This window comes from Pelodiscus sinensis, chromosome 8 (assembly GCF_049634645.1).
Source record: "Pelodiscus sinensis isolate JC-2024 chromosome 8, ASM4963464v1, whole genome shotgun sequence".
Classification (NCBI taxonomy): Eukaryota; Metazoa; Chordata; order Testudines; family Trionychidae; genus Pelodiscus; species Pelodiscus sinensis.
The window spans coordinates 14,430,459-14,574,637 of NC_134718.1; the positions used below are offsets into that span (position 1 = coordinate 14,430,459).

General features: G+C 42.5%; 1 protein-coding gene across 1 annotated transcript; it reads left to right on the forward strand.

Moving 5' to 3' along the window:
* The first annotated feature begins 1,768 nt into the window (after nt 1-1,768).
* Nucleotides 1,769-120,833, forward strand: SH2D4B (SH2 domain containing 4B). Its single transcript, XM_075934799.1, has 8 exons — nt 1,769-1,821; nt 36,303-36,462; nt 37,536-37,683; nt 49,679-49,826; nt 64,817-65,027; nt 70,820-70,947; nt 116,572-116,792; nt 120,455-120,833. The coding sequence occupies exons 2-8, from the start codon at nt 36,362-36,364 to the stop codon at nt 120,545-120,547; spliced, it is 1,050 nt and encodes a 349-aa protein (XP_075790914.1). The 5' UTR covers nt 1,769-1,821; nt 36,303-36,361; the 3' UTR covers nt 120,548-120,833.
* The last annotated feature ends 23,346 nt before the right edge of the window (nt 120,834-144,179 follow it).

The following is a 144,179-nucleotide window of genomic DNA, read 5'->3' on the forward strand; positions in this document are numbered from 1 at the left end:
ACTGGACAGTCCCTACATAAAAGAATAAATGGACACAAATCAGATATTAGGAATGACAACATACAAAAACCTGTAGGGGAACACTTCAATCTCCCTGGACACACAATTGCAGATCTAAAAGTAGCCATCCTGCAGCAAAAAAAAGTCAAGACCAGACTTCAAAGAGAAACTGCTGAGCTACAGTTCATCTTCAACTTTGACACAATCAACTCAAGATTAAACAAACACTGTGAATGGCTCGCTAACTACAAAAGTAGCTTCTGCTCTCTTGGAATTCACACCTCCAGACCAGCCACTAGAAGTGGGCCTCATCCTCCCTGATTGGATCCACCTCGTCATCTCCAGCCTGATTGTGGCCTGCATATTTGTACCTGCCTCTGGAAATTTCCACTACGTGCATCTGACGAAGTGGGTCTTTGCTCACAAAAGTTTATGCTCCAGCACTTTGGTTAGTCTATAAGGTGCCACAGGACTCCTCACCGCAACTGCTAGAATGTTTCAGTCATAAGACTCTTTTTTGCTCCCACTCCCCGTCTGACTAGAATGGAGAAAGCTGCACATGCAGGCCATTAGCCCCAGATTGCTCTCTAGCACATGACAGTAGGCTCACTGAATTCCTCCATTTTCACTTCCAGGACCCCAGTTGCCAGCATAATCACAGGCTCTCTCCCCCCAGGGTAAAGAAGTCAGCATTCTGCAGCTCTAGAAAGGGAACTGTCTCTCCTTTAGCAGCGTTATAATTGTGTCTGCACAGTCCAGGAGCCGGTTGCCACTGGAGCTCATTTCTTCAGGATCAAGGTCATTTTCAGTGAACAAGACGACCCTTAAGAAAAGAGTGGTGCTTCCTCTCTCGGACATAGATAAGTTAATATATGCTTAGTAAGACTACTCTCCTCTCCCCAACTTTCTGTAAATGCACCAAACGTGTCCAGGTGCTGATTCTCTTTAATACAGTCCCTGGTACAATATGGCCAGCAGAGTACGTTATCACACCATTTTACATCCTGCACAGTAGCAACTAAGTTAATCGATGATGCAATTGAAGGCCATCGACAGGAATATTATTAACGATTTAATGTCTCGTCAGTTCTATGCAAAAAAGTTCCAGGATTAGTCACGTAATACAATCCCATCATGTAATACATTGTGTGGCAATGTGTGAAATTTTGCTTATCTAAACAAATCTTTCCCATTATTTGATTGAGTAATGAAACCCTGCCTGTTTTAGAAGAGGCAGGGCATGATCCTTTAGGCGCATTGCATGTGACTCCTGTTGACTACAGGGCTGTTTTCTTCTGTGGGACTGGGCCAACCACATGGTAGATGTTGCCAGTTGCTATCTTGAATTACGTCAAAAGGATGCTTTCTGGTGTCTTTGTAGACAGAGCAGCTCCCAGGCTGTTGTACTCTATGTCAAAGCAAGGCCAGAGGCATGCAGAAACTTAGGAAGCCATAACTATCTCCCTGACAGATTTCATTCTTTAATGCACGGAGCAGATTTCCTCCTTAGCAGAGGATCTGTCCCAAAAAAGCTTGGCTACTCCTATGTAAATATGGAGAAACACCACAGACATCAGCAGAGTTACAGAATATAAATGAGAGATGAATGTGAACCAATTTGTTAATGCAAAATATGGCACAGACCTCTGGTGCGAGGGTTAGTTACCTGCAACCGTTTTTCCAATGTCAGAACTGCGCCTTTACATGTCTAGGATTCTGCTGAAGTCATAGAATCATAGAATCCCAAGGCTGGAAGAGGCCCCAGGAGGTCATCGAGTCCAGCCCCCTGCCCAAAGTCAGCTGCTGTTTTGTATAAAGTTTGTAAGTAATCTGAAGGGCCACACCCTGTGCTCTGTTTTTATAGAAACTCTACTTTTGTTCTTTCTTGGTTCTTCTCCAGGTGTGGAAAAAGTCACAGGACTTGTTAAGTGTTTGGCACACTGGCCTATTGTTCAACTGAGTTCTAGTGGCACTGCATGAATAATAATAATCAGGTTGAATCCATAGTTAGAAATAGAGAGAGAGAGCGAAACCACAGCTCTGTAAACGAAAGGTAGGAAAGTTCACTCACTTGTATTAAAACTCGTCCCTTTATAATGTAGGTCAGGATTTGAAAGGCCCACTACCAATTGGAACAAAAATTGGTGTGCTGCCCTTTCTGACCAACTTGTCAAAGCTTTGACAAATGCTGCTGAACTATGCAGACTTGCACAGGCCCCAGAGTAATCAGATGGAGAACAATTGTGGCAGGGGACACAAAGGGACAGCGTTAAAGTGATCTTGTGTGTTGGAACTGCTGGTAGGCAAAACTAATGCTGAACTTTTACTAAGGGTGCACAGTGTTTCAAAACAGGGAATTCACCTAAAACCTTTCCTTGTGTTAGTAGAATGATTAGATCACTCTCTTATTTGAAATTCTACACTGCACAGAATTATTTTTTCAAAGTAATTCCTACAACTTTTTTCTTGAGATTCAGAATAACTGTCCTTATAGTTTAGTTTAAACTTACTTATTATAGGACTATTTCATTTTTGGGGGATGAGAACAGATGAATTATTTATTTCCACTTCCAGAAGTACCAGATCTGTCATCTGGAGGCATCTCTGCTGCAAGTTTGCTTTGTCGGTTAAAAATAAAAACGGAAGCTTTGGGTGTTGTCTTCCACAGTGCAAAAAGAGATCCATCAATATTCTTAACAGAGGAAGTGTGGTATAGTTGTTATAAGATGTGAGTGGCTGACTGACTAGTTCTTGTGTCTATTTACAAGTCTGCCATGAACTTGTCATGAACATGGGGAAGTCTCTTCCTCTGTGTCCTTTTGCTCCTCTGTAGATGAGCCTAAAAACATACATGCTTCCCAGGTGGATCAGCCGTCTTTTCATTAATGTCAGTGCTTGGAAACACTTTTATCAAAGCACCTAGAGAACTGTAAAGTATTCATACTGAAAAAGTATAGCAAACTGCCTGAGAATTGTAAAGCTCTTCATTGGCTTTGTTGATGTGCATGTTGGACTAATTACAAGAGCTACACTCACCCCAAAACTAGATCTCAAGAGCTAATGAATGTTGCAGTGATGCAAAGATTTAAGCCTCTACCAGGGTTCTAAAAGTTTCACAGGGCTCCTAATTATACAAATACAGATTTTTCTTCTCACTTACACCTGTGTCACTCTGTTGTCTCTACTCTATTTGTTGCAAACTGTCCTTACTGTTTAAAATCCTGGTACTCAGGCCATCACTCCTGACTTTCAGCAATGTAAATGAGAAGAGAATCAGCCCCTACCACCCATCTTTACTCATTTGTTTGATATTGTATTGTATTGTATTTTTTATTTCTTCAGCATAAAAGCCGTTTTCAAATAGACCAGGCAGCACCCATTTTCTTCAGAGCTTGCTATATTAAACCTCTAATTCTAGTTTATTTTTTGCATGGCGGTAGAACCTGATGTCATGACCCGTGTTTCAAAGTGCTGGCAATCTAGTTGGCATCTGCAGTCTCCCTGAAAAACGTGGAGAAATATAACCACAATAAAATAAATGTACCTTCATCCCACTTCTGCTCTCAGTTGGTCACTTAACTTCTCTCGATGAAGAATCTTTTTAGTTGCTTCCGCATTCTAGGCTACATGCTTTATAGTCTTTGAACCCAGCAGGGGCTGAAATGCACTATATAGCCAAGCAGTTACTATAGGAGACTGAAAGATGCTTTGCTAAGTGCCTTTTGCTAATGAGCTCCTGCGGCGTTAATGCAAGGAACAGAAGCTCTCCTGAAATGTTGACCTATAGTTGCCAAGCTCCAATCTTAAATCATTGAATTAAGTACATAGTGCGGAACAAATTAATAAAATAAAAACCCTCAGGGCGGGGAGAGAGTAACTGCAGAATCAGTCAGTTCTTCGAGCACATGTAGTGATGGGAATTTGGGATCCTTTTTGCTGCATACCTTCTATGTCCTTTGGAGAACAGATGGGTTTGCTGTCCCCAGATTATAAGAGCAAGCGTCTGGGTATGCACTAGAGATTGTGGAACAAAAAAGCCTCATATGCCTTTTTTTTTTGGCCTTCAAGATCGGCATCTTGCATAACTATTGCTGAACTGGAAAATTCACAATACAAGTTATAAATGGAATCAGCTCATTTGCTTTCCCTCATTTCTGCGTGCATTGGTGACTATGCTGTGAAGCAACATTCCTCCTCTGGTTGCCTTCTTGCATCTTTGAAGCACAGCTGACTTTAGCCCTTAGAGGGAGCCACAGCCTTGACTATTGCTGTTGGAAGTAAAAATCGGGTTGAACAACCAGTCTATCCATAATTAAAGGGGGGGGAGGGGAAATGTTCAGGGCTGTCTCTTTCCATTTTTCTAATTGACAGTGATGTCTGTGCACATCAGACACAGCGATGGTTTGTTTTGGTGAGTGCTCTAATCCGTTTGCTTCTCCCGATGACACTTTTTTTGTGAAGAAGGCCTTGAACAAAATGTGAATTTTTTATCTTTTTTTTTTCTTCAATAGTATCACCTTCTCCCGCCAACTACCCTTCCCCCAATCATTTTATTCTCTATTCCACTGGTCTTGCTCTGATGTTGACAAGCAGGACTTGCTGGCTCATAAATGCCATACAGACAATTACCTGCCTCCTCCCCCCCAAAAAAACCCCACCTGTCCCCCCGGGGATGAGGCTGCCAAGTTTGCTGCAAGAAAAATATCTGGGAGTACAGTACCTGCTTTTGTTGGCTTGGTTATTCTTTTTCTGCCCCCCTCTTTCACCGGGAAGCATGATTTGTCATCTTGATTTACTGTCTGTGATTGTAACTAAACACTCATGTAAACTGCATGGCCGAGGGAGGTTTATGAGGGTATGTCATAACCACTTACTGGCAATCATGTTCTGCTTCATCAGCACGTGTCTTGTGCAAAGGCTAGTTCTCTCTGGGATGGGTCTGTGCCATGGTCACAAGTCCTCCGTTCAGCCACGTAGAGAGAAGTAGCCTGACACGTTCCCTGCTGCCATGCCGAGGGACAACTTTAGGGATAAAAGGGGACCTCAGTCTCCAGCCAGCCCCAGTTGTGGGGCTGCCAAGTAGAAGGCTAGTGGTGGTGGCTGTTTCTGGGAGGCAAACAGTTGTCTGCAAAGCAGTGGTGCATAGGCCGTGAAATAGCAATCTGGTGGAAATGACTTTCAGCCATGACTCTGGCTGGATTTGAAAGGGGAAACTATGAGTGTGTTCACACTGCAATAAAACACCGTCTCAGCACCGCTGACTTGGGCTCTAGGGCTACAAAACCGCAGTGTAGATGTTCTACCTCAATTTGGAGCTTGGGGTCTGGGATCCTTCACTCCGTCGGTGGCCCGGGTGGGTGGGGGAAGGGGAGAGCAAAGAGGGTAATTGCCCTGAGGGCCTGGTGATTCAAAGGGGCCCAGAAAGGGCCTTCAGGTCCATCTGCTTCCCTGGCCCAAGCCTCAGGTCCTTTCCATTGCTGCTGGAGTGCCGAGTGGTGCATTCCTAGCAGGACTATGGGCTGGGGTGGGGGTGGGCTGTGCTCTGGGTCAGCTGTCCTCAGCCCCGCCCTTTCCACCCTCGGCACTACCCCTTCTGGGAGTGCAGAGCTGCCACCCCAACCCCACATTACCCGGGGTCTTCACGCTCCTGGGTCTGAGAAACTGGGCTCCAGCCTGAGCCTAAATGTCATTGCTGAACATCCCTTCTTCCTTTCCTAAGCTTGGCTTTGTGGGTGAGCTCTTCTTTGCAAAGGAAAGAGAGCAATGTTTGCCCCTGGCCCCCTGTTTGTTTCTTGGGAATTCTTCTTCTGCTCAATAGATGTCCTACTCCAGGACAGAGAAGTGCCTGGAATCCAGTACTGGCAAACACAAGCATTAAAATAATATAAAATCAGGCCCTGAAAATCATAGTAAAAAATTATAATTTTGACTTTATTTGCCTTCTGGCTTTCGATCTTTTGTGAGTCATGTTGTCAAACTTTTCTCCACAACCGTTAGGATTAGAAACTTGTTTTTCTTTTCTAAAAGGAAAGTGTAGATTCTGTTGTAGTTGCATGGGGCCAGAGTCTAGGGCACTAAGAAAACCAAAACATCCGCTAGCATGAGACTCATGATGATAATGAAATTGTGAGAATTGGCAAATCCATCTTGGGGAGGCTGATATCTTGTCAGAGGTTTGTCTCCGGCAGCATGGGGAGCACTTTATGTACTGCCTGCAGAATCACTTTGACAGCCTCACTAAAAGATGTGCAATACTTCTGTCACCTTGTCAAGGTCATGCCCTCAGTGAGCTCAGCCATGCTGTATTTGCTTGGTTCTCCTATCCCAGCTTAACCAAGGAAACTCTCCTAATGCCGCTGCTGGGGAAAGCGGCTACACAGATTAGGTCTAGTTAGGAACAATTCTCAGCCATGTGAGGAAATCAGTTACTTCTCCTCATTCATTTTGACTGAAAGCGTATTGGGGGTTAGACAAGTGTCATTAGTTTCTCTGAATTTGACTGCTACCTGGGGTAGCGAGGACAGGGGTAGCTTGCATGACCTTGCATACAGAGGTGGAAGGAAAACGTTCCCACAGTCCAGCTATGAAAGCTTATGACTAGGTGTCAGAACTGACTATCAGACTGCAATCAATCTCCTAGTCCTGGCTGAAAGCTTAGCAAAGGGGCAATCGGTTCATTCCTTAGGAAGCAGCAAGGGCCAAATTCTTATTCAAAACAAGTGAGAGTCTGAAAGGGGCTGTGGCAGCCATAACAAAACCATGACCCACTGGAGCCCTGGTAAGAGAGTAAATTCCGCTGACTGGCCTGAGTTACGTCTTAACACGCAATGTTATTCCTGCCACATGAGCCACTAGCCAGTGGCTGCTGCTTCATCACCCATTCCTTATTGCCACTAGTTTCTTGTGGGGTAGGGGAGCTGCTGCCTTTCATTCCTAATAATGCAGGACTCACTCCTGAAGGATGCTGAGTGCTTCCTGGAAGGAGGCTGGGTGTAGTCAGCTCCTAGGGAAGCCAGTAGGGCTTAGAGTACTGAGCTGCTCTGGTTTGACCCTTGAGCATGGTAGCTCAGTGGTAGCAGTCCAGGATACAAATCTAACAGGCAGTAGGAGAAAACTGTTATTCCAGAGATGGGGGATGAGCCTCTTGAGGGGAGTGTGTGTAAACAGGCACTCCCAGTAATTGGGGACTATCGCCAGATGTGGCGTAGTGGGGGTGCTGTTTCCTCTGTAACCTGGGATCCCCCTGCGTTGTGATTCCCACTGACTCACCAATATGTGTATTAACCCAGACACCTAAGCTCAGCCTGAGAAGATAACAGGGATTCCCAGGGGGAGAGACAAAGGGAGAGAGGCGGAGACCAACAGGAGGCTTGGGGGGAAGGGTCAGTGGCTGGCTGGGGAACATGAAGGAGGCAGCCTAAACTGAGGGCTGAAGGTCTAGGGGGGTGATGGCCCCCCCCAAACCAAGAGTTCTGAGGCATACTGGCCCAGGCTCCTGTAGCCACATCACATCTATGCTGTGCTGTAGCCTGGAGGAGCAATAAACCCTCTCTGTTCTCTGGCTGGCGGGGCTGCAGGATCTGGGGGAACCCTGATGCGGCATCACACCAGGTACTTCCCCTCTGTGTCTCCCAGAAAATGGAAGCACCATGGGGTTTGGGTAGAGAGAACAGGACTCAATGCAGCCCAGTTACTTTGTGTGGGTGTGAGTGTGGGTGGGTGTGGACCAAGTGCTGAGGTTCAGGGACTAGGGTCAGGTCTGCCAAGTATAAGGTCTCTTGCCTGACATGCATTCCTGCAGTTTGGCCTAAATGTCTTATTCAGCTGCAAACATGCAACTACAGGAGAAAGCGTAGTTTTAGACCCTCACTTGAATTAGTCAGGCTGTGTTTCTGCTTCCCTAGTATGTCTCAACCGGAATAGAAAGGGGTGTGGAAAGTAATGTGATCTCCATGACCAGAGGGGGTGCTGAACACAGTCAAATCTTCATGGCCATTCACTGGATAGCCTTTGTGCATTCAACACTGTTTTCAAATTGAGGCCTCTGAAACATGCAAAAGTGATGGAAAATTGTGCAAAACGTGAGTTTATTTGCATGTTGCTACAAATGCAGAAATGGCAGTGTTTGGGGTTTTGCTCAAAAAGGCCCCTTTTCTACTGAAAATGAACCAGCTCCCTAAAGAAAATGAACCCACTCAAGTGAAAATTGGCTTTGGAATTCGATTGGATTTTTTTAAACATAATGAAACTGCTGTTGGACCTATTACTAAATACTAGTGTATTATTGAGAAGAGGGAAATACCATTACATAGTAAAAAGTCACAATTTGCTTGAGCAGTAAACATATCTCTCCAGTCAAAGTGGACAAATGAATTAACACAAGAGGGTTACATAGTCCACGTGAACTGTGGAGAACTGCCTCTTGTCTAGTTAATATTAATTTGCTACTTATAATGTGATAAGAATCTCATGGTTTCAGTTGCATCTGCTTTTCCCTTTTTAATCAGTGTGCTGAATCGCCATGTCCGTTGGCTGTAAACGTGAGCGATGATGACGAGGGGGCTGGCACTCTTTACTAAGAGGGTCAGGAAGATTAGACTAGGAAATATAGTGCAAACTAGTCTTCTCGCTTATCAGAGATCAGGTCCCTATGGGAGCTGGAGTGACATAGATAGTGCCGGTGTAACTGTAACTTTTGGGTTCAGAGCGATGTCATGGCTAAAACACGACACCACAGGGAGTGCGCTGCGGCAGTAGGGGAACCTATTCAGTAGAAATAGTGCCGGAGCCTGTGCCTCCCTTTGCACTGAGGTTTCTTTGCTTATTCAAGAAGCAATTATTGCAAGCCCATTCTGGAACCTGCTGCTTTAACCTACTTTCAGTTAAGTTCATGCAGGTGGCCTCTCATTGTTCTCCTGGCCTTTTCATCCCCCTAGCCCCCATTCCTCACTCATCACCTGTTGTTGTCTTCAGTGCATGAGATGCCCAGGGAATTCTGTCACCAGCAAGGGAAGGGGAGCAGAGCATGCACGTGAGAAGAGGGACAGAAGAAGAATCCAACTCTCCCCAGGGCAGGTAGCTGTGAGAGTGTTCTCTGGATTTGGCTGCTTTGTGGAGTGCTGCAGACGCGGCTTTTTTGCCCCAGTGACGAGGCCTGTCGTGAGTGCCGTGCAAGGGGGTTGTGAGTCGCCATGCTGCAACAAATTTTGCGTGATATGTACATTGACCCTGAGCTCCTAGCGGAATTGAATGAAGAGCAGAAGCACATCCTCTTCTACAAAATGAGGGAAGAGCAGGTGAGGCGTTGGAGGGAAAGGGAAGAAAAGGAACCGAAGGAGGAAGCGGTGCTTAAAAGGACAGCGAGACTCAAGCCAAGTAAGCTTTTGTGGATGTGGGTGGAGAGGAGCCTATGTGCTATTGAGGAGCGGGATAGGCTGTGAGGCTTTCTGTAAATGGAAGAGGCCACTTGGGGTAGTGTTGCGAAGGGGCTATATCAGTAGAAAGGGCAGAAATTTGGCTCCAATGCTCTGCCCCCTGCTCACTGGCCAGTGTACCACAAGATGGGCAGTCCTATTGCTGCTATAGACCAGCAGTAATTTATTAAATCCAAAAGGCAGAACCAAGGGAGGAAATTTCTATTCAGATGCTTCCCTGAAGTACAATGCCTTCCAGTGCTATTTCTATAGCAAGACAGTTTGAGCACTGCCCAGGGGGGTACCTATGGTCATAACCTAGCCTTCTATCTGCCTGCCCTAAATTTTCAGAAGTGACTAATGATAACTGTGTGCATGGTTTCCAGACTCTGAGGGGTGTTGAGAGAATAAATATATGTAACCTTAAATGGAAAATGATATAGGATTGGAGAATTCTGGACTTCATGCTTGTGTGTGGAGACAAAGGATTCAGCATTGTCATTTTTGTGTAAAAGTGTTGTTGTGGGTTCCATGGGACTTTTTTTTCAATGCGTGTGAGCTGTGATCATTTCCTGAGCTCAGTCTTTTCCTCCACAACCCATCAGCCCTTTGCCAGTGTGGAAGATTTATCCAGCATCGCAGGGATTCAGAAAATATGTGAAGGCTCACAATTAGCTGGACAAACCTGAAGCCAGAATAAATATTTTCTTGAGTCACTAATTAGCTGTCTCTGTGCTTTGCTACTGCAGAATTCCAAGATAAGCAATGTGCTGCTTACGTTAAGACACAACAGGGCTACAAGTTCTGATTCTGGATACTAGATACAGGTTTCAGGGCCTAAGTGAGTGGGTTTGTACTTTAAGTAGCTTCCAGCCTGTTCTTCCATGGCACTATGGATGTTTTACACCTTTCAGGCTGGATCATGACTGTGTGCTTTACTCATAACTGATCCTGAAGACCTATTGGAATTATTGTAGAATCAGGCCCTGTGTAAAAGGACTGGATATTGACATACAGAGATATTCTTAAAGGAAAATCGAATGGGGAATGCAGATTCGCTAATATCCTGTGGGCTAAAATTGTTTCTACACTGTCTTCACTGTGAGTTCTTCTGGCAGAAAATATGCTAATGAGAGGCTCATTAGCATAAGTTGTGACATCATTAGCATATTTTCTGTTGTTTCTTTTTGCACAAGGGGTTTTTGTCTAGGTCCTCATTTTACTTAATTACCTACTTCCCTCCTGACTGAGTTCTTAAACACACCGTGTAAAGGATCTTCTCCTACAAAAGATGGCTGCTAGTCTGCTTCTTCCATACAGACACAAAGCTGATTACTTTGATTCATAGTGGAGGAAAAAATAGAAATGTAGCTCAGACCCACAGACCAAGACAATCTGCATTACAATCATTCTATGAGGAAGACAGATGCAGCAAAATCTAATGGCAAAAATATTTGACAGTTTGTCACTCTGACATCTTCATTTCCGTATTTAAATTATAATTTTTTGATTTACAAAGAATTTTGGGAAAAATGGCTCCTATGTTGCTTTTCTCCCTATAGATCGTGTCCGTGCATGGATGTGCACATGCACTCATACAGTAAAGCTACACAATGGCTCTGCTCCATTTTACACTCTTTCTCCCTTAAGATATCCTGATGGCTTTCCGGAAAATGTTCTTTCACTTTTAGTCAACACTTATTCTGCTGGGCAACCAGTTTTGCTGGTTCCTTGAGTATTGTAATAAAGGTCTAGCACATGAGAGAGCTGATAAGAGTTTGGACAGGAATTTCAAAAAGAAATAAGGGGAATGGGACTGAATGGGAGATAAGTGCCAAACTCCCTTAACTTCCTTTGCAAATGTTTGTTTGCTTGCCTCAAGCAGCTGACAAAGGTAAGGATACTAAATGTTGTAGTACTTTCATATGCTAGTCCATCTGTTAACTGTTCAGACTCACATGAGCTGGGTTTACTAGGCAGCAGTACAACCTAGTGTGTAGGGCTCTGAAGTCTTGGGTTCTATTGCTACCTCTGCTACTTGCTGACCTTGGGCAGGACACTTTCACTGAGCCTCACTTTTCCCATCTGTAAGAGGGGATGATGATACAGAGGTGCCTGGAGATCTTTGGATAAAAAGTGCTAAGTATTATTATTATGCAGATCTGTAATAAGTCCCTGGTCTCTCCTAGAAGCTGTCTCCTTGCAAGGAAAATGTTTCACAGTTCAACCAGATATGATGGGCGTGATGCAGGGATTACTGGGTAGAATTCTATAGTTTGTGTTGTGCAGAAGCTCAGACTAGATGATCTAGTCCTTTCTGGCCTTAAAATGTGTGAGTGTTAGGATCTTTGCCAATGCGCATTCTGGAATGTATTGAAATCTTTGGAGCACATTGTGTAGCAATTTGAAATTCTCTTCATTCTCCCGGTAGAATGCAAAAATTGGTTTTCAGTGCATGGGACATGCTCCATATAGGGGATTCCTCCTTCTTTGATCACCTTCCTGTGAAATTCGGAAGTGCCACAACCTCCTCCTTCAGGTCCCTTTCAGACTGAACATTTTGGGTGTGATGTCTTCATCTGCTTCCTTTGCCAAATGTCTGATTCTCTATCCCATATATATATCCCTGATATAAAGCCATTGTAACAGAGTTGAGAATCATAGCTTTCCTCTGTTGCAGTATAGTTAGTTTGACACCTAGAAGAGCTGTAAGAAATGGGTCTTGAATCTCTGGCCTTTTGGCCTTGCATGAGTCAGGATTACAAAGGTTTACACTGTACACACATTAAAAGCATGTAGGACAAAATTAGAAAGGTCAAAGCACAAAATAAGATTAAACTATCTAGGGACCTAAAGGGGAACAAGGAAACATTCGAAAAAAAGAGAAAGACCAACAACGAGGTTCATTCATAGCTCAGTGAGGAGTTATGAATGACAAACAACAGAAAATGCAGAAATGGATGAAGTGTTTTTGTTTTTTATTTCACTTTTTCACCAACAAGGTTAGCAATGATTGAAGGACTAACATAGTGAACATCAGCGCAAATGAGGTAGGATCTGAGGTGAAAATAGGGAAAGAACAAATTAATTCTTACTTAGAAAAGTTACATGTCTTCAAGTTGGCAGAGCCTGACCTAAATACATCCTAGAATATTTAAGGAACTGGCAGAAGAGATCTCAGCCATTAGTGATTATCTCTGAGATCTTGTAGGAGACCAGCGAGATCATAGAGAACTGAAAAAGAAGCAAATATAATACTTGCCTATAAAAGGAGTAATAGGGACAACACAGGCAATGATACGCTAGTCAGATTAACTTGGGTACCTGGAAAGATAAAAGAGCATATAAATCAGACAATCTATTTGTAAACAGCTAGAAGATAACAAGATGTTAAACAAGTCAACATAGATTTGTCAAGAACAAATCATGTCAAACCAGCCTAACATCCTTCTTTGACAAGGTAACAAGTCTGGTGCTTGGGGGAAGAGAGCCCTTGTGATGCATTTTGACTTTAGTGAAGCTTTTGATACTCCTTTCAGGTGGCTTTCTCATAAACTAGGGAAATGAAGCCTACATAAACTTACTCTAAAGAGAGTTGTGCCCACAAAAGCTCATGATACCATCTACATTTTTGTTAGTCTTTAAGGGGCTACAGGACTGTTTGTTATTTAAGTTTACTCTAAAGTAAGTGCACACCACCTAAGCTAGGAGGGCATATTGAATAGGGTCCTCTAGGAATCTGTCCTGGATCCGATTCTGTTCATATCTTCATAAATGATTTTAGCACAGAAAGTACTTTTATAAAGTTTGTGGATGATACCAACATGTGAGGGGTGGTAAGTGCTTTGGAGGACAAAATTAGGATTCAAACTGATCTTGAAAACTGGCGATATGGTCTGAAATAAATTCCTCAGGAGGTTGTGGCATCTCTCTAGTTCAAGGTTTTTAAGACCAGTTAGACAAACACTTTCAGGGATGGTCTAGATATTTCAGTCTCTCTCCAACTTATGAACTGGTTACGGACCAAGCAATTGGTCGTAACTCGGTTTGTTCGTAAGTCGGACCCCATTGAGTTACACGCGACCGCGCTGTTCGTAAGCGCGGGATCGCGTTCATAACTTGGGGTCTGCCATTTATGACCGTTTCAGTTGTAGCTGCGAACAGTCGTAAGTCGACTGTTTGCAACTCGGGGACTGGCTGTACTTAATCCCACTTCAGTGTGGGGAACTAGACTAGCTGACTTATTGATATCCCTTTCAGTCCTACATTTCTATGCTTTCTGTAAGTAACTTTAGCTATAAGATTTATACATAAACTATTGTATCTTATTCTGGCATTCCGCCCAGCCTCCACCCCGGAATTAGGATTGCTACTTAGAAACTCAGGTTTCATCTACACTGCAGGTTTTTTGCACAAGAAGCCTTTTGCGGAAGAGATCTTCCTCAAAAGCTTCTTGCACAAAAGTGCGTCCAGACATCAAAGCGCATTGCAAAAGTGATGTGCTTTGTGCAAGAGAGCATCCACACTGCATGGACACTCTTGTGCAGGAAAGCTCTGATGGCCATTCACAGAATGGCCATCAAAGCACCTATGCTTTTGCCGATTGGGGTTTCTTGCACAAAACCTCTTCTGGAGCATCCACACCTGCCTTTTTGCACAAGAGCTGTAGCGCAAAAAGGAGTTATGCCTCGTGGGGAGAGGAATAACTCTACCGGCAAAAGCCCTCTGTTCTGCCACTTTACTTGCACAAAAACATGCTTGAGGTGTAGAAACTCTGGTGGTTTTTGTGCAAAAACCTTGTAGTGTAGATGTAGCCTCAGTTTCTTGATTGCAATCTAATAGTATTGGAGAGGAAGGAAAGATGAGATAAATAAACTAACCTTAGCTAGCAACCTTACCTCTTTGGGTGGGAATGTGGTAAGAGATTGTAGGGTACACAAGCTAAGGCCTAGTAGCCAGTGCTTGTATGATAAGCCCATGTAACAAGCAGTGTTCTAGGAGGTGTTTTGGGGGGCTTGAATCTTTCTAAACTAAGCCAGCCAGACACTTGGGAAAGAATTCACTGTCGTAACTCAGAGCCCTCTCTGTGGAGTCATTGGAGATATTTGCTAATAGTGACTGCAGGCTGAATACAATGGCTCACCTCACAATACCAGCCCTTCCATAAATGTATCAAGCTGAGTCTTAGAACAAGATTGGTCTTTTTCTGCTACTGCTCCTCTTGGAAGGCTGTTCCAGAGCTTCACTCCCCTGATGGTTAGAAATCTTCATGTAATTTCAAGTCTAAGCTTATTGAGGGCCACTTTATATCCAAGTGTTGGCACAAGAATATATCCTCTGATGTATTTATAGAGTGATCACATCTCTCCTCAGCCTACGTTTGGCTAAGGAGCTTGGCCTAAAGTCTCCTCTTGATAGGTCAGTTCTCTATTCCTCTGATTATTCCAGAAACCCTTCTTTGAACCTGTTCCAGTTTGAATGAATCTATCTTAGCCATAGATCAGAATTGCACACAATATTCCTAATAAGACCTTGCCAGTGCTTTGTATAATGATAACAATAACATTTTGCAATCTGCACTGGAAATACCTCACCTGATCCATCCTTGGATTGCATTAGCTTTTTTTCATGGCTGCATCACTTTGACTAATATACCCGTGTCTTTCCCCTCCTCCTCTGTTGCTTCCAGCGAATGATTTTGTGCCTTACATTATTAAATTTCTTCTGCTTTCTGTTGCTCCAGTTTTCAAGGTTGTCCATATCTTCTTGTATGATGCCAAATCACCAACTAAGTAAACTAGGTTTTATGCAGCTCAGTCAAAGCATGAAAGAAACTATGTCCACTTCTGGGAACTGAATTATAAAAGAATAACACATTCATACATCAAGGAATAGGGAATGATTTAGTTCTTAAGAACAGCACAAGTTTAAGCAAAATGGCTGAAAGTTATATATTTTGCACAACAAAATATATTTAATTTCTTAGATAATCAGAGTGACTGCTCTTTCTTTTCTTTCTTTTAAATTTTAGTATGGTGGTGAATGTAGTTTGGACCATCTGATATCCACTTGGTACAATGGACAAAGTCAACCATGTGTTTCCTTAAATCAGGGTGGGCAATAAGTGACCCGTGGGCTGGGCTGCAGGTGCTTTATCTGTGTGTTCACAGATATGGCCTCTTGCAGATCCCATTGGTCACAGATTGCTGTTCCAGCTGGTGGGAGCTATGGGAAGCAATCTCCCAGTCTGCACCCCTTCCTGCAGCATCCAATGGCCGGGAACAGTGATCCACAGCCAATGGGTGCTGCAAGCAGCCATACCTGCAAAAAGTGTCAATGGCCTGTCATGGGCTAACCCTGATGAACCATTTCTGGCTTATTGCCCATCCCTGCTTTGAATGAATAAAAGGGGGTTACAATGCTCAGCCTGCCAAGCAAACTGATGGATTGGATTAATATTTGTACGTGCTTTCTAATGAATGTTTTCTGTACGGCAGGAGGAATTCATATTAGTCATCTCTCTCATAGCTGTAACATGACCACTCTAGTGGCTTCCCTATTAGCCATCTTTGCCCAAGGAAGTCTGAAGACTGCAATAGTTACAGTTCAGGACTGCGATGTTCTAACGGGGTAACTGAAACTTTCACTGTGTTAGTCACATCTGTGCCTGACTTTGGCCAACAGTGACAGTCCTTTCCTTTCAGCGGGTGCTACATTCATGAGCTAGTTCATAATAATTTCAAATAAAAATACATATGATATAAAATTAGTTGGGTGTATGGTGGAGGTTACAGACTTCTAATGAGAGGGCTCCTAATAATAATGTAGCCAATTTCTGAGAAGTTTATGTTCTAGAGCCAATTTACTTACCAACTTCTCCTTGAGGGGTTCTTGCAGGGACATATTTCCCTCCATGGAAGTTTACAGAATTTGCTGTGCCAGGTTGTCTGTTTGTTGAGTGCTAATAGCACTAAAAGAAGTCACCTTGAAGCGTCAAGGTCCCTTTGGGATTTGCTTGGGTTGACTGACAGCTGTGCCGTTTGCAAAGAAACATATTTATTTGATTAGGCAGCAGTCCTGTAACCATCTCAGCTGAATTGGGACTAAGCAAAGGACCCTGCCACTTTCAATGTAGACTTCTCTGAAGTATCCAGGGCCAAGGTTGCATGGACCTGCTGGAATGTTAGCAATGAGATTTCTAAAACTCTTGATAATTGAGAAGCTGAAGGACAGGCTTGTGGGAGAGGAGAGAATGCTGCTTTGCGGCTACTTTATTTTGACATAAATTTGTTGTAAGCTTCAATGCATGAGGCTAAGTCAAGAACTTTCTAACAGCTGCACTGCTATTCTCCTATCCTTAACAAGCATAGCTAGGAATAGATCGGCTGAACTTATTACTGTAGAGCTGGAAAATAACTCCCTTATCTAAAGACTATTAATGTTAGAAAGTCACTGGATGAAGGCATGTCATGGTAAACAAAAATTCCTACTTTTTCAAGCTGGTAGTTGGAGGATACAACATCATAACATATGGGTGGTGGGTGGGAGAGGAGAAGTGAGAGTGTCAGCAATACAGTGTACCCTCTTTTATTTCCCCAGGATTGCTATAGAAAAATACCTTGGACACTAAAAATACCTGTGTGTCTAGACTACAGGGTTTTATTGACCAAAAAGTGGCCTTTTGTCGATAAAACTAGACCTGCGTCTACACTACCACCGAGTTCTGTCGACATAATGTCAACAGAACTCAGCAGTTTTGTCAACGGCGATAAACCTCATTCTACAAGGAATAATGCCTGTTGTTGATAGAGTTCTGTCGACAGAAGGTGTTATTGCATCTACACTGTCATGTCAACAAAGCAGCTTGCTTTGTCGACAGAACTGTCTGTAGTCTAGACGCTCTTTGTCGATAGAAGCTTTGTCGACAGGATCTGTCGACAAAGCCTCAGTCGACAAAAGCCTGTAGTCTAGACATATTCTAAGGTTTTATGCATTGAACTCTCATTTGTATATTTGCACCTAACTTTCATTGACTTCTGTGGGAGACTGGTGCTTAAATATCTTTGAAACTCTGAGCTGAAGAACCTGATTTTCATTTGTCTGAAGGCTGATTTGTATAAACTATTAAAGATGCTTTGAAAGAGTCATAAATGTAATTATACAACATCTGATCTGCCAGTAAGGCTGAAAATCAGACTTGAGTCCCTTTAAAGCTTTCAGAACCAAAATCAGCAAAGAACTATTACCATTTCCAAATCAGATGCAGAAGAAATGTCACCAGAGTTCTCAAGAGGAACCAGATCCAACACACATTGAAGCCAAAGGAAACCTTGCCATTGACTTGAATGAGAGTTGGTTCAGTCCTTAGATCTCCACCATAAAGGGAGGAATATAATGAGACTAGTTAGAGATTTTGATGCAGTCAGATTTGAACCCGAGAATTTATTCATCCTTGAATTCAAACCCTTATCTAAACTGAACTTGTATTCTGAACTGAATCATTCTTCAGATAGATACCAAATTGTTGCAGAACGTGCAACATAAATACAAAGAAATAAAACTCAGCTTTCTTGAGCAATGCCAAAAAATGCTGAGGTCATGCTTGCTTTAAGAAATAAGCCCATCAGATTTCACAGTGGTAATGAATTATCTTTTTTTTTTTTTGTAATTGATGTTCAGTGATTGCTGGGTATCTGTCATGCATTTCACATGAGGCATTTCAAGAATTTGACATTTTAATTTAGCCTTTAATCCCAAAAGGGGGGCTGCCATTTATGGGGCATGATAAATGTTGTATCTGCTGGTATTTACCAAATTGTGTTATGGATTTTTGTATTTTGGAGCCATGATCTCAGTTCAGATGTGGGTTGGGGGAGAGATTAAATTGAGGTTTTTTTCAAACCATCTTTCTGCTTCTCTCATCCTGAGCTCACCAGGATCTATTATAGTCTCCAATATAACTTAGATATGCGTCAGCTAGTCTGGCAGCTGAAGATCAGCCAAAATGCTGTGCTTCTCGGTTTCGACCCTTCCTTCCCAACACCTCCACAGAACAGAGTGGGAGTGACTTAGCACCAGCTATGCTGCCTTTATTCCACCCGAAGATTATTCTGCATCTGGGGAATCCTCAGTCATCCCTATCTCTGAAGCATCTGACAGCGGCTGCTGTCAGAAATGGGTTTTGCACTAGATATACCAGGGTTATGTTTATGGAAATAGAGACACCGGTACATAGCAATTTGCCACAGTCCGTTGCTAGGACTAACTGGACATTGCAATGTTCAGGCAGGCTATTTTATAAATGTGAATACTCTGGCTGTTAACCCTCTGGAAACAAGATGAGGCTGTAACGGTCTGAGCACAGAAATAATTGATGTGGAAAGAGAACAATACTGCAGCCAACCACAGAACGGTATTTACCAAAGTGAATTAAATATTTCTCCCCAATTTTTTCCCCTTTTCTTATATAAATGGTTGACTATTTACGGCCTGAAAGGGACCGCATGTAGTTACACCGGGTTTTTAGCTGTTGTGAGGTATAGAGAAGCTGTGCGCATTAGTGTGTATTATTCAACATCAAATCTTATGGGTAAGATCTTTGATACTGTCTGGTGCTCCAAGTCACAAACCACCTAATTCGGTGGTTTATTTTCTATAGGGGTAACTTCTTCTTCCCTTCTAACAGGGATGGAGACCTGAAACCACGTTAGTATGTTTGCCCTTTCTGAGAAGATACAAGTAAAAGTTCAAGTGGAAAATACTTCTTTTAGATGGGATCACAATATTCCCCTTTGTGCTTACAAATATTCGTAAGTGATTAGTACTGACAGGTCCATGTATAGTGGATGGGCAACTAATTTACTTTCTAAAGCACAGGTATTACAAAGTGATCAATATGCCTATGTAAGTTCTGGATATAACCTCCCAGTTGAAAGTATATGTATATCCAGAATGAAAATGGTGTGATGATGAAGCATAGCCAGAGGTAAGTAAAATGTTTGGAGTCACATTGGAGACCAAATTAAAAAATACTAGACACTTTTTGATGTTTCTTTAAGGGTGCATATTTGTTAGTGTAGAAAACATGAAAAGGTATGTGACTAGCCCTTCCTGCCTCCTTTTTGCCTTTGTGTGTGCATTATATACCTATTTGACTGTAAAGGAGCAAACACCACCTCATCCTGTAGGGCTATACCACAGCATAATTATTTCCATGGCAACAGGCAGTGATTTCACATATAAAGGAATATGATTTTGTTACATGATCAAGACACGACATAAGAATCTGAACTCTAAAGATCTGATGTTCAGAAGTGCTGAGACACAGTAATCCCCACTGATGTATTAATACAATGCATTTAAATTCCCACCTTCTCAAAAGGAAGCAAAACAGCACAGCACTGAGTGGGTGTTAGATTTTTTCCTCCCTGTTAAGCTGATTTTAAAAAAGCATGTGTCTTGAAGCTGCTCCAAGTTTTGGAGTATCATCCTGGCAGAGAGGCAGTTGTGATCAGTGAGCAGGTGTGGAAGACAAATGGAATTTATCCTAGTGACTCCATAACTTATTACATGGCTCTGCGTTTTTCACAAGAATATCAGTCAGAGAAATTGGGCGGTATATATTGCAACATGAATTCCAGCAACTGCTTCTGTGAAAAGTGTTTCCATATCAGCCACCTCTTTCTCCCCATCCCCTGCACACCCAGTCACTCAGCAACATTCACTTTTAAACAATGTTTTCTAGAGTTCACCAGTTCTTGAGATGCTGGATGGAGCCTAAAAGACCCACAACAGCAATGGCTCCAGAGCTTCTGGACATCACTTCCCCACCTGCTTAAAGTCTGGTCTGGGCTGGAATAGAGGGAGACTGCCAAACAAGCCGATAGGGAGGCTTCTGATGGGGTGATATATACGGACAGTTAGCTAGCCCATTGACAAGCTAGAACTGCTTATGTACATGCGTGCTCTGTCTCTCACACCGGTGACATGGCACAGCCTGACCTATTTACAAAGGGGCTAGGGTTAGTTTCCCTTTTGTTGCTTTTGAGTTTGGGAGGTGAGAGCATAGGCGAACAGCCCATGGAGTCTGTGGAAACCAGTGGTCAGAGAGTCAGACAACCAACCTGGTGCCAATGTCCTAAAGCTAGACATTACCTTCCCAGAACCCTGGCCCAGGGATCCAAGAGAGGACTGTGCCCTTCCCAGGGAGAAAACACTCTAAGGGTACAACTACACTGCAGTGAAATTTCGGGATACCAGATGGCCAAATGGGTTAACATTTTATTTAATTCAGTTGCATGTACAACCTCAACTCTGCCCCTTCTTGCACAGGCATTGTAATAAAAGTTTCAACTGTATATCTCATATTGTGTGTCACCTTACTTGAGATGCATGAGCTATCATCCCATATTAGAAACATGATTAGCTATAACTGTAATAAGACACTTTGAAACACTTACAAATAGGGGCAGGTGAATAATATTCACTGAATATCTTTTTCATAGACTTTTTTCTGGTTAATAATGTATATCTGTGCAGGCATAGTTATAAAGTCGAGTATGTCCTGGGACTAAAAGAATGAAAAACAACCTGTCTAGCAAAAATACTTTTGGACAGATTTGTAAAAACATAGGCGTTCTGTATCTACTAGATTAAAGTAAGGAAACTAAAAGTGAGAAAATTCTCTTTACTCTGTTCTTCTCACATCCTCCCAACCTGTGTGGATCAACCACAGATATTTTGTTGTGTTTATAATGCTATTGGAAATTGTCAGATGATGCTATGGCAGATGGTTGCTGGCTCTGTTCATCTGAATATAAAACCAGTTAAGAAAGATACTTATAGGGAGCTGTGTCACAGTTCTTTTTAGAAGCTGAGCACCTCTCTCTTCCTGACTGGAATAATTACTTCGAATTGTGGCCTATAGATTATACCTAGGCTAATAAGCCAAACATTACCTGGTGCCAATAAACAGAGCATTTTAGGCTACATCTATGTTACACTCCACTGATGGCAACTTTGCCTGTAGCAAGAGTCTTTCCCTGCAGTGGGGGGTAAAGGTCCCAGCAACAGGAAACTACCCTTCTAAAGACAACAGTGAAGGCAGGGAGGACACAACCAGGGAGGGTATGTACTTTGGTGTACACACCCGTCAGCCGTGACTTTACTTGCCGAAGACATGGCCTGCTACCTACACGGCTATTTATACCCATGCTAGGGGGGGCTACGCATGTGTGGAATTGCTGCCAAAAGACACACGTAGTCTGGGGTGTGAATGGCAGCTCATGTAGCTGTTTCAGCACTAGCTGTAAATAGAGGTAAGGATGGGCTTCAGTGCTGGCTGCTTCAGTCCCCTCTCCTCCCTGGGTAGATACTCATTTATGCAACCCATGCCATGAAGCGCCCATCATAGTTCTCAGGGAAACCTGGATTGTGAGTCACATCGATTTTCTCCAGCTACTCCCCTCCCCAAATTGCACCAAGAGAGAATCTTTTTGTGGTCTCTGCATGTCAGCCACTCAAGCGCTCTCCTTCTTCCTTGCTGTTTAACCAGAGGCACGCCCAGTCTCCAAGTCCCCAATACTGGGGCAGTGTGCGCCAATTGACCAGTTTTCCCTTAAACCATTGTGCCCATAATCTATGCTGCTCTTGTGAGTAGTTACAGTGTAACACAGGTAGGCTCATTTAAGGTAGGCTAAAGATGTAACTAGAAATGAGAGCCCATGACATACATAAATGGCTTGAATACAAAACCAAGCGTAAAACATGAACCTGGGTCTGCATTTCCGAATAGTTCTCTTTCCTAGCTAAAAGTGAGTTTTCCCCCAGAAGTTCAGGCTTTTGCAGATCTGTCTGGTTTCACAAGAACCAGGACACACATGATCATGAAAACTGTTCTGCCCTCAATAAGTTTCCAGTAGTGAATGGATCCAAAGTGCGTCTCCTGTCTCTGTTATACTGAAAACAACCTTTTGTTGCTATTCATGGCCGGGGCCATGTTGAAGTTATCCTCTTGCAAATCCAGGAGGTATTGTTTGTTTGGTGGAGCCTTGCTCCCTCCCCAGACAAGTCAACAAAGCCTTGCATTACCTTGCTGGATAACTAGGAAGTGACCATTCTCTCTTTTCTTGAATGGGTGATCACCAAGGGTGTGTCTAAATGACATGGCTCTGTCAACGGTGCCATATAGATTAGGCAGGACAACAAAGAGAAATGAAGCGGCGATTTAAATAATCGCTGCTTCATTTAAATCAAAATGGCCCCCACGCTGTGCCGATCAGCTGTTTGTCGGCACAGTGTGGCAGTCTAGATGGGGATCTGCCGACCCCAGAAACCTTCGTCGGCAGATCCTTTATGCCTTGTGAAATGAGGCTTACAGGATCTGCCAACGAAGGGTTCTGGGGTCGGCAGATCCCCATCTAGAGTGCCGCGCTGTGCCGACAAACAGCTGATCGGCAAAGCGTGGCAGCCATTTTGATTTAAATGAAGCAGCGATTATTTAAATCCCCGCCTCATTTCCCTTTGCCAAGTAAACTAATCTACATGGCTCCATTGAAGGAGACCTGTAGTTTAGACATACCCTAAGGCACATGCCTTCCTGGTAATTAATTTCTACTCTAAGTCCATTAAGCATCCTTGTAATATATTTTGTATTATTTCTTAAACAATACATGTGCATACTTCTAGCAATGACTGAGTCTGCACAAGTTATGAGCTTTCTGGTGATACCCCATGTGATATCCCTCATGGATAAATACCCTGCAAGATATGGATTTTGTGCAGTGATTTTGTCAGGTCTGAGGAGAGCTGTGTACAAAGAACAGGGAATCTTTTGCCAAGGGGTTGTTGTGCCACAGCCTCATCTTTATTTTTAGCAAGCTATGGTATAACTAGAGTTGGTATAGCTACAGGAACTACCATTCATACCCCAGGCTGTGTTGCAGAGATAGCCTTAGGTTATCTTTATTATCCTCCCCAAGTACACTTCAATTAATAGCTTGTGAAATAAATTTGGAGGGGTGGACATTCATGGGATCGACTTTGTCACAGCCTCCCCATCCTTGATGAAAATTGGCTTATGAATATGCATAACTCAGATGCTTTATGCAAAATATATCATATCACGTATATATTTTAACATTATAATCTGCTGAATCTGTATATCTTGTTGTGCATATATCATTCTTGTATGTGAAGTCAAAAATATGAAGTATGGATCTGTTTATAGTTCTAAACGTGCTACTGAGAGCCATTACTGATATGTAGGAAACTTAATGACTCAGTACTCAAACAAATGACCTGTGAATAGTTTGTTTATTTACTGGCTCTGCAGCCATGGAGCCTTGCGCCTCTGATTGGCTGCGGTTTGCCATTTCAAGCCAAAAGGAGCCATGGGAAGGAGTGTCCCAGGTCATGCCACTTTCCGTGGCTTCCCTTAGCTGCAAATGGCAAATCACTGTCAATGAGAGCCACAAGGCTTTGTGGCTGCAGAGCTGGTAAATGAACAAACTGGAGCAGCCCGGTAGCAGCTTTCTCAGAGCAGATCTGCAGACCACTGTGAGAGACACTGTCCTAGGTAGACATTTGACCATGCCTCCTGGTACTGGAATCCACTTTGAATCTGGTATTTTTCTATGGGAATGGAGGGTTTCCCATGGGGAAAATCTATTTAAGCAATGGGAAGAAATCAGCCTTTGTCTTCAGCTGGTATTTGAAATTACCTGGCCCACTCTAAGAGGATACTTGAAGAACTCTGAAAAGCTGTAGACCCAAGCCAGAGTAAAGATCAATTCTGACTTGAAGCTTTTACCTGAGATAAAAGCAGCTGTTTAGGGTAAGAATTTGCATATAACAAGTTTCTTAGTAGATTAGAAGTAGCTAAGCAGTTTTTTTGGGTTCATTTTAATTTAGCAACTTACTTTGATCTGACTGTTTTCACTTGCAACTTCTTAAATCCGGCCATTTGTATTTAATAAAGTCACTTTTGTTTATTATCAAGCCCAGTGTAAATAATTGTTACCTGTGGGGGGAGCAACCACTGTGCACGTCTCTCTTTCACTGATAAAATGGGTGGACCTCATGAGTTTTCACTCTATAAAACTTTTACACAGGGTAAGATGGATTTTTTAGGGGTTTTGATCCCTTTGAGGGTTAGTTTCCTTGCACTGAGCTCTTAGAGCTGAGCCCTCCCAGGGCTGAAATGGTTCTGTGTCTGTGTTGCTCTGCATGGGGATGGTAACCCCAACTCTGTGCCCTGTCTGATGGAGACCAGTGGATCTGACCTACCAGGACAGGGTTTTGGCGAGCCCTAGAGAGCAGGAAGGTGGGTGTCTGTGGTCTGATCAGCACACTGGAGACCACTTCAAGGGGATTTCTGTGATCCAACCTGTCACAGAGTCCAACCCACAACTTCCTGCATCTTTATTGCTATTCTAAAATTCTATGCAATGTGTGTGCTGGGCAGGACTGCAGCCAGTGAAACTTGGACTGGAATAGCATTTACCCTGCAGATTTTTGAAATCCAAGCAAAAACCTTTGAAGAAGATGTAAAAATCGTTAGCTCTGAACAGTGTGTGAAAGCGGGTGATTAAATCTTATGCAAAACACAGACTGTGCTTTAAAGTATATCAGGTATCTCAAGTCAGAAGGAGCAAAAACAATCCCCTGGAAACGATGGTATATCTTGAAACTACAAAGGGAAATCAGGCTGATCAGCCAGTCCTATGCGAGAGAGCTGAATGCTGATACAGCCTATTACAAATGCAGAATAGGTTTCAGGAGAATTTAGTTTCCTCACAGTAACTGTAGCAGAGAAGGGAAAACAAAAAGGAATACTTTATACAGAGATGTGGGTCAAAGAGTGGCTTTATGAACACAAGACTTCCCAATGGCAAAAGAGGGGGAGTTATTTGCTGTTTGGGGGACATCATAAAGTGTCATTTATTAATGGCATCAGGGTAGGAGGCCAAACAATAAAGAAATTAGGAATTAACTGTGGCAACACAGGGCTTTATTTTAAAAGGTTATTAAACAGAGTTCAAATTTCATTTCATGTGGCTGGGATTCTATATCAGCAGTGCCCTAACACTTTAAAGCTAGAATTTTAATTAGTCTGTTGTATTCCATGGGATACAATGGCAGAAGGGTTACCTGCACGCTCCTGCTTTCTTTGCTAGGCTTAGCACGCGGCCTGTGGCTGAGTAACAGCATAGCTGGGAGACTTGACACCAAATTGAGCTCTGAATGGACTTTGGCGTGGGCCCCTCACAGAAACTGGAGATAGATAACAAATGGGAATTGTCAGGGATGCCATAATTGTTACGGCAATGACAAATGAGCCTGCATACAGGAAGCTGACTCCAGCAATATTCCATCAACTGCTGCCTCTGTTTTAAACTGCTTTTAATTAGCAGCATGCATGCAAATGAATCCAGATTAAAACCAGAACACCTATAAAAAGAAAACTATGCTTCTGCACACCTGCCCTGCTTCATCGAGGCAGTGTAATAAGACTTATTTTTCATGCTAAATCTCATTTGCAGCATCAGAGTTGTAGCTGGTTTAAAATGTAAGTCAGATATCGCTATATCAATACAAATCAGTTTGCCTTCTCCCCAACCCTGTTCAAATGGTGCTTATGCCTTTCCTTTAAGGAGCCTAATAGGAAATATGGGAAGTTCTATCACTGCTCAGCCATAACCCAAATATCAGCTTGAAGGTCAAGTACACTTTACCATAGCCTAAAAATCACATAGTGGCGTTCTCTCTCTCTCTCTACACACATACAATGTTCCCTATAAGATGAGTGCTTGGGCAGCCATCCAGAAGAGATTGAAATGCTGCCCAACTGATTAGGTTCCATGGCTGGCAGCATGTGTTTCTACTGCTGGTGCACATTCACACATGCTTTGGTGAACATAATAAAATGTATTCCTCACATGTGGAAGATAAAAATTAGAGGGAACATTGTGTGTAGATGTGCGTATACATAAGATGGCAGTTTGATCAGTAGAAACTGATTTATAAATGAGAGCTTTGCTTTTTCAGGCCTTGGTTTATGTTTTCTTTGCTGTGAACTCAAGCCAGAAACAAGTTCCTTTAATCTATCACACAAGCTACTGTATAAGTACAAGCAAATGCTACAATTCAAAATGACATGGTTCTGTATGTTTGTGATGATCGGTAGATACATATTTTCCATGCATATTAAGTGTAGCTTTATATCTCCTGGCAACCCTTTGGTGTGGCAAATTTTGGATACAGGTGTGCTACACCAAGAGGTGCTAAGAAAAAAATTCACTGCCCTGTAAGCAGTAAAGATCTTGCAGTAAGTGGAAGGCTGAACTCTGTGAATGTTACTTGCAGCAGACCTATGGAGGAGTAGAGAAATCTGTACATCAGACATAATTTTGCTTTACAGAAGTTTATTGAGGCCCTGTGATGTGCGAAGTTGCCTTAAAGAACAACTGATAGAGGACTAATTTTATTTAAAACATAGAGTCTAAGTACCAGAGAGAGAGACTACTAGACCAATAAGGTATCCAGTCCACTTTTCTCATGCAGGCTTTTTTCTAACTGTACATTTGTTTCAAGGGTTCTGCTGCCAAGTCAAATTCATATACTGTAAGCAGATGAATCATAGAATCATAGAATACTAGGCCTGGAAGGGACCTCGAGAGGTCATTGAGTCCAGTCCCCTGCCCTCATGGCAGGACCAAATACTGTCTAGACCATCCCTGATAGACATTTATCTAACCTACTCTTAAATATCTCCACAGATGGAGATTCCACAACCTCCCTGGGCAATTTATTCCAGTGTTTGACTACCCTTACAGTTAGGAACTTTTTCCTAATGTCCAACCTAAACCTCCGTTGCTGCAGTTTAAGCCCTTTGCTTCTTGTTCTATCCTCAGTTTCTCCCTCCTCCTTATGATAGCCTTTTAGATATCTGAAAACTGCTATCATGTCGCCACTCAATCTTCTCTTTTCTAAACTAAACAAACCCAATTCCTTCAGCCTTCCCTCATAGGTCATGTTCTCTAGACCTTTAGACTCATAGACTCATAGACTTTAAGGTCAGAAGGGACCATTATGATCATCTAGTCTGACCCTCTGCACAGTGCAGGCCACAAAATCTCACCCACCCCTCCTAGAATAATCCTCTCACCTATATCTCAGATATTGAAGCCTTCAAATACTTTGAAGACCCCAAGATGCAGAGAATCCTCTAGCTGTGATCTGTACCCCATGCTACAGAGGAAGGCGAAAAACCTCCAGGGCCTCTGCCAATCTACCTTGGAGGAAAATTCCTTCCTGACCCCAAATATGGCGATCAGCTAAACCCTGAGCATGTGGGCAAGACTCATCAGCCAGACACCCAGAAAATTCTCTATAGTAACTCCTCTCATCCCTCCATTGACTTATTTCCCACTGATAATGAATGGTCAATTAGTTACCAAGATCATGTTATCTCATCAAACCATTCCCTTCATAAACCCATCTAGTTTAATCTTGAAACCAGATAGATCTTTTGCCCCCACTACTTCCCTTGGAAGGCCGTTCCAGAACTTCACTCCTCTAATGGTTAGAAACCTTCGTCTAATCTCAAGTCTAAACTTCCTACTAGCCAGCTTATATCCATTTGTTCTTGTGTCCACATTGGTATTAAACTTAAATAATTCCTCTCCCTCCCTGGTATTTATCCCTCTAATATATTTAAAAAGTGCAATCATGTCTCCCCTCAGCCTTCTTTTGGTTAAAGTAAACAAGCCAAGCTCCTTGAGTCTCCTTTCATAAGACAGGTTTTCCATTCCTCGGATCATTCTAGTGGCCCTTCTTTGTACCTGTTCCAGTTTGAATTCATCCTTCTTAAACATGGGAGACCAGAACTGCACACAGTATTCCAAATGGGGTCTCACCAATGCCTTGTATATTGGCACTAACACCTCCTTATCCCTACTGGAAATACCTCGCCTAATACATCCCAAGACCGTATTAGCCTTTTTCACGGCCATGTCACAATGGCGGCTCATAGTCATTCTATAATCAACCAGGACTCTGAGGTCCTTCTCCTCCTCCGTTACTTCCAACTGATGTGTCCCCGGCATATAACTAAAATTCTTGTTATTAATCCCTAATTGCATAACCTTACTCTTCTCACTATTAAATTTCATCCTATTGCTATCACTCCAATTTACAAGATCATCCAGATCTTCCTGTATGATATCCCGATCCTTTTCTGAATTGGCACTAGCTGTCAACTTTGTGTCATCCGCAAATTTTATTAGGACACTTCCACTTTTGGTGCCAAGATCAGCAATAAAAAGATTAAATAAAATTGGCCCCAAAACTGATCCCTGAGGAACTCCGTTAGTAACCTTCCTCCAACCTGACAGTTCACCTTTCAGTATGACCCGCTGTAGTCTCCCCTTTAACCAGTTGCTTATCCACCTCTCAACTTTCATATTAATCCCTATCTTTTCCAATTTAACCAATAATTCCCCATGTGGTACTGTATCAAATGTCTTACTAAAGTCGAGGTAGATTAGATCCACTGCATTTCCTTCATCTAAAAAATCTGTTACTTTCTCAAAAAAGGAGATCAGGTTGGTTTGGCACGATCTACCTTTTGTAAAACCATGTTGTAATTTGTCCCAATTGCCATTAGCCTCAATGTCTCTAACTACTTTCTCCTTCAAAATTTTTTCCAGGATCTTACATACTACAGATGTCAAACTAACAGGCCTATAGTTACCCGGGTCGCTTTTTTTCCCTTTCTTAAAAATTGGAACTATTTTAGCAATTCTCCAGTCAAATGGTACAACCCCTGAGTTTAGAGATTTATTAAAATGTTTTGCTATTGGACTTGCAAGTTCATATGCCAGTTCCTTTAATATTCTTGGATGAAGATTATCTGGGCCCCCCGATTTACTCCCATTAAGCTGTTCAAGTTTGGCTTTTACCTCGGATATGGTAATATCTACCTCCATATCCTTAGTCCCATTTGTTAACTTACCATTATCCCTAAGCTCTTCATTAGCCTCATTAAAGACTGAAGCAAAGTATTTGTTCAAATATTGGGCCATTCCTAGATTATCCGTAACCTCCACTCCATCCTTAGTAATTAGCGGTCCTACTTCTTCTTTTTTTGTTTTTTTCCTATTTATATAGCTATAAAACCGTTTACTATTGGTTTTAATTCCCTTTGCAAGGTCCAACTCTACCTGACTTTTAGCCTTTCTCACTTTATCCCAACATGCTCTAACCTCAATAAGGTAGGTTTCTTTACTGATCCCTCCCATTTTCCACTCCTTCTATGCTTTCTGCTTTTTCTTAATCACCTCTCTGAGATGCTTGCTCATCCAGCTTGGTCTAACACATCTCCCTATAATTTTTTCCCCTTTTCTAGGGATACAGGCTTCTGACAGCTTCTGCAACTTTAACTTAAAATAATTCCAGGCCTCCTCCACTTTAAGATCCATAATTTCTTTAGTCCATTCAACTTCTCTAACGAATTTCCTTAATTTACTAAAGTTAGCCCTTTTGAAATCAAAAACCCTAGTCTCAGATTTATTTTTGTTTATCCTTCCATTTAATTTAAACTGAATTAGCTCATGATCACTCGAGCCAAGGTTGTCTCCTACAACCATTTCATCTATGAGGTCCTTGCTACTCACCAAAACCAAATCTAAAATAGCATCCCCCCTTGTTGGTTCAGCAACTACTTGATGAAGGAATTCATCAGCTATCACATCTAGGAAAATCTGAGCCCTATTACTATTACTAGCACTTGTTCTCCAGTCTATATCTGGAAAGTTGAAATCTCCCATGATTACACAGTTTCCATGAGTATTTACTTCATTAAAAACATTAAAGAGGTCTCTATCCATATCCAAATTGGATCCTGGTGGTCTGTAACACACCCCAAGCACTATCCCAGGGGAGGATCTGATAGTTTTCTTCCCCAATGTGATTTTTGCCCAAATGGACTCTGTCTTCTCCATTCCATCACTTTTTATTTCTTTACAATCTACCTCATCTTTGATATACAATGTGACTCCACCACCTTTACCCTTATTTCTGTCTTTCCTAAACAGCACATACCCTTCAATACCTGTACTCCAGTCATGCCTAGTATTCCACCATGTTTCTGTTATTCCTATAATATCTGGTTTCACTTCCTGGACCAATAGCTCTAGTTCCTCCTTTTTGTTACCGAGGCTCCTCGCATTGGTGTACAAACATCTTAATTTTTGCTGTTTGGCCTCATTCACATTCTTTACCCAATTTGGCACAGACATTATACCTCCAATATGACCTATTAGACTAGTATCCACCCCACCCTTCCTCATGTTCATTCTCCTACCCCCAGCTATATCCTTTCTTACTTCGTTTTCCTCCCTCTCAGTGTTAAAATCTGGCGTAGATTACCTGGGCATCTCCCAACCGTCTCCCCCAAATTCCTAGTTTAAAGCTCTCAATAAGTTGAGCCAGCCTCCATCCTAGAAGTCTATTTCCCTCCTTAATTAGGTGAAGTCCATCTCTAGAGAACAGTCCTTTGTCCATAAATGCCTCCCAGTGACCATACATCCCAAAGCCCTCCTTATAGCACCACTGCCTAAGCCATCTATTGATCATCATAATCCTGTCACATCTTAGTTGCCCTTCTCTAGGAACAGGCAGAATCCCACTAAAGATCACCTGAGCCTCAATTTCCTTGAGCATCCTCCCCAGCCTAGCATAGTCTCCCTTAATTCGTTCCAGTGAGAATCTAGCCATATCATTTGTTCCTACATGAAGGATGATCAATGGATTCCTTCCTGCTCCCTTAATAATCCTCTTCAACCTCAGTTCCACATCTCGTATCTTAGCACCTAGCAGACAGCACGCCCTTCTATTCTCTGGATCAGCTCTGGTTACAGACCTATCTATTCTTCTCAATAAGGAGTCCCCAATCACATAGACCTGCCTTTTCCTAGTGACAGTGAAATTCTCTGGTCTATCTCTAGCTTCCTCTGGCTGCAAGTCCTTGCCATTCCTATTTTCCCTTGTAATCCTAATGCTCATTATTGGTATTGTCTCCATTAAGTCTTCCCTTTTATCTATGGGACTAGCCACTCTTCTCTTCCTCCTTATCCTTCCATCTACCTGCTGTACCCCTTCTTCATTTTCCAACTCCACATACCTGTTCTTGAGCTCTATTTTTCCTTCACTGACCCATCTTTTCCTCTGCCTGGTCCTCTGAGTCACATGCTTCCACTGTCCATTTTCTTCGCCCAGCAGTCCCCCTCTGAGGCCCTTGATCCTGCTTCCATCTGCATATCTAAGCTTTCCCCTTCAGCCACATCATGCCTTTGCCCCATCATCTGCTCAAACCCCCTTCTAAACTCGACCAGAGTTTCCACCTGCATCTCCAGTCCTCGGATCTTTTCTTCCATCAGCTCTATCAGGCGGCTCTTCATGCAAACAAAACTCCTTTCAGGTACCCCCTCCAGAATCATGTACATACCGCAGCTACCACATCCAATCATCCTCTTTGTGTTCTCTACTACTTGGGCCATGGCCACTACTGCCTCTGTGTTTTATCTACTTTCTCACCAAAAGCCTATTAGTCCGTGGAACACAAAAACAAACCAGAACACCCTCTCCACAGCAAAAACAAACTCCAAACAAGTTCCAATATCCAAACTCCCCTTACAAACTCCCACTAAAACTCCCCTGTTTACAGCTCTGTTTGCTTAGCTCCTGTGCCGCTGCAGCTACCTTTAATCATTCTCGTTGCTCTTCTCTGGACCCTCTCCAATTTCTCCACATCTTTCTTGAAATGCAGTGCCCAGAACTGAACACAATACTCCAATTGAGGCCTAACCAGCTCAGAGTAGAGCGGAAGAATGACTTCTCATGTCTTGCGCACAACACACCTATTAATGCATCCCAGAATCAAGTTTGCTTTCTTTGCAACAGCATCACACTGCTGACTCATATTCAACTTGTGGTCCACTATAACCCCTAGATTCCTTTCTGCCATACTCCTTCCCAGACAGTCACTACCCATTCTGTATGTGTGAAACTGATTGTTCCTTCCTAAGTGGATCACTTTGCATTTGTCTTTATTAAACTTCATCCTATTTACCTCAGACCATTTCTCCAATTTGTCCAGATCATTTTGAATTATGACCCTATCCTCCAGATTAGGTGCAACCCCTCCCAGCTTGGTATCATCTGCAAACTTAATAAGCGTACTTTCTATACTAATATCTAAATCGTTGATGAAGATATTGAACAGAGCAGGTCCCAAAACAGATCCCTGCGGAACCCCACTTTTTATGCCTTTCCAGCAGGATTGTGAACCATTAATAACTACTCTCTGAGTACGATTATCCAGCCAGCTATGCACCCACCTTATAGTAGCCCCATCTAAGTTGTATTTACCTAGTTTATTGATAAGAATATCATGCAAGACCGTATCAAACGCCTTACTAAAGTCTAGGTATACCACATCCACCGCTTCTCCCTTATGCACAAGACTCGTTATCCTATTAAAGAAAGCTATCAGATTGGTTTGACATGATTTGTTCTTTACAAATCCATGCTGGCTGTTCCCTATCACCCTGCCACTTTCCAAGTGTTTACAGATGATTTCCTTAATTACTTGCTCCATTATCTTCCCTAGCACTGAATTTAAACTAACTGGTCTGTAGTTTCCTGGGTTGTTCTTATTTCCCTTTTTATATATGGGCACTATATTTGCCCTTTTCCAGTCCTCTGGAATCTCTCCTGTCTCCCATGATTTTCCAAAGATAATATCTAGAGGCTCAGATACCTTCTTTATCAGCTCCTTGAGTATTCTAGGATGCATTTCATCAGGCCCTCGTGACTTGCAGGTATCTAATTTTTCTAGGTGATTTTTAACTTGTTCTTTTTTTATTTTACCTTCTAAAACTACCCCCTTCCCAATAGCATTCACTATGGCCGTGTCCAGACTCAGGGGTTTTTTCGGGAAAAGTAGCCTTTTCCTGAAAAAACTTCCCCTGCGTCCAGACTCAAGCCGCGGTCTTTCGAAATTATTTCGAAAGAACGCGGCTTTTCTTTCGATGGCGGTAAACCTCGTTTCACGAGGAAGAACGCCTTCCTTCGAAAGGTCCTCTTTCGAAAGAAGGCGTTCTTCAATGTAAAGAGGCCGTCTTCGAAAGAGAGCATCCAGACTCGCTGGGTGCTCTCTTTCGAAAAAGCGGATTTCTCTTTCGAAAGATCCGCCTGCAGTCTAGACGCGATCTTTCGAAAGAGCCTCTTTCGAAAGAAGCCTGCAGTCTAGACATAGCCTATGTTAGGCATTCCTACAGACTTCTCGGTGAAGACCGAAACAAAGAAGTCATTGAGCATCTCTGCCATTTCCAAGTTTCCTGTTACTGTTTCTCCCTCCTCACTGAGCAGTGGGCCTACCCTCTTCTTGGTCTTCCTTTTGCTTCTAATGTATTTATAAAAAGTCTTCTTGTTTCCCTTTATTCCCGTAGCTAGTTTGAGCTCATTCTGTGCCTTTGTCTTTCTAATCTTGCCCCTGCATTCCTGTGCTGTTTGCCTATATTTATCCTTTGTAATTTGTCCTACTTTCCATTTTTTATATGACTCCTTTTTTATTTTTAGATCATGCAAGATCTCGTGGTTAAGCCAATGTGGTCTTTTGCCATATTTTCTATTTTTCCCGACACATTGGAATAGCTTGCTTTTGGGCCCTTAACAATGTCCCTTTGAAAAACTGCCAACTCTCCTCAGTTGTTTTTCCCCTCAGTCTCGATTCCCATGGGACCTTACCAATCAGCTTTCTGAGCTTACCAAAATCCGCCTTCCTGAAATCCATGAAATACATGAAGTGTGGGTTTACTTTGTGGTGAAGACAGTGGACTGGGACTCAGACTTGAGATGAATTCCTGAGTCGGCCCCAGAATTCCTATATATACTTGAGCTAGTCATTTATACTCTCTTTGCCTTAGATCCAAAGCTGTAACATGGCACTTTGGCACCTTAAAGGTCCTTCGGCACCTTAAAGACCAACAGAAAGGTGCCATAGGACTCTTGCAGATACAAACACAGCTACCTCTCTGATACTTGTCAAAATGGGAGTAATAATACTTCCGATTTTAGTAATTCTCTGTTCTCTCTATTTAGGTTTTAAGATCATTTGATTAGGGTCTTTCTCTGGTCGAAAAATTCTCATTGAAAAAGGGGTTTTGTCGAAAACTTTTTTTTTCCAGGAAAAGTGTCATATATGATGGGAAATATCAAAACAAAATTAAACACATTTTTCATTTAATTTTTTGAACTAGAACCATATCTTTTATAGGCAACTATTTCCTGATTGCCAAAGCAGGCAAATTCAGCTTGTAAAGATAAAGCAGGGAAGGAAATTTCACGTCTAGAATGCTAGTTAAACTCATAAGTGCTTTATATGGCCTCTCAATATTATCTGAGCACTTCCCCACAGTTTCCAATGTAATTTTACCTTATAACGGTATTGTGAAGCTGGGGAGAACGTGACTCACTATTTACCAGATGGGGGACAGTCACAGAGATTTTAAATGACTTGGCCGGGTCACACAGGAGAGTTTGTGGTGGAAGAAGGAATTGAACGTTCTCCTGAGTGAGTGCCTCACTATTGGCAGTTTTCCTGCCTTGGTCTTAGCATTGATCTTATTTTGGGATCTAAACGACTAGAGCCTTCTCTTTGCTTGACTTGTGAGCTGCAAATACTGTGAGGCAATAATTCCATTTCAGACTTAGAGTTACTTATTTTTTTTGCTGCCCACTCATCACATTGTCTTTTTGGATGCTGCTCTTAGAGTAACTACAAGACTTTCTGATAAGATTGCACATTGTGAGGAGTATTGCCGATATTGGTTGGAGGGCAGATTTGCAGGGGAGGCACTTCTACCTACCATCTAAATTTTACCTCTAGAAGTGAAAAAAGCTGTTCTGCTTGTTCTAAAGAAAAAAATAAACAAAAGACATATGGAGCTCAAGCTGAATTAGCTGAAAAGTGGACATACTGTGGAGGGGCTGTCCAACTATTGCTGATGCTTAAAATTGTCAAATGGGTAGATTATGCTATAGTCTTGCAGCCTGGTAGATTGATGTGTATATCGTTCTAAGTGTTGTGCCAACTCATACATTATACGGATCTGTTTGAGAGGTGAAATATCTGGTGTGTGTGGGGCTGGAAGAGAGACCTACATCTTTGGAAAAAGAGAGAGCAATTTCTAAAGACATTCTCTAGGGATGAAGATTTTTTGGTTCATATGACTGTGTATTAACATGGAATATATCAACAGGCCATAGATGCAGGAAACCTCAAGAAACACTCCAAAGGCGGAGCTGTCTGTGTTGTGTTCTGAGCCTGCTAAATTCACATATAAGCAGCAGGAGTCTCGGAATAGCAGAGAGATTTGACTTCTTTCAGCTACCACGCTAATTACATGTTAGGACACTAATCAGGATGATGCCTGTTTACAACCTTTTTTTAACAGGGTTAACTTTCTATGTGCTCTCGCAGATTGAGGAGATGGATAGCTCTGTCGAAAGCCAGGTAAAACACATGTAACCTGGCCCTATTTATCATTGCAGCTCTGTCAGGAAAACCTCCATCATACGCTGCAGCATACTCTAATAAACCGCATGGCGATTTTTGTGATTATTTCTATTACGTCAGCATCTAAAGGCACAAACTGAGCACTATACAGCATGCTATTCCTGCCCTATAGTACTTACAGTGTAAGAAGAGCATACCATGTATGGGCTCAATTCAACCTTTTCCTTCGCCTTTACTTGGTGAATTTAACTCTATACCTCATTCTGCTTAATTAGCCCTTTCCTTGTTTGTTTTGGTGGTTGTTACAGGTAATGGCAAACGTGTGCAATGGTTGCATGGAAGTGATGGTGAGGTGTGGGTCTGGATTATGGGAGACTCCCCGGGTGACAAGCCGTATGAACTGATTTCTGAGGAGCTAATGGCAGAACGAGCCAGGCAGCAAGCACAGAAGGAGGCCGAAGAATTATGGTGAGGCTGTGAATCTGAATTGATGGCCGGTGTGACACAATGACACACTAACTGAAAAACTGGAATAAAAAAAATCTGTGTTTTTAAAATAATTTAGAATTATTTAATGGGAAAACGCCCCTTTGTGGTGGGAACAATGTTGAAATTAGGGTTGGTCTGATCATGACCTGCCCATCTACCTGTTTGGTTAGTTTGTTTTTTAGTTTGCAATCTGCTTTTGGATGACAAATCATAAATAGCTGCTTTAGTGAGGACACAAATTTTGGACTGAAGTTTGACACGTAAAGCTTATTTACTGAGTAGCTTATTTGCATTTTACTCTACTCTGAGCCATTGAGTAATTGACAATGAAAGTGTCCATATCTGTGTTTCCAATGGGGCTTATGACAGGTTTGGAATTGGTCCGAAGTCATGTCGATGCCCAATGGCATTGAGAGATGAGGTCCCATGTAGACCTCGATTTTTGAGGTAATGCTCCAAAAAGGGATTGGAACAAGATGGTGTAATTTCTTATTTATCCTTTCTATTAAATGTTCTTAAGTTAAAATATACCACTTTTAAATGTGGATACTGAATATTTAACTTGGGACTCAGACATTAATCTGTGCTCGATTACTAGTGACACTATAAGAAGCAAATCTTTTGTCACTGGAATTTAGCATATAGTTCTGTTTGAAGCAGAATACATTTCAGATAACTATTCCATTGCCACTTTGGCTGTGCATTACTGACAAAAAATATCTGGTTTTCATGAGAAAATGAAATAGATCTGATTTGAACCAAAGACATCCAATGAACAGATTTCTGATTTTAGAAGATGCTATTTTGAGTCACTTTTGAAGACTGAAAATGTCTGTCATCTGACTACATGCTCAGAATTAGGCTTATTGTACCCCATTTATTTAATACATTTTAAATTCTTTGTTTCTTTGTGCATTTTTGTTGACTCTTAAATGAACCTTAGTTTCATTGATTAAAAATAAGGATCTGCATTTTGTTTACTCAGTAGTTTTTTCTCACTTCCTATAGAACAGTCTCTACAACTTTTTGTTTTTTCAAATTCTTTTCTGAAGGAAGCAAAAAGAGGCTGAAATTACAAAGAAATTCCGGGATGCTATGGCTAAGGAGAAAGCCAAAATAGTGGCAGAAAAATGGAAAATAGAAACAGAAGATCGAAAAGCAGCCAAACTGATGGAGGAAAAAATTCAGGAGGAATTAAAGGTTTGCATGCAATTGTCTTTATCACTTTCCCTGTATAGCTTCACAACTCCTATCAACTTTAAGCACTCTTTTTTTCTCCTGGATTGTACAAATAGCACATTGTATTAATTAGTACAATTTTAAACTGTGTTGCAAATTCACAGAATTGGTTACAGTTCTATGGACAATGGATGAATAATAATGGGAGGGGGAAACAGACTTGCAGAATTGTTTTTGAAGATGTCAAAATTTGTTGAAAAATGTTTTCAGTGGCTATTATTTGGCAAGTAGTTAATGCATGCAGTTAATTTCAAAATGCTTTCATTATTTTTTCTTTAATAATAATGAGGCACTCCAATTTAAATAAACAGGGAAAAGTGCAACTGACTCTGATGGAAGAAGGCCCTTTGATTAATTTTATTAATTTTAGTTGCCTTTTTCTATAACATCTTCCACATGGTCAATTCTTAACAGCTGTTTAACACTTGGGGCACAGCTGTACTACAGCTAGGCTACTATAATGCTAAAGTGTAGACTCATCCGAACTAGGTGGTTTTTGTAATCAGTGCAAGGGGATTTTCTCTTGGTCAAGCTAAATCATCTCCCCGAGAGATGGTAGCAAGGTTGACAGAAGAATTCTTCCATTGTCCTAGCTGCATCTAGGGATGTAAAAGAGTAGAGATATAAAAGAGTAGTCGAATAGTTAACTACCCGATAAGCCTGGACTTATAGGGTTGTTGAGTTGACTACTCATATTCCCTCCCCCTTGCTGCCTTTATATCAGAGACAGCAAAAGGAGGGGTGAAGCAGGAGCCAATGCTGGGGAGGAGGGGTGCCAGCTTAAAAATGCCAGGTCCCAGACCTACCCCTGCTGCCGCTCTGCAGTTTAAATGTAGTAGGAGCTGGGTTGCCTGCACACCCGGTTCCTACTACATTTAGGCTGCAGAGCTGCAGTGGCCCCTTATCAACTAATCATGTACTCGACAGAAATTGTATCGAGTACCCAATTAGTCATTTACTCAATACTTAACATCCTTAGCATCTACACTGAGAATTATATTATCCTAACTACAGTACTTGGGGCATGATTTTTTTTTTTCACTGAGTGATGTAGAAAGGTCAATCTAAGTTTTTTAAGCATACACGAGTTTTTAGTCTTTATTTCCTGTCATTTTGTATTTAATTCATGTTGTTCTTTTTTTTTTTATTCCTATTTTTCATGAAAAAATGCTACCTCCTGACACATTCATAAGAGAAAACGGTGGAGAAGGACTGGTGGAAAATATAACCGGCTTTTGCCGGAAGATAAATTCCCCATGTTCATTCCACTTGGAGTTAGGGCTGATATGCATATTGTGGGGGTGCAGGAATGGCTGGTCTGCGTGAGGTGCCACATTGAAATTCTTTGGAGCTCAGGAGATCTGTAGACAGCAGCTGCCCAACCCTCATTTTCACTTGGAATTGGCACCTGTAGAAATATTCTAGATGCTGCTTGGTCCTTGGTCCTGCCGTGAGGTCCCTTCCAGTTCCAATGTTCTATGATTCTATGGTACCAAGACTGTGCTACTCATAGCCAAGGCAGATCACTAATTTCAGTTGGCCAACTTGTGTACTGCTAGGGTAGAAGCACTGCTGATACGTAAGTGGAACATGATATGAGCATATCCTTTAGTTTTGGTGCAATTAACTTGGATTTATACCTGCCCTTACCTTTAAAGAGGAAAGAATTAGGCCCTTAATCTTATGTTGGTGTATAATAATTACACCCTAACTTTTGAGTGGCAGTAAAGTATACACTGCAAGCAGAATAACTATTATTTGTGCATCTCTTCTTCTGTGTCTTGGAAAGCAAAGCCCTCTTGAACTAAGACCCATATGATCTTGCTCACATCACAAGTGGCCACTCAGACTACACTGGCCGCTTCTAGAATAGTGTTGCACTTCACTCAGATAGAATGGAACGAGCCCTGCAAACTTAGTGCCCTCTTCTATATCAGAGGCCCCGTGCCAAGCAAGGTAACAAGTAGCCTCGTGACTGCTTCACTGGTCAGCCAACATAGCTCCATGCTGTTAGAGACAATTAATTAGTCTATTAGGAGCTTCTGGTAGAGTTCTGAAGTAATGGCGCCAGATTCTGGCCTCGCATAAATTGATGCAAATCTGAAATCAGTGGAGCAATTGACCCTTGCTCCCACAATTCCTCTAGTATCCCACAATCCATAACAAAAATACTGCAGCATGCTGTAAGGTTGGAAGCCCCTCAAGACGTATGCTGGACTAACTAGGGCCAGATACCATCCCGGACTCCTTTCACTTTCAAATTCCAAACTTCAGAGGTGTTTTTTTTTTCTAGGCCTGTTCAGGAAAGTATGCGATTAAAGTTGACAGTGGGGAAAAGTGTACTTGTTTTTTTTACTCTCTCATAACTCAAAAACATCCAAAGGGATTGTGCTGAAAAACAGCAACATTTCTTTAAACCGGAAGCCTTCTTCAAAAGAAAATGTTCAGCCCCAAAGGTGAATACTTCAGCTGGTGAAGATGCATGGTTAAAGATGAAAATGCTTTTGCACTAGTATCTTATTGTAGGAGGTGCTAATAGCATCCCCTACAATCAGTTACACACATTGTTCTATTAACATGGGGGCCGGATCCTGCACTCAGGTGTGAACCTTGCTAACATTGGCAGGTAAATTAACTTCAGAGGGCTCTGTGTTGGCTCAGGACTCAGCCTGTATGGATCTGACCTCAGGACTGGCATCCTGAAATATAACAAATCTGTGCTCTAGATGTTTATAAAGAATTCTCTTAATCCCTGATCTGATTTTCTTTTAAAAGGTAACACTTGCATCTAGTTTTGTAGGTTTGCTTAAAAACAATAAAGACTATACTGCCTCACCAAATGGCAATCTTGGTCAGTCTTACCTTTATATTCTCTGGCACGTCCAGGTCGTAACTTCTACTCCTTTTCTTCCTTTCATGACCACCAAATCCAATATTTACACTAAGTCCATTTAAAAATAATAAAATGCTAAGGTAGGAAAGTGGCATGTAGCATTAAAAATATGGCTTTATTTACCTCTCACTACAAGAAACAAATTAGGGAAAAAAACCAGGCTGCAGTGATAAGGGTGAATCAATAAACTATTCATATGTGACAGTAATCTGTGAAATCCTGAAGAAATGGCCCTTTCATGAATGATTCAGGGAATGGAATGAGATGCAGATTGGTTAACAAGCCCACTTTAACAAGTTTAAAATATTTAATACCTTATTAATCATCCTTCTGTGCTGATGACCAGACGATGTTTAAAACAGTCTCTGAAAAGGGGAATAAAAAGACAAATGCCATTAAAGTTTCATCATTGTGAAGCATTTTTATTTGGGAAATTGAACTTGTGGTCAGTTTTGCTGATGTGTTTAATTTCAAAACATCTTGCATCACAACTCCCCCTTTTTAGTTAGCTTTTATCCCCCCTTGGCATTTCATTGGACTGTAAAGTTGGCTGGACTAGATAAATTATATTTTCACTTATCACAGTGAATGATGATCCCTGTTTCCTTTTGCCGATACTAATCTTGCCTTTCTTAGTGCTTCTTAAGCAGGGATGCATTTAATTTATGGTGCCAGAGTCTAAGTGTTGACTTCTCTATTTTTGCAACTTAAGGACAGCTACTCTTTTATGCACCTTTTGCAATGGACAAATAAGAGAGCCAATTACCAGCATTAATCTTATGCTAATTCACAATGCTATGAGAGCATGGGCACTATTTTTTACTGTGATCACTTGCTGCAGCTGTTTTTGTTGAAGAAGGTTGCATAACAAGCAGACTGGCCCTCCAGGTGAGAGCAGAATTCTTCAGCTATAGTGCAAAAAGTAACAGTGGTATGATTCTTTTAATGGCTGCTTCTTCGTCTGCTCCCCATTTCACAAGGAAATATTAACAGATATGAACCAGCTGCCTGGCTACTTGAGGTGCCTGCTAGTTTTTTGTTATGAAATATCTGCAAAATGAAATGCATATTAACAAATATTTCCATTGCTTTTTAGAAAAAAAGAATTAAAACAGGTGGAGGGACTTTAATGCTGAAAGATAAATATGACGCTGAAAAACTAGGTTTTGTTCTATCAGATTTTCATACTTGTATCATTTCTGAGCAACTCAAGGTTCATCTATATAAGTCCATTCAAGGCTGAGGCTGGGCAGTAGAAATCCCCTATTGTGCTTTGATCTAATCCACTTTGAAACAGGAATAGATCAGGATGCAATAGGGAGTTTCTAGTGTGTCACAGCAGAGTCTTCATGGCCAGTTAGTGTGTGGCACACTAGTACAAGGTATACTGACACCCCACTTAGCTACTTACTAGCTGTATAGACAAACTCATGATTTGAACCAAAAGTCTTCAGGAAAGAAGAGAAAGTTAAAGCCCCCACTTAGGAAAGTATCTCTACTTGGGACCAGAATTCCCTGTAAACTGAGTGCTTGGGCTGTCACACAGGAGAGATTCAAATGCCACCCAGCTGATTAGCAGAGCACCCACAGCCAGAAGGATGTGTTTCTACTGGTGGTGCACATCTGCTCATGCCTTAGTCCACACAACAAAATTTATTCTGCACATGGATTGGAAAAAATTAGAGGGGACTTTGCTCAGGACAGCATTTAGGGTAAGGCATGTGCCTAAGGCTTTCCTGAATCAGGACCAGACACTGGGTGTGATTCTGTGGATACTACCACCTGCAGTGTTTAGAAATCAGGAGTGGCCCGCGCTGGGCTGCAGCAGCTGCCACCCCAGGCGGAACGTGCAATCGGCGGCTCACGGGCTGCCCCTGTTAGCAATGAGTAGTCCCATTGAACTGTGTGTCACTATTCATGGTGCAATCGCTGTGCCTGCAGTGCTGTAAGCGATTAAGCACTCTGACTTGGTTGAGAGAAGCGCTTGAACTCACGCTTACCTGGAAGCGTGCGAAGGGCTCCTTGTGACGTAATGTGAATTTCTCATGGGTTTAGAGTTAAGCATGTGCTTAGTCACTGTGTTGGATCAAACCGGCGTGCTTGGTGCCTTGCAGCATTAGGCTCTATACCCAGTAGGGATGGAAGCGACTAGTCGACTACTCAATAAGGAAATGCTTATTGGGTAGTTGAGTAGGAACTTGACTGGTCACTTTTCCCCTCCCCTCTTGCTGCCTCTACCAGAAAGAGGCAGCAAGGAGGGAGGGGGAGCAGGAGCTGGTGCTGAAGGGAGATGGCTTAAAAGCTGGTTTCCCCCCCCGGCATCATCTTTGCAGAGGGCAGCAGGGAAACGGCGCGAGCGGGGATTGAAACAGGCCCGCTTGCGCCAGTCCCAACTGCTGCTCCTCTCCCTTTGAAATGTAGAAAAGCTGGGGGTAGCGGGATAGAGAGCTCCTCCCCCTTATTGACTAGTGGATGGAAATTCCATCAACACGTTGCTTAGCTGATTAGTCAAAATTAACATCCCTAGTGCCCAGTAATTAACATGTGTAGGTGTGATGCTGGCAGGCCAGGTGCTCTTTCATGCCAAGGCTCCAGACCCTACTGAACACTTACAAAGGCACAGCTGGCAGCCAATCTTGCTTACCAGTGCGCTAACATCAGTATCCATTGATAAAAGTCCGTTCAGTGTTGAGACTTTATAAAATATCTGTAGGGTGCTGCTTGTATTGATCTCACTTAGCCTCTGTAGCGAATGGCGTGAAGTTATAGCGATCGGTTGCATTGTAAATCTCTCTAACTGCGGAACTCACCAAACTCGAGAAGACGCATTGATTGAGATAAAGTGCTTGTCCTGCATCTGCACTGAGCCACTCAGGGCAAATGACGTATGCAGTCAATTTGGGGTGCAGATTGGTTGTGGGCTACTCCAGACAGTGTGACAGCAGGACTCAGGCATGTGATAAGTAAGTTTTTCCTGGGGTTTAGGATCGGAATTATCCAGGATGATGTAACTATGTTGAACTCAGTGGTTTCATCATGGATGAGTTTGGTGCACTCTCTTAGTTGCATTAATTTAGGAATGCTACCGAATAGTTCTGATCAATAACTGAGCACAAAGAGAGGACCTTTTGTATCCAACTGCCTTGTCAGCTGTGATGGCAATCAGCTGCCTAATTTCTGCTGTGCCATAGCACTGAGGGTATCCCTATTCTATACCTGTACAAATGTTGGTATTTTATTGTTAGAAAAGTGGTACTTTCCTCACTTAACCAATTAGCTCAGCTTTTACTGGGCTATCTTTATTTAGGCTATTTGCCAAGAAATAGCATCTAGGTCTGATATTTTCCACAGATAAGTGGCCTTGCAGGATAGATCCGAGGCACTAATGAAAAGAATAACTTACATTTCATTTAGCCCCTTACATGCTGAGGGGATCCCAGTATATTCATAAGCAGCCCCTTCTTGAGTTAAACACAGCAGGCTAGATTCTCAGATGCTGTAAATCTGAGCATTTAAAGCTCATGATCTTATAACATGGAAGGGAAGTTGTGGAAACTTCTTGTCGGAAGCCTTCCAAAGGAGGTTGGATCGTCATCTCTTTTGGAGAGTTTAGACTCCATCAATCCTGCCTCTTGGCTCTTGTGGTCCCTTCTAACCCTACGATTCTAGCAATTGTAAACAGTGCATAGGAGCACTACCGCGCCATTTAGAACATGATGCAAATCACTGTCTCCCGTGAAACTTGAAGAGAATATAGACGGGCAAAGTATGATCACCTGCATGGGGCTTTAGCTAAGAGAGCAAGGTCAATTCCTAAAAAACGGTGCCACAAGATCTTTCATAACCAAAAATAGTCATGAGCTATAAAACTTAGGTCATCTCTAGGGTATGACCTCAGTACACCATAACACCATACTGGAGCACCAGTCTTGACATAACAAATGGTCTGGTAGCACTTTATAGACTAACAAAAAATGTAGATGGTATCATAGGCACAACCCACTTCTTCAGATGACTGGAGTTTTGAGTTTAGGATGTGCAGACCCAAAATAAATAAAGGGGGGGGGGGGAGGAAAAAAGGAGGGGGGCAGGAAACCAGGAGCAGAGGGTATGGAAAATCAAAGGGAAAAACAGGAAGGCAGAGCTGGGAATCAGTAAGCATCTGGCACAGACTGCACTAGTGCTTTGATACCACATGTAATTTAAACAGTAGGCCACGTGTAACTGGCACATCTGCTTAAGCAACCCAGCTTTGCTTTCTTTTACCCTCCGTATGCACACCAAGGGCTAATTTAACCATGAAAGCACATTGCTCCTTCAGTAACAATGGTGGGAGGAATACTAGTAACTTGAGCTATTTTGCAAGTCCTTCTCATCTGCACTAGCCAAAAACATTAGAAACAGACCTGAGCTGAGAATGAACATTATTTAGACGTGGTTGCAACAGCACTATCATCATCAGGGCAAAATACTTTGTACAGAGTTGCGAGCTTGCCTCTTGGGTTGACAGCTTTACTTAGCACACACATTTTCCAATAGAAACCAGGCCAGTGCAAATATAGCTATCTGCTAATCACCAGCCTAATTTGTTGCAGCACAGAGGGTGTTTCTTGGCTGTTTGCAACCAAGTTCTACTTAAGTGTTGACTCAGCACCTTCCTGGTTAGCTTGTGAAATATGAAGGGACCACAGCAGAAGGTGCTGTTTTTACCAGCCATCAGCCAGGGTGTGATGTGACACATGGGCTATATGGATTATTACAACTGCATGTAGCGTCCACCTCTGACAAACAAAACAAAGCTCCTTCTGTGCTTGACGGGTGTGTTTGTTTTGTTTATTGGTTTGTCTGGGTTTTTTAAAGTACTTTTATCACCAGCCAAAATTTCCCCCAGCAAAGTTTTGCTCTGGATTCTATTGTTTTCTTCACTACTTTGTTGACACTATTCTTTGGAAAGAGATCAGACAAATCCCCTGCCCAAAACTCCCTTGGTGATACAAAAGAGCTATTGGGAGAATCTATCTGTCCTTCACACATGGAGCTGTTTGGGGCGTTGAATGGGGATAATGCCCTGGACATCTTACTTCGGTAGAAAGCTGGCCGTGGATTTACTGGTTTTGTGTCTGATAGAGTAGGTGGGAGGGAAAGACCACTTGTTGCAGAGACTGCAGAGAGAGGGATGGGGTTAGAATGAATACATACCCAATTAATGTATCAAATGGTCCTAAAGGGTAGTGTCATGTTGGCTGGAGTAACTCAGAAGTGTGAGTGCCAACCTCAAGACACATGGGACAAATCCTAAATTGGCAATGAGTTCTATGCTTAGATTTCAACAACCAAGCAATGAGTGTGAACTTCATAAGCACTATAGCAGCCTAACCATGGACTCTCAGACAGTCCCTTTGGATACTCCCATCTTCCAGGTGACAAACCTTGCCCTTGTAATAAATGGTCCCGTACCTCAAGACTCACAACCAGCCAATCCTGTAATAAACTAACTAAAGATTAATTAATTAAGAAAAAGAAATGAGAGTTTTTTACAAGGTTAAAACAGGCAAACATGCCACAGTGCCTTAGGTTCCAAAGTGTAATAAAAACTGCTGCAATGTGTAAGCTTTCTGTGCCATTTAGCACTAGCCCAATCTAAGCAGATGCAGGATCTCTTGCTTATGCCTAGAAATATTACCCTTTCCCAGTTCCAAGCAGCATAGCGATAAGTGTTTTCTCAATAGGGATTTTTATTGCCTTCACCCTGCATTGAAGCTATGATGGGACAAGTACTTGGGCACATCCCCTCTTGGTGGGCATGGGAAAAACAATCAGCAAAGACTTTGGCCAACTGATGTTCCATAATGGATTCTCCAAGTGTGGTCAACTAGTATTTCCGACTTCTCACCATGTGGGTTTACAGTTTTATCAAACACTTTTATTGTTGCAAAGCCAACACTTAGGCTAGGTTTACACTATATTTATGCATCTGGTGAAGAAGTGCTAAGCCTAGAAGAGAGAGAGAGAGAGCTCTCTCACCTGCTTAATACCTCCTGCCTCCAGGAGAGACAGTAGCTATGTTGCTGTCTCTGCTAATACTTAGGTCAGTATAATTTACTTAGATCACAGGTGTGGATTATTCAGACTCCTGAGTGATATACGTTATATGAACTGTAATGTGTAGTGTAGACAGAGCCTTAAATATGACTGTATTACATGGGATACAACTATTATAACTAAGATTAATAGTGTCACCTGTAGTGTAATGCTTTCCTTTCTATGGGGTTGTAGGAGTGTTTGTTGTTCCCATATGTGGTGATTTGGCACTCTTCTGTGCTTTAGAGGCACATCATTATTTACAGCCATTATTTCAGTGGGGGTGGGGACTGCAGTTTTGGTTCATTATGAACAGCACGACTTTATAAATAAAGGGCTAGATCTTCAGCTGGCATAGCTCTGTTGATAGCAATGCCAATACCTTGACTTACACCTCCTGGGAATTTGGCCCATTAAAAGTTTTCATCCCACATGGAAAAGTGCCTGAAGAAGATAATTGCTTGCAATTAGTAAATTGCTTACTTTTTTTTTCAATTGCTTTGAAATGTCAATGGACATAAACACTTAGAGCTGTGTCAGCTGGCTGAATACCACTAAGCAAACCATTCCCCAGGAACCCAAGACACCTGGCCTTGTTTGTTCACATTTGACAAACTAATACCGTTGTTTCTCCATTCTGTCTAATAAAAGTGTAATTTGTCCTTAAGTATACCTTTTCAGTGTGCTCAGAACAGCCAAGCAGCCCTGAGCTCTGTGACTTTCTCTGACCCTCACTGAGCTCTTAAAGTTCACAAATGACACACTAATCCTGCTTGCTTTGAAGTCTCCTTTGGGGGGAAAAAATTAGTTCCTCGGATCTTAGAGGCAAAACTTCTCTTACTCCCAAACACTGGAAAGTGGCAAAGGTAGTAAGAAAAATTGCTCTGAAGTGGGAACGCAATGATATCCCCTGAAACAAGATTGTTTATATGTCCCCGAGGAAACCCCCTCCAGTCAACTGCTGCTTCTCTTCTGGATGGCAAGCCGTGCCATGTTGTGAGACCACTGCTTATGAAATGGCTGTTTGCCTGACTCTCTCCAACCTAAGAAAAGTAAAGATAGGACAGGCAGCCTTCTTAGGAACCAGATTAGACATGGGACTAGCTCTCTTTTTTTCAGGATATTACTCAACACAATTGTATTTTTAGTACGGTGCATCCATGAATAAATAACACCACTTTGTACTGGTATAGCACCTTTCAACCAACGATCAGATGGTGAAAGTGTGACAGAGGTGACACCGCTGTGCCTAAGGTAGTTTCAGCCCAGATTTTGCAGACATTTTGGTTTACCATTTATCCATGTGAATCATACCACTGAGCATCGTCTGGCCTGCCTTCCTATATCAAATTAACTGTGATCCTGTTTGCAGGATTGGATCTTCTCAAAGCCCACACAGCAAGTCCGTGCTGGACTCAGGAGCCGGTACTGGAAATCCAGTATCTCAATTCCACATTCTAACCACAGTTAAAATGATACACATTTAGAGTAAACTCATTTACTTTGTTGGAGTGTGTACAGAATTTTACTACTACGCTCAGAATCTGGATTTGGGGCTTTTTCTACATGTTCTAAACATGACTGAGACCTCCAACTGATGCCATGATAGGATAAGCTGAAGGCCATTTCACATTGCATGTTGGGCTCTATTAGTTTATCTCGCTAAGTCCCTTTAAATAAATTCGTGGTCTCTAGGACTTCAGCACTGAAAGGCTGGGCTGGAGGGTGGCTTTGGTTTCTGATGCTTTTGTGCAAAACCAATAATTTCACCTTTTCCTTCATCTTAACATAGCCTGTTAAAAGTAGCAAAGACATGCAAAGAGTCCTAAAATGTTATCCCCTGGTGATATAAAGTAATTTATAACTGCACTATGCATGACTCCGTGGACAGTATTTGAATTTCCATTGTGAAGAAAGTGGTTGTTTTCAATACAATGCTTTGAGTGAAGAAATTAATGGAGCAAATGAATACTAACACTTCCAGGTGCTGCCACAATATGAATAAATGATGAAGAAGGTCCATCCCTTTTTTTTGTGGTGCAACCTGGCTGACTCAAAATGGATCTGAGATACAAAAGGGTAGCAGCACTGGCTTCTGGCAACATGTAGGACTCGTACTCTGAAGTAACCTCTTCCTTCCCATCACCTGATGAAACAATTTGCACGTAACCCCATGCAGCATGTTTTCCCTGGCTCATATCCTTCAGGTTTTCGCACAGGAAGGGACAACGGCAAACGCTGACATTTTCTGGCAGGGAAGGAATTTAAAAATAACCACTGAGACTAAGTCGCAGGTATTGAAAGACGACTGTGACCAGTGATGAATACTTAGCATGAGGTCAGTCAGTTCAACTTGTTCTGGGACACTGCTAGAGCTCTCACACAAGCCGTGGTAAGTCAAGTTGGGTTGGATGGGAGAGCTCCAAGTTGCTCAACTAACAACCCAGCAGGGGAGCTCTGTATCTGCAGTGGGAATGGGCCGAATATGGCCATGGAAATGCTGAGATTTAGAAAACACCACCACTCCATTTACTGTCCCAACTGTAACTTCTTTCACTTGTATGTATGAATACGTTTTAATTGACAAAATAGGTTGTGCATTGTTCTGATCATGTAATGTGTCCTGCTGTGATGAAAATTGCCTAGATATACAATGAATTGGTTTTAATTTCAGATTGATAAGTTATCTCTTTCCTTGCTCAGATGATAGAGCAAGTGTTCAGCATAAATGCCAGAAAATCTAGCTATTGTAGGCACTTTTGTGTTTCCCATTACTCTAGCATGAGGGTACTCAACTTTATCATATATTTATCTTCTTGATCAACCTGGTAGGTAAGGAAATGCTGTTATCCCCATTATATAGATGGGGAATTGAGGCAAAAGGAGACTAAATGACTTGCCAAAGGTGATACGGGAAGAGTTTGAAGGAAGAGAAAATCGAATTGACTGGACTCTAATTCCTCTCTGATTTTTTTTTTTAAGAAAAGAGAGGAAGAAGAGAGGCAAAGAGGTGAAGAACAGATACGACAGCAAGAGGAACTTAGAGCAAAAGAGTTGTACTTGAGCCTCAAGCAAGCTCAACAGCACAGCCAACACAATGAACACGAGGACCAGGAGTGGAAAGAACAGTGTGAGTAAGCGTAATCAATGAATGAATATGAAATATGCACAAGCCTTAGCCAAGCATGTGCAAAGTAACACATGGAGCCATAATACACATGGAGACACAATAATGTGGTTGAGGAAGCTGCTTTTTAAACACCCATGGAAAGAAACATTGCTTTCTTTGACTGACTTGTCTTTTATGAGGTAAATTCTATGCCCAGCTTTTCAAAATGCCTTGAGTAAAAAAAAAAAAAAATGCATTAGTGATTTTTTTTTTTTTTACTTTGTGCAGTATAAAATTGCACACAGTTTTGCTGCAAGCAGCCAATTTGTTCTCATGTTGCAAATTTCATTCATTTTGCCAATTTCATATTTTCTTTCTGGTTAAGGTTGTATCATCATTCATTTTCTGCAGTGAAAGCTGCCTCTTGTAGACAGCACCATAGAAAATGATTGGAATCTTTTTCTATAGTCTGGTGGGGGAAAAAATTCTGGTAATCGGTATTTGAACATCTTATGCTAGAGAATTCATCTTTGAGGAGACAAAGATTGTTATTGTCTGGGTATTTATTCTAATGTGACTGAAGAATTCCTTACAAGCAGGTAAGGCAAAATCCTAATGTTCTTGCTCTGGCAAATTTCCATTGATTTCAAAGGAGTGTTCTAAATAGCAGTTTTGAGCATGATCTAGAAAAGATCTTTATGACACTGTTATCACAGCAGCATTGTTCAGCTTGATTCCTAGCCATACTGAAATATTGTATAAGTGTCATTACAGCGACTGACAAAAATTTAGAAACGTAAGAGTCACTTATATTCAGTAATAGCCAAGTAGAGGGCACAGTGCATGCATGTCTGCATGTGCTATATAAGAGATTACCAGTCATTTTGTATAAGGGTTGTTTTAACAGGTTATAGGGAATAAAATACGCCTAGCTGTCTGACATGTAGTGATAACTATGAGATATAATGTGTGTCCTCCTTACCGTTAATGATAAGAATTACACAGTTATTTTGAGGGAAGACTGTACTTTATACCCGCTCACCTACATTGATTTGAAAATTCAACATGAAAAGAGGAAGAAACATTTAGAAGGTTTTAACCTGAAAAGCAATAATGAGCTAATTGTAAATAGCTCAAAAAGATGAATAAAGTAAATGCTTAAAATGATCTGGGTCAAGGATAACTGTGTTGCATGAGATAATTGGGGAACTCATGAAGTAGGGAAAGAAAAGCTACAGAGGTAGTATGATGTAGTATTACTAATTTACATACATTAAAAGTAAAGGCAAACCAACAGCAGTAAAAGGAATACCTCGAAATAGACGACGAGGGTGGATTTTTGTTTTTGTAGTTTTATTCATTCATTGCAGGAGTTCTTGAAGACTGATTACCGAAGTCCTGTTGCCTGACATTCATGAGACTAAGTCATTAGGTACAAAACTAATTTGATATGTAAGCGATACTGCTGGCACTAGCAAATATGGTAGCTGGCTGCCATCTGTTTTGGTTTGAATAACTACTTTCTAGATTACATTTTCAATGAAGACAAGATAATTTCCTGTGGAATTATTTAAATCCAGAATTCTGTGAATTTGACATGGCAAAAGATATCCTTTTGTACTCCGGGTCACTAAGGGACTGGTGAGGTGCAGGGGAGAGAACATTTCAGTTTTGAATGAACAGGACCGTTCTAGTCTACACCAGCTGACAGCCTAGGGTTGCCAATTTCCTAACCGCAGAAAACGGAACACCCTGAGCAACCCATTTTCCAAGGCTCTGCCACTCACCCCATCCCACTCCCTCCCTCCCATGCTCTTCTCTATCCTTGCTCATTTCCACTGCAGTGGGGTGTGGAATTGAAGTGTGAGGGGGATGAGGGCTCTGGCTGGTGATGCAGACGATAGGGTGGGGCTGGGAATGAGGGGTTTGTAGTATGGGAGGAGGCTCAGGGCTGGGGCAGGGGATTGGGCTGCAGATTTGGTGAGGGAGTTTGGGTGCACTAGGCTGTTTGGAGTGTGGGTTCTGGGCAGCATTGACCTCAGCATTTCCCTGGCAGTGGCAGCATGTTCCTCTTGCTCCTACATAGAGGGGTGGCCAGAGGACTTTAGTAACTAGTCAATGGGACCTGTGGAGCCAGTGTTTGGCAGGGCACCTGGGGACAGGGACAACAGTCAGAGCCCCTCCAGTTTCCCTTTCACCTAGGAGCGACATGCCCCTTGCTTCCTGGGAGCCATTCGGAGGCAGGCATGGAGCCTGATTGCCTTGCTGGTGCTGTGGTCAATCAGATGTTTAGATGTTAGTCAGTGCTAACCTTGAGCCACCAGGGTTGCTTTTTGATGGAGTATACCCTGCGATAGACTGGCCTAGAGCGAGGTATTTTAGCATCTCATTCTGATGATGGATACAGAAGCAGGACATTTGTAAGACTGCTGTCGACGGGATAATCTTGTATATGGAAATTGGCAACAAAACAAAATACTACGCATTGTACTGTGTTGAATTTGTTCTGTTTTTAAAATAAAGCAAAAACTGGATCATTTTCCAAAATAATTCTGCGGGATAGGGATCATTGTAGGAGAAGTAGGAAAATGAACAGGGTAAGAGAGGAAGCAGGTTTCAGACAGTTTCCAAAATGGTTCTGAACACATGTTTTCCTACTTTTGTCTTAAATTGTGGTCAATCAACACTGCTTTGATTGCATCATTTTTTCAGACCCATTGAAATAGTTTATTTTTATAGCACAGGCAAATCTTCTCTTATCCTGAAATTGCAAACAATGGACTTGTAAAATACCACAGAAAAAATATTTAATACCTGTAGATGAGATTGAGTACTGCAAAATGTATTTGTGGAATAAATTATTTGATGGAAAACAGCAGAATGTACTGAAAACTAGTGAAATTACATATTCATGAACTTGGATGCCCTTTAGTCCTCCTTCGACTCCCTTCAACTTACTTGCTTAGCATCAGGGCTATATGCCAATGAGTAACTTGCTCCCATGTCTGTCACTTCACTTCAGTTTCTCCCACAAGACTCGATTTACCTCTCATGCCGGTTTTGTGCTGGTGTGTAAGTCTGTTGAAGTCGATGAGGTTACTATTTAACCCTGGTAGTGTCGACAGGAAAGTCAGGTCCACTGAATCTAAACCGATTTAAATTAGCGTAAGTCATGTGAGGAGGAGTGCAAGAGGAGAACATAGCAAGAAAATCAACAACAGGAGCATTTAGAATGCATAGGTGAAAGTAGGCCTATGTCAATCTAAAGAGTGTAATGCCACTGAGAATTCACATTCAAAATGTGATCTAGCATGCCTTACTCCACTTTGGAGGTGTTTCTTTTGGTTCAGGCTTTAGGCTCCCTGTTGCAACATTGTAGCAAAAGTTTACAGCACTGTTAGCCTTGTAGTAGCTGTGTTTTGGCCCCTATCCTAAATACTTGCTAAATAAATAAATAAGCACATTCCCATGCAAAGGAGGCATTGGCAGATGCAGCATTAGCATCTTTTGCCATTCTGCACCTGCAGCTGAAGCCATATTACCCATTAGGAGCTGGGCCAGTTTCCATCCTGTTTTATCTTCTTGAAGTCAGCCCCCTGCATTCAGCAGCAACAGGGGTCAAAGCTGAAGAGGACCAGCAGTGCTAGTACATCTGTTGTGGAGGACGAATGTAGCAATGATATTGATGACACTACTAATTTATTTAGTAGATGGAATTTAGAAAGCAATGAGGATTCATCTCTCATCATCACATTATTTCTCAGCTGTGTATTGCCAAAGCAATAGGCACAGCCGAAGAGTTGCTAATTTTAGTTTGTTGTTCACCTCAGTTCACTTGATTGTGCCAAGTAACAATAAAAGTCCTTAGAACTGCAGTAATATCACTTTGCCATAGTTAATTGAAATACATATTTTTAGTGCTTTTTAATAGACTGAATGTCTAACGTGGAATTCCTTGAGTAACTGCCACTATAAAAACAATTGGCGTTGTAAATGTAATTATACATTAAGATTCCACATGCTGGACAGAAGATAGGAATGTCTTGGAGAGCAGCTGTAGGTTGATACAAGTGTATTAACATAATAAATCATTAATGGAATAATGGGACTAAGATTAGTGGGAAAGAGTGAATCTAGAAGTCCATATTTCAGTGTGCTTGTTAAGAAGAGGAGTTAGTTTGGAAGATAGGCAATGTTTAGATCCTGCTCAACTTTTTTCCTAACCACATGAAAATCCATCTCATGGATCCTCAAAGCCTTTCTATTGAAAGACCTATAATATTTTTTGTACAGTTGCAAACATTGTAAAATACCACAGAAAAATGTTTAATACCTATAAATGGGATTGAGTACTGCAAAATGTATTTGTGGAATAAATTATATGATGGAAAACAGTAAAATTTACCGAGTACTATGTTAATTGAACAGTGTTTGACTAGGTTTGTTAATTGCCAATGTGAAACTATTATTAACGAGAGAGGAGTGGCTACTGCAAAATTAATGTACATTTTTGTTTGATTTTTTTAAAAGGAATTTGCTTAGACTGTGAACACAGCCTCTTTGTGTTTGCTTTCCATAAAAAAAAAATCAAATGAACACATTTACTAGCAGGAATATTTGCTGAAAGAATTACTTTTAAGAAAATAGGCCCCTGTTCAGCAAAGCATTTAAGCACATGCTTAATTTTAAATATGTGCTTGAGGCGCATTGATTTCAGTGGGCCACGGAGTCCGTGTTGAATAGCTTTAAAGCTTTAAGATAAGCAGATTTGTTGTCCAGGGCCAGGAAGCATACTGCAGAATATTTAGGAAGTCCGTTTCCAGTAGGAGAACAGAAACATATCATGTGACTTATCCATGTTGAATTTGAATATTAAATAGCCCTTATGAATTGCACAAAAACAAGATGCAGACTTAAGAATTATTAACAAGGGCACAGCTGAAGCAAAATCTTTTAAAATAGGATGCATATTCATGACACTTCTTTTTTTTCAGAACTCACCGTGCTCTAGCTGTGACTCATAGCACTTCAAAAGCACAAAATAGACCATAAAAAATGGAGAACTCCTAATTTTTCACAAATAACATTACTCAGTTCCAGCACTGCATGAATTAATCCACATCTGTATTAAAGGATCTAGCATTAGAATCCTGTCAGAACAGCAAAGAGGGATGTTCCTGAGTCGACATGAAATTAAAAGGCAGTGTTCTACTTTCAGTAAAAAGCGAACTTTGGTATGTTTAGCAAATTGCAGGGGCCAGTAAACTGATCTGAAATAAATAAGGCCAAATCAAATCACAGCCCTGATTCAGAAGCTCAAATGTTCCAGGGTTCCAGCTAGTTGGTTTCACACTCCCAAACTGCAAATTAGGGTTGATGGATTTTCCTGGACTTCTTTCTGTGATCCTCCGCCCTCCACCTGGGTGGATTTTTCAAATAAGAGGAAATGTTGGGAATTTTTGTGGAGCAAATTGTGCAGCTCAGAAAGCCCCATCTCTATATCCTGATTGGTCCCTCCCCTGCATCCCACCTTGCTCACCAGGTAAACACTTCTCAGCCAGTCTGCCTGTCCAACTGCAGGGATTGAGACCCTAACTGGGAGGGGTGCCAGGACCAGGTTTCAGCTCTCTATCCAGGGGAAGGAGAGGCCCATAGAGAAGCACTGACTGATGGGCTGGCGTTGCATCCCTAGCCAGCACCAGCTGCCCTGCCACTGTGACAGGGAGCAAAACAATGCTCCCCCCCTAACTTGAGTGTGATGCTTCAGGTACTCCCTGAAGTACTTCTCAAAAACCCCTGCCTACTATACCTCCCCCAAAATATCCTCTCCTAGTACACTCCACTCCAACTCCCCCATGTTTTCCGCACCATCCCCCAGCAGTGCCCTGTGTTTGGGAACTGGACATATAGTAACCCTAATGCAAATTCTTCTCTTGTTCACTACCCCTGGGTTGACAGAGAATGTCCCCACCCTAGCTGCTGGCATTGCTGTGACCCAATAGGAGGGAGGAGAACAGGGTGCTGGGCTTGGACTCAGACTCAGCTTTGTGTGTGACCTTAGCAAATTGACCCTTGCCTCGGGTCGCAGTTTGTAAAATAGGGATAGTATTTCCCTATGTAACCTACACACCTAGGCTGTGTCTACATTGGCACCCTTTTCCAGAAAAGGGATGCTAATGAGACCAGTCGGAATTGCAAATGCTGCGGGGGATTTAAATATCCCCCGCGGCATTTGCATGAACATGGTTGCCGCTTTTTTCCGGCTTGGGGCTTTGCCGGAGAAAAGCACCAGTCTAGAGGGGATCTTTCGGAAAATAAAGCCTTTTCCGAAAGATCCCTTATTCCTGATTTTAAGTAGGAATAAGGGATCTTCTGGAAAAGGCTTTATTTTCCGAAAGATCCCGTCTAGACAGGTGCTTTTCTCCGGCAAAACCCCAAGCCGGAAAAAAGAGGCAGCCATGTTCATGAAAATGCCGCGGGGGATATTTAAATCCCCCGCGGCATTTGCAATTCCGACTGGTCTCATTAGCATCCCTTTTCTGGAAAAGGGTGCCAATGTAGACACAGCCCTAGTGTGGTTACTGAGCAATGCAAGTGGTACCTAGACCACAGCAACAGTTAAAACCAAGAGACCTCTACAGCATGTGCTGGGAGCCAGCTGGCTTTTAGCTTAGAGGGTCCTATACTCTGCTTCAGAGATCCCAGGTTCAAATCCTCCTGGTGGTAGGTTATACCTGCTCCCCAGGGAAGGCATGAGGACAACATCCACTACTTATATGAGAGAGTTTGTCTGCCCCTTTGCTTATGAATTCCTCCTAAACAGTAGGAGCTAAGACCACCACATTTGATATGCAGCTTCCTCTTATAACTTAAAGCAAGGTCAGGATTTGATTGTTCCAAGAAAATGGAATATACTTGGAATGGGATTACTTCTCATAAAACTATTCAGAAAAGAGACAATATTACCAGGCAGGTGAAAGGACTAGCTGGGGGGCTGCCCTCTCGTCCAGGACTGCCCCAGGCCGACCCCTCCCACCCCCAGGTGCCCCTTATGGAGAGTGGGGGGTGAATCTCCCCCAATTTGTGGGGTGCATTGCTGGTTTTTCCCCTTCACAAAGGAGTGAGGGTAAATTGCATAGTTGGATGCCTTCCTCACTCTGGCTGGGGAGCACAGGGGCAGACAAACCTGGTCCTGCCTTAGTCAGGGAACATACACCCTTTCTCCAGTTGTGCCCACTGGAGCTATAGCAGCCATGGAAAGGCACTTCTAAAATGGCCCTAAGCTTCTGCGGTTAAAAGATGGTTGGGGTAGTCCTCTCTCCCCATGAACCCCTCATCCCCAACCCCTTCTCTGAGCAATTATTCAAATGAAGCCTGTATGTTTTCATTTTATTTTCCAAACCACAACGATTAATTGACTTAAGGACCCGTGCAATGTCTTAGGGAAAATGTTCTGATCCATTAATAACGGAGGGTGGTTCAGATACTGTAGTGAGGCGGGTCTGTCATGGGCTGGCTAGCCCTTTCAGGCAAGCCATGCCCAGTCTTGTCTGTAGTCAAACAGCTCCCTCTGAGTGTGATGGTTATTTAAACAGAGCTCTGGCTACAAGGAGACCAGCAAAGGGGAGTTCCCTCTCTGGAAAGGGCCTGGAGAAGGTAGGCTGGAAGAGACCCATAGGGATCCAGTTGGGGCCTCGGCTGTGGGGCTGAGAGAGGGCCCGTGAATAGCAGGAAGATCCCTAAGGGAAGCTGCCTAAAGGATGCAGGGAGGCAGTAGGGGAAACCGGCTGGGAGAAAGGTGCATCAGAGGAGCACTGTAGGGCTCAGGAATAGGGGCCAAGAAGCAGTGGAGTTCATGCAGCCTAAGGGGGGGGGGGGTAGAAATAACGGTCCTGCTATGTAGACACTCCCAAAATTATTTTGGAATAATGTCTGTTATTCTGAAGTAATGCTGCTGTGTAGACATGCCCGTAGAGGACAGCCTATGCCCGTGATTCACAGATTTTTCAGACCAGAAAGGACTATTAGAGCCTCTATTCTGACCTTGGATGATTTTATGCTATGGGTGTCTTATGTCCAGTGACAGTGAGGTGTTAAAAATACACAACCTGTATCCAATCGGGGAAAATAATTCATTCGTACAATGAATAATACCAGAATGCCAACCTCCTTCGGCCTTCCTATTGACAGGATGGGAGATGGAAGGCGACCGTGTGTTCTGAAAGATAACAAGTGGTGCAGAGATTGTAGCTGTTGCATGTGTAGGCAGTCAGCATGACAATACCTGCGTGCGTCTTGACACTCCGAATAATCTGGAGAAGAGGCAGAGTCAAAAGGACACTTGAGAATAAGGATTTAGTTACCCAGACTTATATTAAGGACAGGGAAACAAAAAAGTGTTACAGCTACAGGTCCAAATGCACCTTTATTCTTCCATGAATAAGGTCATAGCAGGGTGAGATCAACCCCCATGACGTGCATGGTCTTGCTGCCTGGCTTGAGTGAGCTAGCTATGGAGATGATAGGACTATGGATGAACGTTCGCTGTCCATTCATTTCCCCATATCAGCATGGGCATTCCAGGCATAAATTTAATGCCACTGCCCTTGGATCATTAGCTCCTATGAGTTCCCTCACCCTCTTGGTGGCTTCCCTAGGGGGAGGTGAAAGTGACAGCACAGCTCCGGCAGTCATTATAAAGATATAGATCCTCCATCAGCTGTGTAGGTATCTGTGAGTGTTGGAATCCTAAACCCCCTCTCACTCTAAGAAATGAGACAGGGAGAACTGTGCCCTTTGCTTACTGACAGATCGATCAGTGGCCCTGCAGGTCCATGTGTATTCAGGGCCAGCTCGAGCCATTCCTGCGCCCCGGGCAGTGGGCGCAAGACTCATGTGCAGCTCTGCCCCCGGGCGCACAGCGCATGCATGGCCCTGCCCCCCAGTGCCCTGCGCACCTGACGGATGCAATTGGGTGCACAGCGCCTGATGGCAGCTCTAAGGGGCACTGTGTGGCCGGGCGTGTGGTACTCCTTACAACTGCCATCAGGCGCCCCCCCCATGGGTTGGTGCCCCGGGCAGCTGCTCGGCTAGCCTCCCCCTTAATCCGGCCCTGTGTGTATTGTTGTTCAGTTTTTCTGTTACTTCTCTTATGGACTCTACAGTGAAGACCATTGTAAAATACAGAAAGACAGAATTCAGCCGATGTGTCTCTGTGTATATCTGTGGGAAGGGCTGTCAGTCAGGTCATGTCTACATGGGAGTGTTATTTTGAAATAACTCCTCTTATTTAGATATAACAAGGCAAGAGGCCACACTACCAAGCCTATTGCTTTGAAACAATGGATTGGTTATTTCTTTTCCTGTTTGTGAAGAGGAATAAGCTTATTTTGAAATAGCTATTTCGGGAGTTATTATTTTGAAATAACTTATTTTGAAATGAACTGGTAGAGTAGACATAGCCACACAGACCAAAGTTTCTCTGGAAAAGGCTTGTTAATGTTAAATTGTTCCAAACAATGTCATTCTTCCTCAAAACACAACTCTTCATACAAAAGGCAACTCCCTAGAAATGTCACAATATCTTTTAATTGAACAGGAAAATGTGGTCTAGGTCACTCGTGCCTACTGATATACAAGTGTCGACTAAAGCCAGGACTCTAGGCATCTGCCCAAGTCTCTGTTGAAGTGTTTGGCTATTGCTGAGTGAAATGGAGCATGTATATGCTTTTGCTTTTTTTTTTCTTCCTATATGCTCCCTTCCTAGATAAAAGTGTTCAATCGTGGGAAATCCAGTGTGTCTCTATCAGTGGAATACGATGCTAGGGAATTCAAGTTTCTTTACTCAGAATTATGATTCTGGCTGTGATACCATTGTGACAAACGATGACTATTTTCCAACCTTATTTACTTACCATGCAGCATTGCTCTGAAGATTCATTGCTACAAAGACAATGACCTTATTTAGAGCATTGAGAATTGTTTTGCCTCATATTCTTAAAAATAAAACAGGAAAGCTTTTCAGGTGATTCTGTTGCCCCCACTCAAATTACATATTGGAATTACTTCACCTGTAGGGTGATCAGTGAAAACTATTTCTCCATTTTCCATACTATGTAGTAGTTCAGTACAGTGGCAGAGGCAGAAGGGCCTATTGGAGTGGGCCCTGACTTCGGGTGGGTAGGCAAGAATGGGGGGAGTGGGACAGGAGGGATGGGGGGGTTCAGCCCCAACCTGTTCAGGGGCAGAGTGGGATAAGCTCCAACCACAGTTCCTGGCCAGAGTGTCAGGGCAGAGAAAGGTAAGTCCTAGTTCCTCAGCCCTGCTCCCTGGCACTCTGACCAGGGTAGAGAAGGGCAAGGCCAGTCCCCACTCTCTGATTGGAGCACCAACTGGGTTGGCAGGAGGTGGGCCTGGAGAAAAAGAGGGTGGGTCACTTACCACTCAGGCCCACCCATGGCTACACCCCTGGTTCAGTACTCCACCCAAGTAAAAATTCAAGGTGAAACTTTAGACAGACCGAATGTGTTTACTTCACCTGTAAATCTGCCAAGTGCATAGATGAAAGCACCAGACTGAATCCGGATAATTTTTTCTTGTATCACTTATTAAATCCAATCTCTTAATATGCTTTCACTCCAGCACACCCCTTAAGCTTTGATGTTACAAAACCTCTCAGGTTTGTGGACATTCATTGGTCCCTTGTTTGCTTATAGATTTTTCTTGTGAGGACTGCTCTTTCTTTTATTATTTCCTGGCTCCACTGAACGTTTCCATAATTCACATAAATCAATATATGCTTATGCTTATTTTACCTCAGGAGCCAAAACCAGAGGCATGCAAGCAGCATCATGAACTGTGGTTGTCTAGCAGAATACTCAAATGCATGCATTGCCAGTCACAGGTACCACGGCAGAGGGAGAGAGGTAGTGCACATGTTGCATACAAAACTATATACTGCACAACTCGAGCCTTTCTTGCTTTTTAAAAATCTTGTATGCACTAAGAACTGCACAGTAAGAATTCATTTATCAGCTCACTTTTTTTCCCCGGTGCCTCAAACCCCATTTTGATGATTTTTAAGACATAAATATCTTCAGGCAGGCAAATTATTCCAGTACAAAACAAACCCTTTACATCCAGTGAAGCAAATATTAAAGAGTCAAGCTATTGCCTCCAGTAGCAATTATCAATCCTGCCATGACTACCGTGACTTAGAAGAGGGCTCTTGGAGCTAGAACAAGTATGTATATATTGTGCATTGCAATGACAGAAAGGGTATTGTCCTTTTTTCCTTTGATGGGGAATGTTTTTTCTCCAAAGGTAGTGAGCAACATATTGTGCATGCAGGTCTAGCGCCCACTGAGAAAACCTATGAAAGAAAAGTGTAATAAGAATAACATTATTTAGATTTATAATGGACGCAGTTAATAGCCTCTGTTACGAAGGTAACAAAATCATTCCCTTTATGCTCTTTTGTTTCTAGGCTCTTGTAATTTTTGGAAACCTTCTCTTCTTGGGGAGATGATTTCATCTGACACTAGTGATGGTGATAATAGTTTCTGTGTTACTGGCCTATCCTAGTAATCCAATGGCGATGAAACAGGAATTAAATTCTTAACTCTGACCTTTGGAATGCCCAGTTCCAAATGAAGAAGGGTTCTCAAGAGGCCTGAATCAAAGATGTGTCCTCTCTGATGGCTGCACTCAAGGAGGGCAGCCTCATCATTCCAGATGATGGAAATTATGGTATTTTACATGAAAACTGTAGATTCAGTGACACTAAATCATTTGGTGAGCTTGTCGGTTGTGCTGAGTTCTTCATTTTGAGGAAGACCATCAGAAAGACACCAAATGTTCAGACACTTTTAAAAATGAATACTGTGTACAGATGTGGTCTCCTCACCTCAAAAAAGATATTTTGACCTTGGAAAGGGTTCAGAAAAGAGCAACTAAAATGATTAGGGGTTTGGAACGGGTCCCATATGAGGAGAGGTTAAAGTGACTGGGACTTTTCAGTTTAGAAAAGAGGAGACTGAGGGGGGATATGATAGAGGTCTATAAAATCATGAGTGGTGTGGAGAGGGCTGATAAAGAAAAGTTATTTATTAGTTCCCATAATAGAAGAACTAGAGGACACCAAATGAAATTAATGGGTAGCTGGTTTAAAACTAATAAAAGAAAGTTCTTCTTCACACAGCGTGTAGTCAACCTGTGGAACTCCTTGCCAGAGGAGGCTGTGAAGGCTAGGACTATAATAGAGTTTAAAGAGAAGCTAGATAATTTCATGGAGGTTAGGTCCATAAAAGGCTATTAGCCAGGGGATAAAATGGTGTCCTTGGCCTCTGTTTGTCAGAGGCTGGAGAGGGATGGCAGGAGACAAATCGCTTGATCATTGTCTTCGGTCCACCCTCTCTGGGGCTCCTGGTGCTGGCCACTGTTGGCAGACAGGATACTGGGCTAGAAGGACCTTTGGTCTGACCCAGTATGGCCGTTCTTATTTTCTTATGTTCTTAATGAAACATTTGAGGGTTTTTTGAGAGATTTTATTTATTTTTTAAATCCGCAACCTATTAAAAATGGTAGAAATTGTAGCAAAAAGTTTAGATTTTGCTAAAAAGAAACATTTTGTTCAACCTGAAGTGTTTTTTTTTCCTTTTCAAAATTGCCACAAAAACAATTTTTCACCCTGTTCATCATCACATGCCCCTCTGTGGCAATCCACAGAGGATAGGACTCAGTCAGGGTACATCTACACTGCAAAACCTAGGTTACGACACATGTTTGGGAATACCTCCCTATCTGTCCACGTGCAAATCAGTTTGACCCAGGTCAACAAACACTCAGGACCCAGGTCCTAGAACCCTGCTCATGGGTGGATGGGTTAGAACAGAGTCTCCCTGAACTCTGGTCCCAGCCCTATCATTTTGAAGTGTGGATGCAAATGAAGCTGCAGACCCAGGTTAGAAGGTCTGAGTAGTGCAGAATGTACACATGAACATGGCTATGAAATCTGAATCTGGCAACTGTAAATCAAGTTTTGCAATGCAGGGTGCATGCTCAGGTGTGGCTTAGAAACACCAAGTCTACAAGCCCAGGTGCTGCAGATCCAGGTGCTCAATGCAGTGTAGACATACCTTTCTAGCCTCTGCTACAGAGCTTGGTTCTCAGATTGAGACTCGGATTTTATACTGCTTTACCAAGGCATAAGCTGCCTTTTCTCTCACTTTTAATCCATTTTCTATTTTTAAAAAGTGTGTAGGCGTGTATGTGGTAGGAGTGAGACAACCAAACAAAACCCCCACAATTAGAAGCATTTCTTATTTCACATTTGTTTTTTATTACCAGTTGCATTGAAAGTAACTGACAACTGGGACTCATATAGCCAATGAAAGGGTTATCTGGCACTTGGGCCTGGTGAAGCGATCAGAATATCCCAGGGAACTTAAAAAGAAGAAAAAAAATATACTCGAAACAGTAGGGAAAGGAGGTTCATAAACTTTAGCCTAGTATTCTCTGTGATCCTTCTCCTAGGAACTACTCTCCATAGTGGAAAGATACCCTGCACATAGCTCACAAATTATTTTTGTACTATTTTAAAGACTATTTCAATGTAAGCAGTTGTAATCTAATAGCATTACATCTCAACATGGTTTGCTGTTGAGCTCTGATCCAGCAAAGCACAGAGCAAGTGTTTAACCAGATGAATAGTCTCACTGAATCCAGCTATTCATGTGCAGAAGTGTTTCTCTTGAACAGGGATGAGGTCGTGCCCTGTAATGGTTTATTGCTATTAACCGGTATTCTATCCATTCTCAAAAATTGACCAGTGAGATTGGACCACTTACCAGACTTGGACACCGTGACACATGTTTTCCCCAGTTTTGGATCCACACCTGATGTCTCAGAGGCATGCATCCCTATGACATGCCTAACATACTATGCAATAAACTTAAAAAACAACAAATGGTCTGGTAGCACTTTATAGACTAACAAAACATGTAGCTAGTATCATGAGCATTCGTGGGCACAGCCCACTTCTTCAGCTGTGACATTAATTCCTTCCCAGCCTTGATGGTGATGAATTTATGGCTTGGAATAAGAGTTCAGAATTATTTTATCTTACACAACTGCAAGGGACATTAGCCAAACCATGATTCAATCTTTTAATGGCATTTTCTGTGTTGGAATCTGAATATTTTTAAAATCAGATAGTAGAATGTAAATAATCTACTATATATTTGGGAGAGTCTATCTGTCTGTCTGTTCAAGAACTCCTCCTAAACGGCAAGAACTAGGGCCACCAAATTCGGTATACGGCTTCCTCTTAAAATAACTTAAAGTAAGGTAAGGGTTGTGCTGTGCCAGAAAAATGGAATGTACCTGGAATGGGATTGGATCTCATAAAACCATACAGAAAAGAAACAATCACCAGGCAAGTAAAAGGGTTGGGTAGGAGCACGCTCTCCTCCCCACCCGGAACTGCCTTAGTCCCAAACCACCCACGCTCCAGGCACCCTTTGGGGAGAGTGAAGCTCTCTTCAGTTCATACAGGAATATTGCTGGCTGTGCCCCTCCATCAGGGAGAGAGGGGAAAGTGCACAGTTTGCTGCATTCCTCTCTCTGGCTGGGAAGTGCAGAGGGCAGAGAAACCTGGACCTACCCCAGTTGGGAGACATGCATCCATCCCTCCCGCAGCTGAGCCCATTGGAGCTGCAGTGGCCATGGAGAGGCGCTTATCATCTGGCCCTAAGTTGCTGCAGTGAGAGAGAGCTGGGGAGGTCCTCTCTTCCCAGGGCAGCCTGCATCTTGAACCCCTCATCTCCAGCCCCGCTCCAGAGTAATGATTTCAATGAAGCATGCACATTTTCATTTTATTTTCCAGAAACAAAAAATTAATTGGGTTAAAGACCTGAGCAACACTGGGTAAATGTGCTAGTTGTTCTATAAAAGAAAGGGGAAAGAGCCATATATATTTCTGAAACACAAATGACTCTTTCTTCTCCACCCAGTGCGCCGCTCAAAGGCTGCAGATGAAGAAAGAAGCCACAAAGCACGCATGGCCCGGGATGAATATCGACGGCAATCCTTACGAGCCATCGAGAAAGGAAAAGTGGCTGGCTTGAGTAACCTGTTCAAGGGGGCCAGCCTGAATAAAGAGATGGAGATAAAGATAAACAGCAACAATCCTAGCTCTGTAATGATGCTCACTGCCCCAGCCAGGTTTGTTTATATTGTAGCTGATGCAAAGAAATAGATCATCTGTTCATATGCTTCCCATCCTCATGTTAACAAGCCCTTTTTATTTTGCTTTATTTTTTGTTTTCCTTTGTTTTTAGAGATTCTCCACAGTGTTGCTCTTGACCCTGGCCAGAACAGGAATGGTTCTAAAATATTAAAATGCATTGAATGCATAACGGAAATTAAATGGTGTTTGTTTTTAAAGGGACCTTTGCACATCAATGTAGTGGAATGGGTTACCTGTACTGGAATGGGTTACCTAGGGAGGTGGTGGAATCTCCATCCCTAGAGGTTTTTAAGTCTCGGCCTGACAAAGCCCTGGCTGGGTTGATTTAGTTGGGATTGGTCCTGCCTTGGGCAGGGGCTGGACTTGATTACCTTGTGAGGTCCCTTCCAGCTCTATGATTCTATGGCTCTTTAAAAAAAAGTAAATGGTTTGATAAGAATGCAAGGCTGGGGTAGAGAATGAATCGAAGGAACAAATACTTAAGCAAAGTGTAACCCTGTAGCCTACAAAGAACTGCTGTGCAATAAGTGCTCCTTGATCTGGTATTATTTATAAGGCACGGTAAGATGAACAAGATAATGAGAAGTGGGCAAGGTGGTAAAGTTTAAAAAAATGCACATTCAGGGAAAAAGGAGTAATTCAAATTTTATTTTCCTTCAAAACCTTGCAATTTCCAGTCACCCTGTTTGATGTCTGGCAGCCCAGCACACCAAAAGGATTTCAGTCCCTTTCTGCTTGAGGGTTGTGTTCTGTTCTGACAAGCAATATCTTTACCTTGTTGTGTGAGACAAGGAAACTCTCTGCAAATGAGCTGTTGAAATTCCCAGTTTGATGAGGAATCAAAATTGCTCTGTCTGAACTGTGGGATCGCCACATTTGCCGTCGAGTCATTTGTCAAAACAATCTTCTCATTATTTTCATGTTTCCAAACCACTTACATCAAAGAGTCTTCTCTGAAATAAAGTCATAAAACACTAATAAAGACGGTAAATTCTGAAAACTAGTGGCTATAATTTAGCCTGAGGTTCTCCACTTTCTACGTGGATTTATTTACTACAGAATTGGGTGGTTGATACAAAATACTCACAAGGAGGCCAAAGAAGACATGAAAAAGGTTTGGATCCTCATCCAGACCTTGTCCCAAACTCTTTCTCAATCTCCAACTTATATGTGTGTTTTAAAATTGGTATTCTTGGCTTTTCTTATTTTTAAGGCGTCTTTTGGTCATTGTGGATCACTAAATTGGGGCTCAGACTACATGCTTGCTGAAGGAAATTGAGAGTAAGAACTCTCCTTACGCCCTTGTACAGGCAACCCAGATCTTGGATCTGCATGCATAGCACTAAGGGGAAGAAGGGAAAGAGAGTTAGTACTGTATCTCTCGAGGAGTAAGTCTGAGTCACATTGCTTCCTGAGATTAATCATGGGCTGGTGCAAATTTGTTCACTGCCTCTTCAGTTCAAGAGCTATGTCTAAAGTCAAAATAAAATGATGCTATTTTATATGTGATCCCTATTTCATTCACTTTCTATGTTCTTTGGAAAGTTTTTATTTCCCCTGCTCGCCTTTCTTTCCTGCCTATTTTTCCCTGCTGATTTTCTCTATTTGATGAATCATTTTGTCCTTTTACTCATCATCATTTGTCTCTATCTGTGTGATTGTATTTCCCCCCCTCCTGCTCCTACTATTCTTACTTTGTCTACTCTATTTGTGTAAAAATTGACTGGGAGCAATTTCATGATTTGGCTGTAGGCAGAAAACTGCTATAAAGCAGCCCTTTTCATTCATGCTCAAACAGTTCCCACAAGACTGTTGCAGTCCTGTTTATCTTCCATTCTTAAACAGAATTGTCTAGGAGTCGGTAAGCTGTCTAGGGCCCCCATATAAAATCTTTAAAAGCAGAAATCTTTGGGGAACTATCTTTGACTCTGTGTTTTTGTGTAGTTTGCTTTCTTCTCTGTGGATAGCACTGACCTCTCTCTGTTATAACAATGTCAGAATAGCTTTTCCATATGCTCAATTTGAATGTCCTGATGTTAGTTTGCATATATTTCTGTGGTTGCATTGTTTTTATTTTATTTTTTTTCTACTTACGAACGTAGGTATTTGGGAATAATTTCTGGTTGCGTAGTACATTCTTTCAACTAAGATTCATCTAGTAGTGACAGTTACATGCTCTTAAAATAAGATATTATAAGACAATTCCTTTGATATCTGCCTTTACATGTTCAGAGGCCATTTTCAGGGGGGTGCATGTGGAGAGGGATCCAGGAGGGGGAAGTTTCTGGGCCCTGAGAAGCATGCACTGATACCAAAAAGTATATTTCATTTGCTTCCTCGTTGGGTTCCATTTCTTAGTTCAGGTGGGTCAAGTTCAGTTGGGTGTGGAAGAGCCTGTGACCCTCTGTTGGCTCTCCAACCTCCATTTGTTCCCCCCCACCCCTATCTGACTGTCATTGTGCCCACCTGTGGTGCTTTCCTCCAGATGTTACGAGGAGTCCACTGTCTTTTGTGTGTGTGTGGGGGAGGGGGGGAGTGATAGGATCACCACTCAGTATGGCATCTTGCACCACATAGGAGGTCATCTAGTCTAACCTCCTGTTCAAAGTTGTCTGCCACCACTGAGAACAGCCTAGGTCCATCCTCTTTGACCTGCCTCCTCTTCAGGTAGTTGAAGGCTGTTAATGAATCTCCCCTCACTCTTCTCTTCTGCAGACTGAATAAGCCCAGTTCCCTCAGCCTCTCCTCATAAGTCATGTGCCTCAGCTCCCTAATCATTTTTGCTGCCCTCTGAAGGATACTCCCCAAATTGTCCATGTACTTAATGTACTGGGGGACCCCAAACTGGACACAATACTCCAGATGCAGTTTCACCAGTGCCAAATACAGTGGGATAATCGCTTCCCAAAATCTGCTGACAAAGCCCATACTTATGCAGTCCAACATGCCATTAGCCTTCTTGGCTACAAGGGCATGCTGTTGACTTAGATCCAGCTTCTCAGCCACTGTAATCCAGGTCATTTTCTGCTGAACTTCCACTTAGCCAGTTGGTCCCCAGTCTGTAGCAGTGCATGGATGCTTCCATCCTAAGTGTAGGACTCTGCATTTGTCCTTGTTGAACCTCATTGGATTTCTTGAATCCTCCCAGTCCTCCAGTTTGTCGAGGTCACTCTGGACCCTATCCCTACCCTCCAGTGTATCTACCTCTCCCCCCAGCTTAGTGTCAGCCATGAATTTTCTGAGGGTGGAATCTATCCCCTCATCCAGATAATTAATGAAGATGTTGAACAAAACCAATCCCAGAACTGACCCTTGAGGTACTCAGTTTGATATCAGCTGCCAACTAGATACTGAGCCATTGATCACTACCCTTTGAGCCCAACATTTATCCAGCTTCCTGTCCATCTTACAGTCCACTCATTGAAGCTATACTTCTTTAACTTGCTGGCAAGAATACTATGGGAGACCGAATGAAAATCTTTGCTAAAATGAAGGTACGTCACATCCAGCGCTTTCTCCATATCCACAGAGCCAGGTATCTCCTCATAGGATGCAATTGGTTTGGTGAGACATGACTTGCTCTCGGTGAATGTGTGTTAACTGTTCCTGATAAACTTCCTCTCTTCCAAGGATTTCAAAATGGATTCTCCGAAGATCTGCTCCATGATTTTTCTGGGGAGTGAGGTGCAGCTGATGGGTCTGTAGTTTCCTAGATCTTCCTCCTTCCATTTTTAACAGATGGGCACTAGATTTGACTTTTTTCCAATTGACTGGGACCTTCCCCAATCACACATTTTCAAAAATACAGGCCAATGACTCTGTAATCACATCAGCCAGCTCCCTCAGCACCATTGAATGCATTGCACCTGGCCCACAGCCTTGTATGTGTCCAGCTTTTTAAACTCATCCATAACCTCTTATTTCGCCACTGATGGGTGCTTAACTTCTCCCCACACTATGCTGCCCCATGCAGCAGTTTGGAAGCTGACTTTGTCTGTGAAGAGCGAGGCAAGAAAAGCATTGAGTACTTCAACTTTTTCCACCTCATCTGTTACTATCCTAACCCTTCCCCATTCAGTCAGGATCCCACACTATCCCTGGCCACCTTCTTGTCTGTAACGTATCTGTAGAAACCCTTCATATCCCTTAAAAAGCGACGAGGAGTCCTGGTGCACCTTATAGACTAACTGAAGTGTAGGAGCATAAGCTTTCGTGGGCAAAGACCCACTTGGTCAGATGCATGCATGGGTCTTTGCCCACGAAAGCTTATGCTCCTACACTTCAGTTAGTCTATAAGGTGCCACAGGACTCCTCGTCGCTTTTGCAGATTCAGACTAACACGGCTACCCCTCTGATACTTCATATCCCTTGCTAGCTGCAATTTCAGTTGCACTTTGTCCTTACTGATTACACCCCTGCATACTTAATTTGCATTGTTCTTCTATCTTCACAAGCCGATGAAATCCAGGAATTCTTTGCTGGACCAGGTAGCATCATGAGATTTATTGAGCATTTTTGAACTACCGCTTTACCTGGAGTAATACCTGTATTCTAGCTTACTAAAGATGGGCTAGGAGGATGAGAGGAATTTCCAAATGTATTGAGGATTTTTAAGAGGTAGGGAAGCTTCCTATGGGCAGCATATGCAGCAAAACTAGTCACTGCTGTGGGACTGGAGCCTTGTGGTTCTTTTTCTGGAGGCTAGTTTGTCCTGTTACGGGCAACGCAGCATCCACACAGTGCTGTACTGTTTGAGCAGTGCTGGTACAGGATTTATGCTGTTTGGGGAGGTGGTTTAGCTTGAATGGAAGAAGTTCAGGATTTTGTGGCAGGACTCAAAACTGGGAAGAGATGAGTGCAAGGATATGCCAACAGAATGCAAGTTTTACTGGTAAAACCTTGTAGAGTAAAACAAGCTTTATTTAAAATATATCCAACTGGTATATTCTGACTTAAGTCTTTGTTTTGCAGCTTGAACTGAGATTCTTTGGGACCAACTTAAATGTTCTGCCATTTACACAAGAGGCCTTAGTCTGCTTCTGTTGAAATCAGCTTCCAAATTCCCACTGACTTTAATGGAAGCAGGACGCAGGCCCAGAAGGGGTTACCTATCTGATGCCAAGAGCACCTTGTAGCCTTTTCATGACCTCCACTAGAGGACAAACTCATCATTATTTAGTACTATAGGATCTAGTTTGTTTTGTTCTTGATTGTCTGGTAGGTCATTGTGGAGTGTCTCTTTGACTGCCCAGTTGATATCCCAATTTTGAAGAAACTGTAGTTAAAAAAAATATTAGTTTCAGTATTGACCCATGTGGCCTGCAAGTATGGATCATTAAATGACATCTCCATTGTAGGCAGAGCACAAGATGTGAGAGTTAGAGAAAATACAGTGAACCAAACAGAAACTGAGGACTTACAAGATGCATAAGTGAGGTCATAGGACCTCTAGAGCAGTAGTAGAATTAGGGAGAAAGAAATGTACCTCTGAGAGAAGCTTCAGAGAAATTTTCTCTCTGCATTTTCCTCTGTCAGCCACAGTGTCTGAATCTGGCTGAGGAGTCACCCAAAAGGTAAAACATTTTTTGCCTGTAAATAATAATCTCTGTCTGTGAAAAATTATTCATTTTTTGCTGTGGGAGGGGAAAAATTCCCAGTGATCTCTGGTGACTAGCCCGTTTTCCCTACCTTATGATCATAGTGCAAGTTATTTTTTATACTACACCTGCATGAGGTCTCTCTCCAATTGTTTGTATTTTTAATGTAGTAAAGCTTGGGAGCGTCCTTCTAGACCCATTTCCAGAGAAATCATCGTTCGTTGGTTCAAGGAGGAGCAGCTTCCACGACGTGCTGGGTTTGAGAGGAACACCAGCGCTGTTGCGCCCTGGTTTCATGGTAATTTGATTATCTTTATTCTTTTCTATAACTGAGCCTGAGGGAGGTTCTCTGTGGGAGCAGTGGGTAACAGAATATCTCTGGTTTTGGCAAGGAACATAATAGGTACTCTGAGTCCTATCTCTAGTCAGGAGTAATCCTGTTCACCTTCCGTGCACAGATTGGTATAAAATGGGTTGCTGGGTGACAAGTAATGTGTTGCCACTCTCTCTATCACAGAGATGACTCTACCCCCATTTTCTTTTTCTCTGTTTTGTAGCCCAATTTGTGACATTTGCCATTTGTCCTGCTATTTCTTAACATCATCAGAGCCTGCACTGCAGAAATGAATGTCTGGAATCACATTTGAAGCTGGGGATTGTGTGTCCGTGTGGGTGCAAGTGTGGGCACACACACGCAAATCTAGATTTCGTACTGCATTACAAACACAGTTTATACTTACTGTAATCATGTCGGTGCCAAGCATTTTGGCCATTAGTAAAAAACATAGCTGATGCAAAGACTTCTATTTATGAGCTTGAATGTATTTTAGACTCAAGTCACACAATACTCTTTTCCTCTGAGTTTTGGGAATTAGATCTTTACAGTAAGTGTGATGGGCCTGACCTTTGTCTGACCCCAATTGGCATTTCTTATTATGGGGCTCTGGGTTGTGTTTTTAGATAATCCCTCACTTCCTTGAGAGCTCTCTGGCAGAAGTGAGCCTCTCTCTCTCCCTCCCTGCTTCTCAAGGCATAAATAAGTTAAATGTGCATATGGAGAATCGCATCTCAACTAATCATCTGTTACAAGCAAGAAATGGAGACCTACAGTAATGGACAGCTCTCGTCTGGCTCCAGGCTGTGGTTCCAAATCCTTCTCGCTATATGTGAGTTCCTACTTAAGTGTTTTAGAGCACATCAGAGGCTGCTGCTTTCAATGGCTTGGTGCATCAAATGGAAAGACGTGGGTAGTTTGTAAATATTATGCATTTAAATTTTTGATGAGCAATGATGGTCACAAAATGATCCAATATCTGAGCACTCACTTGGTTCCCAGAGTAGTCCTGTGGCACCTTAGGCCATGTTTACACTAGGAAATTATTTTGAAATAACTTATTTTGATATACTAACCCCCGAAATAACTATTTTGGTATAGTGTGTCCACACTACAGGGAAGCCTCAAAATTGGTCTGAGGCAGGCTCCCTTAATGTGGACATGCTACCCCAACTTAGAGCCCCAGAAAGCACTGGGGAGTAATTACTTTGAATGACTCTGGGGAGTAGTTACTTTGAAATAGGAGCAGTGGACTGTCCATACTACCGTTACTTTGAATTTGGAAAAACTTAAAAAAACAAAAAATAGTCTAGTTGCAAGTTAGAGACTAGCAAAACATGTAAATGGTATCATGAGCTTTCATGGGCACAGCCCACTTCTTCAGATGACAGGAGTATTAGAAGTCCTTGTGGAAAGCAGGAGTTACTATTTCAAAATAATGGGCTTGATAGAGTGGATGCTCCACTTCTTATTTCAAAAGAACTCCCTAGTGTAGACCAGGGCTTAGAGACTAACAAAACTATATAGGATCATGAACTTTCATGGGTAAGATCCACTCCATCAGATGAATTGGAGTGGAAATAACAGAATTCAAGATATATATAACATTAGGATTATATATATCTTTTATACACCAGCCTTCAGCATCTCCACACCAGACGGTGCAACGCCAATGTCTATAGCTAGATGGCCATCATCCTGGCTGAGGAGGGACACACATGGACCCCCAACCAGGTTCACATGAAAATAAAGGCACTCTGGCAGGCCTAAAATAAGGCTAGGGAGTAGAGAGGATGCTCTGGGATGGAACCGCATACATGCCGCTACTACAAACAGTTCAATGCCATCCTGGGAAGGGGCAAGTTATGTCCACCCCCCATTGTCATCGAGTCCAGCCAGGACACACCCAGCATCAGCCCCCCTGAGGGTGGGGTTGAGGAGGAAGAGGAGGAAGAGCAGGCCAGCTAGTTGACCATGTCTGCAAGCCAGGGTCTGCTCCTCACCCTGGAGCTGATCTCCCCATCCCAGTACGTCTCCCAGGTGTCAGATGAACCCAGCGAAGGCACTTCAGGAGAGTTCCATATCTTCCCCTATATGCACATGCGGGCAGGCTGTGAGGGGCTGTGCACTCCTTGCTCAGCCTACTGAGCCTGGGGGTTGTATAACACTCTGTGCGCGTGGGTACACGTGGAGCTCCAGTCCAGAGCACTCTGCTCCATGACGCTCTCACACAGCTTTGCTCTTTCTCACAAGGCTCCTGGAGAGACCTGCCTTACTCTGGACTCGCTGGTGGGACACTTTCTCATGACAAGCCACCGCTAAGGAGGCCGGGGTCATGGAAACACACAGCTGTGCTGCACATGGCACAGGCTCATGCCTTCACTCGGGCAGCATCCATTCCCGATCAAGTGTGGTGATGCAAAGGAGACTGATCCTGTGCGTGGGAAACTGCTGGGGGGAGGAAGAGGAGAGTACCTCAGTAGCACTCCCTTTGGCAAGCAGCCTCTGCTGCTCACGCACACCTCCCTCAACTTCCTCCCCCAGTGGGTAGGGATAGAAGTTCTCTCTGGGCGATGCCGCCACTGCCAGACCCGACATGTGAGGGACACAGAAGGAAGCCGAGGCCCTGTCCTCCCTCCCATCCACAAGCTCCTGGCCGGACTGGCACCTTCCCATGCCTGCTTGTCCCTGGGATGTGGGTGTTGCGATGCTCCCTTGGGATGTCCATGCTCTTGCAGGAAAGTGCACAGTGTCTAGGCAACAGTTGGCCTTGCTCAAAGCACATTGCCATTGTCTGAACTGAGACCATCGGTGTCAGCTCAGAGATTAGGGTAGGCTTCGTACACAGGGTCTGCTGGGATGACTGCCCTTGTAACTTTTCATCACAGGATGGCCAGCTGCAAGCGTGACGTCCACACCATCCTCCCAGCTGAACAGGATCCCACGGAAAAAGAGAATCCATGAGGACTTGCTGAAGGAGATGACCTGCTGAGGGCCTGCCTCCAGTCCCTCATCCAGAGGCTTGACAACAAGCGCTAGGAGTGGACTGCTGACCAGGAGGAGTGCCAGGCTGACCAGGAGCAGTGGAAGGCCACCTGGAACCAGCTGTTGAGCCAGCAAAAGGCGACATGCTCCTCTTTCACCTTGGTGATAGAGCGCATGGCCTTGTGCATGGAGCAGGCCACCACTCCCCACTCTCACACCCAGCTTCTCCTCCTGGCCCCCTAGGAGCCACTGGGGTCTCTGAACATGGGGTTGTTGGACCTCCAGGGCAGCCAAGGCCTCCAGAGCTGAGCAGGGCAGGCACCACTCTCAGCCCCATTCCTGAGCTCCCTCCCCTACCCATTCCATGTTCTTTACCCAGACCCTTCCCTGTTTTATAGCCCCCAAATAAAGATAATAGTTTAACACCCCCCCCAAAAGAGGCTTTATTTGCTCTGCATGGGAGGGAGAAAAGGGGGGAAGGAAGGCATGGGGGAGGAAAGGCACACAGGGGCAATGCAGGGACCCATTGAGGAGAGGCCCGGGGGAGAGTCTCACAGGTGACCTTGGCTGAAACTCTCCCACCAGGCCTCCTGGATGAGTACAGCCCTCCCCAATGAGCTCTCCATGTGGCATGGGTGTCCAATCAAGGTTCTTGTAAGCCCTGGCCAACCATTCAGCCTCTGCCCCTCACCCTGGCAGGAAAATCTCTCGCTTGCGCTAGGAAAAGTTGTGGAGCACACAGCAGAATGCCACTATATTGGGGATATTTCGCTCGCTGAGGTCCAGGTTTGTGAGGAGACTCCTGAACCTCCCCCTTCAAGTGGCTGAACACACAGTCCATGACCATGTGGCATGTGCTGAGCCTGGCACTGAAATTCTCCTTGGTGGAGTCCAGGTTGCCCGATGGGGCTTCAGAGCAAGAAGTAGGCTGTATTGCCCAGGATGCACAGACATGGGCATGTCCATGTCCCTGACCCTGATGATGCAGTTGGGGAAATAGTGCCAGCGTGCATCTTCTGGAACTGACTAGAGTTCTGGAAGATGCGGGTGTTGTGTATGTTCCCTGACCACCCGATGATGTCCATGAACCAGCCCTTGTTCACCAAGGCCTGCAGCACCATCGAGAAGTACCCCTTCCTAGTCCGAGGCAAGGTGGTTGGGGTCCAAGATAGGGATACACATGCTGTCAATGCCCCCCACTGCAGCTGGGGAAGCACATGGGGCAAAGCCATTGATGATGGTGTTGATGTTGCTCAGAGTGATGATCCTCTGCAGCAGCACATTGTTGATGGGCTTGGCTACCTGGGGAAGCATGGCCCCTACCGTGGATTTCCCCACATTGAACTGGTTCCCGATGGTGCAGTAGCTGTCCAGCATGGTGAATTTTCACAGTACGATGGCGATGTGCTTCTGCAGGCAGATAGTGGGTTGCAGTTGGGTATCCTGTCACCTGAGGGCACGGGCAAATCACTTGCAGAGCTCGAGGAAGATGGCCTTTCGCATGTGGAAGCTCTGGAGCCACTGCTGGTTATCCCATCGCTGCAGGGCAATGCAGTCCCACCAGTCAGAATGGGTCTCCCTTCGCCAGAAGTGGTGTTCCGCGGTGTGCAGGGGATTGAGGATCATTTGCTGCATCAGGAGTGCCAGGACCTGGATGAAGAGGTCCTCCAATTGGGGCTGGTCCTTTTCCTGGTGGAGCAGCATGCAGGCAGTGTGGACGAACTGTGCCATGAGGTGCAGCACGAGGCCTGTGAGCATGGCACTGCTTTGCAGCAGCTCCAGCTCCATGATATCAGTGCTGTGGTGTCCACAAGGGCAACCAGAGCACACTGTGGCCAGGGTGGTGTGGTGTCCCACAAGGGGGAGGCAGTGTAGGAGTGGCATGTGAAACATGGCTATAGAGAGGAGTCCTTGAAAGCATGTGTCTTAGCTTGCCTGACCAAGGAGCCAGAGGAAGTGTCTACCTTCATGGTGCCCTCCCCGGAGTGCTTCCGGGGGCTCTAAGTCCGAGGCAGGATCCAGCCAGTGTGGAAATGCTAATTCTGACTGATTTCAATGCTGCCTTGTAGTGTGGACGTGTTATTTCAATTTTGATTTTGTGATTTTGATTTTACTTATTTCAAAATTATTTCCTAGTGTCGAAATGCCCTAAGGTGCCACAGGACTACTCTGTGAACCAAGTGTGTGCTCTGTTCCTGGATCATGTTGTGAACATTTACACAGGTCCAGCTGGCTCCCACAATAGACCTGGTTGGAGTGAAGAGTTGAATGGCATTCTCTTGGCGTGGTGAATGCTAAACAGTAGTGTACTATGGTGAAAGGCCCGAGGAGTTGTGACTCTGAAACAAAGCACAGAGGGTATGTCTACACTACCCTCCTAGTTCGAACTAGGAGGGTAATGTAGGCATACCGCACTTGCAAATGAAGCCCGGGATTTGAATTTCCCGGGCTTCATTTGCATAAGCGGGGAGCCGCCATTTTTAAAACCCCGCTGGTTCGAACCCCGTGCAGCGCGGCTACACGGGACTCGAACTAGGTAGTTAAGGGTTAGAGAGAGCTACTTAAGCACCAAGCTCCCTGTGAAGGCATACTGTACAATTTCCAAGCAAGGAGATTCCTTGCTGTCTGTTCCCAGTCTGTTCAGGATTTTTTCCTCTTAAAAAAAGGAATAAGGGATCTTTTGGAAAAGGCTTTATTTTCCCAAAGATCCCTGTCTAGACTGGCACTTTTTTCCGGCAAAGCTCCGAGCCGGAAAAAAACGGCAGCCATGTTTATGCAAATGAAGCAGGGGGGATTTAAATCCCTGCTTCATTTGCAATTGCGATGTGTCTAATTTGCATCCCTTTTACGGAAAAGGGATGCAGTCTAGACACAGACATAATATTTTGATTGGTGCTAACTAGAAAATGAAGGCTTTGCCAAGATAGAAATAAAATCACAACCCACCAAATGCTGCTATGTACATATTCCACCATTTGCAATTATACTCAGCGAAGTGCACATGCAAATTCTAATTCCTCCAGTGAGTTTTCATGGGGTCTGAAATAGCTAAAAATCCTTCTCCAGTTTCACTTGGAAGCTGGGCAAATCCTTGGTGCTGTCTAAGTCACCTTTGTGCCATTCCAGCACTGAGGGAAGAAGCTAAAGGTGATAAAATACTGTAGCGGGGAGTCTATAGTCTACTGGACAGCACTCAGGGCTAAGCACTCACATATTATATTCACAGATCAGCCCCTAGCTTGCTGGGTGACCTTACATAAGTCATCCTATGTTACTCTCTCTCACTTTTCATCTTTCTCTAAAATAGATACACTTAACACTTGGTATGTTCTGTACAATCTTCATATAAAAATGCTATAAACAAAGGGTTGTTAGTTAAATTTACTATAGTGCAACATCTTGGAGTAAATGGGCGTGTTTCTTTTCTCACTCCCAAAAGTAACTGTGAGAAAACATCAATTTCAGCTCCAAGAGTTTCTTTCCTTTTTCATAGACTAGAAATAACATTAATCTCATCTCCGCAACACATGGAAAATTAATTGTTTAAGTTACGGTAACATTGATCTTTCCTGTTTGCATTCAAGAAGCTGCAGCAAGTTCTTGCAACACTATTATTTTAATATGGAGATGCCAGATTTGGGTCTATAGTTAAGGCTGTGTTATGCTTTGCACTAAAAGCAGAGATTCTGCTTTTTTTTTAATTTTTATTTTTTTTTTAAAGTATGGAGAATATACCCTGTGCTTTCCCAAAATTACAGTACTTACTCCTAGCGCACAGAATGGTTTTTGGAACATTTGAAAAAGATATCTCTTGATTAGTATGGGTTAAAATTGTCTCATAAAAATGTAGAACCATTTTTTGCTTGATAATTCAGATGTTGTCTTTCTACAGAAATTGGCAGGGAGGTGAATTTTGAGCAGATCTGGTGTGTGTGTGAGATTTAAAGAAATGTTTAGGATTCATGGCCCCTCTACACTATTATTCTCCTTCAAGACAAACAGAAATATTGTCCTTCAGAGACCATCACAGGAACTGACCTCTCCCACTGTTATCAATAGACTGAAGCCGGGGCCTGACATTAGTAAAGGTGGACATTGCCTCTATTCACCTGCTCCTCCCTACCTCTTGACAGGGACCAGTTAATATTTCGTGAGCCCAGTGCCAAACCTTTCCGTGGGTCCCCATGCAGTTGCTATTAGCCCCTTGCAAGTGTGGGGCTGGTGTGGCAGTTCTATAGTACACCCAGCACTGAGTCTCAGAGGCATTTTTCATTTTGATCAGAACACCTCTGCAAGATTCTATGTCCTGCTATACAGAGCTGCCTCAGCCCTTCGCCCTACCTTAGCGCCCACTGAAACCAGGTTGTGTGACTGGAGGATATCTGGTTCCATATTGTAAGACTGTTCCACACAATGAGGAAAAATTGAAGAGTCTTTGTTGTTCTTTTGTTCCACTCTTTGTATCTAGGGGAAAATCACTAATGGAATAATAAATATTACTGTCTTCTTTTTAAAAGAAGAAAACTTTAAAAAATCTGGTACTGGTGGTTGAAAATAGCCACTCCAGTCCCATTTAGCACTAGGAAGATGCCAGCATTTGCTCAATTTTATCCTTCTTTTTCTACAACAAATTACAGTGTAATTTGGATTTGATTTTGGAGAAACGATGTAACAGCAGCCCAAATTAAACTTGAGCCCTCCTGTTCAAATCTGGAAGGCAGGTGCTAGATTCCATTTCTAAGTATTAGATAAATCTGGAAATGAAAAGCCCATTTCTGCTCCTGTGGTTGTGTCCCTGGTATAGCACCTAAAGCTGACCAGCCCGTCCAGTGGAGCCTTCTCTCCCTCCCTCCCTATATTAACCTCTCCCGGGCTACGTCTAGACTGCAAGTCTCTTTCGAAAGAGGCTTTTTCGAAAGATACTTTCGAAAAAGAGCATCTAGACTGTAAGCACTACTTTCGAAAAAGCAAGCCGCTTTTTCGAAAGAGAGCACCCAGGCAGTCTGGATGCTCTCTTTTGAAAAAGCACTGTTTGCATTCAAGAACGCCTTTTTTCGAAAGGGCACTTTCGAAAAAAGGCGTTCTTCCTCGTGAAATGAGGAGTACCGCCGTCAAAAGAAAAGCCACGTTCTTTCGATTTAATTTCGAAAGAACGCAGCTGTAGTCTAGACGCTGGTGAAGTTTTTTCGAAAAAAGGCTACTTTTTTCGAAAAAACACTGCAGTCTAGACACAGCCCTTGTGGGGTCCACATATTCTTGCTACGCTTCAGAGAGAGGTACTCTCAATTCCTTCTTTGTGGGCAATGGGCCGAGGCCACTAGCATCCCTAATCCAGTCTGGGGAAAGCTTAGATCTGGGCCAAAGCCTTCTGCTCCCTGCGTACACATATTTCCCCCTCACAGAAACTCCTCCTTCCAGCAGCCCATGCTGGGCACAGCTCACTGCTTCCCTTACTCTCTCCCCTGCCCTTTCCTGTTGCTAGCAGCCCAAGGAATGCTGGGAAATGCTTCAGGGTCAGATCTCTAGGGAGGGAGCCGGTGAAGGAACTACAGCTCTGAGGGTACCTTGTGCTCCCTGTCCTGCTCTGCAGGCTCCCGCTGCACAGCGCAGTGGGGAGGAAGGGAGAGAGACGGGATCCTTCTGAGGTCCAGCCTAGTGCCAGGGAACAGTTGGCCCAATTGTAAATCCACTGCTGCCTCCTGATAAACATAAAGCAGATTAGCTTTATTTCCATTGGGAAATACTGGTTATCAAGTGGCATATGATTCCTCAGGGCCTTTAGCTAGCTAGGGCTGCTTAAAGTCAAAGAGCCAGAACCAGCTTCTTGGCTTTCCCAACCATATCTTGGTTCCAGCGATAATCTGAGCTAACTCTCATTTGTAAAGCCCCGCTTACAATAGTCTTCAGGCAGTTGTAAAAATTATTTGGAAATGTTAACACTGAAAATTAAAGGTCATGGGTGTCATAATTAGCAACTAATAAAATACCAACTAATCAGTGCATGTGGGCTCTGAGGACACGATATTTTGATCCCTTGTTGGGTACAATACTAGAGATGCATGGCACTTGTTATGAATTTGCAATCCAGGCTGAGTTTTGCCAAGACTGGTGAATCCTGAGCTTTATGTAAGTCTTCAAAGGGATTTATGGCTTCAGATGGAAAGCTGTTTTACATGGGTCACAGCTGGAGACAGGTAAAACTGGGCTGTTTTGACTGAGTTTTGCTTTAATTTGGGGGTTTTCAAACCTCAGTGCAACCCATGCCAAAGTAAAATGAAAAAGTTTATCAGCCTTCCCCCATCTGTTGCTGCATATTGCCAAACTCTATCAGATGCATCACGCTTGTTGTCAGTTAGCTGAGAATATATTATATAGGCCAGGAATATAATTCCTTTTGCAACTAATACATTAGGTGTTTGAAAGGGATTCTTTTTGAGGTTGTGAGAGTCCATGAAGAGACATCTTAACCAATGTTATGGTGTCTTCTCTGATTTCAGATCAAGATTTTTTTTCTCTAATTGTTTTCTTCTCCCATGTTGTTTATGGGAAGAAACACTGACAGATGTAAGTAGACAGGCTAGATTCCTTCAGTATGGGAGGTCTAACATTTTTGAGCATTTGTTTTGTTTTCAGAATAACCCTGCCACAGGGATGGGGTCCAACAGTAAGATTTCTTGTAGCTTCTATTGAAATTAGTGTTCTTTGAGGGACACGTGTATTTTAGCTGTTTGATTTGATTGCGGCCTCATGCAGCAATAAATATAGTGTGCTTGTTTGTTCATAAAACACATACTTTCTGGTTCTCTAATGGGGGGGGGGGGTGGAGATTCAATAAGTAACAGAATGTGCTAGGATGAGATGAAATACATGGTGAAGTAACCCTCAGTGGAGAATCAACACTTTTTTATGTGAATTATCTATTTTCTATCTGCTACTTTATCTGATTTTTGCTTGTTTGATCTTCTATTCTGAGAATACAAAAGGATGGATCTTCAGCTTGTTTATATAGAAGTAGAGTTACGAAGTATGTGATGAAGAAAGACTCCCATTGTCTTCAATAGGCTTTCTCAGAGACTTGATGGGTAAGGTCTCTGTGAACTTTGGGGAGATGGTAGTTGCAATCTGGCTGTTTAACTTACACCAATGTCATAATTCACTTCCAAGTGGACCTGTCTATGTGTGAAAAACCATTATTGCAATTAGTAGTAAATGGCTCCTTTATAATGGTGATCTTAGCAGGTGGATCATGGGTTGAATCAGTCTGGGGACTGACTCTCTCTCTTGTCCTTCCATGTAAGGGCTCCCTCTTGAACCCTTATATTGTCCTTTTCCATGGCTAAACAGGGTACATCAGTCTCCAGGACTGACAATCCAGAACTTTTCATCTTTGCTGAGTCCAGAGCATAGGAACAAATGTACATCTTGCTGTGGTAGGGATCTTCCATGTATTATCAAGGGGCTGCTGTACACAGAAATGGGTCATGTTACTCTGGGAAATCCATGTAACTAGTGTTTGGAGGTATTGATAGGGCAGCTCCTAGGGACCACTACATTTTTGTACCTGTCAGGGTGCACGCCCCCACCATGCCTCAGTGCCCCCTGACTGTCCTCATCTAGCCCCTCTCAGGGCAAGTTACAGTCTGTACGGGTTGCTCATCATTGGCATTGGGGTTATCTCTACTGCCCCGCTTACCTAGGCCGCATTGTGATCCGCCTCCAAACCCTGGGCCTTGCCTCCGGCCCCTAGCCAGGGGGAGTCTTGGCTGGCCCTCTCCCAGCCCTAGATGGCTATCCCCAGCTTGTCTCCCTCCTGGGAGCTCCTGCTTCCTCTGCAGTCATCCCGTCACTGTCTTCCCCCTCTAAGCAAACTGTGCTTCTCTATATAGCTGCCGGCAGGGCCCTCACTTGCCCTAACGGCTTCAGCTGGCCTCTTCAAGCCAACTGCGCATCACTTGATAGCTGCCAGCTGGGCTCTCACTAGCCCGAACAGCTTCAGCTGGCCTCTCTGTTCCCAGCCCCGGCTCAGGCCTGAATCCTGGTCTTAAAGGGCCAGTGCAGGGCAGGCGCCCTGTCACAGTACCAAACCTCTGAAATGGTAGTCCCCAAGCATTAGAATATTATGTTGAGGTATCCTGGCACTGGTCTACGCTAGGCAGTTATTTTGAAGTATTATTTCAAAATAATAAGAGGAGCATCCACACTACCAAGCCTGTTATTTCAAAATAACGGTAGTGTGGACACTCTGCTGCTGCTGTTTCGAAATAACCACTCCCCAGAGTAATTCGAAGTAATTACTCACCGGTGCTTCCTGGGGCTTCCTGGTCAAGCTGGTATCTCAAGTCAAGATAGCATAGCCACAATAACAGAGCCTGCCTCGGACTAATTTTGAGGCCTCTCCATAGTGGAGACGCGCTTTCAATGTTGTTATTTCAGGCATTATTATTTCAAATTTAGTTGTTTTGAAATAATTTCCTAGTGTAGACATGCCCTTAAAAAGAGACACTATACCCCTGCAAAGTTATGTAATTGTAGACCATGGATGAATTCACAATATAATGAAAATGATATGACCCCATCTCTGAAATCATGGGGAGTTTTGCTCATATTACAATATCAATCCCAGCCATCCAAGTAAAATATGCAATACTAGCTCATACAGATGCTATTTTTCCAAGGACAGTACAGAGTATGGTGAATATGTGCTAAATCTTTGGATTCCTTGTGGGTTAACAGTAGCTGATGATGGATGTTTCAAGCACGGTTAGTCTCCGGTAACATATGACAAGAAAACTTGACAACTTCATCAATTCTGATTCAGTTCTCCACTTCTCATTCTGAAAATCAGAGGTCTTTTTGATTGGCTTTCAGAAATGAGAACTTTTGGCAGTATGTCACTCCACTTACCTCTCAATAATTGTTTTAGTCTGTTAATCATTTGGGAGACTTTGGGATCATTTTACTAGTGCCAATATGGTTCATAAGTGTCAGAAGTTCTTGAAAAACAGAAGAAATGCTTTAGATCCATGGTCTCTCTTGTAAGAGAGCAGAGTTTCAAAGTGAGGTAACAGGAGCTGTGGCATGCAGCAGGGAGAGAGGAAGCATAAAAGAGCACCGGAGATATTGCTCTGAAATGAGAGAGTGAGGTAACTGAATAATTCATGTGAATAGGCTAATTGCTAATGTGGTAATCTTCCTTGCTTTCTGTTTAATTGAGACTCAAGTGCTTTCTGCAGAAGAAGTAAATGGTGGTTAGAAAGAGATTACTTTACTGGAGAGATGTTGGATGTGATGTTATCTGGTTAAAATATGACCATATAGATCATTGTTGCAACCACTGTTATATATTTGCAACAAATCTTGTATAAAATGTGGCATGTGAGATGTCTATGAAAAGGTTATGATTTCCTAGTTAAAATGATGATAACGTTATGCACATATCATTATTGTATTTGAAGATATGAGTACTGACTCTAAACTGGTATTTCAAATGTTTGCTTTGGGATGACGCCGCTAAGGTACTTAGTCTGCATATCATTTGGAGGGAATGTTCAAATTAAGTTGCGTATTACGGGACATTTAACTCACAATGGACCATGGAAGATCATAGAATCATAAAATACTAGGACTGGAAGGGACCTCGAGAGGTCACCGAGTCCAGTCCCCTGCCCACATGGAAAGGACTAAATACTGTCTAGACCATCCCTGATAGACATTTATCTAACCTACTCTTAAATATCTCCAGAGATGGAGATTCCACAACCTCCGTGGGCAATTTATTCCAGTGTTTGACTATCCTGACAGTTAGGAACTTTTTCCTAATGTCCAACCTAAACCTCCCTTGCTGCAGTTTAAGCCCATGGCTTCTTGTTCTATCCTCAGAGGCCAAGATGAACAAGTCTTCTCCCTCCTCCTTGTGACACCCTTTTAGATACTTGAAAACTGCTATCATGTCCCCCCTCAATCTTCTCTTTTCTAAACTAAACAAACACAATTCTTTCAGCCTTCCCTCATAGGTCATGTTCTCTAGACCTTTAATCATTCTTGTTGCTCTTCTCTGGACCCTCTCCAATTTCTCCACATCTTTCTTGAAATGTGGTGCCCAGAACTGAACACAATACTCCAACTGAGGCCTAACTAGCACAGAGTAGAGCAGAAGAATGACTTCTCGTGTCTTGCTCACAACACACCTGTTAATGCAACCCGGAATCATGTTTGCTTTTTTTGCAACAGCATCACACTGCTGACTCATATTCAGCTTGTTGTCCGCTATAACCCCTAGATCCCTTTCTGCCATACTCCTTCCTAGACAGTCACTTCCCATTCTGTATGTGTGAATCTGATTGTTCCTTCCTAAGTGGAGCACTTTGCATTTTTCTTTATAAAACTTCATCCTGCGAGACCGTATCAAACACTTTACTAAAGTCTAGGTATACCACATCCACTGATTCTTTCTGATCCACAAGACTCGTTATCCTATCAAAGAAAGCTATCAGATTGGTTTGACATTATTTGTTCTTTACAAATCCATGCTGGCTGTTCCCTATCACCTTGCCACTTTCCAAGTGTTTACAGATGATTTCCTTAATTACGTGCTTCATTATCTTCCCTGGCACAGAAATTAAACTAACTGGTCTGTAGTTTCCTGGTTGCTCTTATTTCCCTTTTTATAAATGGGCACTATATTTGCCCTTTTCCAGGCTTCTAGAATCTCTTCTGTCTCCCACGATTTTCCTAAGATGATAGATAGTGGCTCAGATACCTCCTCTATCACCTCCTTGAGTATTCTAGGATGCATTTAATCAGGCCCTGGTGAATTGCAGGCATCTAACTTTTCTAGGGGTATGTCTACACTACAGCGCTAATTCGAACTAACTTAGTTAATTCAAACTAAGCTAATTCAAACTAACGGATCCAGACTAAAAAACTAGTTCGAATTAGCGTTTTGCTAATTCGAACTAGCATGTCCACATTAAGTGGACCCTGAACCGGGGTTAAGGATGGCCGGAAGCAGTGCCGGCAGGGCATCAGATGAGGACTTAGAGCGTGGAGCTTCTGCCTCAGGCTAGCCGAGGGCTGTGCTTAAAGGGACCCGACCCCCACCCCGGGCAGACCATTCTCAGGGGTGCCCCACTTGCAAAGCAGTCCTAGCTTGGAGTGCCCTGAGTGCCCACACTGGGCACATCACAACACTCGGCCATCAGACAGGCTGCACTTGCCACAGGCTGCCATCTGGGGAGAGGGGGCAATTGGTGGGCTGCAGGAGAGCTTCCACCCCCAGAAGCCCGCAGAGCCAGCCCAGTCCTCCCCATCGGGGGCTCGTACCCCATTCCTCCCTCACCTCCTTCCACTTACCCTTCCCTAGCCCCCCCTTCCTGATGTACAAAATAAAGAAAACATGTGGTCAAAAATAGAATCTCTCTTTATTGAACAAAACTGGGGGAGACTGGGAAAAGGAGGTGGGAGAGGGGAAGAGAGAAGCTGGGAGAGGGGAGGGCAACTAAAATGATCAGAGGTTTGGAACAGGTCCCATATGAAGAGAGGCTAAAGAGACTGGGACTTTTCAGTTTAGAAAAGAGGAGACGGAGCGGGGACAGGATAGAGGTCTATAAAACCATGAGTGGGGTGGAGAGGGTGCATCAAGAAAAGTTCTTCATTAGTTCCCATAATAGAAGGACTAGAGGACACCAAAGGAAAGGAATGGGTAGCAGGCTTCAAACTAGTAACAGAAAGTTGTTCTTCACAAAGCAAAGAGTCAACCTGTGGAACTCCTTGCTGCAGGAGGCTGTGAAGGCTAGAACTAGAACAGAGTTTAAAGAGAAGTGAGATCAAGTCATGGAGGTTGGGTCCATGGAGTGGTATTAGCCAGGGGGTAGGAGTGGTGTCCCTGCCCAAAGTTTGTGGAAGGCTGGAGAGGGATGGCACGAGACAAATGGCGTGGTCACTGTCTTCGGTCCATCCCCTCCAGGGTCCCTAGGGTTGGCCACTGTCGGCAGACAGGCTACTGGGCTAGATGGACCTTTGGTCTGACCCAGTACGGCCATTGTAAGCTCTGGGCTGAGGGTTGGGGGGTCTCAGTGGACCACCTTGATTTTCATGCACACCTGCTCCTGGGTGGCCAGGCTGGCAGCTCTCTTGCCCTAGACGGCCGCTTTCCTGTGCCTAGTGCGGAGGTCGTGAATGAGGTCCACGATGTCCACACTAGACCAGGCGGGTGCCCGCCTCTTGCGGTCCTGGGCAAGCTCCCTGGAGCCGCCAGCCTGGTCCCGGGAAGAGGGGGAGGGGTGGGGGGCATCGGGTGGCTGTCTCGAGCCGTGCCAGGTGCAGGGTCTGCTAGCTGGGTGTTGGCAGGCTTCCACCTGGCACAGGCACCGTAGCGAGCCCGTGCCCCTTTAATCGGTCCGGGGCCGGGAGGGGGGCAATAGAGTTTCCCTGGTGTTGGCCAGAGTGGCCACCAGGGATAGCTGGGGAGGGCTAGCCTCCCACTAGTTCGAATTAAGGGGCTACACAGCCCTTAATTCGAACTAGTAAGTTCGAACTAGGTTTAGTCCTCGTACAATGAGGTTTACCTAGTTCGAACTAAGCGCTCTGCTAGTTCGAATTAAGTTCAAACTAGCGGAGTGCTTGTGTAGCGCCTATCAAAGTTAATTTGAACTAACATCCTTTAGTTCGAATTAACTTTGTAGTGTAGACATACCCTAGGTGATTTTTAACTTGTTCTTTTTTTATTTTATCTTCTAAACCTACCCCCTTCCCACTAGTATTCACCATGTTAGGCATTCCTTCAGACTTCTCGGTGAAGACCGAAACAAAGAAGTCATTGAGCATCTCTGCCATTTCCAAGTTTCCTGTTACTGTTTCTCCCTCCTCCCTGACCAGTGGGCCTACCCTCTCCTTGGTCTTCCTCTTGCTTCTAATGTATTTAGAAAAAGGCTTCTTGTTTCCCTTTAATCCCGTAGCTAGTTTGAGCTCATTCTGGCTATGTCTAGACTGCAGGCTTCTTTCGAAAGAGGCTCTTTCGAAAGCATCTTTCGAAAGAGCCTCTTTTGAAAGGTCGCGTCTAGACTGCAGGCGGATCTTTCGAAAGAGAAATCCGCTTTTTCGAAAGAGAGCACCCAGCGAGTCTGGATGCTCTCTTTCGAAGACGGCCTCTTTACATTGAAGAACGCCTTCTTTCGAAAGAGGAGCTTTCGAAAGAAGGCGTTCTTCCTCGTGAAATGAGGTTTACCGCCATCGAAAGAAAAGCCACGTTCTTTCGAAATAATTTCGAAAGAACGCGGCTTGAGTCTGGACGCAGGGGAAGTTTTTTCGGGAAAAGGCTACTTTTCCCGAAAAAACCCCTGAGTGTGGACACGGCCTCTGTGTCTTTGCCTTTCTAATCTTGCCCCTGAATTCCTGTGCACCCATTTGCATCCAACGGGCTTCACTGTGAACATTCAAACTAGAGTGTGCTTTTGCTGGGACTAAGCAAAATAGTGCATGGACATATGAGTTGTCCATGTGATTCCATACACCATCTTTACTTGTAATTGCCCACTGTAACAACCATGGGATTTCTTCCACTTGGCAGAAGCTATAAAAGGCCCCTGGAAAAACCTCCATTTTGCCTCTTTCCTTCTATAATTTCTGGGCTGTGAATTCATAGTAATAGGAGTTGAAAGGAATGATTTGGAAGCAACCAGATACTTGACTTAAGCTAGTAGTTTATTCCTTCACTGCTATTAGCCTGAGATTTTTCTCTTTTCTTTTCTTTTCTTTTCTTTCCTTTCCTTTCCTTTCCTTTCCTTTCCTTTCCTTTCCTTTCCTTTCCTTTCCTTTCCTTTCCTTTCCTTTCCTTTCCTCTCCTCTCCTCTCCTCTCCTCTCCTCTCCTCTCCTCTCCTCATAGGGTATCTGCTATGTAAGGGAGAAGGTTGAATTTACTTTTGCCCCCTCTGGAGATGGACCTCCCCTTATAGTCCAGCTGGTATAGAGTAAAGTGAGTTCCAGGCTGTTCTGATTTTGGCCAAATCTGGCATAGCAATGATTACAGAAATCAGAAAGCCACCATTAGTTTCTTCCCCCGATGAACCAGAGGTTCGAGGATTGTCTAGGGGTGGTCTTTTTGTGGCAAGGGACTGGGGCTGCGAAGGAGGAAGGCCCGAGACTTAAATGCACTTAACCAATTACAAACTTTATTAACTACAATTTGATTATATTAAATCACTGTCTCTGATTCGTCTTAGACAGCGCAGCATGCAAAAAAAGAATATAACAAATAAAACCAATACAGCAATAATAAAAACTCCTCCTGTAGCCAATCCTTCTATGGTTATCTTTGAACAGCTGGTGGAGTTAGTCATTAATCTACATATACTTAACCTCTAAATATGAAATGGTTAATACAATATAGTAAGCAATACTCACAAGGCCAGAAACAATTACGATGCACAGACACAAAATAATACGTAGCATGCTCCGGATTCGTACACCCTTTCGTGATTCGGTGGGTGGGAGGCGGCCTTGGGTGATCAACCCCTCAGCCAGGCTGGACGATACATGCCTTCTATTTTTTGATACGGAACCTCTCTGAGCTTAGGGCGCAGGGTGCTTTATACTATAATTTTGACATCCGGTACCATATTAGGGTTATTTGATATTCAGTACCATATTAGGGTTCCTTCCTTGTGACATGATGTTTGTCTCAAGGCGTTGTGGTCAGTGCCTGATGCAGACATGACTGGCACACATGAAAGCTAGCTATGTTTTTGCTTCCCAGCTCCAGGTGCTTGTTAACAGATGTTTATTTCTCTTATTTCTATCTTGTCCTGTTTTTTAGTGCTCATTAACTTAGTGTATGGGACAGCTTGTGTCCCTGCTCTTATCTTAAGTTCCGTTTACTGAGGCTTGAAGGCCCCGGCCCGGTGCTTGCCAAGTTAAGTTCCGTTTACTGAGAACAGTGCTGAGCACCCGAGGGACTTCAAGCTCTGTCTTTGGATCCGCCTCAGCGGCCTGTGTTTTTCTTATGAGGGGCTTTAATGTGGCAGTATGGGCAATATGCGCGAGGCCATGGTCAAAAGGACCTGCTATATGACACCCCCTAGCTGCTGAACCCTCTGACTGGATGTACCTGGGAAATTGGACTTGTATTTCATTATTTCCAAGTCATTGTAATTTTCTTTTAAAACTTCTTGGGTACACTTCATAACAAATCAACATAAATATAAAACAATAAGGGGATGAAATGGATAACATCAACCTCTCTAGTAAATTAGTGACTTGTCAATAACTGTAATAAAATATTTTGCCTACTACTATGGAACCCAATTAACCTTTAGACATTTCAGTGTCCAACATTGAACCAACACTATTACTCTTTTTAGACCATTGCACTGTGAATTTATATTTCTCAAGCACTTCCTTTGTTTTGACTGGCAAATCAATACTGAGGTGAAAACAAAGCTATTCTAAACAATATACTGAGGGTTGGAAGGAGAAGAGAAAACAAAAGACACTGAATGTACTTTAGTTCAGTTAGTAAAACTGCAAAATCTTTCCTGCATTACATTGCTTTTTACTAAATCAATTCTGCATGATGCATACAAAATGATAATTCACAGAACTTTCTGACATAGCTGTATGACAGTCACTAATTACAGTTTTTATCTTAGAGGTTTATTTCTGACTTCATGTACAAGCACACCTTGATTCAAATCCCTTACACATTCTCAAGTAGAGCAAAACCGTACCTTTCTGTTTCACAGTGGGAAGATGAGGTTTAGGGTACGTCTAGACTACAGAGTTTTGTCGACAGAAGTTTTGTCGACAGATACTGTCGACAAAGCTTCTGTCGACAAAGAGCGTCTACACTACATTCAGTTCTGTCGACAAAGCAAGCTGCTTTGTTGACATGGCAGTGTAGACGCAAGGATAGTTTACATTCAATAACGCCTTCTGTCGACAGAACTCTGTCGACAGAAGGTGTTATGCCTCGTAAAATGAGGTTTACCAGCGTCTACAAAACTGCTGAGTTCTGTCGACGTTATGTCAACAGAACTCAGCGGTAGTGTAGACGCAGGTATAGTTTTGTCGACAAAAGTCCACTTTTGTCGACCAAACTCTGTAGTCTAGACACACCCTTAGTGTTTGTAAAATGCTTTTGTGTTCTCATATAGAACTGCAAATTATTCTTATTGCCTTTTATGGCAAGACTATTTATTAGTTATTTTATATATTTCTTTAATATATACTATATTTTGGCTACAGAGCTTATTATGAAGAATTTGGGGCCTGAAAGGTATTTTGAATGCAAAACTTTATCAATTGCATCACCTACCTTGTCTCAGCTCTACCTAATTTTGACAAGACCAAAGCTGTGTGCCGTATTACCTCTTCTGTTCTGCATCCCTAATAAAGGTCAATTTAAGCCCAATCAAATGTTTTTAGATATGCTGTTATCCAGTATGCTTCATCCTTATTCTCTCTTATGGAGCCGGTCAGAGGTTGGGTGGGTCTCCGACCCCTTCAGAAGGCCAACTTCCCTCCAGCGGCCCCCCCCCCCTTTTTAAGGAAATCTGTATGTTTAAGTGATGAAGTGGTATTAATACCTACCCAATGGTGTTGGGTAAGTAAATGGGGATGCAGCACCATTAAGCTTTAATGCATGTCACAGCATGAAGAAACAGAGATTACAAAACAGAATCATAGTGCCTTTCTGTACCAAGGGACAAATATCGTAAGGTGCAATGAAACATTTCTCACAGGCCTTCAAAAGGCCTCTTTCTCTGGGAGTTTTTACAAGTTAAGGTAATAGTTTCACTATAATTTAACTCATAATTGAGAGGGCTGTTTTTTTCCCCTGATTTTATTGAATGGTTCCTGTAGATGCTCTATGATAAAAGCAGGAGCTCCCTATAAAATATATTGCAAACATGATTCTAGGATGCATTAATAGGTGTGTTGTGAGCAAGACACAAGAAGTCATTCTTCTGTTCTACTCTGTGTTGATTAGGCCTCACTTGGAGTATTGTGTCCAGTTCTGAGTACGACATTTCAAGAAAGATACGGAGAAATTGGAGAAGGTCCAGAGAAGAGCAATAAGAATGATTAAAGGCCTAGAGAACATGACCTATGAAAGAAGACTGAAAGAACTGGGCTTGGTTAGCTTGGAAAAGAGAAGATTGAGAGGGGACATGATAGTGGTTTTCAGTTATCTAAAAGGGTGTCACAAAGTGGGGGGATAAAACTTGTTCATCTTGGCCTCTGAGGTTAGAACAAGAAGCAAAGGGCTTAAACTGCAGCAAGGGAGGTTTAGGTTGGACATTAAGAAAATGTTCCTAACTGTCAGGGTGGTCAAACACTGGAATAAATTGCCCAGTGATGCTGTGGAATCTCCATCTCTGGAGATATTTAAGAGTAGGTTAGATAAACGTCGATCAGGGACAGGGCTGGATTACCTAATAGGCAGACTAATCATGTGCTTAGGGCACCAGCAAAGCAGGGGCACCAAAAAAAAAAGGAGATTTTACGGCATAGTATTGGGGTTTTTTTTTAATTACATGTGCGGGGGCACCATAATCTTTTCAGTGCTTAGGGCCTCTACAGGTCTTAATACCGGCTCTGAGCAGGGATGGTCTAGACAGTACTGGGTCCTGCTATGAGGGCAGGGGACTGGACACAATGACCTCTCGAGGTCCCTTTCAGTCCTAGTATTCTATGAGTCTATGAATACATCATGTGTTTCTGTGTATTCCATTTTTATTGTCTCAAAATGATTTAAGGGCAGGGTTTGCCACTCTTAGGGTGCATCTAAACAGCACCCTAAAGTCGAAATAAGAGATGCAATTTGTGCTATGCAAATTGTGTATCTTATTTCAAATCTATTTCAAAATAGCTTATTTTGAAAATTGGCGCATCTACACAGTGCCAAATTTCGAAATAATGCGCTATTTGAGCCATCCCTTATCCCTCATGCTATGAGGTTTATCAGGATGGCACAATAGCATGCCTGTTATTTCAAAAATATTTTCATAGAATACTTTGGCTTATATAGACATCAGGTAGCTATTTCGGGATACCTCCAGTATCCTGAAAAGGCCATGCAGTGTAGATGTACCCTTTACTCATGCTTGAGGAGTGTCTTATTCCTCAGATAGCCTCAATGGAGTCACTGTGACTGAAGGGCCAAATCTGGCACTTAAATGAAACAATTGGATGAAAGAAATTTTGAGACATCAGTATTCTATTTTTAAAGCACTTTAATAAGTGATTATGAAATTTGTACATATTTGTCAACTCTTGCCAGCATGTTTTAGGGCTAGTAGAGTATACTGCTTTATTTGGACTGTCTGATTTCTCTTCTAGCCAGAATATTTGTATTTCTTGTCAAGCTGAAGCACTTGTTGTTTTGCAAACATTTCTTTTGGGATTGATTTTTTTCAAAGGCAGGCTTGATGTTTCGATATATGTGGTTCACTAAATGGAAAAATGGCAAGCTGATAATCAGTTTGTGCCAAAACTGACAGAAATCTCTTCAGGAAGACTGAGACATAAAAATGTCTGGAAATAAAATGGCAGACATTCCACTATAAGGCTTAATTAATTTGAACAAGGCCTCTGACATCTGAGCACAAAGTGTAATGAGGCAGCATCACAAATGAGATATTATCTTTACTGGCACATATAATAACACAGTGTGCATGGCAGGGCACCCATGCTTTAGGTTAATAGCTGTTTTCACACTTAAGAAAGAGCTGTGAAATGAAGTACAACATTGGTGGCATGTTTTACATAGTGCTCGGAATATGCCAGCAAATGAATCTCTGTTGTGGAGCATTCGCTTCCCTTAATTAGTTATGGTCAGGCTCTTCCCTAAATTTCATGCTCGGCTCTGTATGGTTTAATGTTTCTAACCTTTGTTTATCTTCTCCTCCATTGCCATCCTGGCACTTGATACTTCCTGCTTCTAGAACAGATTGCAGTTAAACTGCTCCCATGGATAGTGAGCACAAGCATGTTTCTGCCCCAGCAGAATATGCAGAAGAAGCTTCCGGGCTCCTTTCCAGAGACTGTCTTACTCTCGTGATGTATTTCAGACTTGTACTTACAATACCTACAAACTGTCTCTCACTTCAAATATCTGATGAAGTGAGTTTTGCCCACAAAATTTCATGACACTATCTATTTTTGTTAGTCTCTAAGGTGCCGCAGGACGGCTCGTTTTCAAATATCTGTTCCAACCCTTCAGAAAGATAAAATATTGTAGGCTCTAAATATAGAGAAAACCTTTCAGAAATACTTACCTTCTGCCTCTAGGATCCCTCGGCATGTAATTGTGTACATGGGTAGGCAGGTGTTTTGCAATAATTTTTTTCTGTTTTGGTGTTAATAGTTTTTACTAATTGTAAAAGGTTAAGTGAGCCCAACTCTCCAATTGGGTTTGTACCTGTGTAGCTCCATTGAGGTAAGTGACATAAAGTGAATGTACTGGCATAAAGTTAAGGCGGAGCATTGATGGATACTGCTTGATTGGTCAGTTATATCTGTTCTCTGATTAAAATGTCATTATAGATATCAAGTGACTTATCCAACAAACTAAAAATAAATCAAGTTTAGTAGTGTGACTAGTCTCACAAACAGTTCACTGGGATAGGTATGTAAAATATTGTGAAGAAATGTATGAATAATTGTGCATAATGAATGCATTCAAGAACTTCAGTCTGCTCACAAATATTTCCCAGACAGAAAAAAAGATGTTAAATTAAATTAATTATGTTTTATGGATTATTTGCTCATCCCATCGCTTTCCGAACAAAAAAAGTGGCTTCTAGTGACTTTGGCACTGTGTGATGTGTCTTAAAGTTATCCTGTGCTGCAGTACTGTGATTTATCGCACCCCTGTGACAATGGTATGTTAATAGCTACAAAAAGAGGAATGAATTTCTTTTGTGGTGTTATTTCTTTAGAAAGCATAGTCATGCTGGTTGTGATTCACTGCAAACAGCATATTAGTTAATTCAGTGAAATTAGACAACCTTTCCGTTGTACAAAATTCTCCTTTCTGTTGACAGTGGAGCAAATAGCTGAGAGCACCACTAAAAATGATCATTACAAGTACAGTAGCACTCAAAATGTGCTAGCAGTTCTACATATCCAGACAGGCAAACAGATTGCACTCTGCGGAGCTGCACTAGCCTCCCAGAGTAAGGATATGTGGGTACATATTTCAGAAGCTGCAAAGGAGCCAAGTCCCATTTCCATTGGCACAGAAGTGTCACTGGCAGACAGCGGGACAGGAGTTCCTTCGTCATTACTTATAAGAGTTCTTAAACTCTTTAATCATTTAGGCACTTTTGAGGGTTTTTTTTTCTTACAATGATCACCTGATTGCACAATGACTCAGTCACAGCGGTGTGCAGGAAGGTGTTCTTACGTATAGTGGCAGCATTCCTTGACGCCAGCCAGTAGGAGTATGAAGAAAGTGTAAGTACCCAAGAAGCAGACAGACAGCAGCCTGGTAGTGATGGTGACCTGGGGAAAGTTCTGTGAAATTTAAAAGTTTATCATTTCTATCAACAGAAGTTGGACTTCTAAAAGTTATATCACTATACCCAGCTTGTCTATCTCATGTCCTGGGACCAACACAGCTACAACTAGTTTCCCTGTGCCTGACAGGAATATCTCAGTCGCCTTTTGGTGACCTGCCATAATGCCAAGATTTTTTTAAGGATATAATTTTCAGTTTACATAATTCCTTGAAGCTTGTCTGTACATGCATATTGCAGTGAGTATAATGACTGGTTGGTTATCTCCTCTCAGCAGAGACCTGACATTCCACCCTTTGGTGAGCTATTATGAAGATAGCGGACCCAAATGATCACTATAAAATTGTATGTATCCCTCACTGCTCTCTGCCACTTTGCACCAAAGGCACCTGGGAATACATCCTCAGAAAAGCAAAATGTAGTTGGTGGATTAATAAAAAGTCAGGACCAATGCCAATGAAGTTCCAGTGTAATTCCAGAGTTTACAAAGCAGCATCCATCGCGTGGAGTCTAAGCTTCAATAAAGAGAAGTGGGACAGGGAAACAAAAAACAGGACTGTGTAGCACTTTAAAGACTAACAAGATGGTTTAATAGGTGATGAGCTTTCGTGGGCCAGACCCACTTCCTCAGATCAAATAGTGGAAGAAAATTGTCACAACCATATATACCAAAGGATACAATTTAAAAAAATGAACACATATGAAAAGGACAAATCAAATTTCAGAACAGAAGGAGGATGGAGGGGGGGGGGGAAAGGGGGGAGGTAAATGTCTGTAAGCTTCCCCAATTATCACCTCTAATATCATTAGCTATCTTTGTAATGGGTAAGATAATTAGCGTCTTTATTCAAATTTGCATGTAAAGTGTTGAATTTAAACATGACAGGGAAGTTATTTTGGTCTTTCCTGGTATCAGGATAGGATTTGGCCTTAGGCAGAGAATAAAACCAGGATTAGTGTGTATGTTTCCTGCTCTGGTTTACTTCTTCTGTTACTATATAGATCACATTGTAACCTTTAGACTTGCCTATATGTATATCAGATTTGTTGTTCTATATTTCTTATAACCTACATATGCAGGGTTGCCAAGTGTCCAATTTTTGATGGGAATGCCTGGTCAAAAAGAGACCATGGGAGTTCCAATCAGTACCACTGACTAAGTCATTACAAGTCCGGTTGGCAGGGCTGGCAAGCTTCCTTTCTGATTCTGCATGTCTCCCAGAAGCAGCAACAGGTTCTTTGGCTCTGAGGTAGAGGGATGGCTGGAGCACCTGACTGGCCCCACGCGCCAGCTCCACAGCTCCCTTTGGCCCCAAACCACGGCCAATAGGCACCTGTCTGCACCTCCTCCTAGAAGCTGCAGAGATGTGTCACTACTTCCTGGGAGCTGCCTGAGGTAAGCCTCAGTGGTCATCTGTACCCCACAGTGCACTCCCTTGCCCCTGCCCTGCCCCGCCTCCTGCATCCAAACTTGATTCCAGAACCTGCACCCTTCAATCCCTCCCACCTTCCTGCCTTGACCTAGACCCTCCCCCCCTTGCCCTGCACCCATCATTTCTAACTCATCCCTAAAGCCCGCATACCCCAGCATGGGCCCTCATCTCCTGCATCCCTGCCTCAGCTCAGGGTGAGTAAGTCAGGATGGGGGAAGCAAGCAATGGGGGGATGGAGTGAGCATGGGGCAGGGCCTTGGAGAAGAGGTGCATTGGGGCAGTGTTTGGGGAAGTGGTGGGACAGGGCATTTGGTTTTATGTGATTATAAACTGGACAACTCTAAGCATATGACTGTTGATTATTTCTTACAGTTTCCATTTTACAGCAGGTGAAATAGTGAGCATTGAGCATACATTCAGCATACATGCATTGAAACAAAGCTATAAGTGGTGGCATTTTGGCTGATAACCACTCTTGTTTATTTTGTATTTAGCAAATAAATATTATTTATATATGTCTATTTCCTCATAGCTGATAAGCCAACCATATTTACCTCAATAAGATGCTGTCTGTACTTGTGCGGCATGATGCTAATGCGATTGTGTCAGTTGACATGCACAATATGCCAATTTTCTATAAATAAAGAACATCCAAAATTATCACTGTTAGTTTCTGAAAGCAGGTTGCTAAGAAATGAGCAAAAGCCATTTGTTTGTTAAAATTTTACAAAGAGCTCACTCTCCCTTTTTGCTTGATTGCAGGATATTTTCTCTTACTAATATGTAACGCCTAGATGTGTATTAAGTATCACATACAAACACTGATGAATGGCACAGGCTCTTAAAAAGATCAGTCTGTTTGCAATAATGCTATATTAAAGTGATGAAAGACTTTAACATAGTTAATAATGCCACTAGATCTGCAGTGGTTGTTATTTTATAGTTAGCAGCAGCTTTCAGTTGTCTCTATTAGGTTTGGGATGGCATCATACTGAGAGCTATGTGGATACATCCTGAAAGAGAATCCCCTATCCTTAAGACACAGCTTACAATTAGAGCTGGGCCAAAATTTTCAAAGAATATTTTTCCATTGAAAATGCAGATTTGGGTCAATTGAAACATTCATGAATTTGCGCACAATGGTATTGTTTGGGAGGAAAAATGTCTGAAAAAACTTGTGTGTTTCTGTTATAACATTTTCAAAAGGAAACGCTTCTTATTATATTCACAGTTACTCGTGGTTTCCAAATTTGTTTATTTAAAAAAAGAGCTAAATTATCAAAAATGAAATTACATGTTTTGTGTCAAATAAGTGTTGGGTTCAATCCAAAATTATTTTTTAAAACAATGGGGTTCACTAAAAATAATAATAAAAAACATTATTTGAGGCTAGTCCAAAATGATTCAGATTGGCTGGTGAAGCAAAACATCACATATTCACACATCTACTTATAGGATTGCCAGATGGTTTCAAAAAAATACTGGACACACTTGACATTACATCACAATCTACATTACATCTTATTTAGAAAATACCGGACATTTATATTTTTTCTTTGATGTTTTCTCATTTTGTTTCCCAAACAGAAAGCTCAAATACTGGACTTTCTGGTTAAAAAACGGACACCTGCCAACCCTATCTACTTATGATCTATATTGAGAGGTGTGATGTAAAATGAGGGCTCAGGGACACACAGATTTGAATCTCAGTTTTGACACTTGCTATTTCATGTCTTGCTTACTTTCAAATAATCTACAGTCCCATTGAAGTAAATTAGAACACTTGCTTGGCGAAGGCAAAAAGATCTACTCCTAAAATAAACAATAATTGATAGTGTTGAGTGAATAATTCAAAATGAATAATTTGGCAGGAGTCCCTATTTTTCTACTTGTGAATTATCCATGAGCAGATAATTTTGTAAAATTAATCATTGCGGGTAAAAATTTAAGTTCTTGAGGGGGACTTTGATGAATGGGCTTTGTGCTGGTCCTCTTCGTGGAGATAATTTCACCCTATTTGCATGTATTTGCTGTATGATTTCTTTGAGTAATTCTGATTGCAGTTTATTGCAGATATTAGTTAAAATATGACTTATGTTAATTTTGACTAACAGGTTACATGATGTGTTTTTGTTTCCTGGTTTGGTGGTTATTATTGGAAAATGCTGCTTAATCTAAAATAAATCTTCATGAGAAAGACCCTTTTTAAACTGGGAGATTAGTCAAAACTGAAGAAAACCAGTGTGTAAAACAGTGTAACACTCACATTTTGCCATTTTGAAATGTTTGAGAGATTGGATTTCTCTGTTTCAAAATAACATTCATTTCGTTGGTTTAGTTAATGTATATTTTAATCCTCATGTAGTATAAAAATGTCAAAACTGAAACTATGAACATTATTAAAACTATTGAAATTACTGAAACAAAATGTGTCAATTGACCCAATCCCCAAAATTTGTGGATTATCAATTCATGAAAAGTTTGGAGATTGAATCTGTCTCAGTTTGGTGCAGGGGGGAAAAGAACTTGAAAAATAAGGATTCATATATGTAAAGTCTTTCCAGTGGGGAAAGATGGAACCATTAATCATTTTAAAAAGTGAAAACATCTTTAAAACAATGGTAGACTAGATACTAAAAAAGAATTCACCTAGTTGGAAGAATAATTATTATAAATTTTCTGGTTGTTTATCTGAACCCCTAAATACCTTTTAAAAATTACAATAATAGTTTTTCTTCTCAGATTTTGAGAGAACCCTAATGGGTTTCCCAGTGTCTGTACCTTTCATAAATTCCAATTTTGAATCCCAGCTTGACCAGATTTTTATTTTTAAATACGATCTTCTCTGTGGTTGGTGGCTCTCATTGTGGTACACATTTGTTACTCAAAGCGGAAAGAGTGGGCTCATGGTTAAAGAATAAGAGAACTTTATGGTTTTGGTGTCTTAATTTATCTATGCTTAACAGATCTTTTATTCAATGGTATAAGTCCTCCGTACTTACTGTTATAGTATTAATCTGCCATGCACACGCTGTTCACCATGCTACACTACTACAACCAGGACTGGCCCACAACATTCTGGCACCTGAGGAGGGAGCTCAAATGACACCCCCATTCTCTCTTGCTTGGGCCAAAACTTTGAAAGGTCTCAATTCTGCCTTCTGCCTGTTCTACTCCTCTCATGGTACTACAGAGAGAATACATATACAAACACAATTTTCTAAACTCTGGGTCCTAGTGGCGCCCCCCCCCCCCCCACAGTCTGGCACATGAGGCGGCCAGCTCAGTTTGCCTCATGGTAAGGCCAGCCCTGACTACAACACTGTATTTGAGCGAGCAGTAACTTTTGGTTTATTTCATATAAAGTTAATGTATGAAGAGCTGAAACAGTTTTTCGGAACCTCCTTGGACTTTGAACATTGTATTCTATAGTGCCAATCTTGCTTAATTTGAAATCAATAGGACTTCACATGCTTAAAGTTAAGCATGTGCTCAACTTGACTGGACTGAAGCCCCATGTGAATGATAGGCCCAGCAGGTGAAGGAGAATATGTATCCCTCTGACTGGGGGACTGTGGTGAGTGGCTCTAGATCAGTCCCACTCCATAATCCCTCAGCATTAACCTCGGCCTAGGGATGTGTCTAGCAGCAGGCCCACCAACAGGGGGTGGGGCAGTTGCCCTGAGGCTTGGTGATTATAAAGGGCCTGGAGCCCCAGCTGTGCTTGGGGTGGCTCTGAGGACTGGCCCTGGCCCTGCCCCTTCCACTTGAGGTCCTGCTCCTACTGGGAGTGCAGAATTGCGTCCCCGACGTTGCCCAGGGGCCTAATGTGGCTGCTGGCTCCCCTGTCTAGCAGGCATAGCTCCTTGCACTGTTTGATGCCAGGTATAGTGGAGTCCCATAACTGCAGATTCAGTGGTCTCAACACTAGCCTGGCCCTCAGAGCTGCTCTGTACATTGCTGTCTTTGGGCTCAGAGGAGTTACCTTCTGCCAAGCATTATGAGATGCAGCGCTAGTGTGGGTAGTAAAGAGGGCAACCTATAGCTTAACTTCAACTAATTCTGAGCCTTACCACTCCTTTTTATAGAAAACAAGAGAGAGAAAACAATTTGCAATTGGTTCAGTGAAAACTCAGACTGCCAAGAGATTTCTCACAACACATGCCATGCCTAACATATGCAGGAGGATTGAAAAGGATTTATGATGGCCGGAGTTATGAGGAAATAACGTTCCCAGGTGGGATTTTGCTTTCTCACACAGAGAAGAGATTTCTCCTCTTTCTTCTTGATTTAGACTTCATTTACATACCGGCAACTTTACTCTCTAGTTTCCAAAATAGCAAAAATTAGGAGGACTTAAACACTAAGTAATAAGTCAAGAAATTGAAAGAAGTGAGGTGATTAGGAGAAAGAGGTTGGGAATGGCGATCACAAGAATTTCTCTTCTCTTTTCTTCAGATGTCTGCAAACCCCACACTAAAGGACACAAATGATAAAGTCTGGAGAATGGACTGAGGATAATGGCCACTAAATTTAAAAAGATATAAGCAAGCCACTAAACTCTTACTTGAAAGACCATTTTCAGGAAGAACTATCCAAAACTCACCGAGCAAGGACTGGTATATTTGTATTCAATTAGTGAACCAGTATCAGTCTTTAGAAAAGGTTCTTGATTCTGCAGCTATTTGTCCTTATCCTCTGGAGCATTCCTAGCTACCTCAGGTTGCAAAACAGCAGACATACATGTGTGTGTCCTGTAGCACCTGGTTTGCAGATGTGCTGACCATCCCAAACTCCTGGGAACTATTCAGCCCCTCTGAAAATTGGACCCCTTACGTATTAACACATTTTCAACCTTTTTATATTAAATTTTACTATTTAAACTTCAGAACTGTCACAAGACTTTGAGGGAAGTTAATATTTTTGCACCCCATTGTCATTCTCACTCCCAGCAATGACTTAAAGGTGTTGGAGTCCCATGTTTGTGACAGGAAAAAAGCAGCTCCTGTCCCAATTCCCTATTAAAGAGGAGCTATTATAACTACTCCGAAAGCTGCATTGGAGAGAGACAATATTTTACCCAGGGAATAGAGTAGAAGAAACAAATTACATCATGTTCCAGCTCAGTTCTGGGTTCCCAGAAGGGGTAGGCCTCAGGTTGAAGGGGCAGGGCTAGGAGCTAGGCTAGCCTGCCCCAGGCAGCCCCTAGAGCTTCCTAGACCATGTCATGTCGGGCTTCGGCAGCAATTTGAAGGGCCTGGGTCTCCGGCCACTCCAATGGTGGCCTAGGGATCCAGGCCTTTTTAAATTGCCAGGCCCAAAGAGAGCTGTCCCCTTTGTCAGTCCCCCTCGCCTTGTTGGCAACCCGGGGCCCAATAGTTGTCTACTGGAAATAATACATCATGACCTCAGCACAGGAAAGGTAAGAAAGAAGAAATTGCTAGACTTTGCCATTGAAGAGACAATAAAAGTTGACTTTACCCATGTTGGTTGGACATCATGGGTGTGGGTTTGCTTAGTGTGAACCCTGTGACTGAGTACAGGAGCACAGTTACTAATTGTTGCTGTTGTGATACACATTTTGCTTTCCCTCACCTCCTAACGACAGTTCTGTGTCATCTTTAGCAGCTATGTTTTAATGGCGCTCAGGAAGGAAAAAGGTAAAGGACCAGATTGTCAGTATAACACAGTCTATTTCAATTGGGTTATGCCAATTCTGGTGCTAATGCTTTATTCAGAGTTGTAATCTTTATTTGTTATGCGTATTTCAGTGCTACAAGGGACACAATAAGGATTTACGTGTGTGTGTGTGTGTGTGTGTGTGTGTGTGTGTGTGTGTGTGTGTGTGCGCGCGCGCGCGCACATGAGTGCACACCATAGTTACATACTATTAGGTATACATTTATTCCATATATTTGAATACGTTGTTGACCCATAATACAAACAAAAATTCACTCTTTATGTATAGGTTGAGAACTGGTCATATCCCGCAAAAATAGTGTTTGCAGCCTCTATATTGGCTTATGGGACATCTGCTTTTTTCAAAGCACGTTAGTTCCCTTTTTAAAAAAATACTGTTGCTAGCTAGACAGAATGTGTTTCTGTCTACATAAGTTTTTGCAAATTGTGGTTATTCACACAGATACCTGTATTTGCATGGGATCAAGAGTGTTTGTATGTGAACAAGAGTATTCACTGTTCATTATTTTACTCCTATTTATAAAATTTGTCATCCGAGAGAGCAGAAAAAACAAACTAATCATGTATCATAGATGACCAATCACATACTACAAATAGCTAACATACAGTTTGCAAACATCTCATAAACTGGAAGCTGTATTCACAAACTATTCAGGGAATATTTATTAATTACTTATTTAATTTTTTACTATTGTATTGAGAAATTGGGATTGGTTCATGAATGATCCACAGACTTAAAAAAGGCCAAAGTTCATTGGCTACATTATTTTGTTGTGAATCACTTGACCCATTCTGCATTCAACCATGCAATCTTCTGTGCTTGGCATTGGTAAGGTCTCATATCTGATTGAAAATAAAAGGAATGCACATGCAATCCTAAATCCATGTGACTTTATAAAGCTTTGAGAAATTACTGAAAATGGGAAAGCTAATCATTCCTTTAATAATTCCTTTAATGGATTAGTTTTCAGACACTGTTGAGATAAGAGAGGAAAACACAAAAATGAATAAGAATTAACAAGTATATAATGAAGGAATTTCAGACCAAGGAATCCCATCTCCAGTGGAAGAGTTGAGAGAAGTGTACGTGTGATAAATCGAAAGACATAAAAAGCTAAAGATCTTGTCTGTGCCTCCTGTATTTCACTTTTAGACAATGAGCAATAAAGTAGACATAAAAGAGCTAGTTTGGGATCTTTCCTCCTCTCCTGGCATAATGCTGTCTGTAAGCGGAACTGAGGGGAGAGAAGGGAGGAACTTCAGTGTACTTTGAGGAGACTGTAGCTGACAAATGTATAGCTCCATTATACCAGCAGTGTGCTCAGACAAGTAATGCAAGCGCCTTTATGTGCTGCACTGCTTGTTAGTGAATACAGTCTAAATATTGTGACAGTGAACATAAAGAGGTTTACTGTATTTGGTAGTCGAGGCAAAGAATGAACTTTGAAGAGACAGTTAAAAGGTACATTTCCAGTGGTATGCCTAGGGAATTAACTATGCACCATTTTAGCAATATGGGACAATTCTCCTTAACCTGATAGAAAATGTATTATTTAGCTGCAGTACTCATTTAGGCTGGGATTTTCAAAGATGGGACTTAAGTGCCCATCTCCTACCAATTTCCAATGGAATTTGGACAATTTCAGAAATTTCAGTCTGTTGATTCAGAGGCTGATTCTCACTCCTAATAATGTCCCTCCACACTTCCTGGATGGTGTGAAGGGGCCTTAGTGTAAATAAGAATCAGACTTGTACTTTTCCTGTACCTTTTCCATATCTTGGGTGAAATTTTCCCCTCTAGAAAGGCTCAGTACAGTGTCTATACACCGTGAAAGCTCCCCCATTTCAGCCTTGGCCTGGAGGGATACTCATCATTAGACATACACTGTTCCTTTTGGGCACACAGTGTGTGTCTATAGATGTACAGAGCCCACCCAGGTGCAGTACAGAGTGAGAATCACCAGGGAGCCAACAGTGAATCCCTGATTCTGTGCTGTCCACCCAAGGTTCAAGATAAAATTTCAGGGGCGGGAGGCGGGGGGAATTTACAGCTTTATGTTCCTTCAGCCTTGAATGGGGCACAATTGGGGTATGTCTACACTACAGAGTTAGTTCGAACTAACGGATGTTAGTTCGAACTAACTTTCATAGGCGCTACACTAGCGCTCCGCTAGTTTGAACTTAATTCGAACTAGCGGAGCGCTTAGTTCGAACTAGATAAACCTCATTTTACGAGGATTAAGCCTAGTTCGAACTAGCTAGTTAGCCCCTTAATTCAAACTAGTGGGAGGCTAGCCCTCCCCAGATTTCCCTGGTGGCCACTCTGGCCAACACCAGGGAAACTCGTCTGCCCCCCTCCCGGCCCCGGACCCCTTAAAGGGGCACGGGCTGGCTACGGTGCCCATGCCAGGTGTAAGCCTGCCAGCACCCAGCCAGCAGACCCTGCACCTGGCACGGCTCGAGCCAGCCACCCGATGCCCCCCAGCCCTCCCCGTCTTCCCGGGACCAGGCTGGCGGCTCCCAGGAGCTTGCCCGGGACCGCAAGAGGCAGACACCCGCCTGGGCTAGTAGGCAGACACCCGCACTAGGCACAGGAAAGTGGACGTCTAGGGCAGGAGAGCTGCCAGCCTGGCCACCCAGGAGCAGGTGTGCATGAAAATCAAGGGGTCCACTGAGACCCCCGACCCTGAGCCCTGAGCTTACAATGGCCGTCCTGTGTCAGACCAACGGTCCATCTAGCCCAGTAGCCTGTCTGCCGACAGCGGCCAACCCTAGGGACCTTGGAGGGGATGGACCGAAGACAGTGACCAAGCCATTTGTCTCATGCCATCCCTCTCCAGCCTTCCACAAACCTTGGGCAGGGACACCACTTCTACCTCCTGGCTAATACCACTCCATGGACCCAACCTCCATGACTTGATCTCACGTCCCTTTAAACTCTGTTCTAGTTGTAGCCTTCACAGCCTCCTGCAGCAAGGAGTTCCACAGGTTGACTCTTTGCTTTGTGAAGAACAACTTTCTGTTACTAGTTTGAAGCCTGCTACCCATTCCTTTCCTTTGGTGTCCTCTAGTCCTTTTTTATGGGAACTAATGAATAACTTTTCTGTATGCACCCTCTCCACCCAACTCCTGCTTTTAGAGACCTCTATCCTGTCTCCCCTCCGTCTCCTCTTTTCTAAGCTGAAAAGTCCCAGTCTCTTTAGCCTCTCTTCATATGGGACCTGTTCCCAACCCCTGATCATTGTAGTTTCCCTCCCCTCTCCCACCCTCTCTCTTCCCCTCTCCCACCTCCTTTTCCCAGTCTCCCCCAGTTTTGTTCAATAAAGACAGATTCCATTTTTGAACACAATTGTCCTTTATTTTGTACATCAAGAAAAGGGGCTAGGGAAGGGTAAGTGGAAGGAGGTGAGGGAGGAATGGGGTACGAGCCCCCAATGGGGAGGACTGGGCTGGCTCTGTGGGCTTCTGGGGGTGGAAGCTCTCCTGCAGCCCCCCAATTACCCCTTCTCCCCAGATGGCAGCCTGCGGCAAGTGCAGCCGGTCTGATGGCCGAGTGCTGTGATGTGCCCAGTGTGGGTACTCCGGGCACTCCAAGCCAGGACTGGTTTGCAAGCGGGGCACCCCTGAGAACTGTCTGTCCGGGGTGGGGATCGGGTCCCTTTAAGCGCAGCCCTTGGCTAGCCTGAGACAGCATCTCCACGATCTAAGTCCTCCTCTGATGCCCTGCCGGCACTGCTTCCGGCCATCCTTAACCCCGGTTCAGGGTCCACTTAATGTGGACATGCTAGTTTGAATTAGCAAAACGCTAATTCGAACTAGTTTTTAGTTCTAGACGCATTAGTTCGAATTAGCTTAGTTTGAATTAACTAATTCGTACTAAGTTAGTTCTAATTAGCGCTGTAGTGTAGACATACCCACGGAGCTTTGCTCCACCACCCCTGCTCTCCTTCTGGCCTTGATGCTGACTTTTGGCAGACATGACAGCAGCAGTGAATAATGAAGGTGGAGCAGGAGGGGGTATTCGAGCGGGCTGTGTGGCCGGTATAAGTCCACTTTGCAGTACTTCTGCAGCCCAAAATAAACTCAGTAAACTGAAGAATTGGCCCCTTTTTGTTAATGAGTATTGAATTTGCTGACAGAGTGGCTGAATGTAAAAGGGCCATTGTTCTGTAGACACACACTATTCCCATAGGTCTACATCGGTGATACCTATGTTGAAACTCATTTCTCTTATTGTTGTTTAGTACAACTGGGAGGTTTGACTTTGTTGCCCTTTCCATCTCAGTAACTCATTTTGGCAGCCTAATACCAGCTAGAAATTGTTCCTTTCTTCCAGCAATGGGAGAGTCTTTGGCATGGAACTGCTACTTATTAGTGACTTGGGGCTAGATTATCAAAGGCACCCACCACTCGGCTTTCAAGGACTCAGCAGTCTCAAACTGAGGGGACCAGATTTTTAAAGGAACTCAGCTCCCCATTGCTTCCATTTTGACACTTAGGGCCAGATTCTCAAAAGAGCTCAGCACATTGAGTCCTGAGCATTTTTCAGAGTTTTCCCACTTCTTTTGGTGCTTAAATAGATGCATAAACACCCTTTGAAAATCTAGTCCTTTGAGAGTTCAGCCTGCAATACCCATGGACGGTGAATTGCTCCAACAGTTTTCTTTCCATTAAATCCAGTTGGTTTTGATTTATATTTGCTTGCTCTTCTATTTGCTTCCGCTTTGCACTGGCTGAGAGCTATTGTTATCTCCCAGACATGTCTGTTTATATGCTGTAGCTTTGGTCTCTTCTTTCACTAGTTGTGTACTTCCACCTATTCAAGAAAAGTAGTACACTGTAAAAAAGAAGTTCGACATCAAAATCTTGCCAGTAAAATAAGATGGCAGACTTGAAGGCCATGAACCTACAAGCACTTCCTAGATTGCTCTGGTCAGAGAGTACACACAGTTCTGATCAGCTAATCAGGGGTTAGTCTCATGCTTTGTTATGCTGAGGAGCACTGCACCTTCTGGTGTGGCCTCAATGACTCATTGTGAAAGGCTTTTCTTTACGGGAACATAGAGTGGCAGTTGGTATGGCTCTGACGCGTGAGAGAGACAACACCAGTAACCTTTGCTTTCCTCGCCCTTCGTATTTCTTATGTTTCTGGTTAGGGCAGCTGGCCACTAGCCACCTTTCCTCCCAATATTTGCTAGACTGGAGAGCGATGCTCATGCCACCTTTTGGGCAGATACAGTATTTGCCTCACCATTCCCTTTTGCCTCGCTGTGAGGTCCACAACGTGGGGATTGTGGTTCAGCAGCTTCAGGTTTATTCCACAATGTGCTGTCCCTCATTCTGGTTTCAAAAATATCTATTCGGATTTCCCCTCTCCTACTATTCATTGTACTAACCAGGAATTGATTCCCCCCCCCCATTCCATTACATGGTTTTCAACTTCTCCAGCACATTGTCTACTGGTACGTTTTCTGTATGACCTCACATGGAGTTCTGCAATTCCACCACTCTAACTGGGGAGATAGGGGAACTTCATCCAGTCTGAGATCTCATCATGGGCTTTATGGAACTCTATGAACACCCAAGACTCGCACCTGGGAGGGTAGATAGCCTAATTCCAACAGAAGTTCCTGGTGACCTCGGGACAGGCCATACCTGTGCCATTTTGGTGGAGAGCGTTTCCCTCGTTGGATGAAAATATGTGTGGTGTTCACATGCTGTCAGTTTCCAAGAACTGAAAGGAGGGAGTTGAAGCAGATAAATGTTTTATTGAGTGACTTTTTAATCTTTAAGCTTTGTGGTATGATGACTGCATTATTCCATTGCTTCATTTAACCTGGTGGTGGTGGATTTTAGTGCTTTACCTTTGTACAATCAGTTTGCTTTATGATTTTGTATTCCCTTTTAACACTTACTGCAGGCTGGAGTTCTGAATTGTATTTCCCTTTTATTGTTGCATATTAAAATACACTGGTGACTTTTATGATATTTCCAACTCTTGGTTATATTTTTTGGCATTTGATTATTCTATCATTTTAAATTTCATGAAAGAGAGAGGGCTATTAAGCTACTGCTTTGAATATTAATATAGGATACTTTCTCCCTTTTATCTTTGCCTTTTGTGTTGTGTTGCTTCCTGGAAGGGATGTCTCTCCAACACTCAACTGCAGCAATTCTTTCTAATTAATTCCTTAGCTAAAAAACTGAATACTTTCTAAATAAAGGGTAATTTTTACAAATGCATCTGCACAAGTCCATACTGGCTTGATTTGTGTGATTTGCTTTAAGTAGCCATAAATATGTCTACTTTGGAAAATGGATTTTCAGAATCTTTTTTAAAAATATATTTATCAGTGTTTCACAACCTTCTGAACACTGAATACTTTCTCAATGGAAATTACCATATTACTGATGCTTCCCACCAATCAGATGGTGTAGGCCTCGGAACATGCAGCTCCTCTTTGAGGACATGGGAAAGCAGGTACTTTCCAAATTAGTGTAAGGTAAGTTCTATGTCTACTACTGTATGTTTGTATACCGTTTAGCATAATGACCTCCTGCGGGTGCTAATAAACAAGATTCATAATAATTTTGTTTTTTTAACAACATTGAAAATTCCAGTTCTCACAAAGTTTTGCATTTTTAGTCTTTTTTTCATCAGAGTGCCAATTTTTACTTTATTAATATCCTTCATATTTTGGCATGTTATTTACACTTTGAAATTAGGCCTTTGATTCAGGAACACTCTTGTTCTATTTTAACTGAATGTAGACATAAATGAGAACTAAAGATGTGCTTAAAACTCTGGCTGAACAGATAAGTATATTTTATACAGAATGCAATGAAGATACAATCAAAGGGAGTTGGCTACCTAAATTGCTTTTGAAAGTCTTAACCTACTATTCTCATATTTTTATAGATATTGTTAAAATTTGGAAATTGCTTTGATATATTCTCAAATTTCTCATAATCTTTACATGTTTTGTTCATTATTCACAATACTTCACAGAACAATTTGTATGAATACATTTTAACCAGTGGATTGTTCACATAGGATATGTCTAGACTGCAAGCCTCTTTCGAAAGAGGCTTTTTCAAAAGAATCTTTCAAAAAAGCCTCTTTCGAAAAAGAGCGTCTAGACTGCAACCAGTACTTTTGAAAAAGCAAGCCGCTTTTTCAAAAGAAAGCACCCAGGAAGTCTGGATGCTCTCTTTCAAAAACGCCCTGTTTGCATTCAAGAACGCCTTTTTTCGAAAGAGCACTTTCGAAAAAAGGCATTCTTCCTTGTGAAATTAGGTTTACCGCCGTCGAAAGAAAAGCTGCATTCTTTTGATTTAATTTCAAAAGAACACGGCTGTGGTCTAGAAGCAAGTGAAGTTTTTTCGAAAAAAGGCTACTTTTTTTGAAAAAACCCTTGAGTCTGGACACAGCCATAATGGTTGCTAGGTTTGAGTATTATTTTATTCTTCCAGGTTCTAAACTAAGACCATGGAAAAACTCTAATTAATTTTTCCATGTTTTGGACCTGGCCCCTAAATTTGATTGGTTTACACACATCCAGTTTTATTGGCCTTAGTTAAAATGGTCTATGATTTATAAACAGGAAATGTCTCTGTTGGGTTTATTGATATCTATGAAGATTCATAATTGTTTAACAAATCAATTGCACAAATAATAGAAAGCTTTTCATAATGGTCATGAAAATACTTCTGGCATGAATACTCTCAATAATATTTATTCATACTAGTATTCATGATACAATTACTTTCAGGAAATACAACCTGATTCACTAGAATGTACATTTGTGAATAAGCTAATGAAAAAGAGGTGGCAAACATTAGCAAAGACAATAGATTTTATTCTGCAGAAGGCACCTGAATACTTGTGGCTGTGTTCAACCTACTCTCATTAAATTCAGGTTAATATTTCTTTGTAAATTACACCATTGAAAAGCTAAACAATTCTGGTGAACTCCCTTCTATAGGGTGCTCTAGGCTAGGGTGCCTCTAATATTAGTCTAATTCTTGCTATCCATTATGTATATATAATATGGAGTTTACAAATACAAGATATTCATAAGTTTCATTCTGTATTTTATGTATTGCCATTGTGCCTATACTGTGGTTCATGCGGTATTTTAGATACATACTATTTTAGCAACATAATCAAGATAAAAATTAATGATGAAGTCATAGAGTTAAAGCCTGAACTGTTGTTTCAGATCATCCAGCCTTGTTTCACTGATTTATCCTCTTGCTCTGCCACTTAAATGTCTTGTATTTTTTAGTTTAGATTCATACCTTTTTATAGCAGTATATTAGCATGTCTTTGTGTATTACATCTGTGCTATTTTAAATAGGTATTCAAAAATGGAAGGAAAAACCCAAGAATGCAGTTGGAATCCTAGTTCCTAATATTCCAAAGAAATCCTCTTATTACCATTGAGTTGGAGCCATTACAAACTCAGTGGCCATGTCAAGATTTTGAGCTGTACCCCAAATTTGTTATTAACCCTCCTGTTGTTACAGGATTCCAGTGCATTCTAAATAGAGGTTGAATCTCTCTAGTTCAGCACTGTCTGGTCCAGCAACATCAATGGTATGTCATAATTTTAGTTAGCCACTTACCCCTTCATCTCCCTATCATGGGTGTGGCCAAGTTTCCTATGGTCCCATAAAGTTTGTTTACAGCCGCCAATCCTGGCTCTCGTGTTCAGTGTTGTTATTTAGTTCTGATTTACCTCCAGTGTCTTCTTAAGAGACCAGTAAGCAGTGGAAGTGTTGGTAATGCTGCTATTCAATACTGACCTCCTGTCGTTCAGCAAATAGTCTGGTTTGGCACCAGTCAGGTCCCGAGGGTGCCGGACTAGAGAGGTTCAATTTGTATTACAATTCTTTTCTTTTCAAATAACAGGCATCATTAAATATCCACTGAAAATATCACACCAATGTAGACCATTGCATTTAAAAAGTCAGTCCTTATTCAGTATTCACTATGTATCATAAGCTTTTCTACCATTAAAAACAACTCGCGTTTTCTAGCCAAATTTTCAGTCTACAACCTACAGAGAATCCCACAGAAATATCTAACACTTCTGTGCACTCAGGTGCTAGAATGTTTAAAGTGCCCATGCAGATATTTGCACTTATATTATAGGTGTATGTATGAGTATGTAAAATTGTGTATTAACAAGTGGACTTTGTCCATATTACACTACACAGGGTTTTTACATATTCAATAATCCTTTTTCAGACAGCATTCACATTAGCAACCTTCAGTAGGAGTCCTGATGGAGTGAGGCCTCAAGGGCATGGCCAGTAGCTTTGATGCATCCTGAACCACATCAGACAGCAATAGTATGTACTCACTGACACTTAGTAATTTACACAGGAGATGGAAGGTGTATGGAGGAGGTGAAGTGAGTTTGCTCTAGTCTGAGTTTGGTAGGGACCTGATATCCAATACACCATTATGTGCGGAGTTGCCTGAAGAGTTAAAATAATGAACTACTCATGAGTTTAATAGTAATATCATTATTTTAAATGATCACATTGCTTGGAAAAGATGAGCTTATTTGAAATTATGACTGATTTTAATATCAGAGGCTACATACTCAGCTGGTGTAAAATCAGCATAGCTTTGCAACAGTTTGTTGTTAATGGAACTATCCTTATTTACCCCTGTTGAGGATCTATTTTTGTACAGAGATTAGCAGAGGGAGGGAGAAAAATTAACTTTCAAAGCATCAGAAGTTTTTTTTCCAGATAATATTTCAAAATAATATTGTAATCAACTCAACTAAAAGCATTGGTGACTCTACACCTCTTACCGGAGCCATGGGAAACCAATGTTTCTTGACTTCAGTTGCATTCATTTTAAATGTTCATGTAGAGTTTTCACAGATGTTGTTTATTTCTCTACAGCCGTCTCAGGACCTAGTGGTGCCACTCTTTTTCTTGTTGCCAGGAGAATAGTATAACATTTTGAAAGGGAAGAGGGAGATTTTCATTGCTTTAATTGCCAACCACTGAAGAATTGAACTGTAGAAATATAAAATAAAATTGGGGAGAAGGGAGGGAAAGTGATGGTGTTCCCAGGAGCCATTAACAGTATCAAGAGAGAGAAAGTGAAGAATGCAGCTCGCTGATAATTTATTACACCATCTTTAGGAAGAAAGAGAAGTAAAACAAAAAGAACTTGGCTGGAAGCAATGTAGCATTTCTCACCTATCACCCAGCACTGATATCTGAAAACAAAAGCAAGCTCTGGCAAGGAAGATAGTGTTGTGTGGAAACCTGCAGTGTTTTAGCTGTGGGAGTTGGGAGCAGGTGAACAGACATTTTGAATTAAATGAACTGAGATTAAAAATGCTTGGTGGTGCATGCCTGAGAGAGATCGTTGTTCAGACCCTGAAATAGCCTCAGCTCAGTATTCTCCAAATTATGTATGCAGTCCCTCTCTTCTTTTATTCCCTTGCTAGAAAGCTGTCGGATTGCCCAGTTCCTGTCATTCCCAAGCAGGGCCCCAGGACACTTCTGTCACTGTAAGAAGAATGAGTATAACCACAACCTCCCCTTCCAAAACACTTGTGTCATTAGCAGGGTTTGATCCTGGGATTTGGGAAGTGGCCTGGGCCACTGCTTCCTGAGGCTTCCCTTGGCTGCAAATAGCAAGCTGGAGCCAATAGGCGCCGTGAGGCTCTGTGGCTATGGAGCTGGTAAATAAACAAATCAAAGCAGCCTGTTGGCAGCTTTCTCAGAGAGGATTTGCAGGCCACTTTTAGAAACTCTGATTTAGAGGTAAATCGGAGCTAAATAACAGCACAGAACACAGAGCCAGGACTGGCAGCTGTAAACAAAGTTTATGGGACTGCGGGAAACTTGGCCACAGCCACGACAAGTGGACATTTGACTTATCTAAAATCATGCTGGACTGCTGATGTTGCCGGACCAGAGAGTGATGGATTAGAGAGGTTGCACTTGTATATCTTTCTGAGACGGAGCAACCAGAACTGCATCTCAGTATTTAAGTTGTGGGGTTTATACAGTAGTATTATGATATTTTCTGTCTTATTATCTCTTTCCTAATGGTTCCTAACATTCACTTAGCTTTTTTGACTGGCAGTGGGCTTATCTGAAAATTTTGCCATCTCACTGTTTACCTTATTCCCAATCATTTTTTAATATGAATAATTGAGATCCTCATACGATGCTTGTAGATACCTCTTTGCACTGTGAAAATTGGCCATCTATTCTTACCCTTTGTTCCCTATCTTTTAATCATTACTGATCCATGAGAGGTCTTTCCCTCTTATCCCATAACTTCTTACTTTGCGTAAAAGTCTTTGGTGAGAGATCTTCTCAAAGGTCTTCTGAAAGTCCAAATACACTCTATTCACTGGATCACCCCGCTCTTCATGTTTGTTGACCTCCCTTCAAAGAGCTTTAATAAGTTGGTGAGGCATGATTTCCCTTTACATGAGCTAAAGTGACTCTACCTGAAAAAACTGTATTCATCTATTGCTTCACGGGGTAGCTGAGTTAGTCTGTATAGGATAAACTTAAAAAAACAACAAATGGTCTGGTAGCACCTTATAGACTAACAAAACATGTAGATGGTATCATGAGCTTTTGTGGGCACGCTTCTTCAGATGACCGGAGTTCATCTATGTGGTTGTAATTCTGTTCTTTACTATAGTTTCAACTAGTTTGCCTGGTATTGAAGTTAGGTTTCCCAGCCTGTAATTGCCAGAGTTGCCCTCGAGCCTTTTTTAAAAATCAGTGTCCCATTAACTATCCTTCAGTCATTTGCTACAGAAGATGATTTAAGCAATAGGTTCCATAACACAGTTAGTAGTTCTGCATGTTCACATCTGAGTTCCTTCAGAACTCTTGGGTGAATACCATGTAGGGCGGGTGTCTTATTATTATTTAGTTTATCACTTTGTTTGAAAACCTTCTCTAATGATGCCTCAGTCGGAGACAATTCCTCATATTTGTCAATTTAAGATAATGTTTCTGGTAGGAAACCCCCTTCACATCCTTTGCAATACAGACAGATGTAAATAATTCATTTAGCTTCTTTGCAAACAGATACATCTACCTTGAGTGCTCTTTTAGTACCTCAGTCGTGCGGGTTGTTTAACAGGCTTTCTGCTTCAGGTGTACTTTTTATTCTATTAGTTTTTGTGTCTCTTTCTAGTTGATCTTCTTTTTGTCTGCATAATTATACTTTTACACTTAACTTGCAAGGGTTTGTGCTCCTTACTATTTTCCTCAGTAGGATTTGTCTTCCAGTCTTTAAAGGTCCTTTTTTGTCCCTTTTAGTCCAAGGTCCTATATGCACTGCCTTTCGTTAAGTGCTGACTCTGGATCTGTGTATCTAGGGAATCTTCCAGGGAACACTTCTGCTTGGTCTCAGAAGACGTGTGCTTACCTACCATAAGTAGAAATTTCTTCCTCGGTGCACTGTTAGTAATACACTAAAGTATAACAAATTCACACAAGAAGTATGAATTTGAACCATTGGATGCCATAGAGTGCTCAAAGTGTCTGGGGGATTCTGTAAAAGAAATGCCACACAAATATCCCTATTAAACCATAGACTCTGGAAAGACCCTTTTTAATGTAATACATGACTCATCTGCACTATCTTCAGAGCGGTTCCCAGCTTGCATAGGCAAACTTGAGTTAGCTCTCATCTTACTAGCTGTCAGGGGCTAGACTTGAACCTGGGTCCATGACAGTGCTCAGACTGTCACCACCACCTTCAAGCTCACACTAACCAGAGAGCTGGAAGAGTTCTAGTTTACCTAGCATGCCTCCTGCTAAGCTCCTTATTGGGAGGGATGTCTGGACTCACCAACTGCAAGAAAGAGGCAAAGGAAGTTGTTTGAGCATTTGGGTTGGTTCCTGTTTGGCTGCCACTTAGGTTCCTAACTCCTATGCTTTGTCGTCCCACCTCCCAACTTGTTTCTATCTTTCTTATTTCAGATCATTCTCAACTCTAGGTTCCTGCTTTGCTCCAGATCCCTGCTTTTCTATCCTACCCTTGACTTCTGATTCAGGCTTCAACTCTTAGCTGGAATCCTGACTGTAGCCTTGACCACTAGATTTAACTGCCCATGCCTTAGTCCTTACAGTAATGTACTGAAGTAGTAGTGTAGGTAACTCAAGCAGAGGTAAGTGGCAGCATGGGCTAGCTCTGTCAAGTACAAATTTGCCTGAAGCCGATGGGCATGTACTCAACAAGAGGTGGCCTGTGCTGCTATTCTCTGTGCTGCCCAGAGCACATTACTGCTTTTTAGAAAACTAGACTAATGAAATCTACCCCATGTCTGTCTGTGTGAGCTGGCATCACACCCTTTGCTCAGAGTGCACACTTAGTCATAGACTATAATTTAATAGACTTACCCTATATTAATTTGAACAAGTTTAGAATATTACATGCTCAGAAGAGAGTTGAATTATTCATGTATGTTAATTTAATATTTTTTGTCATGTGCCTATCCAGAATTGATTTTAAAAAGAGAGAGAAGTTAGTGGAGAAGGGCTGTGCTGTTGTCAAAATCCGATTCTGTTTCCTAAAAGATAGAAAAAGACATGCACACAAAAGGGAAAATAAGAATAGCAAAGACAAAAAAAAATGCAGCTTCTGTCTCTGGTGTTGACTCCTACATGAAACCTCCTTGCCAGAAAAAGCACAGGCTTGGCACTTGTACTTATTAGCCACTCTGAAATCTGGTGAATTCATACCACCATTGGCAGTTCAGGGCATTTCATTTAGTTGCTCTCTCTGGTCCCAGGTTCAAGAAGTATTGCAAAATAAGCAGTTTTGACTTGCTAAGCCAGACTTACAAGGCAGGACAAAGAAAAGAGATCAGAAAAAGAAGAAATAATGTGGGGAAGGAACGGGTTGCCTGGAGGTGAAGCATGCAGACAAAGTCTCACATCCCATGTGACATTTGGGATCTAGCCAGAGCTTATGGAAGCAGCAATGTCATTTGTCTGCCTCTTTCTCTGGTTAGAAAATCTTTCAGAATTAGGATGAAGAAGGTCCATGGTCCCAGGAAATGGTATGGGTGGCAGTGCTGATGGTGAAGCTTGCTTTTTGCCTTCTCTCGCTTTTCAGTCATCTAGTCTGACCCCCCCACCCCACCTTCCCCATAGACCACAAGGACATAGAACTTTCCCAAAATAATTTTTAAAGCAGATCTTTTAGAAGAACATACCATCTTGATTTAAAAACAGTCAGTGGTAGAGAATCCACCACGATCCTGGCCATGTTGTTCCAATGGTTAATTACTTCCACTGTTAAAAATTTGCACCTTATTTCCAGTCTGTATTTGTCTAGCTTCAATTTCCAGCCACTGGTTCATGTTAGACCTTTCTCTGCTAGACTGAAGAGTGCCTTAATTATTAACTGAAAAACATTTTGAGATGATCAGATTAGAGGTACTATGTTACTTTATGTAAAGGGAAATTGTAATTCTCAATTGCCCCTGCGTACCCAAGATACAGAAACTGAAACCCCATGACATTCTAGTACTCTGTCAATTCTGATAGCCTCTTTCTTTTAGTGGCTTAGTATGTAGATACTGAATCCAGAAATTAAATGCCCTTTTCTATTTAATTTGTTTCTCCATGAGTTGTATTTGTGAACATCCTTAGGAGAACTGTGGGGAGGCAGTAAAACAAGTGGAAATAATTATTAATAATCACATAAGTAACAAATTAAGCATGCAGAATTCCATCAGAGACAGGTAATAATTACTAAGTCCCTTGAGCCGTAACCTCCTAGCACAATCATATTCCACTCTAAATGCTTGAACACTTGAGAGGCCTTGCTTTTTTCAGCTTCACCTACACCCTTTAATGCATGACTATTTCATTTTAATTACTATGTTCTTCAGGGCACATTATGTGATGACTGTTGCCTCTTTCTTCTTGGCAGGTATTATTAGCCGCCAGGAGGCAGAAGAGCTGCTAATGAACATGTCTGAAGGAGCATTCCTGGTGCGGGTCAGTGAGAAAATCTGGGGCTATGCCTTGTCCTATCGCCAGCTGAGTGGGTTCAAGCACTTTCTGGTGGATGCTTCAGGGGATTTCTACAGCTTCTTGGGCGTGGATCCCAACCGGCATGCGACACTCACGGATCTTATTGATTTTCACAAGGTATCGCTTATTCTGTAAAGATCAATCATTGATTTAGCAGATTAATAATATGAAGAGGAATATGTAATTTGAAATCAACCTAGAAAGTGTAAATAATCATAGTGAAAAACTTACGTAGCGTATGGTGGATCTAGCCAGAATATGCAATTAAGCTTTCTACACCTGGAGCTTTGTTTCTCTGCTGAAGTGAACTAGAGATTTTTTTTTCAGCTTTCAAAATCTTCAATATCCATTTATATCCCTTTCTAAACAGATTTATATGTTGTGCCTGCTCTGAAGGACCAAAAGATGCACTTAATAGGGACTGACAGAACTCATATTTTCTCAGCTTCTTTGGTCTGCAAAATGATATAGGAAAATTACAAGTTTCTAGAGCCCCCAAAAGCAAAAGCATTACAAGGTTAAGAGAGTGAAGGTCAAACAAAATGAAGAATAGTCTGGGTTCAGCTTTAGGGATGGACTAAGGCTAATTTCTCATGTTATCCAAATCCCTCTTCCCAGAATTGTATACCATGAGACTTCAGAAGTTATGCTTTCTATGGGCCAGTCTGACTAAAAAAACCCCATGATTTCTAATGGGACAGGTTATTTTTTTAACACCTTCGTCTGTGTGTGCGTGTATATTTGTGTGTCTTTAATTTTTCTTCTTTTCTCTTCTCAGCCATATGTTCCCTTCTTCTACAGAATTTTCTTCACTTTTCCTTTTCTCCTGTTTTATCTCATCGTTGTTTCACTCAGAGGAATTTTTCTCCTCTGACTATTTCCATGTCCTATTTCCTCTCAGACAACGTGTAAGGAACTTTTCTTTTCTTCCCCTAATTTCCTCTCTCCTCTGCTCCCAATTTCCCCTTCCCTCTCCTCTGAGCCTTTCTTCACGTGCCAGGAACTTCAGTTTGCAGGCTCTTTCAGCATATACACACACACTCTCTTCCATCCCCACCAAACCTCTTGTTATTACTTAGTATACTTAGTATTACTTGAGCAACAGAGAGGACATTTTGCTCTGTGACACAGGTGCAAATCTGGAATAATTCACCAAGTTTGCACCAGTTTCATGGAGATGAAATGTTGGGCCCAAGAGGGAGGACACCAGAGAACATGACAGCCCCTGCCTCAAGGAATTTACATTCCAAGTAAGAAATAAATAGTGCAGTTAGAGCAAAGGGTAATGCTTCTTGTTTTCTCTTTGCCCATCATAGGCAATAGTCACACAAGATATGCCATCTGTCAGAAGCAAAATGTTTATTAAGCCATGATATTAAGGAAAACAAATCTGTGTGGGGAGATGGCTCCTCAATAATAAAATAGATGGGTGTGGTTATGAAAGGCTGAGAAGCTGCTCTTCCTCTAAAATGAGTACACAGTTCTCTCTTAATGGCCTAGCTTAGCCGATGTTTGTAACCATGGGCAATTTGCTCCTGAGGGTCAAGTTCCTGTGTTCCATATCATTGTCTCTAACTTATTTCTGTTTTCCCTTATCTCTGAAGTGGGCTGTAAAGCCCTCCACAGACTTTTAATGGCCAGCTACACAATGCAAGAGGATGTGAAAGCAGCACAATGGAAATTAACAGGTTCTCTTCCAGATCCTGCTTCAGTTCTGTCTTTAGATGACTCAAGGTATGTCTACACTACCCCGCTAGTTCGAACTAGCGGGGTAATGTAGGCATACCGCAATTGCATTCCACGAGGAGTAATGGTAGTTCGAACTAGGAAGCCTAGTTCGAACTACCTAGTTCGTGCCGCGTGTAGCTGCGCTGCACGGGGTTCGAACCAGCGGGGATTTAAAAATGGCGGCGCCCCGCTTATGCAAATGAAGCCCGGGAAATTCAAATCCCGGGCTTCATTTGCAATTGTGGTATGCCTACATTACCCTCCTATTTCAAAATAGGAGGGTAGTGTAGACATACCCTCAGGAAGGATGTTGGTCTTGGCAGGATTAAGATACACCGTAGGTGGATTCCATTTATATTCAGAACCCAAAGTTTACTCTGATTCCAAAGACCACTACAAATACTGTGAAGAATTCAGAGCCAACCACTGAAACTAAGGAGGCTATGAAATTACAGTAATGCAGAGGGTGACCCTTTCCCCTCTTCTTTGCTTCATTCTGCTCTTTATTTGGCAACACTGGTTAAAGTGACCATGGAGAGATTGTCACGTTAGATAACTACCTAGCTCTGCAGCCACAGAAGGCCATGTGGTACTAGCCGGTCTAACGCTTATATGAGCTTTCACAACCACTGGGATTTATTTTTGCATAGAAATGTAGTGTGGAAAGCAGCAAACACTATAATTAAGTTGAGATTGGCTTTGCCTACTAAACCCCTCTCTCTGCTTGCTCATAACTTTCCCACAATGTTTCCATTTGGATAGGAAATTCTGGATAGGTACTGTACCTGTTTTCAACCCAAGATAGTGTTTGGGCCTGGACCTGGGATTTTCACTGAAGTGTAAAAGGAATTAGGCGCTCAAATTCCCATGGAATTTCATTGGGAATTGGACACCTTTGCTCAATAACTTGGATATAATTTTTGATTCAGCTGCACTTGGGATATTCCATTCTATGGTTTGGCCTGATATCTAATCCCCAAGTCATTTTAATAAAGTCATTAAAATTGGATTCAGCTGCACTCTATGTTTGGGGTATGCAAATCTATGGTTTTACCCCATATCTAATCCCCCAGGGTATGTCTACACTACCCTCCTAGTTCGAACTAGCGGGGTAATGTAGGCATACCGCACTTGCAAATGAAGCCCGGGATTTGAATTTCCTGGGCTTCATTTGCATAAGCGGGGAGCCGCCATTTTTAAAACCCCGCTGATTCGAACCCCGTGCAGCGCGGCTACACGGGGCTCGAACTAGGTAGTTCGGACTAGGCTTCCTATTCCGAACTACCGGTACACCTCGAGGTTTTAAAAATGGCGGCTCCCCGCTTATGCAAATGAAGCCCGGGAAATTCAAATCCCGGGATTCATTTGCAAGTGCGGTATGCCTACATTACCCCGCTAGTTTGAACTAGCGGGGTAGTGTAGACATACCCCCTGTCATTTTAATAGACTCATTAAAATTGTTGGTCATTTTTAATTAATAATAAAACAGAATACCCTTGATTTATACAGCTGGTTTTTCCCTCACACTATTTTTATTATATTCTAAAGTGACAGTTTAAATAATGAATAATGGTCTCTGCACTAAATATGGAAAATGATTTCATCTTTTATTTCATTGTTTTTATATTGGCATAAAGTTATCAACTGTGCATATGCAGAGGGTGGCATAGGTATGCAAAGCACTAAGAAGGATGTGGAACTAGCATGATCCCGTCCCCTGGCCAGTCCTGTGGAAGAGGGAATGTCAGTTCCTATCCAAAGCAGAGGTGAAGAAGGAACTGTTTTTGTATAGGCATCACCACACCAGGGAGAGAAAGAAGAGGAGCTGCTGGTATCTCAGTGTATCATCTTACCATTTGCGTATCTTATTAGAATTGCAAATAATCATAGTTTAAAAGGTGTAGTTTCTTATCTCACCGTGGGGTTGGATCTCCCTGGGAGTGGGTGAGGAATTTATTCTTCTTTTTTTTTATGGGGTATTGTTTCTTGAGGGGGTAGGAAACGGCTGAAATACCTTCAAATGATGATGTGAATATCCTTTATCTTTTCAGGAAGAAATTATCACATCTTCAGGTGGGGAGTTACTACTAGAACCCTGTGGACAGAGGAAGCATCCCCCTGACTACAGTCTGTTATTTGAATGACTGTTTCCTGTCTTTAGGACTAGAAACCTAGGCCTATGGTTAGTTAAAATAGCATGTTCTCAAACCTTCAGTCATTAGCGCTTTGGCCAACAAACTACCATCATCAAAAGGTCCAAGAAGCAACCATTTGTTGCCTGATTTGTGACAATTATTTAAATCAATAAGAGTCTGAAGATGGGAGAATACTGACAAGAGGAGAAGGCAGTTCCTAGTAGTGCTGCTTTATGCAGTCCACTGCGTTGGCAAGACTTTCACCTCTACTAAAGAAGATTCAATTTTTCTGTACTGTAGAGCTAACCATTGGGGGGGGGGAGAGGGGGGGGACAACTAGAAGATTTAACTCTTTCACAAATCACTTATGCTGAGAATGTAGTTTTGAAACTTGAAACTTTTAAAAATGAAATGATCTTGAAACATCACCCAAAACTCTAACCAGCCCCTGACATTTCTCCACTCTCAAGGATGCCTGAGTTGCATCTTGCAATTTCCTAACTTCACTTTGTTACAATTCCAAACACTCCCTTACCAGTTCTGCTTCCAGAAGAGTTAGATAAATCCAGCTGTAAGGCACAAAGAATTTATTAGAGACCATGCTTGCCACCTTTTAAATATGAGGCTTTTAAAGAGTCTGTTACTGTACCATAATAAATATCAGAACAGATAAGGGAACAGGGATACCAACATGCATTCCGGTTAGACAAGTTTTGAAGTATAAAGAAGATTTTTAAAGAACTCTCACTAGCATACCGCCGTGCTCCCAGCTCCTTTTGCAAGGAGCTGGCAATTGGACACACCTAGGCTAGGGTACGCACTTGTTTCTCCTTCTGGTCCTCAGGGGTATCATTTCAGAATTGTCTGGCCACACTGAAGGTTTGTTTACAATACATAGCCGAATATATCTGATCTGTGTCACTCAGCTGAGAGACTTTATGGCCTGTGTGAGCCTGTAACTGGGTAGTTTCTCCTTCCTTTTCAGACCCAGTTTGAATAATGAGGGACTTTGCCCCCAGCTACATCTCATTTTCTTTGTCTGCTCCATGAAATTCAGAACTCCACCCTTTGTGCCTCCCTACCTCAGTTATTACTTTCAACTTTGCGCCTCACCTTATATCCTCATGCCTGGAATAGCCTCACAATTTATATATGCCACTCTCCCATATTCCCTTAAAAACATGTTTTTATTGTTGAATCCCTCCAGCCCTCAGAGAGTGACTCCACTTGCTTGTGCCCTTGAACAGGTATCCTGTGTATTGTCTTTGTCAAATTAGACTGTAAGCTGATCTTCAGGGGAAGAGACCTTGTCTTTACATGTTTGTTAAGCGCCATGTATACTTACAGTGCTACATAAATAATAAATGCGCCTCATAATGACATTGGCTTTCCTCATTATTGTTTCTTCCTATCCTTGTTGAAATCAGAAAAGTCAGACATGTACTGTAACATCACATAGGATATTTTCCTTTGGTTAAAATTAGCTTTTGTGAGATTAAATCCATCCGTGTTTGTGTCCTGTGAGGGAGAATTTCTACAGACGAAAATTTAGCTGGACAGTTTCTGTGTGATTTGCATTGACCACATTGAGTCATTGACTCCGGTTTCTGTAATACTTCATAACAAAAGATTGCCTGAGATGTTAGGATTCAGCCTATATTTTAATCAGGGCTCATCAAGTTTATTGTTCACTTGCTGGAACATCCAGTCTCATGATAGGGTACTCGGATATGAATGCAGCCAAGATTTCTTCATCAAATATCTTTGGAAAATTAGGATCGTATTTTATTCAGCTGATATCTCGGGAAGCAGTGTGACTTAGCAGTTTCAGCAGGGAGCTTAGGAGTCAAGAGATCTGTGTTGTCTTCAGAACTTGGCCATTGGCTCAACGGTAGATGTCTTGCAAGGCAGTCAGTCTTTGAGCTTCAATTTACCATCCTGGAAAAAATGAATAACAATACTGACCCCCCACCTTTGTAAACTGCTTTCATACTCTCTGATAAAAGATTCTTATACTTGTAGAAAATAGGACACATTGTTTTCTAATTCTTGAGTTTTACCTCACCCATAATATGCAGTGTTTTCACTTGTATATACACAAACATTCCCATAATTGAAGCAGCTTTGTTCTGCATAAAGAATTCATCATAATAAGATGTTGGCAACACCATAACTATTCCCTTCTTAATGATGCATTTCCCAGGAACTGTCTACATTTTTGGTTACAGGACAAGAAAACTTCAAAGTTTAGCTCTTTAGTCTACCAGTCCTGTTGTGCACTAATTAACATGTATGAGACAACTGCCTAGTTTTCAATTCATGATATATTTCCTACTCTTTCGGGTCTGCATTCCATGCATGCCTCATATTTTAGGTTTTACATGGTTTTAAAATAAAATCCTCGTAGGTTCTCCTGCAAAGGAAATTACTGTATGGAAAACTGCAATTTCATCTTGAGAGTTTTATTATGTTAATAAATGTCAAGATTCTCCAATAAAGGAATAGCTTTTTTTTTCCAGAGCTCTGGAGAAATAATGAAAAAACATCCAGGCAACTCGTAGAGAACTGCAGAGTAAAACTTGACAATATATAACCAGAAATATTGGAAATAGAACACAGAGCAACTTAACTGTAGATAAATTTCAAAGAAAACAAAAAAGGAGCTCATAGTAGAGAGAAATTAAAAAGAACAGACGCTTTCCTAGGTAAAGATGTGCAGCTGCTGCTAATACACAGGAGGGTAGTGGGGAAAATACAAGAGTAGAGACATTTTCTGAGCAAACAAATGCTTGCTGCTGCCTTCCAGAAAACAAACGGACTGTGAAAAGGTAACTAGTGAGTGGGAGGCATAGAAAGGAGGAAAGCAATTTTGAAAATGGAGAGAATTAAAAAATGAGACAAACACATGTATCTCATTGTTTTTTAAAATGTTACTGTATTTTTTAAGTCCTTGGAGGAAACCCTGAAGATTGCTCTGTCCCCCAAATCACGGTGCTTGAAATATGAGTGGCACCTGAGCCACAACATTTCAGCTTCCGAGAGCCTGGAGATGTTGGCTTTCCCCAACAGAGAGTCCACGCTGCAGAATCTTGCGGGGGCTTGTGTTCAGTTTCCAAGCCCTACTTTGTCTCCTCTGCATACTGGGGTGTTTGAGTCTGCTTTTTGGTTCTGGCCATTTGTCTAGAGACTTTTGAGGTGAAAGTGGTTTTGTTGTCCAGGCTTATGATGTTACAGCAGTGACCTTCAAAACGTGGTTGGAATTTATTTTCTCTGGGGTAGATAGAATTGAGTCAGGGACAGTGTTTCCTGTAGGTGGAGCACTTGAGCAGCCACCCAGGAGAGATTCAAATGCAACTCAGCTGATTAGCATAGCACCCACAACTAGCTGTATGTGTTTCTACTGGTGGTACACATCCGCACATGCCTCAGTGCACATTTTTTCCACACATGGATAGAAAAAATTAGAGGGATCACCAGTCCAGGGAGCTGTACATGGCAGAATTCTGTTATACGGCTTCCTGTCAATATTTCCTGTCTACATGGGCTCTGGAATTGAATGCAAGACACTATGATAAGTGCACTCTTATAAGGAAACAAACTTCAGCAAAAAGGAAAACATATAGGATACGTCTAGACTGCCCCCTGTTGCGCAAGAAAATATGCAAATAAGGTGAAGCGGTGACTATGGCCACACCTCATTTGCATACGTAATGAGCCACCATTTTTGCACAAGGGGCTTTTGTGCCCCTTAAAAAAGCGGCAGAACGGCTCTTGCGCAAGAGGCGGGTTTTGTGCAAAAAGGAGCTGTGTAGACGGCTCCTTTTTGCACAAAAGCCCCTTGCGCAAAAATGGCAGCTCATTAAGAATGCAAAAGAGGCGCAATGATATTCACTGCTTTGCCTCATTTGCATATTTTCTTGCACAAGAGAGCGCAGTATAGCTGTAGCCTTACATTCTTAAAAGAATCAGACTTTCCTTTATATCCTATCATGGCAAAAAAATTGCACTACAGGAGTCTCTTGAGATTTGTGGAATTGTTATTTGCTGTTGCACATGTTCGTGGGGGTCTCCTGTCTGGGGCAGACGGCAGGGGGCCAGGAACAGTTGGGAACTTACAGCAGCTCCTGGCCCCCGCGGCAAGTTCTCTGTAGCTGCTTAGAGCCATGAGGAGTTCCCTGTGGCTCCTGGCCCTGGGGTGAGTTCCCAGGAGCCATGGTTCCCAGTATTTGCAAATTTCACCATTTGCGGTGGTGTCAGGAATGCATCCATTGCAAATGGTGAGGGTTTCCTGTATATTTGCGAGTACTTATGCATATTCTTTAAAAGGAATCCCTAGTGCGTTCATTATCTTTGCTTTCTGGGGTCCTGTAACATCTGGAATTTTTGATTTTTGTCCCAATACTAGGGATGTATACAGATTTTGCCAGTTTAATATCTCTGGCTTTTGTATGGGAAAACAAAAATCCCAATACAGGGATAAGATTTTGAAACCCATCTAAGATATTTGGATGCTCACTTGCAATGTATTATCTCTGCTTTAAGTATTGCAATGGAATTAATGTACCATTTAGGAATATTTAAAATGACTGAATCTTTACATTAAAGTATCACCTCAAAACCCAAAACCCAGATCTGCATCATACTAAATGAATGCTGAGTAAAAGACTATCTCTGCCTCAGAGAGACATCTATTTAAGGATTTCTGTTAAAACAGATGGATTATACATGCGGTTTATATTTACAGAATCCAGGCTAAATCCAGAGCCCATCGAGACACTGCATTAATTTCAACAGACTTTGCTGATCTCTGAGAGTCAGAACCTCCACTGGTGTAAACCAAAATAGCTTCATTGACTATAGAGAAGCTATGCAGATTTACACTAGTGCAGGATGCACCCCATGACTGCAAATAATCACCCTTGTCTTTCAGAGGACACAAATACACAATTTGCTTTAAAACACACAAGGTTATTAATATAGTGGTGCCTGTGTTCACCACAGTGGTTTGAAGTCTCCTGCATAAATTCTTGCCTTCCAATGTTTATAAAACCGCGGCAAAAATTTACTCTAGGGTGAAAACTGCTCTTATCCTGGGAGCAATTTTCTCTCTTTCTCTCTCAACACACACACACACACACACACACACACACACTGCATCATGAATTTTCTCTCTCTTTCTCTCTCTCTCTCTCTCTCTCTCAACACACACACACACACACACACTGCATCATGTACAAGCTGGAGCCTTTTTCATGATTTACATTTTATGTTTGTGATGTCTCTTCTTTAAGATTCCCAGAGGCTCATGTTTGTGAACTGAAGTTCTAACGTGCCCCTGGCAGGGTTGTCAATTTCATGAGGTATTTGCATTTAAGCAGTGTTTTGTGTTTTCCTGGACTGATTCTTGTTTTTTGGGTATATTTTAGATTGCTTGATGATAATGATGCATAATTGATTTCTGTAGCTAATTTATTGCAGTGCAAGTACTCTGCAACCGCCTCTTCAAATATTTGTGTAGTGCTAGTGATTACCCCTGCAGTTTGTGTACATTATGGCCTGTGCCAATGCAGATTTTCTATGAGACTGGATCTAGTTGCTGGTGGGTTTTGCTCTCTTGGCAGTTCTTCCAGCAGTCTTAAGTTAAAGTTACATCTTTGCATTGTAGGTTTTTGTTATTATGTTCACTGTACTTTGATTATAAGCAATTTTCCTGTGGTGGAGAAACAGCTTCCTAACAGTTGATTCTCTTTCCTCTCAGATCAGATCCTCTTGATTAGTTTATGGGGAAAGTTTTCAACCTTTCTTCTGAGTCCTCCTGCCCCACGCTATAAAAACTCCATGGTCTGCTTGTGCCACAACTGTTTTTCTCCATATCAAAGCCAGGGCTGGCATTAGGGCAATGGTCTCCAATCTTTTTAAGCATGAGGTCATTTTTTGAATTTAAATGCAATCCAGGATCCACCTCAAACCTAAACACCCTTGTCCCACCTCCTTCTCACCCCTTCTCCGAGGCCCCACCCATGCTCACTCCATCCTCCCTCTCTGCCTCCCTCATCCTCTCTCACGTTTATCAGGCTAGGGGCAGAGGGCTGCGGTGCGGGGGAGGGGGATGTGACTCTGATTTTGGGGTGGGGGAGGGGCTCTGAGCTGAGGCTGGGGCAGGGAGTTGACGTGCAGGAGCGGGTTCAGGGTGCTGGCTCTGGGAGGGAGTTTGGGTGCAGGGGGACTCAGGGCTAGGGCAGTGGTTTGGGGCGCAGGACTGGGGCTGGGGTTTGAAATGTGGGTTCCAGCTGGACACAGGGGGCTTCTGGGTGGTGGTGCAGGGGGTTAAGGCAGGCTCACCCCTACTCTGGCCCTGCACCAGTCCCAAAAGCAGCCAGCAAACTCTCTTCAACCCTGCCCCCCTTTGCTCTATGGAGATGGGGTGGAGCGAGGGGCACCTCCTCTTCTTCCTCTGCCCTGTATAGGAAGCAAGAGGCTCCCAGGACTGGGTGGGGGAAGTCCAAGACAAAGGGCAGGAGCAACACAGCAGTGCTTGGAGGGGCAGCTGAGTTGCCGGCACTTGACAGCCTCCCAGCCAAACCTGTCAAAGGCTCCAAGATCTACCAGCAGATCCCAATCTACTGGTTGGTGACCACTGAATTAGGGGGTAGCACAAAGGGCAACTGCCCGGGCCCCAGGCCACAAGGGACCCCACACACCTACTTTGCGCTGGCTTTCTCTTGGAGCCTGGGGCTTCAGTCTCATGCAGTGGGACTTCAGCTTTCTGTGCTGAGCCCTCAGCAAGTCTAATGTCAGCCCTGCTTGGCAGCTCCCTGAAACCTGCTTGTGGCCCCCTAGGAGGCCCCAGATCCCCTTCTGAGACCCACTGTTAATTATATGAAGACTTTGCCTCAGCAACCTTAGCCAGCAGGCCTCTTGGAAAGCCAGTGTGCTCCTTGCATTGTTTTCAGTGGTCTCATTGGTTAATTCTTCCACTAGCGTTTTGCTCTGTAACAAACTCCCCTGAAAAAGCTTTTCTTCAAAACAATATTCTATACTAGATTGTATAGCATGACCTTGCTGACCACATAAAACGTGATGCAAACATGCTCTGGTGCTCTGGTATCAGAAATAAATAGAGGAGAGTCAGTGGTGTGTCGTGTGCTCTTTCAGCAGATGTGCCAATGAAGCTTCCTCAGAAACTTCCCGACTAACTTTTGGAAGTCACATAAGAGCCCAGGCTAAATAAAGAACACTACGTCTCTGAAATAATATGGTGTTGTGTTAAAGCACCCACTGGTGAATCAGTGGGCACAAGACACCCCATTACCATTGTGGTGTTATTGCATGCCTCACTGGGACTTCAAGCCACTGTTTCTTTGTGGTTTGTGATAGCCAGGAGCCAATAAGTTCTCAGATCACTGAGGTCATCAGTACAGTATGAGCTGGAAACGGTGGTATTGAATCTGCTAATGTAGTTTCACCAGACATAAACATTCCTTTCTCCTGGTGATTTCCTGAAATGAGAAAAGTATCTCACTGAGCTGAATGGACAAATAAAATGTTTGTGTAGATGACATTCAGCAGTTAGAAATTCAAGCACATCATGTACTGTTCTACAGGGGAGTTTTGCCTGGTCCTGCCTCACAGACAGTTAGTTGATAGCTCCTCTTTTTTGTGAGGGAACCACTGAGTATGTGTGAATTGGTTTCCTGTTTTAGGGACCGATTTTGAGATGCTCTGCTCCCAAAGCTCCTATTGCAGCCTCAATTAATCCTTAGCTTGGGAGTGTAGGAACAAGCCTGTATGCAGGAATTTCTGTGGGGGGTGCTTTTTATTTTTTGTAAATGTGGACCACAAGGGTGTGAAAGCACCTCCCTCCCCCTCATGGCCTCCCAAGTAAGTGGGGAAATCAGCCCCAGCCTGCCCGAACATGGGGGAGGGATGCTTGGGCAGCACAACACTCCTACCTTCCCCCTGGATGGACAGAGCATGCTTACTGGGGAGACTCTGGGGATGCCTTTGCATCCCTTCTGTCCCCACGAACGACCCAGAGGAAGTCTGTACAAGCCAGGGGTGGGCAAATACTGGCCCACGGGCCAGATCCAGTGTTCCAGGAACCCACCCTACCACCTTACCTTGAGGGTGTCCCTTAGCCTGCCTTCCATCAGGGCCGCCTGTCTCCCATCCTGACCCGACCCGACCCAACCCAACCTGGGGCAGGTGGGACTTGAACTCACCACGCTGCCCTCAGCTGGTGGGCCCCTGTACTACCAAATTCACCTGCACGTCCGGAGGTACAGGGGGAATCATAGTTCCTGTTGGCTATAGATGGCTGTTCCTGTGATCCCCCATACCTGCAGAGGTGCAAATAAATAGTGTCAGCTGCCCACCAGGGACTAAACCTGGTGAACTCCACTGTTTTATTGCCCACCTTAGAGATAAGCAATGCTCCCTTTCTACCCTGTGTCAGTTTGATTAATAGATCACTTTTCCCTTCTCCAAGAAGATAGAGCTAATAAAAAAACTTCCATCAACATTTTTTTTTTCAAATAGAACATGCCTTGTATTAAAAGGACACTTTTTGCTGAAATGGAAAACTAAAAAAGTATTAACTGTAAAACCACTTTATTATTTTTTTTAGGAAACTAAAAACAATTTCCCACAAAAACTATTGCCACTTTTTGATCAGCTCTACAAGAAACTATTTGTTAAAGTGTACCATCCTTTTCTCTAAATTCTCAAGACAGTACAGATGTTCAATTGTTTTGACATTCTGAATATAATTATTTCATTAGGTATACACCTCCTCCCTTAACACTCGTTTGCTATTTCAGGGATAAACTAGATTCCTGTGGCATAATTATTAAAAATGTCAAAAGCATTAAATATCAGGACTGGCAACAGAAATAAAAAGAAGATTTAAGTAATTCCCTAGATATGATCTGATGAAAAAAATACTTCTATAAAGATGGGCAAGTTCTGGAAAAAAATCAATGAATATTTGTTCTAATTTTGCTATGAATTTGCTTTGAATGTTTTCAGTGTCTGTTGCTTTCCATAAGTACTCCAGTAGAAAACAGGTTTAGTGGCAGAAGTATTCACAGGAATAACTAAATTAAAGCAAATATTGCAAAATTTGCTCGGAAATTGACATTAAGGCTTTAATCTCCCTGTGTAATAACTGATTTCAATAGAACTGTTTTCATGAGGAAAGATAAGCAACAGTATTAACATGTGTAGGATCAAGATCTAAATTTCAGACTTGTAATCATGATGGAAACATGATTGAGCCAAGATGGTCCCATCAGTCAGTGAGCAGACATGCCATGTAACCCAGGTGCTTATTTACTACATCTCAATTTTCAAACATTAAATGGAAAATATTTGCAACAAACTGCTTGCAAATGAGACCTCTGATCTATAATTATATGCACAAATTATTTCAAGAATTCTGCATAAAAATGTTTGAAAAATATTGTCATGTTAGGAGACCATTCACATGTTAGGAAACCAGACAATATCTGACACATCACTGCAGCTTCTTTACTTCCTTTGGTGAGTAGTTACAAATGTAGATTTACTGAAGGCAATGGAACTAATCTTGGAATTAAGGACTTTACAATCTGCGGTTGGATTTTCACTCTGTTCTCCTGAACTGGACATATAGTTCTAATCTCTTACCCATTTGGTTTCTGAAGTTGTTCTAAATCCAATGGACTTAAAATATTCTGCCAAGAAGACAGTTGGGGTGAGTTCGAAAGACTTGGATGCACTTTTCTTGGGCCACAGTCTGCAGATAAATGGAGACATTTATCCTTCATCCAAAATCTATTTGCTGTAATCAAAGAGAACACGATTGCTAGCTAGAATTCTGTTTGAAAATTCTGTCAACAGCCCACGGTGCTAAAACTCCTTTCCAGGTACACCTTAATTCTTTTGCTGTAATTGATGACTAGTTCTATATCCCTTTGTAAAGCTTTTTTATCAATGTCTTTGGTGGTTCATTTTATATCAGCAGCAAATCAATGAAGTTTTAATGGAACAGAGTGCTTAACTTCAGACTGAATTAATGTTTCCTTACCTATTTCAATATCAAGTGAAGTTTTCAAAGTCTAGAAGAGTAATAGTCGCCAGATTTTTTGCTTTGATAAACATCTCCTTTTGTCTCCACACAATGACCATCCTTGTGATCAGCTGTAGTAAAATTACCTGTGTTAATGAACTTTCTTTGAACAAACAGTGGCATCGGCTTTTCCAGGACAAAAGAAAGAAATGGGGGTTGGGGCAGATAGCGGGATGAATGGTTCACTAGACTGTAGATATCCACACAGAAGGTCTCCCTTTTTCACCCCTCCACCCCTGTAACTGGCAGATTTGAACCTGGGATCTCTGAAGCAGAGTATAAGAGCCTCTACCCTTTGAGCTAAAAGCCAGCTGGCTCCCAGCCCATGCTGTAGCGGTCTCTTGATCTTAACTGTTGCTGTGGTCTAGGTACCACTTGCATTGCTCAGTAACCACACTAGGGCTATGTCTACACTTGCGGCATCTTGTGCAAGAAGTCTTGTGCAGGAAAACGTCCACACTGCCATGTGCGAGCTGTGCTTTTGCACAAGAGCGCCCATGGCAGTGTGGACGCTCTCTTGCGCAAGAAAGCTCTAATGACCATTTTAGCCATAGGGCTTTTTTGTGCAAGAAATCCCTGCCGAGCGTCCACACTGCCCTCTTGCGCAGGAGGGTGTACATCTGTTAAAAAAGAGTGTAGCTCTTATGCAAGAAGCCCTTTCTTACCACGCCGTACTGTAAATGTCCTTGCGCAAGAGCAGGCAGCAGTGTGGACACGCTGAGGATTCTTGTGCAAGAACGGCCGTGAGACATAACCTAGGAGTGTGGGTTACACACCTTTTGAGGAAAAAAATCCAAATCACTTAGAAATTCCTCACTGGAAACAGTAAGTGCCTAGGCACTGTGAAGTAACACAAGAGCAAAGGTTTGAATCGTGTCCCTCCACCTGTAGAAGAAGCCTTAACAAGGGGGGTTCATTCTGCAAGGGGGACAAGATCCCGGTAAGGCCTAGAACGCTGCTCTGTGGAGGTAGCACACAGGGCATGGTAGGGGCATGTGTAGGCTGCTCCGCTGATCCGCCATGAGTGTCAGGGCATGGAAGGATCCAGAAAAAGCTGTAGCAGCCCTTGACTTGGAGTAGCTGTAGTGCTGTTTCACAGCCTGGTTGACACAATTCCTCACCTATCCCTCCTCTGGAGGGTCCCTGGGCCTGATGCACTTTTTGCAGTCTGATTAGGTAGCATGTTGCACCCGCATTGCACTACTGTAAATGGGAATACAAAATAAAAGGTAGCAGACAATCATTTCTGTGGTGATTAAATAGGTGAAAACATGAGGGTTTTCCCCAAGAGACGTTTACTTTAGACTGGGTTTACTATGAGGAGAAGCGTGGCTAGAATGGATTCCTAGCAGGACTGTTTGCTGCCTTCCCTGTGATAGGGCTCGGATTATAAATGTGAGTCACAGGACTGTGTTCAAGATCAAACCAGAGAAGCTCTGCCTATGCAAGCAAGAATGAATGTGTGTTCATGTGGAGCACATCCGTGTGTGTAGACACCAGGGAATTCTCACTGGGCAGGCTCTGAACAGAGTAAGAGCTGCCAGAAAAGCAATTAACTTATTAAGAGCACTTAACTGAATATTAAGGTGCGTGTTTTTTTTGGGGGGGAGGACATAACTGGAATACATTTTATCAGCTTGTAATCTTTCTTCAGCACTAAATGAAGACACAGAGCTTGAATGCCCTGCAGTCCTGCTCCTTTTAGGAAACCTTCCTATTAATTTCACCACACAAAGTTTTATCTGAGTTTTATCTGAGACCCCCCTAACTGAATCAGGGCCTTAATACCTACAAAACCCTCATTAACTTCTATTGGACTTAAACATCTGCTTAGTGTTAGGCTCAGGCTTAGACCCTTGGCTGAATAAGGAAAGATGTGATCCCATGCTGAGAATTAAATACACAGCATATAGTAGTTAAAATATTAGTCTCCACACACTAATTCTCTATCAGTACAACTAATGTGGTCTGAGATTTAAAGAGAAAACACCCTCCACGATGGTAAATCTTCCATTGATTTCTACATGAGTAAAATGTGGGTCTTGTGCATTTCTTTTGGAGAGCCACAGACAGAATGATAGTTTATCCAATTGTTTCTTACAGCAAGAGGCAGCTACCACTGCACGAGTCATTGAGTCAGCCTGAGTTTGAGACTAGGGAGTGTTGCTTTCCCCCCGCAGTTCTAGCTATTGAGAACCCTTTCCAGACTTTGCTGACCCAAGACAAACACAGCCCTGGAAATTTGCATACCGTGTTCCAACCTCCTTCTAATTTATGACAGGAGAATACAATGGGAGAGATTGACATGTTGCTGCTCACCTCTCTAACATTTGCTTTGATTCATTAGCCCAGCCTTGATGAGACATTCAGAGGTCAAATGAAACCTATTCATGATCTTGTTCTGAAAGAAAGATAAGAAAAGAAACCTGCATGAATCTTTAATATTTTACTATAACTTTTCCAATTTCTCTTGAGAGTGTAATTGATGTCTAATTCTCCTTCCCCGTCTTTCATTGACGACTAGATTTAATGGCTACTGAATGGTATTTAGTCATGTATAGATATATCCTGCAATGTGACCTGCAGTATTCATCATTTTAGGATAATCTTTCATTAGGCAAGATAGTCTTGTTATCCACCGAAGAAAGTCATTTCAACAATGTGCCCAATTTTTCTGTAGGCAGTGGCTTGGGAGAAGGAAATTTCCATGAGGTTTTCCTCGTGTGGTTTTAGATCTGATGGGAGGAGGACAGTGGTTCTTGGTTTGCCCCATGGAATAGGCTAAAATGCCAGCCCTCAAGAAATATAAGAGGTTCTGCCCTCAGCGCTATCTGGACTATACCTCACCTCAGTGCCATCTGGAGCATGCCACCTGGGACTCTGGAAGAGATTTTAAAGGGCCCATGACTCCAGCCACCCCCACAGTGGCCTCCAGAGCTCCAAGACCCTTTAAACTGCCAGACCCCAGAAAAGTTGCCCCCCTAGTGGTAGGCCTGCTTCCAACTTTAAAATGTTTCCATGGGAGAGTTTTAACATGGCAGTGTGGTTACAGCACCAGCGCTGGAAGAATAGTTCCATAAGGGAGTAGCTAACAGTGCTGGAGCCTGTTTACACTGGCACTTTACAGAGCTGTAACTTGCTGTGCTTTGTGTGTGTGTGTGTGTGTGTGTGTGTGTGTGTGTGTTTTCACACCCCTGAGTGAGAAAGTTACAGCACAGTAACTTGCCAATGTAGACAAGCCACATTAACATTTCCATAAGAAATCACTTTCTACTTTTTATTTTCCCTTTATTGGAAATAAAACTATGGCAGAAAATATACAGAAGAAACCACTGAGGACAAAAGATGGCATATGTCTGTTCTGGCTTCTTGGATTGAAACCAGCCCTTTCCTGAAAATAGATTTGGTTTTGATGAATCAGCATTTTCCAAGGAGATGGGGTACATAAGAATGGCCATACTGGGTCAGACCAATGATCCATCCAGACTAGTATCCTGTCTGCTGACAGTGGCCTATGCCAGATGCCCCAGAGGGAGGGAACACAACAGGTAATCCTCACGTGATCCCTCCCCTGTCACCCATTTCCAGACAAACATTGGCTAGGGACACCACTCATACCCATCTTGGCTAATAGCCATTGATGGAACTAACCTCCATTAATCTATCTAAAACTTTTTTGAACTCTCTTAAAGTCCTAGCCTTCCCCACATCCTTTGGCAAGGAGTTCCAGAGGTTTACTGTGCACTGAGTGAAGCAAAACTTCCTTTTGTTTGTTTTAAACCTGCTGCCTATTCATTTCATTTGGTGACCTCTAGTTCTTATATTGTGGGAATAAGTAAATAACTCATTACTTATATATCGTGGGGGGAGATCTGTATGTTTGAGAGGACTAATAATAATAATATAGAGAAGCATTAATATTTACTGGGATTCTTGGCCCTGGTCTACACTAGGGAGATATTTCAAAGTAACTCCCCTTATTTCGAAATAACAAGCGGAGCATCCACACCACCAAGCCCGTTATTTCAAAATAAGGGGCTGGTTATTTTGAAGTAATAACTTCTGCTTTCCATGACATAATAGTGGTAGCATGGACACTTCACTGCTGCTATTTTGAAATAACTACTCCCCATAGTCATTCAGAGTAATTACTTCCCAGTGCTTCCTGGGGCTCTAAGTTGAGGTAGTGTGTCCACATTAAGGGATCCTGCCACGGACTAATTTCAAGGCTTCCCTGTAGTGTGGACACACTATTTTGAAATAGTTATTTTGGGAGTTATTATTTTTTTAAATAATTTCCTAGTGTAGACGTGCACCTGGTTATTTCTGCAAGGCTGTCTAGACTGCAAGCCTCTTTCGAAAGAGGCTTTTTCAAAAGAATCTTTCGAAAAAGCCTCTTTCGAAAAAGAGCATCTATACTGCAACCAGTACTTTCGAAAAAGCAAGCCGCTTTTTCGAAAGAAAGCACGCAGGCAATCTGGATGCTCTTTCGAAAATGCCCTGTTTGCATTCAAGAACGCCTTTTTTTCGAAAGAGCACTTTCAAAAAAAGGTGTTCTTCCTCGTGAAATTAGGTTTACCGCCATCAAAAGAAAAGCCGCATTCTTTCGATTTAATTTCAAAAGAACGCGGCTGTAGTCTAGACGCAAGTGAAGTTTTTTCGAAAAAAGGCTACTTTTTTCGAAAAAACCCTGGAGTCTGGACACAGCCCAACAGAGCTACTTATAACAACATATTTTTACTGTTCAACATAGCAGTACCACTTGATAGACAGCCAGAGAGAAGGAGACCACACTAAATTGACTGGTCAAAATGAACTAGCAGGCCTGTCATCCTCTCCTATGTAAAATTTTCTGATTCTTCCAGGGGCTGGTCATTTGTCAAAGTTTGTGCTGTTGTGCTCAAAACACTTTACTGTGATATTAGCATCAGTGCATAGTCTAGAGAATGCTGGAACTCAAAATGTAGGAGTATAGGTAAAGGGTCTGCTTAAAGAGGCCTAAAATTTCAGGAAGGCCAGAGGAGAAAACTTTTCTGACTTCTGCTTTCTACAGTATTAAACTACTTTAATATTAATGTTAGAGAGCCTTTCCTTTCACCTATTGGATGGTGCAAAAGGATTTGTTAGCTGTTTCATTTTAGTCCATGAAAGACCCTTGGATATGGATCGTATTGCTGGTTTAAAGAAAAACAAAAACAAACAAACAAACAAACAAACAAAAAGCCTGGCATGGCTGCGGTCACATATCTTATAGAAGCATTAAGACTATGAATTCTGCAACAGCTCTGCTGGTATAACTGAAAACCTATGCTTGGAGGGCTGAGAATTGTATAAGGAACAAATTTGCCGCATACAAAGGAAATGATTGGTCATTATTGACAAGAAGAAAATGAATAAATATTATAACAGATAACACATCTATATCCTTCAACTCAATGAATTTATATTACCATCTGAGTGATGAATTCTCTCAGGAAGACCAGTAGAGAAGTTCTATTTGCTTCCTTGATGGATATCATTCTTTTCAGAGTCAATGAACTTCTGATGTAAAACTATTATTGTTCTCACTTATTTCTCAGAGGTATACATTCCTCTCACAATGGGTTAAGTGAAAAAGTCAAACCTATGTGTCTAATGTTGGGCTCCTAAATCCATATCTAGTCACCCAAAGGAAAGTGGCTGGGTTTCTGAAAGATGCCAATCATATACAGAGCCCACAGAAGTTAACTCTTTTGAACAAACCAAAACAGACTACATTGCATTTAGGTGCCTAAATGCAGCTACTGGAGCCAGTTTTAGGGACATAGGGTTGTTAATTCAGTCAATGGCGTTAAAGATTTTTTCTGTTGGTACAAAATGGCTTAAATTGTTTATCATGTTAAAGTTAGGAAAGAAGTGACCAGATTCAAAAGACAGTTTTAAAAGAGAAACCTGACCAGATGACCAATAAAGGGAGGTTCAGTTAGTCAACCCAGAACTTGCTGACTTTTGAAGATTATTAGTTAACCACTAGCCCAGCTTCCCATTTTATGACATTTCAGTTTCTCACTAAGCCCTGCACTGATAGTACAGAAATATTGTAATAAAAGGCCTGAATCAAAGTTAATTGAAGTCAATGGAAAGACTCCTGTTAACTTCATTGGCTTTGGGTTGTGCCCTAATGACTTTTCTCATGAAGGAAAAGTGAAGTGCTAGACATCTCACAAGAAAGCTTTTGTTCAAAAGCTCTCCAGACCGAAGAGCCTGTCATTTTTGAGTAAGTTTCAGATAAATAGCTGAACTGTCATGTTCATATCTGAGCTCTGGAACTTTCGGAGAGTGACCAGTCACTAATAAAAATGTCAACCCTCTTATCTGCCCTGACAGAAGCACCGCTTTTGTTGCTAAATTCTTGATAAATCTATCAAATGTCATGTTGTGCAGTACACCTACTTTTTTACCCTAGGATTGTAGCTTAACCTAATGAATGCTATACAGTGCCAAGTCATTTCAGATCACAAATTCTTTTCCAAATCCCAGTGTAAATGATCAGCAACTCCCTCATGATCAATAAAATGGCATGGATCAGTTAGGGCATGTCTACACTAGGAAATTATTTTGAAATAACTTATTTTGAAATAAGCTTATTCCCTAAGGGAAGCAGAAGTTATTATTTCGAAATAACCAGACTCTTATTTCGAAATGGGCTTGGTTGTATGGATACTCTGCTTGTTATTTCAAAATAAGGGGAGTTATTTTGAAATAACTCCCTAGTGTATTTCAGGGCTTACTTACGCTTTTAAATACATATAATCATATGCTCTTTTAAGGTACATCTAAACACAGGGGTGGATGAGAGTGCTGCGGGCCCAGGGCAGTGCCGCAGGGCCCTGGGCAGCAAAATTTCACGGGGCCCCCCCTTTGACACAGAGCATGCGCCATGGTGCCAAGGCGCATGCACGGGGCCTCGGGAAGTGCGAGGCCCGGGGCAGCCGCCCCGCTCGCCCTGCCCTAAATCCGCCGCTGTCTAAACAGCAGCTATATTTTGGAATAACGGCTGTTATTCTGAAATAACAATGTGAGCACTACATGGCAATTCTGTTATTTTGAAATATATTTGAAATAACAGATTGCTTATTCTGACTTCTGAAAAGCTCATTCCACAAGGAATAACGCCTATTCCAAAATAGCTATTTTGGACTAGCAGTGGTGTGGATTGCTCTTCCCCAGGGCCTTTCAAAGTAATTACTCCCTAGTGCCTCCTGGGGCTCTAAATAGAGGTTGCACGTCCACATTAAGGAAGCCTGTCTCGGACTAATTTTGAGGCTTCTCTGTAGTGTAGACATGCTATTTCAAAATAAGCTATTTCAGAGTATTTCTTCAGGAATAGTTTATTATGAAATAAGTGTGACGTGTAGACAGACCCTTACTCGGTAGCATCTGCTTGGAACCAAGCAAAACCCAATCTAATACAAAAGGGATCTTTGGTTCGAATGGCTGGAAAACATGTAAAGTTTTGGGAACTCAAATTGTAGAATGGATTTGATTTTAATTGTGTTCAAATGAAACATTTTGAAGCTGAACCACTATCCATTTTATGAAAAAGAAGTCCATTAATGTTTATGGCACTGTTCCCTTCCTTTGAATACAAAAGGACAGTCAAGAGTTATTGCTTGAATGTCACTGAATTAATCTTGCTGAAGGTTTGGATCATATCACCGACTTGTGTTAAGTTACCTCATTCATTCATACCTGCTCCCCTTAAAGATATTCATCTTGTGTGAATTAAAAACAACAGAACTCTACTGTTACAATTTCCATGACAGTAACTCTATACTCCCAGCACCTGGTATTGTTTCCCTTGAAGCCATTGGTAAAATTCCCATTGACTTCATGGGTAGAGGAATTAGATCACAGATGAGTGACACCGCAGAGGTCAGGAAGTGGAGCAAATATAATGACTGTGCTATGCCTCCAGAAAGAGCAGAGTCACGAGGGACAAGACAAGAGTGAACTTAGTGATGGTGCCGGACCGACAGTGAGAGAAGCTGACCTTCAATTTCAGCACCAATGAAAAATGTTCCATACATTGACACCAACACACATCTTCCCTGATCCATAGGACTCACTATGGGAGAGAAGACAGTAAAAGCACTCTGCCCTGGGTCTCTCTGAGGCTCCCAGTAAAAGGATTAATTATGAAGCATATAGCTGTGTGCTAGGAATCATATTAAGCACATTTCACAATAGCTTCTAAGAGCCCTCAGACTTAGAGGATCTGCATTTGACCCAGTGACCTAACAGGACAAGTGTGAGTATCTGGATGTCAGTTGCTAGCCAGTCATTCATGTGTGAAGTGTCAAGAGAGCCTTTAAAAAAATACCACTTGTAAGAAATAATATAATAATCTGTACTGCTGTGAACTCCAAGAACATGGCCTTATGAAAGACACTTGCCCCTTCTCTAGATACTGCTGGGAGAGAAACGTTCCTTATTTCAGTAACATACAATACCTAAGTCTAAATGAGAAAGATGTATGAAATCAAATCTCTGAATAGAAGCCTGACACAGTTCCGCTACTTTCTTTACAAAGAAAGTGTGCTGCGATGGGGAGTGTTTTCTTACACAAGCTCTGAGAGGGTTAATGGATGCCTCAGAGTCCAATCAATACAGTTTGTTACACTCGGCCCAATGAAAGACAAGTCAGAGGGTGAGGTTAGTATAAAGCAGGGTTTCCCAACCTATGGGTCGGGATCCAAATATGGGTCGCCATTACATTTCAAAAGGATTACCAAGTGTCTCCCCATGTGGCTCTGCCCACCTGCCTCCCTTCTCCCCTCTCCCCCATTTTTGAATTGCCTTGGATCACCAAATCTTCCTGAATTGTCAAAATGGGTCCCCACCTGGAAAAGATTGGGAACCGCTGGTATAAAGGAAGAAAGTCTGAAGTGCAGTCACTCTGGGATTACAGAGCAGGGTGCCTAGAAGTCTAGGAGGAGATTAAACCCTAGGGATACATCTATACTATGAATTTTCTTGGCCAAAATATGCTAATGAGGGATTCATTTGCATGAATCGCTATCTCATTGCATATTTTCTGCCAAACCGTTTTTGCGCTGGGATTTTTGTGCAAAAACAAGCAGTCTGGATGTTTCCTTTTTGTGCAAAACCCACTTTTCCTGCAAGATCCTTATGCCCCCCAAAAAAACCCAGCGCAAAAACGGATCGGCAGAAAATATGCAAACGAGATAGCGACTCATGCAAATGAGTCCCTCATTAGCATTTTTTTTGCCGAGAAAATTCATAGTGTAGACATAGCCTGGGATCCTTGTTAATGTAGAGAAGGCTGGCAAGTAGCCAGGAAAGAGCCAGACTAGCTACTGTGCTAGAATAGGCTCTGGTGATATGCCCTGAAAGAAAGGCACAGGTTGGACTTCCTGGGAAGCGTTCGACCAGGGAACAAAGCAGGAGAAGTTTAAGAGGGACGAAAGGTCAAGCCTGAGGAGAATGGAAGTTAAGCTTGTTCTTTTTAGTTTAGGATTTTGTGTGGGATTCTAAGGGAAAGGCCTGTGAGTCCTGGCCCTGAGAGGAGGGTGAAGCTGGAGAGGTTGTAGGGCAAAAGCGAAAAAAAAAAAAAGCAGCCAGAGTAGGAAGTCTAGGGAGGGAGCAGCAAGGAGTCATAGAGCAGACCTTGGCTGCCAGTCATAGGGTCCTTAGAATGAAAACCAGCATGGGAGGGCCTGGGCTCCCATAAGAACCACTGCATGGTGGCCCAAAGACCCTATGAAGGGGATAAGAAAGACAGAGCCTTGAGAGAAGGGTGCATCTGAAGACCTTTTCTGAGGACACTTGGACTTCTACTTGGGCCTTTGTTACCCCAAACTAAATTGTGCTGTGGCCAGAGGACCAATGAAATTACAGGAAGAGTGACAACAGCAGGACTGGAGTGTCCATGAGCAGGTAGTGCCAGATGGAAAGCCTGCTATTGCCAAACCTAGTCGCAACCAGAGGAGAGTCCACACTTTCTCACATTCACTGGTAAGGACAATAAGTACTTCAAATAACATCAACTATCCTGACAATGTGTCAATCCCAAAATACATTTTTGTTTTCCCCAAACAGCTAGTTAACTGTTAAAACTGTATTCCCATTCACTTGTGCTCCTCTGCCAGGAATGTGCTGTGTGAAATAGGGACAAAGACGAGGTCCCTCGCCTGAAGGCCTTTTCGTCTAAGAGCCAGTGGATATTACCCGTACTCAGCTACATAGTGTCTCCTTCAAAAAATAGCCCCCTGCAATCTGTGGATGGAAGAATCTGACCCTAAATTGGTCATGAAGTATTTCGGACAAGAATTGACTTAACCTCACACATCTTGAGGTCGTTCAGTCTTTTCTGTTTGGGCTCGCTTATCAGAGCTGGCCTGCTGTTAAAATAAGTCCCACTAAAATATACTTATGCCCCCAATATACAGTAAAACTCCAATAGTCCGGCATCCAATAGTCTGGCACTCCTGATAGTCCGGCATCAAAATGGCAAGAGTGAGTGAGCTTCGGCAAAAAATGAGCCACAAGAGGCAGCAGCTGAACTGAGCAAAAAGGGTAAAAAAGGCTTAAAAAAACTAAAACATTACAGTATACTGTATACAGTATGTACACTAAAAAGGGTTAGGAACACTTTATATACAGTATATAATATATACAGTATATATAACCTGCTTATAGTACCTCCTGATAGTCCGGCATATCTGATAATCCGGCACCACCTAAATCCCATAGGTTCCAGATTATTGGAAGTCTACTGTATATGTCATTCATGGGTGTTATCCGAAAGGCTCTGATTTCAGATGAACGATCCCTCCAGAGACCAGTGGCTGCACTAGTCCAGATGTGTAGACTCCATTCCAAGGGACTTTAAAACAGAAGGAGGTAACCCTCAATGTAACACCCTGCAGCCACAGCACAGTACTCTTGGTTTTTTCAAGAACACTTTTACTCCACTCCAGTTTTGGACTAAATCCCTAAAGTTAAACAAATGCTTAAAGGCTGTCTTGAAAGGAATGTTTTCCTGAACCAGGCCCTGATTAAATGTGTAGTGAAAGAAGAGGTTACAGAGTAATCACATCTCTTGCCACAAATTATGGTTTATAATAATTTAGTCAGTTAACCAGTGGACCCTGAATTAAAAAGCATCAACAATTTTACTTCTATTCTTGAGTGCTGCCCACCTGTCTGTGGGATCAAGATCTTCCCAAACACTGGGGATTTTGTGTGTGTGTAGGGGCAAGGTTCTGTATGTTCCTGAGGGGAGCCCAGTGGGTATTTGACTCCTGGATACTATAATAATTGGAGTAGTCTTTATGTTTTCTAAGATAGATGCCAGAGAGAAACCTAAAGTCTGTTTTCTAACACACTGGCCCAGCCACCCTGCTTCCAGCTCAAACACTGCGTAAACCACCTTGTAGGGCACTGTCCCTTGTTAAGCTGCATTTACTTCTTACCAAGACTTTGTTGCTACAAGGTCCTGGAGAGACCCTAGTAGTTCTGGTCCCAGCCTACTCCATGGGAGAAATGGGTCCAGTTCTTGCTCTGCCACATACTTCCTGTGTGACTGGCCAAATCATTTTTTCCCATGTCTCCATTCCCCATCTGTAAAGTGGGATTATAACTCTTCCCTACTAGAGGTGTTGTGAGCTTAAATATTAGGGTGCTATGGGCCATCTAAGTCCCAGAGTTTGATAACACTCTAGATCCCTCAAACTTTCAAGGTTTACTCATGACACCTGTGACCCATACACTTTTTGCTCACATTCAGAAATTGTGACAGCCTCCCAATGTAGTTAGTATGCAGTCTCAGCAAGGTGGCTGTCATTCTAAAACATGCAAATAGAAGAGCTTTCAAATGTTTTCAGATTCAAAACTCTCTTCATTCCAAAAAATATGGAGCCAACATTCATTTTCCCTGGAAATGGCTTTCCCTTCTCAACTAGCAATTGCTTAGCTACATTTTTAAGTGAGACTGGGTCCATTTTCAAGTTCATGACAAAAAAGAAAAAAAATCCTGGAACATCATATCCTTTTTGGTTACAAATTTTATGCTGCTCTAATGTTCATGATCCAACTTGCAGAATGAATTTCGGGCCCTATTAAAGTCAACGGGAATTTTGCCATTGACTTCAATGAATCTGGATTTCATCTACAATTTCTGTTCAAAGTCAAACTTGTGGCTCCAAAGTCTGTTTTCTAACACTACTTCCATTTTCTACCTCCTTTTCTCCCCTCTCCCTTTGGCTGCCACTGGCAGTAATTACTGCTTAGTGCTAAGCAGGCTGATGGTTTATGGATTTGTGTGTCTTCACTGCCTATAAAACTGTCATCACATCAGTGGGCCTTGGTGCAGGTTGGTCAAAACCTGAAGCTTTCGGTCAAAACCTCTTGCGCAAAATGGCTCCTAATTAATTATGCAAATGAAATGCTGCAATATGCTAATCCACACAAAAGCATAGGCTTTTGAGGAAGAGGGAAGCCCTGTAGACGTAGCCCCAATGTGTACCTGGCTAACTGATAAGTCTGAGCTCATTGGTTAACCCTCATGGTCACTCCCCTCCCCTCTGTATCAGAGGCAGTGGAGGAAAGGCAGGAGCCAGTGTGCAGAGCCCTCTCCCCACTCCGTGTTGCTGCCTTTCACAGAGGTGGCAGTGAGGAGGAGAAGTAGGTGGGAGCCGGTGCTCACGGGGAGCCAGCTTTTTAAGACTGCTCTCTCCTGCCTCCCCTGCACATAACTGCTAAACATCTCAGCGGTTTCACATTTACGAAAATAAATGTATTTTAACATCCCTACTTTCAAGCTTTCTCCATCCCAGTTTGAGTTTCAGTGTTACCAGCCCTTGAGTTTTTATCACAACCTTCTTGAGAGTTGGTGTTTTTCTGAAAGCTGCAGCTCCTACATGCCAGGGATTAGGAATATAAATTCCGTTTTCATTAAAATCAAACAAACAAACCAACTCTTCCTTCATGGCTGCAGAGCAAAGCTTGAAAGCATGATTTGAGTGCACCCTAAAGACTCCAAAGAGACAAGCAAATTAAAGAAGAACCCATTGTTAACGCCCCATTTTTAAGATAATGATGTGCTTTTTTGGGGCTTCATTTGCTGAACACATGGGGTCAGCAAGAAAATCCCGACCAGTAACAAATAAATAAATAAAAAGAAAGTGTTCAGGGCTGACAACAGACTTCACCGGGCCCTGGGCATGGTTACGGGGCTTGAGTCTGGGACCCTGGAAGGGGCAGAGCCTCACAGAAGGAGCCAGGGCAGAGGCAGCCACTCAGAGTGTACTACGCTTCCCTCCAACCAGCCTTCCGTGCCATCCACACAGCGCAAAGCAGGCTCCGGCACTGATTTTTAAAGGGCCCAGGCCACCACTGCTGCTGCAGTAGTAGTGGTGTTGGCCTAGAACCCGTGGCCCTTTTAAATCACTGGGTGCTGGGGCAACTGCACCTTTCCCCCCCCTGTTGGTAGCCTTCATCTCCTTTTTAATTTTTCCTTCAAAGCACAGT

Excerpts from the sequence above, each read along its gene's own strand:
- SH2D4B (XM_075934799.1), top strand. The coding sequence starts at position 36,362 with ATGGGAGACTCCCCGGGTGACAAGCCGTATGAACTGATTTCTGAGGAG. Across the intron at positions 36,463-37,535 it reads AAGGAGGCCGAAGAATTATG|GAAGCAAAAAGAGGCTGAAA; the intron begins GTGAGGCTGTGA and ends TCTTTTCTGAAG. Across the intron at positions 116,793-120,454 it reads ATCTTATTGATTTTCACAAG|GAAGAAATTATCACATCTTC; the intron begins GTATCGCTTATT and ends TTATCTTTTCAG.